The following is a 103,876-nucleotide window of genomic DNA, read 5'->3' on the forward strand; positions in this document are numbered from 1 at the left end:
ACACCTCCATTCCCCTGACCTCAAAGTGGCCTACAGCAGAAACTTGAATTATCCACAGCCATTTCTCCAACTAGTTCTTACCTCTGGCTAGAATACAAGGAGCCTCTTTGTTTTTTCCTCCAGCCTTTAATATAAGAGTCAGTGGCCCCAGCCTCAATACCCTGCATCCCATTCAGGAACCCACAATGTATATGTTAACAGAAATCCTTATAGCGATCCACTCAAAACTGAAATATTAAAAACTCTATATTTACATCCTAACCACACCTCACCACTCCATTTCAAAAAAAGCCATTTTAGAACTTAGTAGAAATGATCTTGAGCACTGGGATGTCCTAAACCATTTAGGATTACTTCAAGGGAGGTTAGTTTTGGTTTTAGAAAGTGTAGCCTGGTAGTTAAATGATAATACCAGATATTTACTGACCACTATATGTCAGGCACTGTGCTAAGTCCGTATTATCTCATTTAATGCTCATAACTATCATTCTTCTGAATAAGAAAACTGATGCACATCCAAGGTCACACAAAAATGTGATGGAGCATGGAGTAGAACTCAGGCCTGTTGAACTCTAAAGCTCATACTCATCCCTATGCTACAAACTGTGTAATCAAGCTCACCTTGATTTTAGAGTTCAGAATCCAAAAAACTTACTAAAATGTCACTTAACTTCTGAGCCTCAGTTTCCTCACCTGTAACATCTATCTCACAGGGCTGGTTATTTTGACTAAATGAGGTCACTTGTTCCTGCTGGCAACCACTACCCTTAATTCTACATATGGTGGGTGCTCCAGTTAGACAAATGTCATCAATTACATTCTTCCCCTGCTCTTCTGCATTCTAGCAAAAATATTTTTACAACCAAACTGCCTACCTTTGTGTTGAATAAATGTCTCCATACTGCCAATCTTTATAAATCTTTCCCTTCAGTTTTTTATTTCCCAAGCAGGCATTCAACGGTGAACACTAAATATTGTATAAATCACCTAAAACAGTGCCCACAAAGTAGCAAGTACTCAGTAAGTGTTGTCCCTATAATGTACTTCTGATGATGACCACCAATATAATTTGTAAGTATGTGCAGGTATCTTGGTAATAAATTCACTGCCCCCTAACCACTGGGCCTCTGAGAAAAGAACACAGCATAAAGATCATTAGTAAGGATTTCTGTCTACTTATCTGCCCTTAAGTCTAACCCTGATGGACTTTCTTGAGAGAAAACACATATTTATGTTAGAAAAACTGGTGCTATTTGCAACGCAACTGCACAAATGTTGTTCAGGTACAGACCAAACACTACATCACATATATCTGAAATCTAAATAAATGTCCCCTTAATCTTCAGGAAAAGGATCAACTTTTTTAGTGGAAACTGTGGGGGTAAATCTAGTAAAAATCTACCAGACAGAGATGGCTGCCTGGATGTGGACCAGCCTGAAAGCTGTAGGAGGCACTGGCATGGTAAGGTCCTTTCCTAAGAGTCTCTTAAGACCTTTAGTAATAAGAAGTCGGACAAAGAAACAATGTAAGTGCAACCAGCACCCTCCCATTACAGTTGCCAGACGTATCAAATAAAAACACACTACAGTTAAATTTGAATTTCAGGTGTTAAAAAATGAATGATTTTTAGTATAAGTCCCATGCAACGTATACTAAAAAATAATCTGTTGCCTACGTGAAATTCAAATCTAACGGGGTGTCCTGTATTTCATCTGGCAACTCTACCCCCTACACCTACCTCAACTTCCACCGAAGATAGCAAAGTGCCTCCCAGTCCTCTCTAACCTCGACTTCTCTGTTAAGAACACAAAGAAAAGCATCAACTTTCGACAATAATTTTTCCAAATGTAAAATACCCAATAGAAAATCCATAACATTCATTTTCATTTTAAAAAGTGATGTCATAGATGGGTCGAGTAGCTAGGCAACAAGACCAAAAAAAAAAAAAAAAAGCCTCCAGGAACCTGCCTAGGAAAGCGGCGAGGTCTGGACTAGCAGATGAACTTCCCAGCTAAGAGTTTCTACAAAAAAACATCGCTGGGAGGGGGGGCGCTTTCTCCTCCGGAATTAATGGCCTCAAGAGGTCGAGAGGAGGAGCACCCGACAAAGCGCCTCCTCCTGCAGCCGCGACTTCAGGGCTCTCGGATAATAGACCCCACACCCTCAGGCCCAGGTCGGCTCAAGGGCCGGGGAACTTACTGACAGGGCTCAGATTCCAAGATGTGTCGCACAAAGAAAAGAGGCGGGAAGGGAAACGGGAACCAGGTTAGAGCCGAAGGCGAGGCGAGGGGAGAGCGATGGGCCTCCGCGGGTGGGCTGAGGAGGCCGTGTGGCGGCGGGGACAAGGCCTTAAGAGGCCTCGGAACGAACGGCCCAACTCCCTCCAAACCCAGCCTCGCTCTCGCCTCTATCTTCACCGACTGTCGCGAAAAATCCTACTCCCCTCTCGAACAAGAACTAAGTCGTCCCCAAACTCACCCTCTACCGACTGTTTTCTCCTCAGAGTAAAGGCGACGCTACACGGCCTCTACCGTCCCGAGAAAAGAGCGCGCGACCGCCGGAAACCAGACGACGGAGCTCTGTGGCTCCCAAGGGCTACAAAGTGGCGTTCTCTATTGGTTTTCTTACCTGCCAATCAACGTTTATCTCCAGAGGCGGAATCGGTTTTCCACGATTTCTTCGATCTTATTGGCTACCGAATGCGAAAGACTTGAGTTCGTGTGAACGACAGTTGGGGACAAAGAGCGAGGCTTTGTACCGAGTGCGCATGCGCAAGTTGCGTCCGCTAGAGGCGGAAAAGGAGGGGGGAGGGGGATAAAGGGTTGGAAGGAGAGACATCAACGGACTGACTGAAAGACCGAAAGACCAAGTGATGGGAGGGGGAAAGGAGAGGGGAAAAAAGGGAGAGAGGAAAGTGGAAAGAGAGTGAAACAGAAGGGGAGAAAATGTGCGCGTAGGCGTGCTCTGAGAATTCCTGCACTGCGCCTGTACAAGAAGCTAGAGTAACAATGTCATTGTATTCAGTGTAGTAGATCTAGACTTTTCCTACTGAAAAAATGCCCCGCCATGTTTCTTTTTTCACACTTCCTCATTAGGGCTTGCACTCTGACACTCCTTACTTAATCTGATTTTCTAGTTGCTTCTCCTGCTGTCAGGTTTACTCCTAAAGCCCAGCAGAAATAGTCATCACTATGGCTATGGTTATAGAAAGGGATGGGGGAGGGGGGGTCGATACTTTAGTCTCTGTGTGATTACAAAGAACTGTAACCAGTACCCTCATTTCCATGGTAACCAGGGAACCCAGCAGTCCAAACATCACTATTCTCATGATTTACAGAGACTCAACAGGTGTCATCATTGCCATGGATACATTGTAGGCCTCCAGATCAGACTGATTCTATATTCCAAAGGATGCCAATTAGGTAATCACCTTCATTTTTCAGTAACGCCTAACTAGCCCTGTGGTTAATCAAGGGCTACAACACTCAAGTGATAGGTGTTTGTAGTTAATTCCCACTAATTAACTAATTCACACTCAAGGTTTCAGGGTGTTCCGACTGGCTCCACCTTATGTGGGGACACAGTGATCTAGAGCCTGTCTAGAACCTTCTGCAATGACAGAAATGTTCTATATCTTCTCTGTTCAATACAGTAGCTACCGGCCATATGTGGCCATTGAGGGCTTGAAATATGATGAGTGCAAGTGAGGAACTGAATTGTTAATTCCATTTCATTTTAATTAGCTAAAATTAAGTAGTCACATATGGCTAGTGGCTACCATATTGGACATATCTAGACCAATGGAATTGTTATTTTTGAGAATAAATAACACCTCTATTATGAAAAAAGAATTCCTCTATTCTGAAAAAGCCATTTTTTGCTTACAGAAAAAAAAAATCAAACAATACCCAAGAGTAAAAAGAGAAAAGTCTCTCCCTCTATTCATCCCAGTGATTACAATTATGACATTATTGCATTTCTATTTTCTATGTACTGTCCTGGTCAAAGGGAAAACTTCATACCTTTTTATACATGTAGGATTAAGCTATACATACTTTTCTGAGCCATGATTTTCTCACTTAAAATACTTTAGCTATCTTTCCATATAAATGCATAAAGATCTATGAGGACTTTTCATATCTAATATTTTAGAGACTCCAGCATGATGGTTTCTAGTATCTGTTAAGTGAAAAAATACATAGTTACAAAAAAGCTACTATGGGACTTCCCTGGTGGCACAGTGGTTAAGAATCTGCCTGCCAATGGAGGGGACACGGGTTTGTGCCCTGGTCCAGGAAGATCCCACATGCCGTGGAGCAACTAAGCCTGTATGCCACAACTACTGAGCCTGCATGCCACAACTACTGAAGCCCACACGCTACAACTACTGAAGCCTGCACGCATAGAGCCCATGCTCAGCAACAAGAGAAGCCACTGCAATGAGAAGCCTGCACACCACAACAAAGAGTAGACGCCGCTCGCCGCAACTAGAGAAAGCCCGCGTGCAGCAACGGAGACACAATGCAGCCATAAATAAATAAATAAATAAATAAAGCTACTATGGATTCAATACCATTTTAATGAACTTATACTTTGTTAATCACGACAGCTGTTTACACCATTGAAAAACTAAAATAACAAATGAAAAGAAAAATTGTTGTACTTTTGTGTAGCTCCTCAAGGCAATCACAACATAAGCAGAGAAATGTTAATGTAAACAAATAACTTCAATACTGTAGGCAAATAAAATAATAGTATCATATTAGAGGTAAAGGTAGCTCTGCTTGAGTGGATCAAGAATGCCTTCACAGAAAAGAGCACCTTTGAATTGGGTCTTAACTAAGAAGTTGAAGTCAGAGAGATCAGTGTGCAAAGGGTCAGAGACAGAATGACCTATGTTTTAGGTAATTTGTCATGGCTGAAGAGAAGTGGGGAGGCTGAGTGACAGGAAATTAGCCTAGAGAGATAGACATAGGCCAAACAATTAAGGGCCTGTGCCATGCTTAGAATTTTTTACTTTAATCTGTAGGTGATGGAGAGATATTGAAGGGTTTTGTAAAAATAATGGGTTTTTTTTCTGATTTTAAAAGTAATATATACTTATTGAAGGAAACATTCAAAAATACACAGAAGTATATTGGGCTTCCCTGGTGGCACAGTGGTTAAGAAAAAGAGAATAACTTCCGGGTTAAATTCCCTGAGAGCCTTGTCAACAAGGTGTTGAATTTTTTTTTAAACTAGTCCCTTATCAGCTCTGTAGATGTGGTCCATGAGTTTTGGTGGACGTGTTTTCATGCCTTCTTTTAAAAGCAAAATAAAGTTAGTCCCTTCTGGCCACTGTTAACTTCCACTGAGAGGCTATAAAAGTGCTAGCAACTACAGATACTTTTTTAATGTGCACTGACTGAAATCCCAAAGAATAGCAAGCCCTTATTTTATGAGGCTTTCACTGATGCTGGGTGTCCCCCCACCAAATGCACACTTTATGTTATGAACAAGATCCTTTGCGTGGTGTGGATTCATTGCTAATCTATGCTAGGAAAAAAAAGATACCACTGGAAAATGCATTGAGGAAGTCAGCTGAGAATAATATACTCATACTTATGGTTTTTCTTTTCATTACTACTCAGTATACTGAAGCATATTGTTCATGTTGAGGACGAGTAGATTGGTAAAGGGAATGAATTAAAAGACATTTATAGGTCTCATATTTTATCACTGGTAAATTACCTCTGTTTAAAATCATATGCTTTGTGGCAACCTTGAGGGGTGGGATAGGGAGGGTAGGAGGGAGACGCAAGAGGGAGGAGATATGGGGATATATGTATATGTATAGCCGATTCACTTTGTTATACAGCAGAAACTAACATACCATTATAAAGCAATTATACTCCAACAGAGATGTTAAAAAAAATCATACGATTTCATGAAACAGATTGCTTTTTTTTTTTTTTTTTTTGGCGGTACGCGGGCCTCTCACTGTTGTGGCCTCTCCTGTTGCGGAGCACAGGCTCTGGACACGCAGGCTCAGCGGCCATGGCTCACGGGCCTAGCCGCTCCGCGGCATGTGGGATCTTCCCGGACCAGGGCACCAATCCGTGTCCCCTGCATCAGCAGGCGGACTCTCAACCACTGTGCCACCAGGGAAGCCCCACAGATTGTTTTTTTTTGTCTCCTTTTTTTAGGTTTTATTTTTTTATTTTTAAAAATAAATTTATTTATTTATTTTTGGGTGCCTTGGGTCTTCGTTGCTGCCTGTCGATTTTCTCTAGTTGTGGCGAGCGGAGGCTACTCTTCGTTGAGGAGCAGGGGCTTCTCATTGCGGTGGCTTCTCTTGTTGTGGAGCACGGGCTCTAGGCGCACAGGCTTCAGTAGTTGTGGCACGTGGGCTCAGTAGTTGTGGCTCGCGGGCTCTAGAGCACAGGCACTGTAGTTGTGGCGCATGGGCTTAGTCGCTCCATGGCATGTGGGATCTTCCCGGACCAGGGATCGAATCCGTGTCCCCTGCATTGGCAGGCAGATTCTTAACCACTGTGCCACCAGGGAAGTCCTGCCTCTCTCTTATAACAACACTTGTCATTATATTTAGGGACCACCTGGAAAATCTCCCCATCTTAAGATCCTTAACCTGGGATTGCCCTGGTGGTCCACCAGTTAAGACTCCATGCTCAGTGCAGGGGACCCGAGTTCGATCCCTGGTCAGGGAAGTAGATCCTGCATGCCACAACTAAAGATCCCGCACGTGGCAATGAAGAGCCCACATGCCACAACTAAGACCCGGTGCGGCCAAAAGATAAATATTAAAATAAAAAGATCCTTAACTTAATCACATCTGCAAAGTCCTACTTTTTTTTGCCATATAAGGTAACATTCACAGGCTCTAGGAATTAGGACATGGATATCTTTTCTTTTTTTGGGGGGGGGCGAGTATTACTCAGCTTACCACAATCACCCTGGCAACAGTATGTAGAAAAGATTGGAGGAGATAAGCTAGAAGATAAGGACACCGGCTAGAATACAATCATAATAATTTCAGGTGAGGGACTTCTCTGGTGGTGCAGTGGTTAAGAATCAGCCTGCCAATGCAGGGGACATGGGTTCGAGCTGTGGTCCGGGAACATCCCACATGCCACAGAGCAACTAAGCCCATGTGCCACAACTACTGAGCCTGTGCTCTAGGGCCTGCGAGCCACAACTACTGAGCCCACGTGCCTAGAGCTCGTGCTCCACAACCAGAGAAGCTACCACATTGAGAAGCCCATGCACCACAACAAAGAGTAGCCCCCACTCGCCACAACTAGAGAAAGCCCGCGCGCAGCAACGAAGGCCCAACGCAACCAAAACTAAATAAATTTATAATAAATAAATAAAATAAAATAAAATAAAAATAATTTCAGGTGAAAGGTGGGGAAGGCCTGAACTAAGACAGTGGTTGTAGGGATAGAGAAGAGGAAACCAAATCTAAATAATTAGAAGGTAGGATCAAGGGGACTTAATCAATTAAACATAGGAGGTAAGGAGTAGAAGACTAGAATGATTTGAAGGTTTCTGGTTTGGGTGCCTGGTTGTCTGGTTATAACCAGGACAGGAAATAGAGGCAGAGGGTAAGTCAATTAGTGCATTTTGGTTTAAGGTGAGAGGAGCCAGCCAAGCAACAGATGAAAAGTGTCAAAGCAAGGCTCTGAGAGGTCAATTTTTTTTCTAATTATCATTATCAATCACATAATACTTATTGAATATTTTTAAGATACTGAACATAATAATGTGGGGTTTTTCAGTACTAAGGATGACTTCTGTCCTCAGTAAATTACCAAGTAACTAGATAAACAGGTAACATCAATCAAAAAAAACAAAAAACAAAAAGGGAATGGCCTAGTGTACAAAAACTATAAGTGGATGCCACCTGTATTCAACATTGTACTAGAGGTTCTAGCCAGTGTAATTGGCAAGAGAAAGCAATAAATGGTATCCAAAATGGAAAGGAAGAAGTAAAACTATCTCTACTTGTAGATGACATGATCTTGTATACAGAAAATCCTAAGAAATCCACTAAAAAAAGATTAGAACTAATAAATGAGTTCAGCAGGGTTGCAGGATACAAGATCAATATACAAATGTCAATTGAATTCCTATTTACTTGCAATGAACAATTTGAAAATGAAATTAAGAAACAATTCTATTTACAATAACATGAAAAAGAATAAAATGCTTAGGGACAAACTTAACAAAAGAATGCAAAAATATACTCTGAAAACTATAAAACATTGTTGGAAGAAATTAAAGAAGAGCTAAATAAATGGGCTTTGATTAATCAAATGAGTGTTAGCAAGGATGTGGAGAAACTGGAACTCTGCTGGTGGGAATATAAAATAGTGCAGCTACTTTGGAAGACAATTTGGCAGTTCCACAAACAATTAAACATAAAGTTACCATTTGATCCAGAAATGCCACTCCCAGTTATCTTTTTTTTTTTTTTTTTTGGCTGCATTGGGTCTTCGTTGCTGCACGCGGGCCTTCTCTAGTTGCGACAAGTGGGGGCTACTCTTCGTTGAGGTGCGTGGGCTTCTCATTGCAGTGGCTTCTCTTGTTGCGGAGCATGGGCTCTAGGTGCGTGGGCTCCGTAGTCGCAGCGCACAGGGCTCTAGGGTGCACGGGCTTAGTTGCACCACGGCACGTAGGATCTTCCCAGACCAGGGCTCGAACCCATGTCCCCTGCATTGGCAGGCGGATTCTTAACCACTGCACCATCAGGGAAGTCCCAACTCCCAGTTACCTACCCAAGAGAACTGAAAACGTGTTCACATAAAAGCTTGTAAAAGTGAATGTTTATAGCAGCGTTATTCATAATAGCCAAAAGGTACATCAACTGATGAATGGTTAAGCAAATACGGTATATCTGTACAATGGGATATTATTCAGTCATAAAAAAGTAATGAATTTCTGATACATGCTACAACATGGATGAACCTTGAAAACATGCTAAGTGGAAAAAGCCAGTCACAAAAGACCACATATTATATGATTCTATTTATATGAAATGTTCAGAATAGGGGAATCTATGGAGAAAAGAAGTAGAACAGTGCTTGCATAAGGTTTTGGGAGATGGAGAGATGGGGGAAGATAGCTAAAGGGTACAAGGTTTCTTTTTAAAATGATGAAAATGTAAAATCGACTGTGGTCATTAATGGTTGCACATATCTGTGAATATACTAAAATCCATTAAGTTGTATACTTTAAATGGGCAAATTGTATAGTATATGAATTCTATCTCAATAAAGCTCTTATTAAAAAAAAGAAAGTATAAGTGGGACCTAAAGAAGTAATAATAACCTAAGTTGATTTCCCAAGGGACAGCACCATAGCAGAAAGTCCTGTAGAGATCCTGGAACCCATATAGACCCTAGGGTGTGTGTCTCATAAAGTCAGTTGACCTCCTGTGGAGTGAATTAGGATATGTTGCCTCCCAAATTGGGAGAGATGTTTGGACAGGAGAGAGTGAATGTTAAAGAGTGGCGTGTAGTCAGAATCACACTAAATCAGACTGCCACCGTTGGACTTGCTGATAAGGAGGAATAGGCGCGCTTTTACTACATTTCACTGATTTTTCTTCATTTTTTTTAAAGTTTCAAATAATACTGTGTTTTAAAACTTTCTTAGCAATACAAAAAGAATTTTGCTCTCAATAGAATATTCGTTTGATAATTTTCACTGAAGCAGTGTTATTCACTCTCTGCTTAATTTTTTATTGAAGTATAGTTGATTTACAATGTTGTGTTGATTTCTGCTGTACAGCAAAGTGATGCAGTTATACATATATACACACTCTTTTTTATATTCTTTTTAAAATTATTTTTATTTATTTTTGGCTGCGTTGGGTCTTTGTTGCTGTGCGCAGGCTTTCTCTAGTTGCGGTGAGCGGGGGCTACTCTTTGTTGCGGTGCACAGGCTTCTCATTGCGGTGGCTTTTCTTGTTGTGGAGCATGGGCTCTAGGCACGCAGGCTTCAGTAATTGCAGCACACGGGCTCAGTAGTTGTGGCACGCAGGCCCTAGAGCACGTGGGTTTCAGTAGTTGTGGCTTGCGGGCTTAGTTGCTCCTAGGCATGGGAGATCTTCCCAGACCAGGGATGGAACCCATGTCCCCAGCATTGGCAGGTGGATTCTTAACCACTGTGCCACCAGAGAAGTCCCTATATTCTTTTCCATCATGGTTTATCACAAGATATTGAATACAATTCCCTGTGCTGTACAGTCAGTAGGGCCTTCTTTTTTATCTATTCTATATATAATAGTTTGCATCCATTGACTCCAAACTCCCACTCCTTCCCTCCCCCAACCCCCTCCCCCTTGGCAACCACAAGTCTGTTCTTTATGTCTGTGAGTCTGTTTCTGTTTCATAGATAGGTTTGTTTGCATCATATTTTAGATTCCACATATAAGTGATATCATGTGGTATTTGTCTTTCTCTTTCTGACTTACTTCACTTAGTATTATCATCTCTAGGTCCACCCATGTTGCTGCAAATGGCATTATTTCATTCTTTTTTATGGCTGAGTAGTATTCTTCTTTTTAAAGATAAAGATGAAGATTCCTTATCTTTGCCTGCCTGCCTTTGCTCCCCTCTTGCTTCACTCTTACCTCTTTCCTTATATCATAGAAATATTACTACAATTTGAGTTCATTGAGGCTTTTTTTCCCCTCTCTCTCCCTTATTCATTCATCCAACAAACATATCAAGGACTATGCTAGATGCTGGAGACAGAGATGAGTAAGAACTGGTCCCTATTGTTGAGGAGCTCACGGTCTAGCAGTTCCCCAAAGTCTCTCTAAATGGATATTTCCTTTTCTTCATTCCATGGTAATTTAGAATGGTATAAGACATTAAATAAGAATCCACATGTTTCCAGAGTCGGTTCTAAAGAGTGAACTTCACTCTAATCAAATGGCTGCCAAATAGAATAGATCCAATTGTTTGATCAAGTTACATGTAGCCTTGCCTGTCATAAAAAAATAATACAAGTTTGACACCCAGCGTAGTTCAGTAAAGCATGGCACATGCAAATGATGGAATAATATACAGCCATTACAATTATGTTGTAGAACATATTGTACAAGATAATTCCAATTTTGTAAAAAAAAAGTATGCAAAAAGAAAACAAAGGACTGGAAGGATATACATCAAAAAGAGTAGTGGTTATCTCCAGGTATGATGGATAGGATAAAAGTGATCATTGCTTTCTTCTTCAGATCTTCTATGCTTTCCAAAACTTTTACAGTGAACATTTATATTTTTGTAATCAGAAAAGTATATATATAATTAAAATGAAAGAACTCTCATGAAGACAGGGACTGGGTTTTTACCTGTCTTATAGTATTACAGAGCTTTAGGAGTGCTTTATAAATGGTGAATAACAAGTAACAGAATTGAGTACTATGCCATAAATGTAACAAGGCTGAAAATGAGAGTGTTGAATTGCAGGCCATACTCTTACTCAACACCTTCCCTGTCATCCCCCATCAGCCCATTTATGTTAGAGCTTTTCATCTGTGGCTGATACATACTCAAACCTATCAACTATGGGCACTCTTGGCTTACTCAAAGAGAAAAAGTAGATATTTATTTTAAGGACATGAAGGTTCCAGGGTGTGAAGTCCCAAACCTTTCATAAGTCAGCTCTATTTCTCTTATAATAGTAACAAGTATCTATTAAACACCTGCTATATGTCAGGCAAGTGCACACCTCAATCTTAGTAGCATTGCTATGCGGTATCATTATCCCCAGTATTTCTTTCCAGTCTTTTTCTAAGTATACATGTATATAGAATTTCTCTACAAAGTTGGTATCATATTTTAACTCCTGTAAAAAATGTAACATTATATCTGGAGCGTTTTCATGTCTCATTTGCTTTTTTAATAGACTTTATTTTTTTTTAAAGAAGATGTTGGGGGTAGGAGTTTATTAATTAATTTATTTATTTTTGCTGTGTTGGGTTTTTGTTTCTGTGCAAGGGCTTTCTCTAGTTGTGGCAAGTGGGGGCCACTCTTCATTGTGGTGTTCCGGCCTCTCACTATCGCGGCCTCTCTTGTTGCAGAGCACAGGCTACAGACGCGCAGGCTCAGTAGTTGTGGCTCACGGGCCTAGTTGCTCCATGGCATGTGGGATCCTCCCAGACCAGGGCTCGAACCCGTGTCCCCTGCATTAGCAGGCAGATTCTCAACCACTGCGCCACCAGGGAAGCCCCTGTAGACTTTAATCTTTTAGAGTAGTTTTATGTTTGCAGCAAAATAGTAATTTGTAGTAACGGTTGTTAATTACTACATCCATTGTATGAATATAACCAAAATTGATTTGACCAATCTTCTATTGTACATTTAGATGGTTTTCTTATCTCTGTTTTTTTTTTGTTTGTTTGTTTTGTTTTTCTTATCTCTGTTTTAAAGATGAGAAAAATAAGACCTGGTGACTTGACAAGAGACAAATCCAAAGTCAACTGGTTAAAAAGCAGGCAGAGTTGAGATTAGAATTCTGGTCTATCTGTCTCCAGAACTCACACACATTGCCTCTGAATACACCATCAGTCCCCTTTAGATTGTCTCCCCTCAGTTTGAAACCAGGCATTCTCCACAACCAGAGCAGTCAAGGATCCAAGCATGTGTTGAGAAGGGCAGGCAATACAAAAGAACGACGTGACCCAACTGAGATGGAACAAATTGAAAATGCAAAAGGAGGTACAGGGACACAGAAATAAGCAGAAGGTGTGAGATGGGTGCACAGTATACTGGTTAAGATAAAGAGAAAGCTGCGTTTGGGAAACCTAAAGGGGAAAACTCTTGCTTTTATCTCTGTATATAGGAGAGAGCAAAGATAACCTCAAGGCCATGGGGGGAGCCAGGAAGGATAAGGTTTCTGAGAAAGTGAATGAGATAAGGGAGGATAAAACTCCGGAGGACTACAAGGCTAGCAGAGGCTTAGTGTGGGAAGGAAGAAAGGCCCAGGTCAAAGAGGCAGGCCAGAGCAGGCACTGGACACCAAACCTAAAAATGTGATGGGACTCCCTTCCAGCCTGAGCCTCTTCTAGTATCTCAGATACTAAATACCCTCCAGCGTTTAGGGGTCGGAGTGGGAAAGTGGAGAGAACGGGGATTGTAAAGTGCTCTAACTCTAATGGGGACTGAGAATGGATCCTGGCACACATTTTTTAAAGCCAGTAGGCCTAATGCTAATGCCTCCTCCCCCTACCCCACTTCCCTAGCTTCAACCCCAGCCACACCCACACGCTAAGGACCATCCAGGAGGGGGAGTGTGTGTGTGCGCACGCGCGTGCGTGCTCGTGCCTAAGAGAGCCTGAGAGACAGAGACGAGACAAAAAGAGACCGGGAGAGAGAGAGTGCGCGCCAGAGTGGGGGGGGGAGAGAGAGAGGGACAAGGACAGAAAGAGGGAGGGAGGGAGACAGAGACAGAGAGACAGAGAAAGGAGGAAGGAGAGCTGTCGGCATCGGTGAGGAAAACTACTGAAGAGATAACGCTGGGGGCTCCTGCGCGAAGACTCAGGGAGAAGATCTCAGAACTTACCCTAAGACCGTGGAAGGAGTGGGGGAATGTCTTTGCAGGACCTGGTTTTGGGGTCATCAGGCAGTAACGGTTACTGCATAGGCGTTGTCACTGAGCCAGAGCCATTTAACTCGCCCTGGGTGGCTGGAGACCAGGCTTAAGACACCCCACAACTCTGAGTCTCAGAATGGTTAGGGGGGCCCGAGGCTGCAGACAAGGGGAGGAGGGGCACGTGAGGGTTGGGTCACTGCCTCCCCCCACCCTTCGCTGTCACTCATTACCCCAACAGTCGCCCAGGGGGCGGGCCCCGGAGAGGTGGGGTTGGGGGGGAGGGTAATCTTGGCAGGCGCCTGCGGCATGGCGTAGGTAGGGACTGTTGAGGGGGGCGGACGCCGGGGGGTTGAACACGAGTGGGAAGCAGAGAGAGACACGGGGAGGGGGAGGGGACCGGGAACCATTTGAATGAGAGGAGGGGATCACGGGTAGAGTGGGCTCCAGGAGGTAGGGCGGGCACGGGTGTTGACGGGGGCCAGACTCTCAAGCCAGGTAAGGGAAGCAGGTGCGTAGATCTGTTTTTTGTGGGTTAGTGTACTCGGCCCTTTGGTGGAGAGGGGGTGCCGCCTTCCCCGGGGGCGGGCTTCCAAGCTCCGGAGGCTAGCTTTTCCTCCTCAACTAACGGGGCCCCGGGCGGGGGCTCAAGCTCCATCTCCAGTGCCGACGTTCCACTCCACAATTTCCAGGCATCCACTGGGCTGGGAGTCTCGCGCCGGGGGCCGGCGCTGTCTCGCGAGCCCCCTCCTCGAGCCAGCCAATGGGGTTGGTTGCTGGCGCCGCCCGCCCGCCTGGTGCAGAGCGCTGGGCGCTGTGAGCGGCGCTGCCATTTAAAGGGGCCGCGACCCCTGTCCCGGCTGCTAGGGAGGGAGGTGGAGAAGGAGCGCGGGGCCGTCGCTGTCTGCAGTTCTAGGCTTGTAGCCTTTACACTAACCCTGCCGCAGGTAGGGGTCGAGCCTGATAAAGCCGAACCGAACCTGCAGGCGGGTTCTCGCAGTAGCCGGGAGGGGGGTCTAAGGAGAGATCGTAGCTCCAAAATGTCTTCCTGTAAATGCCTGAGGTGGGGGGTGGGCAACAGGAGAAGGAGGACTGGGGGAGCAATAGGAAAGGGGGACTGGGCTGAGGAAGTGGGCGACCCTGAAAGGTAACTGGGGGGGGAGGGGTTAGGAAGGGCAGTTTGTGGGGGCGAGGGAAGGGCTGAGGGAGGACCATGCAACGCGGGGGGGGGGGTGGGGCCAGACAGGGTGGGTAAAGACTGGGGAACTGGGGGTCTCTAGGAGAGAGGGGAGGGGATAGAAACTGAGAACGCGGGGGCGGGAAAGGCTCCTGTTGGCAGCGGCCCTGGGAGACTCTAAGGGGGCGTTCAGCCCGCGTTGTGGGGGGGAGTGAAAGGTGAGGGGGGAGGGGAACTGGGAGTTGCAGTGGGGTGGCGGGGGCTAGGCGGGCGGGTGGAACGACGGACTGCCTGGCGAGTGGGGCACAGGGCCAGGGCGGGGAACGCCTCTCCCCACAGGGGGCGCTGTATGTTGGTGGGGGGAGTGGTCATTTGCACTAAAGCCTGTGGAAATGCTTGTCTGTTGTGGTGGGGGCGATTCAAGAGAAATCCAAGTGGATGATGGGGTGTGTCCCAGAGCCTATATAAGAAGGAATTCTGGCGAAGACCACCTCTTCTGTCCTCTTTTCTACCCCTAACCTACAGCCTATATCCAGTCATCCTCATGGACCCCAGTGATTTCCCCAGTCCGTTTGACCCGTTGACCCTGCCAGAGAAGCCCCTGGCTGGAGACCTTCCAGTTGACATGGAATTTGGAGAGGATCTACTGGAATCCCAGACTGCCCCAACTCGAGGATGGGCCCCCCCTGGCCCTTCTCCATCCTCAGGAACCCTGGACCTGCTTGATACCCCTGCTGGCCTGGAAAAAGACCCTGGAGTCCTGGATGGAGCCACTGAGCTGCTGGGGCTGGGAGGGCTGCTCTATAAAGCCCCCTCCCCCCCAGAGGTGGACCATGGTCCTGAGGGGACCCTTGCATGGGATGCAGGAGATCAGACCCTAGAGCCTGGACCAGGGGGCCAGACCCCTGAGGTCGTGCCACCTGACCCAGGGGCTGGGGCAAATCCCTCTTCACCTGAGGGGCTACTAGAGCCTTTGGCTCCAGATTCTCCAATAACCTTGCAGTCCCCACATATTGAAGAGGAGGAGACCACCTCCATAGCTACAGGGCGAAGGGGCTCCCCTGGGCAGGAGGAGGAGCTTCCCCAAGGGCAGCCACAGAGCCCAAATGGCCCCCCCAGCCCTTCAGTGGGAGAGACTCTGGGGGATGGAATCAACAGTTCTCAGACTAAACCTGGGGGCCCTAGCCCCCCTGCACACCCTTCCTTGCCAGGTAGGTTGCCTGATCAGCTGGAAAATCAAGGATGGGGAGAGGGTGGGGGTAAGGAGGGTGGCTGTGTGTTTGGGGAAGAAGTTGTGGGAGGAGGGTGGAGAGATAAGCATAGGGATGTGTATGGAGGAGTTGGGAGTTTGGAAGGAGGAGTGGGGGTGTGGTGAAGAAGGTTAAGGAAAGTAGGGGTAGGGGGAGCTCAGTGGCTGTGGAGGAGAAATAGGAGTGAGTTTTCAGGGGGTGAGTTGAGAAGACTGGGTTCGGTGGCAGAGGTTCCCTTTTTCTTCCCCCAGTGGGCTTTTGGTACCAGGGTCCTCCTTCCTTCGGGATTTGGGGAGGACACCAGGCTTCTTGGTTCTAAGATCTTTCTAGCTGTTTTGTTCTAGATGAGACTGGGGTTTCTGGGTTTGATGAATGATAACTAGGCTCTGGAGCCACCAAGTGCATAGTGATTTCAGAGGAATGGTAGACATGCAGGGCCTAGGATTGTGTCTCTGATAGGGGAGGGCCAGCCTAGACTTGAGAGGCTCTCATTTCTCCCCAATTCTGCCTAGTGTTGTGCCTCTCCCAGGCTGTGACCAGGGTCTTAGGGCTTATATAACCACCTGAGTCCAGGGGAACCTCCCCATACATTAATGCTTCCTTTTTCCCTTGCTACCTTTGGGTGGTTGCATTTGTTTTTGTTGATAAACTATAAATGCTTGATGAAAGGTGTGTTACTTGTATTTCCTTAACTCCCAATGATTGGGACAGAAAGCTGGTGGGAAGGTAGGATTTTTTTCATGGAGAATAGCTGCGCGCCGCCCCCCCTCCTTAGTGCAGAGCTCAAGGTAGCCCTGAGAGGGGCCCCAAGAAGCCACAGGCACTCGAGTTTTCCCTTTCAGTTTTGAGTAAGTTCTTCCCCAGGAATGGAGGTGGGGGTTGGGCCAGGGAGGGGGTGGTGAAGGCAGGCTCAAGATTTAGGTTGCTTTCTGCTTCCTTTGCAGGAGATGGCCTGACTGGGAAGGCAAGTGAGAAGCCGCCTGAGAGGGTGAGGGGGGGAGGGGATTGGAAGGAGTCTGGTTCCCCCTGTAGCTCTGGGAAGGACAGACCCTTCATTTTCCCTCCCAGATGTTGCTCTGTGGAGGGTGTGTGTGAGGAGAGTTAGGAGGAGGGAGGGAGTGCTTGTGTCTATTGCTTCTTAAGGAGAAGGTCCAGCCTCCTTTTCTCCCCTCCTCCTAAGGGCAGGGCCAAGGGTCCCTACTCTCCCTTCCCCCTCCTATTTCTGTACCCCCCCCAAACCCTGTACTAGTGCAGCTGGCCCTTTAGCCTGGCCCTGGTGTCAGCTTTCCTCCCCTCCCCATGTTTCCAAGGTGCAGAAGAGAAGCGAGCGCGTTAGAAGAGTAGAGCCTCCAAAACCTGAGGTTGTGGATTCCACTGAGAGCAGTGAGTAGGCCTTGAGGAAGTGTGACCCAGTGGGATGTGGCGGCCACGGATCTCAGGGCTCCTGTAGTGCCGCACTCTGCAGAGTGCAAAGCGCCTGTCTCTGCTCTGGGTTGGCATGGGAACCAGGGGCAGTGGGGGAAATTGAAAACAAGAGCAGTGAGAATGGAGTTTCCTGTTTCAGCTCTGCCATCCCTGTCCCTGAATCTTCTCACTTGGATCCCTTCCTTCCCCTCCCTGGGAGGTTACAGAGTAACTAAGGGAGAGTGACACCGGGTGGCTTGAGATTCCAATGTAATAGGGGCGGGGTATAAAGCCAAGAACTACAGGGATTGGGGATCCCAGGATCAGCTGAGCTACCTGTTGGTCAGGTGATGGCTGGAGGCCTGGTCCCTCAGCCTTTTCTCCCCGCCCCTCCCCCCTCTTCCTCAGTTCCAGTGTCAGATGAGGATTCTGATGCCATGGTAGATGACCCCAACGATGAGGACTTTGTGCCATTCCGGCCCCGGCGCTCTCCTCGCATGTCCCTACGCTCAAGCGTGGCACAGAGGACTGGGCGCTCAGCGGTAGGCACCAAGATGACTTGTGCCCACTGCCGGACACCACTGCAGAAGGGCCAGACGGCCTACCAGCGCAAGGGGCTGCCACAGCTCTTCTGCTCTTCATCCTGTCTCACCACCTTCTCCAAGAAGCCCTCCGGCAAAAAGACCTGTACCTTCTGCAAGAAGTACGTGAGGGTCCCGGGCTGTGGGGAGGGCAGGGATCGGGCTGGGAGTAAAGGGTGAGACAGAGACTATGTTAGCAAGAACCTAGCAAAGTGGAACTGGGAGAGAGGTGATTTAGGGAGGGGGTCCGAGAGTATTTTGGTTCTGTGGTCATTGATCCCAGAGGAGGGGGGTGGAGGCTGATGAAATGAGAGGGTGGTACTGAGTGAATGTGCAAACCTGTCCCCACCTCCAGGGAGATCTGGAACACCAAGGACTCAGTTGTGGCGCAGACTGGTTCAGGAGGCTCCTTCCATGAGTTCTGCACGTCTGTCTGTCTCTCTCTGTATGAGGCCCAGCAGCAGCGCCCAATCCCCCAGTCTGGGGATCCCGCCGATGCCACTCGCTGCAGTATATGCCAGAAGACTGGAGAGGTGAGGAAGCTCGATGGGGGCTAATTTACAGAGCCTGGCCAGCCCTGAGCTGCCCCTGCAATCCTGGGGCTGCAGGGGCCAGGCCCTGTGGAAGAGGGGAGTGGGGAGGGGTAGCAGCCATCGTGAGGGAGCGTATTCAAGGATAGAGCTTCTCCAGGATGTGTGCAGCTGGCCTTCCTTGCCTCCCAGGACCTCACCATCAAGTCGGCAGCCCGATGTGCAGGTTGGGGGGTCCCTGGGCCCACTGTCTGCTGTGAAGGTCTAGGGTGAGGTGGGGCGGGCCGTCCTTGCACTAGGGTGGGTGGTGGTGGCCAGGCCCTAGCTCAGGGTATGTGTGTGTGTGTATGTGGCAGGTCCTGCACGAGGTCAGCAATGGCAGCGTGGTGCACCGGCTCTGCAGCGACTCTTGCTTCTCCAAATTCCGGGCCAACAAGGGACTGAAAACCAACTGTTGTGACCAGTGTGGGGCTTACATCTACACCAAGACCGGGAGCCCTGGCCCCGAGCTCCTCTTCCACGAGGGCCAACAAAAGCGGTTCTGCAACACAACCTGCTTGGGGGCGTACAAGAAGGTGGGGCCGAGGGAGTAGTGCATTAGAGGGCTGTGGAAGGGGGTGCGGTCCTTGGGTGAGAAATAAAGGTGCCTGATGGGTCGAGGGCTGGGAGAAATAAAACGAATAAAGGGGGTTTCAATTGTATCTGTTATGTTTTATTTTTGAAGCTGGCTGGTGGATACACAGGTCTTTGTTATCTCATCATCTATACTTTTTTTGTATGCCTGAAATATTTCATGTTTTAAAAATTTAAAAAAATAAAAGTGAAGGGACAAATCCAGCCTCAGCCTCTCCTTCCCCATCCTCACAGAAAAACACACGGGTGTACCCATGTGTCTGGTGCAAGACCCTGTGTAAGAACTTTGAGATGCTATCCCATGTGGACCGTAATGGCAAGACCAGCTTGTTCTGTTCCCTGTGCTGTACCACCTCTTACAAAGTGAAGCAGGCAGGGCTCACTGGTAGGTGCAAAGCCCTCTTCTCTGAGACCCCTGCTGGCCTTCCTTCCACCTCCCATACTCCCTTCTTCTAAAGTAACCCCTGCTGCCCGACTTCAGCCCCAACCACATCTTCCCGTGGATTTCCTGTTCCATCTCTGCACTGCCTTACACCTTCTGTGTGCTCTCTCTCTCTTTCTCTCTCTCTCTCTTTCTCTCTCTCTCTTTCTCTCTCTCCTTTTCTCTCTATGCCCCAGGCCCTCCCCGACCCTGCAGCTTCTGCCGCCGCAGCCTCTCTGACCCCTGTTACTACAACAAGGTTGATCGCACAGTCTACCAGTTCTGCAGCCCCAGCTGCTGGACCAAGTTCCAGGTACTCCAAACCCTGGACCAGGGATAAAGGGTGTGGCGACGTAGAGAGGGTATGAGATTTGGGGTAGGTAGGCCTGGGCAGAGCAAAGAACAAGCCTGACTTCCCCTACCCCTACCCGCCCACCACACACATCTTGCCCCTCCCTTACTTGTCTTCCTTCCCTCCAGCGCACAAGCCCCGAGGGGGGCATTCACCTGAGCTGTCACTACTGCCACAGCCTCTTCAGTGGCAAGCCTGAGGTCTTGGACTGGCAGGTAAGATCCCCACCCCCACCCACATCTCGCTACACAGAGACATCTGTCTGAAGGGGTCCTTCCACTTGGCTCTCGCCAGGTCCAGATGTCACAGCCCTGTCCTCCCCGCCCTGTGCCCCTGTCCCAGGACCAGGTGTTCCAGTTCTGTTGCCGTGATTGCTGTGAGGACTTCAAGCGTCTTCGGGGTGTGGTGTCCCAGTGTGAGCACTGCCGGCAGGAGAAACTCCTGCATGAGAAGCTCCGATTCAGTGGGGTGGAGAAGAGCTTCTGCAGCGAAGGTAAGGAGATGGGGAAGGGGCAGAGGGCTCTGTACCTCACAGCTGGGGAGAATGGCAGATTAAGTAAGGAGGGCTTGCAGTGTGGTCTGCGGGGCCAGGGCCTTCTGCTCAGGATGCTCTACCCCGTCTGTCCCCAGGCTTTGGGCACGGGAGGTTGTTAGAGGTTTCAGGTGCACCGCCTTGAAAAGGCTGGGTCTCACGGCCATGGAGATTTCTGCGTCTCTGGACTCTTCCCTCTCGCCCCCTTTCCAGGCTGTGTGCTGCTGTACAAACAGGACTTCACTAAGAAGCTGGGATTGTGTTGTATCACTTGTACTTACTGCTCCCAGACCTGCCAGCGCGGAGTCACCGAGCAACTGGACGGCAGCACCTGGGACTTCTGCAGCGAGGACTGTAAGAGCAAGTACCTGCTGTGGTACTGCAAGGTAAGGGGGGCAGCACGTTACAAAGGAGGGAAAAGGTGGCAGGGAGCATGGGCTCTTGTGCTGCCATCAGGGTGTGGGCTGATCTCCAGGGAGGGGGCTCCGGCTTACCCAGCCTCCAAGGGGAGCAGCACGGCTTATCCCAGGGCAAAGGGCCCAGCACATTTTAGGGAGGCAGGTCTGACCATCCTGTTGACACCCTCAGGCTGCCCGGTGCCATGCCTGTAAGCGCCAGGGGAAGCTGCTGGAGACCATCCACTGGCGTGGGCAGATCCGTCATTTCTGCAACCAACAATGTCTGCTACGTTTCTACAGCCAGCAGAACCAACCCAACCTGGATACCCAGAGTGGGCCCGAGAGCCTCCTGAACAGTGAGTCCTGGGCAGGGGGCACAGTCTGTTAGAACTGGCCTGGACTCTTCTGATCCTGGGCCTGGCCCCTTTCTTCTTCCTCTCCCGCTTTCACCTCATCCCTGGCCAGAGGTCCTGGTACTGCATTCTCTTTCAGCTTCCGGACTGTAGAGGTACTAGAGGAGTCTCGTTTCAAGGTTCTGAGAGTTAGATCCTACTGATTTTCTATAAAGGATTTATTGTAGGGAATGGGTACCTGCCCAGGTAGGGTGGGGCATATGGGGGCTGTGGTTAGTTTTAAGAGAGAAGGAAGTGTTGGCATAAGCTCTGCCTTTAGTGAGAGTGAAGGCTGTTGTTTCTAGAATGTTACCCTGGCCCCTCCGCACTCCAGGGGTACTAAACTCCTGAGGGCCATCTAAATGGAAGGCCTTAAATTATGGGTCATTGGGGGGACACTATTTTTCATCCTTGGCATCCAGGAGCAAAGAATCTTTTTGGCCACTATTGCTGGGACCTAGAGAAGACTAGACCTGGGGGCGGGGGTGGAGGGAAAATTTGAGACTTCCCATTCATATTTGGTGTTCTCTTAATGAAGCTCTCCTGGAGCAGGGGTGAGGAAAATGGAGAGCTAGTGCCTCAGCTGAGAGCTTTCGTTTGCTTTGATCTACAGGTCAGTCTTCTGAGGCGAAGCCCCAGACACCCTCTCAGACCAAAGTGGAGAACAGCAACACTGTAAAGACCTCAGAGGAAAATGGGAATCTGGGCAAGGTCAGGGCAAAAGCCAGGGGGTAGGATGGTCTCAGAGGAGGGTACCGTAGTCAGCAGCACTAAAATTCCTTTGTCTTTGCAGATCCCTGTGAAGATCCGAACAGCCCCCGCTGCTCCCACCCCTCCTCCACCCCCACCGCCCCCAGCAACACCCCGCAAAAACAAAGCTGCCATGTGTAAACCACTGATGCAGAATCGGGGGGTCTCCTGCAAGGTGGAAATGAAGTCCAAAGGGAGTCAGACAGGTGAGTGAGGGTGCCGAGACGCCACAGGCTGTATTCCATGGTCTTGGGCCTCCAGCCCTGTGCCTGGGAGCTGGACAAGGGGGTTTCTTAGGTGGCCGAAGCGTCCTGCATATTGTCGTCCTAGAATCCCAGAGTTGTCTCTCAACATTTGGTTCAAGGGCAGTTTTGTGACACTGAGCACGTGTTAGAGCTTTGCGGGGGTAACAAGCACCAGGTCCTGGGTCAGATGTGACCCATCTGGCAGGCGCTCTGAGAAGACCCCTTTTTTGTCAGCAGAAGAGTGGAAGCCACAGGTGATCGTGCTGCCCATCCCAGTGCCCATCTTTGTGCCAGTGCCTATGCATCTGTACTGCCAGAAAGTCCCGGTGCCTTTCTCAATGCCTATCCCGGTAAGTTTTCCTGCCCTTCCTGGTGGGGGCCTCCTTTACCCTCCCAGGCTTGAGACCCACCCTGCCCCCTCCCTCTCACCAGCCGTTCCTCTCATCTGCTGGTATGGTTCTTGGCGTTTAGTTGGGATTCGTGCCTCCAGGTGCCTGTGCCCATGTTCCTGCCCACTACCTTGGAGAGCACAGACAAGATTGTGGAGACCATCGAGGAGCTGAAGGTGAAGATCCCTTCTAACCCCTTGGAGGCCGACATCCTGGCTATGGCAGAAATGATTGCAGAGGCCGAGGAGTTAGACAAGGCCTCATCTGATCTTTGTGGTATGCCATGGACAGCGGCGGTGAGGGAGACAGGGTGCTGCCAGTCTGTCTCTGCCTAAGGGGGCGGAGAGTGGTGATCTCGGTGCCTGGTGGGATGGGGGAATAGTTGGGATCAGCCCCTGAAAGCCAGTTGAGGGCGCCAAGTAGGAGCTGCAGGGACTAAGCCAACCTCTCTGCCTCCCAGATCTCGTGAGCAACCAGAGTGCAGAGGGACTTCTGGAAGACTGCGACCTGTTTGGGCCAGCTCGGGATGATGTCCTGGCCATGGCCGTCAAGATGGCCAATGTGTTGGATGAGCCTGGGCAAGACTTGGAGGCGGACTTCCCCAAAAGTGAGTAGGATTCAGGGCGTGCCTGCTGTGTACAGTAGCATTTGCGCTATCAGGAAAGGAGTGTTCCTTGTTACCCCGAGCATGACCCTAAACAGAAGACTGTCACAGGGAGTGGTGCCAGAGATACCGGGACAGGCAGACTATTCTATGCTTGAATCTTGTTGTTGTTTTTTTAATTGTGGTAAAACACATAACATAAAATTTACCATCTTAACCATGTTTAAAAGTTTACAGTTCAGCAGTGCTAGGAACGTTCCCATTGTTGTGAGTTTTTGTGTGTATGTGCCTCTGAGCACGTTCTCAGTATATAGCTTTGTCCTGGTGACCACGATGAAGCTGTCTGGGAGGTTCATCTCGAGTCAGGTGAACAAGTAGCAGGGGTGGGGTGGGAGGACTACAGGGTTGAGGTCTTAGAAAATTGATTTCTTCTTCCTTTCCCCTCTAGATCCTTTAGATATTAACCCCAGCGTAGATTTCCTGTTTGATTGTGGCCTGGTAGGGCCTGAGGACGTGTCTACTGAACAAGACCTTCCCCGAACCATGAGGAAGGTGAGGGCTGGGGCTGCTGTATCCACAAAAGAGGGATGGAGGCTCAAAGGGCGGGGTGGGGGGTGGCTTTCGTAGCCAAGTCAGCAGCCTTAGTTTCGCCTTCCCTAGCCTCCTTTCTCCACCACTGTGAGTGCTAAGGTACAGCCAAACTCTGCTCTCTCCCCAGTTCATCAGAGGTTATAAGAGCTGTTCCTGGGGTTCTGCGCTGTGGAAGCTTGCTGTGTTCTTTCATCAGTCCCCACCTCCCCTGGTGGTGAACGCTGTCCTGACTAGCTTCCATGGTGCCCTGGCCTTACCTCCACCACTCCCTCCTTTCTCTTCCCCTCCAGGGTCAAAAGCGGCTGGTGCTTTCAGAGAGCTGTTCCCGGGACTCCATGAGCAGCCAGCCTAGCTGTACTGGACTCAACTATTCATATGGTGTCAATGCTTGGAAGTGCTGGGTGCAGTCGAAATACGCCAATGGAGAAACCAGCAAGGGTGATGAGCTGCGCTTTGGCCGTAAGTACCCAGGCGGGGAGCAGGGGCAGAGCTGTGATTCAGCTGTAGATGTCTACAAGTGATAAGGCTGTGATCACTTAAGGGTATCCTGTGAAGATGGGGAGCAGTTGCAGAATAAGGGGAGATGCCATCTAGGTTTCAAGGCTGAGGGCTCTTTGTGTAATTGGTGGGTTTGTTCTGGAGCTGGACGTGACTAAGGGGTGAAGGGGTTAATGGTGGAGCTAAAGGAAATTCTTAATGTGCAGTTGTCTTAATGCCAGCCACCTCCACTGTGTATCACTGCAGCCAAACCTATGCGTATCAAAGAGGATATTCTGGCCTGCTCAGCTGCTGAGCTCAACTACGGTCTGGCCCAGTTTGTGAGAGAAATCACTCGACCCAACGGTGAACGATATGAACCTGACAGTATCTACTATCTGTGTCTTGGCATCCAACAGGTACCCCTTGTGCCCTGCCTCACTTGCCGTCACTTAACACAGCAGGCAGGGTCCCACCAGAAATGATCCTGTCCCACTCCCTGTTCCTCACCTTGTTTCCTGCCTTGAACAGGCAGCTTGCCTCTCATCTCCTACTCTAGACACGGCAAGAAATGAGAATACTCTTCTAAAATCAAAGCTGTGTTCCAGGACTTTTGACCAAGGAGCAGTCTTCATTGCTCTGCGGGTCCCTTTGTCATCCTGAAACTCACTTTAGGAGGGGAGGGATGGGCAGAGCTGGGTTCCCTGAGTGGTGGGGTAATGTTTGGTTCCCACTGGGAGACGTCAGCCATGCCTCAGCTGACAAGGGGGTCTGGGCTTGTGAAGAAGCGGCTGTGACACATCTCTTCCAGACTTCCTCCTCTTCCAGCAAGGCCTCAGCTCCTCAGAGCTGTAGGTATACCTGGGGAAAACCACTCTGGATCACTAAATCCAGCAACTGTTTCCCATGGGCTCCTAACGGTCAAGGTCGCCATGCGTGGGGCCTTCGGTCTCATCGTCTTTCCTCTAGGGCCTAGAGTCTAGCTCTATGTGTGTCTGTTTTTCTTTTTCCAGTACTTGTTGGAAAATAACCGAATGGTGAACATTTTCACGGACCTTTACTACCTGACTTTTGTTCAAGAACTCAACAAGTCTCTGAGTACCTGGCAGCCCACACTCCTCCCCAACAGTAAGGGACAGGGACTTAGCAACCCCTCCGCCCTTTCCTCCTTTCTTCCAGTGCACCATTCTGAGTCCAGGGCTCTTGGGTCTACCACTCTTCACAGAAGGGTCTGAGCATAGACGTGTGTAGTGGGGTCCCTCAGGGTTAAGAGCTAGAGGAGCCAGAGCCCCTGTCCTTGAACATAAGGAGGGGATCAAGACTTAGTTCTGAAGAGCTATCTCTGGGACCCAAAATGGTGACCAGGGTTTGAGTGGTAAGTGAAGGAAAAAAAGGAAGAAGTTGTGGGGCTCCTCAAGGTTTACGTCGACCTGCCTGTAACCTGAGGATGGTGAGCAAAGCTCTGAATGCAGGTGGAAACTGTTAAAAAATAATATCCCCCCCAAAAACCCCCCACCCAATACCGAACCAAAACAAACCCCAAAATCCAGCCCTCCTGTGCAGTATAGCGAGGCGTCAGGGTTTTACGTGCAATGGTCCCTCACCGAATGAGTCTGGCGTGCCCAGTGCTTGTGAGCCGGACATGTGGGAGCAGAAGTGGTTGGGTTTGTGTAGTCAATCCCTCCTGACCAGCCTCTCCCCCTTGCCCATTGCAGATACGGTGTTCTCCCGAGTGGAGGAAGAGCACCTCTGGGAGTGTAAGCAGCTGGGGGTCTACTCGCCCTTTGTCCTTCTCAACACCCTCATGTTCTTCAACACTAAGTTTTTCGGGCTGCAGACGGCTGAGGAACACATGCAGCTCTCCTTCACCAACGTGGTGCGGCAGTCCCGCAAGTGTACCACCCCTCGGGGCACCACCAAGGTGGTGAGCATCCGCTACTACGCCCCTGTCCGCCAGAGGAAAGGGCGAGGTACGAAGCTGCCCCCTCCTTTGCTTTTCCCCCCTCTCTACTTTCCCCTTCCGTGCCCCACCGTGCCACCAGGTTGGCCCTCTCCATTGCCCCTAGCTTCTCTATCCTTCTGTTCCTGGGTTTGCAGAAAAGATGAAAACAGCCAGTCCTTCAATCCGATGGGCAGTGGCTATTGCATAAATAGGAGGTCACCAAGCTGCCTGTTTCCCACTTTTCCTCATTTCAGGGCAGTTTACTTTTGGGGCTGGGGGGTTGGGTGTTGGACAGGTGGGAAACTGTTAGGTGTGTTTGGCTGAGGGGAAAAGTTGACAAGAGTGAATGACAGCCTTTCCATCGCTCTTTGCTAGTGGGCATAACTGCCACAGCACCTTGGTTTCCATTCTGGCCCTGGAATCAGTTCCCAAGGTCCCTTCTGAACCTGAGCCTCTACCAGGACTAATGTGCCAGGGGCTGGGGCCATCGCTGTTTATCCCAGAAGGCAACCCCAATCTTGCAGTAGGGTCGTTTTGTCAGTTTTTCCGTGTAACTTCTGAGATCACCTCTTCAGGAAATCAACTTGGGGAAGATGATGGAGACTTTAGCAATGAAAACCAGGGTACACTGCAGAGCAACACCCTGCAGAGCATTGGGTTGGTACAGAGAGACTGACAGACTCTTCTTCTGCCTTTATTTCTCCATGAGACTGTTTTGTGTCCTGAGGCCTTCCCCCTGTGCCCTAGACTGTGCTCTTGGAGGTGCCTCGTTGAGACTGCACTTTTAAGGAGTCTGGTTCATTCGTCTCCTTCACAGACACCGGTCCTGGGAAACGGAAGAGAGAAGACGAAGCCCCCATCTTAGAGCAGCGTGAGAACCGCATGAATCCCCTCCGCTGCCCTGTCAAGTTCTATGAATTCTATCTCTCAAAATGGTGAGTTGGCAGGTTCGCAGGAATGGCATTAGCGGGGGCGGGGGGACCCACAGGCTCTACTTCGCCCAGGAACTGATCTCTGTCCTCCCGCCCCACCCCCACCCCCACCATTGCAGTCCCGAAAGCCTCCGGACTCGCAACGATGTGTTCTACCTGCAACCTGAGCGGTCCTGCATCGCCGAGTCACCTCTCTGGTATTCTGTGATCCCCATGGACCGCAGCATGTTGGAGAGCATGCTCAATCGTATTCTGGCTGTGCGTGAGATTTATGAGGAGCTGGGTCGTCCCGGGGAGGAAGACCTGGACTAAGCCCACGTGCTTCCCGGATCCATCTTTCACACCAATGTCTGTCCCGTGGCCACGTCCCACAGGGCGATTGGCCCAGGAACCAATGCTACTCATTCTGAAGGGCCCTGACTGCCCTTTTCTACTCATCCATTCCCTGCCTTCCCTAGGAATCCCTGGCTTTTGTCTTCTCCCAAACCACTTGACAACCGCAGGGCCCCAGTTCTCTGTACTGAGGGACTGGTCTCCCAGTGATGGGCAAAAACCAGCTAGGCCATTTTCTTTATGTTTCAGAGTAAACCCCTTCTCCTGGGGCCAGACTCTGGGTGGAGTGTTAATGGCTCTGGTGATCCTGTTGGCTTTGGGTTTCCTGACCCATCCCACATAGGTAAAGGCCCTTGTTCCTAGGTTTGGCCAAGGGAAGAACCCAGCTGCCTTCTCTGCCCTGTGCCCACTCCCTTCTCTACTCTTCCCCGGTACCAAGCTAAAGGGTCTTGTATGAAAGATACGAGAGAAAGCATGAAAGTAACGAGGGGACCATTTACCTAAAACACAGAGCTTAGGCACTCTTCCCCTCCCATGAGATAACTGGTGGTTGGAACCTCCTCGCCACCTTGTTCCCCCTCTCCACCCCTGCAAGCATCAACCCTTGGTGCTGCGATTAAAAAAAAATCTTCCAAATGCTTTCTTTCCCTCAAAGGCAGAGAATGACTCTTTAAGTATGGGGAGCAGACTCCTGTCCCCTTGGTTTATGTGTTTGTCTCTCTCTGCCATCTTAGGTTGGCATGAGCCATGGTGTCAACATGCTTAGCCCCCTTCTGTAACTGCTTCCCTTTAGTTCAGTGGACAGAGTTCCCAAGGCAAAAACTACCTTGTGACTTGGGTTGGGGCTGGGTTCCCCACTCTTGTTCTTCCCCCATCGTGAGAGCCAGGCCAAGCCTGTGGGGGCCCTGGGTCATGCAGGATGGGATCTGTAGTCAAAGGATAGGTGAGGAGCTGTGGGCGTGGGTCCTGCCCCCACTGCCTCCATCTCCTCTCTTCCCCATCTTGCCTCTGTAGTTCCAGAAAACTCTTAGCACCTGGCAAAGGGGGTACCCAGTTCTTTCCCTGTTGGCTTTGCTGTTCCCCCGCCTCCTTTTTGTGTTTTTATAACTGTCACCAGTTTAGCCACTGTTTAAATTGTATATATTGTTCTGAGGCGCCTGGCCTGTCCCTTCAGTGAGCCATGCCCGCCCTTGTGTTGTAGTGAGAAGCTGTTGTCACGACTAACCTTCTGTCTCTGGAATTGTTTGTTTCAAATAAAGAGTTAAAATTGTCTTTTGCCTTCACTGGGGGAGGGAGAGCAGTGTATGGAGAGGTGAGGGATATAGAGGAGCAATGCTGGACCACTTCAGATCTCTCAAGGTATAAAGAAGTGAGGTATCCCACCACAGGTTGAGAATCATTTTTACCCAGCTCACTGAACGGCCCCACTAGGAGTATGGGCCTTGTTATAACAAATTTCCAAACACTTAAGGGAAAAATTTATTCAGCAGCTGTCTATTAAGGACCTACTATGTTTAAGGACCTAGATTCCATGTTTCAGAGAAGACAGAGATTAACTAGACCGGGATCCTATCCCCAGCAGGCTCCCGGGCTAGAGGGGAGACAGAACGGTGCACGGTTAGTTGCAAGACCGGCAGAATGAAATAAATACCTAGTGCTATGGGAGAGCAGAGGAATAAGGAACTCATTTCAAGTTTACGGGGGGGTTGTGTGCAAGTTCACGAAGGGAGGTGACATTTGACCTGGGCCTCCAAGTGTAGGTAGGAGGGGTTGGGGGACCAGCACAATCAAAGGCTGCGATTTTCTAACCCGGGAGGGACAGGATCAGATCTGTTGCTTTAGGGAGGAGATCCCTAGGACAATATGAAGGATCGGAGGTGGGGCAGATCTGAAAGCCGGGGCAGATCTGAAAGGCAGGACAGCAGTGAAAGGAGTGTGGCTAAGAGATTCTGTAAGCCTCGATGGGGATAGAGAAGCAAAAGAGAGGATGAATTCAAAATGAGTTTCAGACATTGTGAAGGTCGAGTCTGCAGGCTATGGAGGAGTGGGAGGAATCGAGCATGAAACCAAGGTTTCTAGCCTTGATGATTAGGAAAGTTAGATACTTTTTTTTTTAACAAGAAAACAAATCCACACTTTATTTACTTTTCAATAAGTTTAACTCCTCAAAGGGTACGGCGTCACACGGATTCTGTGTCCGATGGCCTTAGCACGAAGGTTCCTTCGGAATTTGGCACGAACCATGCCACTGATTTCATGAGTGCGAGTTACCTTTCCCCAGATTACTCTGGTTTTGTTAGGTTTTCCACCAGGAGTTACTGTGTTGTTCTTTGCTTTGTACACCTAAGCACATCTCTTGCCTAGATAGAATTCAGTTTCATCTCGAGCATAAACACCTTCAATTTTAAGAAGAGCTGTAGGCTCCCTCTGGTTCTGGAGACACCGCTTATAGTCAGCAAAAGTGGCCTTGGGCCACAACCTTCGAGACATATTTGTTGTTTTAGAAGTCCTTTTCCCAGCAGGCCTCCATTAACCGAGTTGGGAAACAGAGGCAGGGTTTTGTTGTTTTGTTTTTTGGGTTTGTTTGTTTTTTCAGGGGAGTAGGGGTAGGAGGAGGTTGGTAACAAGTTGAGGTTTTGATCACGTTGAGTTTGAGACTCCATTGAAACATCCATGTGGTGGGCTGTGCAACATGGCATAACAGAAAGAACACCCAAACTTGAGTTTTTAATCATAGCTCTGCCACTAAAACTTGGGCAAGCCTACCTTTCTGTGTCTCCCCTAAAAAATACATTCATATTCTGCCCTGACTTTCTCACAGAACTGTTGCAAGGGTCAGATGAGAAAATGGATATGAAAGCAATATTGATGCTAGATATTACCATATAAACTAGGCAGTTGGAAATGTGGGTCTGAGGCTTAAAAGAGAGATGAGTTGTCTGTTTTTTTCCAGCTTTATTGAGATGTAATTGGCATATAGCATTGTATAAGTTTGAGGTGTACAGTGTGTTGATTTGATGCACTTATATATTGCAAAATGATTACCACCATAGTGTTAGCCAACACCTCCATCCTGTCATATAATTACTGTTTCTTTTTTGCGATAAGAACTTTTAAGATCTCTCATAGCAACTTTCAAGTATATGATACAGTGTTGTTAACTATAGTCACCATGCTGTACCTTAGATCCCCAGAACTTATTCATATTAGAACTGGAAGTGTATACCCTTTGACCAACATCTCCCCATTTCCCCCACCCCCTGGCCCCTGCAAACCACCATTTTACTCTCTGTTTCTATGAGTTCAGCTTTTTTTGGATTCCACATATAAGTGATATCACACAGTATTTGTCTTCCTCTATCTCGACTTGTTTCGCTCAGCATAATGCATGAGGTGTCAATTTAGAAGTCATCTACAAAGGGCTCCTAGCTGAAGCTCTGGGAGTGGACAGGATCATTCAGAGGAAAATAAGGAGAGAAAAGGACAAAAAAAAATGGTACCTTGGAGAATATCTCCGGTTAACCAGCGAAAGGAACTGAGAGGGAGAGACCAGAGAAGTAGGAAGAGCCGCAGATCTGCCAGGTGCCAAGGGTAAAAGCACCTGATGAAAAGCTATCCTCATACCCCAGGCCAGAATGGAGTCTGTTAATTTGCTTTCACCTTCTTCCATCCTCAGCAGGGCCCAAAGCCATCTGGCTCTCCTACCTCCTTCCCCTACTGGAACGGAGAAGGGTTTGATGTCATTTGTGCAGCTAGATTTCCGCTCTGTGCCCACCCTTGTGCTAATCACTAGGGATACGAAGATGAGTAAGAACTTGGAGTCTGTTCTTGAGGACTCCCCAGTCTGATAGGACCAAGGCTGGGACTAAGGTGAGGCAATTAAGGTACTTAGGGTGCAAAGTTTAAGGAGGCACTCACTGCTGGGGTCAGGCGAGTATAGGGTTGGCATTTGAGCAACCCTGAGAGCGAATGCCTCTTTAGATTTTGCACCCCAGGTGCCTTGATTGCCTCACCCTAGTGTGACCCTGGGGAAGACTCACATGTCAATAAAATGGTCAAGGTAGAAGGTAATTGTTATTCATTCTGTCCCAGGGAATCAAGAAAGACCACAGAGGTGCTGTGGGAGCTGGGTTCTCATGAAGAGTGGATAGTTTATCAGGCAGCATAGAGGTACAGTGTGCACAAAGGCATGGAGATAAAAAAGATCTTGGAGTGTCTTCAGGGAAGGATGGTTGGGCTGCAGAGGACGTGGAGAGGGCACAGTAAAAGGGGTGAGGAATGGTGGGAGCTGTTGCTGGGGAAGAAGAGATCGGGTTGTGAAAGGCATCCAATGCCACGCCCTGCTAGGGTGACCAACCATCTCAGTTTGCCCAGGACCTTCCCAGTTTTAGCCATGAAAGCCCAGCAACCCGGGAACTCCCCCGGTCCTGGCAAACTGAAACAGTCATACCTTATCCTCAGAACAGTGGAAAGCCATTAAAGGATTTTCACAAAGAACTGGCAGGGTAGGCTTCATGTTTTAAGGTAACTCTAGCATGTCTGGGTGGGTGGAGGAGAACTGGGTGCTGAAGAAACCTGGGAGGCCAGTTATAGGGAGCCAGTGGCACAGAAATGGGTACGTGCTTTGCCTATGGCCTCTGGCAGACGTGAGTTCCAGATCCCCGGCTCAGCCCTTTCTTTCCTAGCTGTTTGGTCTGACCAAGTTACTACGTGGCCTGTTTCCTCATCTGTAAATTGGGGCAATAATGGTGCTTACCTCCATGAATAGTGAGGATTAAGGGAGATACGGTTTAGCACAGTGCCCAGCACACAGCAAGCACTTAATAAACATTAGTTTTTTTTAATTAATTAATTTATTGATTGATTGATTTTGGTTGCGTTGGGTCTTCGTTGCTGCCCGCGGGCTTTCTCTAGTTGCGGCGAGCGGGTGCTACTCTTCATTGTGGAGCGTGGGCTTCTCATTGTGGTGGCTTCTCTTGTTGCGGAGCACAGGCTCTAGGCGCATGGGCTTCAGTAGTTGTGGCACACGGGCTCAGTAGTTGTGGCTCATGGGCTGTAGAGCGCAGGCTCAGTAGTTGTGGTGCACGGGCTTAGTTGCTCCGTGGCATGTGGGATCTTCCCGGACCAGGGCTCAAACCCGTGTCCCCTGCATTGGCAGGTGGATTCTTAACCACTGGGCCACTAGGGGAGCCCCCTAAACATTAGTTTTTATTGTCCACATTATCAGTCAGGAGATAATTTCAAGGCCTGAAGGAAGGCAGCAGCACGATGGGACTGCTGAGGAGGAAAGGGACTTGAGAAAGATGTGGGAGGCTGACTTACCAGACTTTCTTCGTTGGTGAATTGATTATATTTTAGCATGAATGATTTTTTGTTGGCATTAATCCCCCAAAGTATCTGCTTTTCAAGACTTTTATCTCTAATTGTGGAATGAAAGTCTTTGTCACCTTGAAGGGAAGGCGGAGGGGAAAGAGAAAGGAGCAAGGGAACTGCTGGAAAACCAAGCATGCGTTTGAGATCCCTAAGGTTAAGGGAAAGAAATAGTGGAATTTTCAAAAGCTTATCTTGATTTAGGGGGTTGAAAGGTAGGGGTTCTGAATAACTCTCTTGCCCCATCTTGCCTGTACTCCCCACATTGCCTTGCTTCCCAGGGATGGACAGTTTCTGCATCCTGCTCCAGGCAGAGATCTCAGAAGACACCCTCTCCCTCCAGACTGCCCTTCCCTGTCTGAGCACAGGACAGCCCCTTCCTCAGCTTTCACCGTTTCTCTCTCTTAACCTTAGGGCCCCCACAAAGCACATCTTGGTTTCCAGCAGTTTAATATTTTCATATCGTACTGAGCTTCCCCCACTTCACCCCTCCATCATGAAACCCTTCCTGAGGCAGCGTAGAGTGGTTACTTTGGTGTAGAGGAGATAGCACAGATTTTGGATTAGAATAGGCCTAAGTGTTCATTCTAGCGCTGCAGTTTTCAGCTGGACATATTACTTAACCTCTCTGACCCTCCATTTCCTCACCTACAAGCATGGGTATAGTAATAGCTATGTTGCCATTACTGAGATGATGTATGTAAGTGCTTAATTTGGCACCAAATCTGGTCCATACTGGGTGCTCCATAAGGAGCCTCCTTTCCTTTCATCCGCCTAAGTTGTTTGTAAGTCTGGGAATAAAGTTTCAGACTTTATTATGATTGAGACACATGCTTTTCATTAAAACTACATTAAGAATTAAGACCGCCACCCCGACAGCCATCCTTCCACTTATATCTGAACGTGGCCATATGTACCACTACGTGTGTGCAAACGTGCTGACTTGCGTACTTCAGCACACACACGGCAATTGACAACTAGACAGTCAAGAAAGCACCGTTAGGTGAGACAAAGAGTTTAGTTCAGTGTTTCAAAGATCTGGTGAATTGTTGGAGGGTGGCAAAGATGGTGAGAGGAAATAGAAATACACACCTGTATAGAGCTTACTATCAACTAGGCACTATTCTAGGTGCTTTTTATGTAATGAATGCATTTGATCCTCACTACAGCCCTGTGACATATGTACTATTATTATCTCTATTTTACAGAAGAGGAAACTAGGCATAGAGTGGCCAAGCGACTTGGTGAAGGTCACTATGCCGTACCAACTTTTCACAGGGGCTTTAGTTGACATGGAAGACATCCGGTCACCGTCCTGAGTAAATTACCCTTTCTCTCTGAAGTCCATTGAAGTCCACTGTCAAATCGCTCTGCCATTTCTTCCACAGTTCACCGTCAACCTTAATACATCGATCTTGGATCTCCTCAAGATCTCCACAGTCTGCCTACCATGATGAGTACAGAATTGCCTACAAGTCTAGTAGGGGCCTAACTTTTAAAAAAAGAAGGGTCCTGCCTGCGACAGCTGAGAGTTCAAATTCCTGTGTAAGTTTCTCCACACAGCTTATGAGACCCTTCATGACCTGGCCCCAACCTACTTTGCCAGTCTCACCTCCTATGATGCCCCCCACTCCCCATCCCCGGCATTCTTTGCTCTAGAACACACTCTACTCCTTCAAGACTCTGAGCCTTTGCACATGCCTCTATCCTCTTCCCTGCTGCCCTTAATTCAACAGGCTAAGCACCTACTGTGTGCTAAGGTTGTGAAAGTAATTACCACACAGCTTGACAAGCACTCTAATCAACGGCACTACTACAACGTCCTGTGGGGATTCAGAATGGGGGGAGGACTCCTTCTCCCTCAGGGACTTGGGGGGAGGGGGCGAGGAGAAGAGAGTTGAGGGCTTCACATAGGAAATGACCTTTGAGCTGAGCCTTGAATGATTAGGAGTCTGCCGGTCAAGGAAGGGGAAGGAAACCGCTAAATTATCTCTGGCTCCTCCATCTCCCCACACTCAGACATCAAGTCCTGGTGTCGATTCTACATCCGAAGTGTCTCTTACGTTGGTCTCCTCTTATTCCTCCTGCCACTGTATGAGTCCCACAGGCCCCACTTGGGCTATTGCCCCAGTTCCATAGCTGGTCATTCTGCCTCTCATTTTTCCAACCCCCAATCCACTGTCTGTAGCTGCCAGAGTGAGCTCCCCAACCGCAAATCTGAAGGTGGCACTCCCCTACTCAAAACACTTAATGGTTTCCACCAGCCATAGGACAGTCTTAACCCCTTATAGTGACGTACAAGACCCATCATACGATGGTCATAGTTTATCTGTCCTACCTCCCCTCTAGCCATTCCCCTCCTCAAATCCCGCGCAGCAGATTATTTGTCTAAGTCTGAAGACAATACCATACACTTTCAGACATCTGTGTGGTTTCTGCCTGCTTTATTCCCCTTCCCTAGAGTGCCCCAATCCTTTCCCCACCTGACAGGTTCAGACTGGCCTAGTCCAGGGATCAAAGAGAGCCCAGCTTGGTGGGCTTTTATAGCACCTTCTCTCCCACAGGTCAGGTCTGGCATTTAAGTACTGTGGAATCAGTAAATGGAGCAAGCAGTCCCTTCTAGCCACCACTGTGTGCACCCAGGCTGTCTGATTGGGCATCTGAATCAGTTCATGGTTGCCATGCCAATTCTCTATGGAGACTGCAGCCTGCTTTGAAATCCCAACTCAGTTGGCTGGGGCCTTGACTACTCTCCTAGTTCGGCCAGTCCCTTCATCCAGGAGCTGACTCTGTTCCTTTGTCCTCAGCTCCTCGTATCTCTGCACACAGATGCCTTTAAAAGACCATAAATGTCCCTAGAAGCACCAGTGCCATGAGAGAGAGTGCAAGAAGCTCCTATTACCAGCCCTCTTCTACCTCCAGATCAGACCCTTTGAATAGTGACCCTTAAATGGATCATGCTCAAGAGAAGTTTGCGACATCTTCTGGACTCTGCTGTTTGGACTGCTGTCCATTCCCTCGGGGAGCCAACCCTACTGTTGCCAAGTTCCTTCCACTATCTCCAGCCTAGCTGAACCGGCCTCACTCCTTTCTGGCTCTTTGTGAGTTCTAGCATGCCCTAAGGCTGTGGCCTCAGTGCTTGTGATACTATCATTCCTTACTTTACAGTGTGTAACCGGCTTTTGAACACATCTTGTTTGATTCTCACAAAAGCTCTGTGAAAGAGGTAGAGAGGTTATCATCAATCCTATATTGCAGATGAGGAAGCTGAGACTCAGAAAGGGTAAGTATGATGTGTCCAAGGGGCTAGAGCGCCAGGTTTCCGAATTGCATCGCCGTCTTCACTACCCTGGTCACTCTTCCAAGTGTCTACTGTGTGGCAAGTACTAAGCCCCGCTTGCCTCCTGTTTCTCCCTTACACGATTGTGACAGAACAAATACAAAAGTCAGTCCTGGGGTTAGCCCGCCACACCCTCCTTGCTATCTTGTGTACACCAGCTCCCCTCAAGCTTCCTTTGGCCTGCTCCCACCTGCTTCACAGCAAACAAGAGTGAGAGTCCTCCTTTTGGCTGGAACACCCAGCCCGGTAGCTTTATTGTTCCACCACTGCCCCCTGGAGAGGAAAGCCTGGATCTGGAGATGGAACCTCTTTCCAAGGGGGATTCGTAGACTCTTCTGAAGAGAAACTAGATGTCTGAGGTGAGGGATTTAACATTTCTCAATGTGAGAAGGGCATGAAGTTCCTTTGTTGAACCAGGATGGATTTTTAAAAAGAAAAGCTTTCTCTCCATGGCCTTTTGGACAGAGAGGAAATGCTGTTGTGTTGTGTTGTGTTGTGTTGTGTTGTGTTGTGGGTGGGTGGATTTCAATAAGAAAAGAAATCTCCCTACCATGAGGGGGTGGGGACCTCTCCTCTGACAGAGTATGCTGTCTGTTTCTAAGGAGGAAGGAAATTTCTTGCAGGAAAGGAATGTCTCTCTTTTATGAGAGGGGGAAGCTCTCTCAGGATTGCTGAGTGTGTGGGAAAGGAATACTTACTCTCCTTTCTTTTCTAAAGGAGAAACCTCCTTGAATGAGGAGCCCTTCCAGGCTTTCTGTCTGAAGGGAAAAGACTGTTTCTGGAGAACAATTCTGATAAGATTATGCCTGATTTTCTCTTCCTTTCTGATATACTTCCCACAGGGAGTCAGCATTCTCTGAGAGGGAGTGTCACATTTTTTCTATTAAGAGGTAGGGAAGCTGAGGGGAGAAACTTACTGTGGGGAAAACTCTTACTCCGAGGGGCCATAGGTGAGGGTAGTGACTCTATGATGGGGAACCCTCATGAAACTGGGGGAGTCCTTTGGGAATCCGAGGAAACCAGAGTGTTAACGGGAGCTTAGAGAGGTGCTAGGGCAGCCCTTGTCTGCTCACAGGGAAGCTGAAGCTTGGGGAAGGGAATGCCTTGCTACTAAGTGACAGAACCAGGAGTTGAACCCAGCTTTATCAAGGGCCAGCCTGGACCTCTTCCTACCACAGCTGACCGAGGGAGAGGGAGCTACCTGCTTCTTGGGCGAGTGATGCTGGCGAGGAAACTGCTGCTGCTGCTGTGAAATCTTTGACCTGTGTTAGAGGCATCTCTGGGGTGGGAGGCATTGACTCCTGAGGGAAGGAAACTGGGGAGGAGGGTAGAATCTGGGGCTATGTCGGAGGAAAGGGGTCAAAGTCACTGTGCAATCCAATGGGTGGCTTGGGGGCATCAGTCAGCAGTGAACGCTGATTTTCGAGGAAGAACAGGGTATATTTCTCCCAGGAGTGCAGGGGACGTGTGGATGGAGCCATGGGGATGCCGGCTACCCTCTCCGACTTGCGAACTTTCTCTATCATTTCCTGTCTCTCCAGGAGGAGTTGTCGTTTTAATCTTTTTAAAATCAGAGGAAGGGGCCCAAGGAAACTTTTTGAGGGAATGTAGATGTTTTATAATAGATCGTGGTCATGTTTATGAAACTGCCCACAATTACCAAAACTCAATAAACTGTATACTTAAAATGGATGAAAAAAAATCACATCAGAGGAAGGGGTAAGTGAATTAAAGCCCAATAAAGCTGTTATTAAAAAATGGGAGGGGGGAACCCCAAACCAAAACAACAAAAAACAGGAGAGAATGGCCCTCGGCCTGGTTTTGCCCGGCCTGGGGGGTGGCGATCCCTCCTTGGCAGTCTCAGCTACTCAAGTCACTAACTCTTTTGCCCATTCCTTTCTTGATCAGCAAAAAGCCAAGGCCAGCTCATCCAGGGGGAGGTCAGAGGTTGCAGGAGAAAGAACTTCACAAACACACAAGCCACCTCTTCGTTTACTGTAAAATCCTGTTTAATGTGTAACATTTCAGGCAGAGAGAGGCCTTAGGGACTAGAGGCAAAGGCAGCCCTGACCAACCCCCACTCCAGCTTATCTGCCTGCTTCTCCCCCCTACCTCCTCCACCCCAGACATGTCCTCCTTTTCCTCGGGCCCGGCAAGCACTCTTCCTCCTTTTCTTGTGTTTGCTACCCTCCCTTCTCCACCCACACGTCCACAGCACCCTCCCTCCACTCCACTTGCCCACATCCCTCCCTACTGATGTGACTCCAGAAATAGGGTATCTGACAGCACGGGGTTAAGATTAGTTTCATAATTGGAGATGTTGTCAGAGCATCCTACCTCTGGTCCCCAGTGGTCCCAGGGAGAGAGAGAGTGAAGTGGAAGGGGTGCGGGCAACGAGCGCGGCCCACACGCCCAGTAGCCTTGAGTGCTGGCGTGGGTGGCCTCCAGCTTCCCACCCCTTCAGCCCCTGAGGCAGAAGGCCCTGGGAGGAAGGGAAGTTGGGAGGGAAGGAAGGTTTTGATGGAGCAATCCCTAGCAGTCCGAGGCCTGTGCACCGGCAGGGGAGAAGGAGGGGCAGGCCGGTGCAGGGTGGGGGACGGGATGGGAGGTTGCCTGGTCTGTGGCATCAGCAGGCTGAGCAGCGGTCGCTCTTCTCGGCCAGCCCGGCCCCGGTGCCGGGGCTGCGGCGCAGTATGTCTTTCAGGGAGCCGTCCTGCTCGCTGAGCAGCTTGTTGATCTCGTTCTGCTTGTACTCAGGTGAGAGGCGGTGGCCGAAGCCCCCGGAGCCCTTGCGGGAGGGCGGATTGGAGCGGCGCTGGGCTCGGCGGGCGCAGGCCCGGAAGATGAGGTACACCACCTCGGCCACGTTGAGGATGATACAGATGCCGGAGGCGGCCAGCATGAAGACGGTGAAGACGGTTTTCTCCGTGGGGCGGGACACGAAGCAGTCCACTGTGTTGGGGCAGGGGTAGGCCTCACATTTGACCAGCCGCACCATGGCATAGCCAGGGTAGAGCAGATAAAAGACGTACATGAAGGCGGCCTCGAACAGCAGCCGGAAGACCACGCTGATGACATAGGTCCACCACAGTGTCCCTGAGATGTGGACCTTGTGCCTCTTCACCTCCTCCAGGTGTAGGGGGTCCCCGTGGCCCTCAAGTCGCAGCATTTTCTTTTCTATGTGCTGCTGGTGAGCCACGTGCATGGCCACGAGGAGAGCTGGGGTGGAAACCAAGATGAGCTGCAGAGACCACAGACGTACATGGGAAATGGGGAAAAAGTGGTCGTAGCAGACGCTGTTGCAGCCAGGCTGGAGGGTGTTACAGATGAAGGAAGACTTCTCGTCACCCCACACGCTCTCGGCAGCCACCACCAGCACCATGATTCTGAAGATAAAGATGACCGAGAGCCACACTCGGCCAATGGCAGTAGAATGCCGGTTCACACCACTGAGCAAGGTGTACAAACCCGTCCAATTCATCCTGCCTCATTCACACCTGCAAAACATGAGCCACAGAGCAAGCTGTCAGGAAGCTGGGGCCGAAAGCCAGGCACCATGACACTGCCTGACACTCCCTTACCCCTTCCAAGAGCCAGTGACAAGAAAGGAAGAAGGAGAGTCATAGCTTTCCTCACCACCCCCTCTCCCGTGCTAGCCTCTCCTTCTCTTTCTCTTCCTCCTCCTTCTCCTCCCTCATTCACTTGATGACTTGACCTCCCTGAGCCCCATCTCCCTTCTTCGCCTTCATCCAACATTCTTTCCTCTCCTGCCCTTTGTTGCCAGGCCCATCTTGTTCTGCTGTCGGCCCATCCTCTTTAGCTCCCCCTCCCCCAGCTCCTTAAGTCTGGACCTGGGGCAAACCCAACAAAGCCTCATTACCTTGGGGAGCGCCTATCCCTGAGGCCACCCAGACAGGTCCCCTATGGTCTCATGTCTGTGCAGGGGGAGTGGTCCCTGGGTCCGCGCCTGCGTCCCAATTCATCGCCGCCCGGTGCTGGGGAGTCATATGCTGCTTTATACCCAGTGTCTGCACAATGGGACCTTTGTGGGGCTCTGAACAACGCCCTTTAGAATTCAGATCAAACGCCCTGACTTCCGCCCACCCTACACACAGAGCACTTGTGTCCCAGCGCCGGACACCCAGCCTGCACCCACCTGTTCTGTGCCCGCCCGGTCCATCGCCGCACCCGCCCCACAGCCCCACCAGAAGAATGGCCACAGCGGGGCGGGCGGGGGGAAGATGGAACAAAGACAGGTGCATGTAAGAGGGGACCCGGGGGGAACCAGGAGGCTCTGGGCTGAGGCCCTCTCCGGTGACTCTACTAGAAACTTAGATTCAGCAGGATTTTTCCTAGGCTTAGATCCTCTCCAGGGAACGGGTGAGCTTGAGCTTAGGAAAGGGAGCTCACATTTATCAAGCCAGGAACTGTGCTAAGCGTTTTCCCATACATTCTTTCTTTTGACCCATTTAGCAAGCGTCTAAGGACTGTTACCCCAGTCTTTCCAGCTGAGGAAGCTGAAGCTCAGATAAGTTAAAACTCACTCAAGATCACACAGCTGAAGTGTTTGAGTAAGATGAAACACAAAGGTATCCGCAGCAGAAGTCTAGGCTCTTTCCACGGTATAATCCTTGTGCTTTTGCTGATGGTGTCCACAAAAGCGAAGCCTAGCCGTTAATGACAACAACAACAGCAGCAGCAGCAACAAAAGCAAAGGCTAATGCTAGCCATAAAAGCACAAGAAACAAGGAAGCTGCTGACCAATGCGTACAGTCCAACTCCAGTGTCATGGAGCAAACCCTGACCATCCCTCCTTGAGCCCATATCGAGGGTGGCCAGGTGAGGACAAGCCAGGAGGAGAAAGCAAACGTTAAGCAAGCAAACAGAAAGTTAGAAGACGGAATAGGTAAGAGTCACCTAGCTTTGGGTGTGAATCCTGGTTCTTCACTGGCTACGACTTTGGGCTGAGTTACCGAACCTCTGAGTCTGCCGTGTTCATCTATAAATGGGGCTAATACCCAGGGTTATGGTGAGGTTCAAAGAAGCAACCTGCAAAAGTTCTTAGCCCAGCTCCAATATCGTAGTTGGTGATCAAGGGAAGTAAAAACCTTATCAGGAAGAGAATACAATGTGGCTTCGGAGGAACTAAGTGATCTGCCAAACCCAATATCCCTCTTTTTTCCTTCCCAATGCTGTTGTTGACCTATAGTGTCTCTCTGAGACAGAACAGACTGTTCCATTGCTGCCCTGCCCCCAAGTCAAGCATACATGGTAACTCCTGGTTTCCTGAGCTTGCCGGTTGCTCTAGGGAAGAAATTGCCCTCTGTCCCTTAGGCAGGCAAAGAAGGCCTCCTTCTACCTCCCACCACTTCTGCCATTAAGTTGCAAGGAGATCATGCTGGAAGCCGGGAACTGGCTGTGAGAACACACAGGCCTGGATGCAGGGGCAGTGGTTGTTGTAGGGGAAAGGGTAGGGTATTAGCAACTGGAAAAGCTGTGGGGAACGGAACGGAATGACAGGAACTAGGGGACGAAGGGACGGCCCATGGGAGATAGATTACGTCCCTGAACAAGGTTCCTTCATTTAGCTTAACAAAAAAACCAGTTTATGCTGTGGGCCTAAACCAGTATGGGAAAAACAGGGACGCAGGTACCCTTTCTCCCAAGCCTGGGATTCTGAAGGCAGAGCTGCTACAGGAGGTACCCCGGGAAGAAACGCTTCATCCAGTGAGACATGTTAGAGTCAAAAACAGGTGGTCGAGGAGCATTATTAAGAATAACCATTTCCTGAGCCCCTGTTATGTGCCAGGCCCTTGCACACACACGATCTCATGTGAATCTCAGAACAACCCCGTGACGGAGGTGTTATTTGTAATCCTCATGTCACAGACGAGGAAACTGAGGCAAAGGAAGGCGAAGGGACTTACCCCAGTGTCACAAGGGTCATGCAGTGAGTACGTGCCAGAGCTGGGATTTGAGCCAGGTCAAGCTGACTCCAGAGCCCATACCCTTTCCCATAAGGTTTTACTGCCTCAGTAAATCATTTTTCTTTCTATGAGTGTGTTTCAGAAACAGAGAGATCGAAGACTGGTCTGGCTTTTATTCTCCTCTAGCCCTTCTCCCCTTTCCTATAACTGACAGCTGTTTTCCTCTCTTCCCTTCCCAGGGCTTTCGGGGGCCTCCTGATTTGTTCTGTTTCCCCTTCCTTACCTTTCTCCAGCTGCTTCCTCAAGCCCCAAAGCAAACTTCATGTGTTCTCTTCTCTCTGTCCCTCAGCGGTGTCCCACAGACAGCCTGGCCACCCCTGAGTTTCTAGGTTCTTGTAGCTCTCCGCCTCCCATCTTCTTGAGCCCTCTGGGACATATCCAGGAGCTCCCTTTGGGGCCCCTAAGGACCCTTGTGCAGGCGCTGGGATCTCAATTTTTGCTCTCCCTTTGGAAGGAGAGCTGATCCCTATGTCAACATCAATACCTCAAGGGTTTCATTTCAAAAACATCCAGGGGACTTACCTGATTTTGAAATCCAAACTGTTTTTGTGACTTTGGGTTAAAGTCCAGGTATTGATATGCTCTGTGTTGCTCCAGGAGTGTTTTGCTCTCATGTTTAATTGGGCAAGACTTCTCTGACCATGTCAGGCTCTGGCCTTGTCCTCATATTCAGGTTTGCCCAAGCACTCGAGCACAGTTCCAAATCAGGAGATCGTCCTTAGTGCCTCCAACTGATATTATACCCACTTCTCAGACAAGGCAGTCGAGGCTCAGGGAGGTTAAATAACTTACCTCAATGACAACTGCACTGCTGCTAAATGGTAGAGTCAAATTTCAAATTTGTTCTCCTCTGACCCTAAAGCCTTTGTACACTGGCAGCCTCTCTTCCTTAAAGGACAATGCATTCTGAGACCAGGCCCATAACTCAAAAACGTATACTCCTTTCCACATGTGCCAGCATGCGTGGGTATGCGTGCACACACGCACACTTTCATCAAGTCTGTCTCTCTCTTTCTGCTCCCACCTCTTCCCTGTACCTCCTTCCAACTCCTTGTGTCTTTCTGGTTTGGGGAAGAGAGGCCCGGCTGGGCTGGCTGAGGTTACACTCAGCTTCAGACTCCACACTCCCTCCCCTGTTTCACAGGCAGCCTCTGGCCAGGAAAGGACAGGGACCTTTCTTTGAGATTTTCTTCTGAATTCTGGGCTGCCTTCATCAGTTTGGCGTGGCTAAGACCAAACTCCTCCAGCCCTCTGCCTCTTCACCTGCTTCTCTTCCCTGCCTACCCCCTGTGGTTCCACAGCACCTCAGTCGCTGCACTGTTCCCTCTACGCTGCCATACGTATTCTGTGGCCGGGCTTGGGTCAGGGCCAATCTAGCTCATTCCAGTTTTCTTCTTCTCTCACTCTGCCATGGTCTTTCCACAGAACTCCTGCTAATATCAGCTCCCTTCGTCACTGTTTGGACTATGCCCTCTTATGGCTCAATCAGACTATGCCCTCTTACGGCTCCATCAGCTATCTGACTTCCTGTTGCTCTCTACTTGGGCTTATTATAGCAGCCACCATTTATGAAATACCTACTGTGTGCTAGAAGTGGTCTGTTCCTTAACTCTTATCCTCACTACAACCCTGTGAGCTGTGGGTTATTGTCTGCAATTCACAGAGGAGGAGATGGAGGCTCAAAGAAGCTGAGTAACTTATCACACAGCTGGTAAGCCAGTCCTGGAGCTCAGATTAGGATTCATGTTGGCCCCTCACCAAAGCCTGGGTCCCTTCCCCATTGCTCTGCTGCATCCTCATATATACTTCTCTCCATTCAAACCCCTCTTGTCTCTATTCTCCTCTCCCCATCTCATTTTCTAAAAGTCCATGCATTCTGAAGTACTATTCCCAACAGCTGGAACAACTTTTAAACAGCTGGGGGGGGGGGAGCCACCCGTCTTTTAGATCTCCCAGTCATCAGTTACTCCAAGCTCAGCTTGAGTCTTCCTGTCTCCCTCAAGAAGATGGAAACACATGCTCCCAAATCTTGGCCCCGTTGGCTGGTCCTCTGGGCCTGCTGAGTGCACCGTATTCATCCGCTGACAGCCCCCATGTTGGTTGCATGCCTGGTTTACCTTCTAATCAGGGAAGGAAGACAGCACCTGGCAGTGCCCAGAGGCCCCACCGAACCCTAACCCTGTGTGGCAGGAAATGTCTTAAAGAGATAAACTTGGCCACCCTGAGCTTGGTGGGGGCCCCTCAAGTCTTTCTGGGGATTTGACCCTGTGGAGATGAGGGGGATTCTTGTCTGGGAAAAAAAGAGTGAGAGCAGAAGCAACACGGAGCCTGGAAAGAGGATGAGTTGGGGGTTACAGAGAGAAACTAAGCAAGCCTGGCGGGAGGGGCCTCAGCCCAGCTCAGAGGGAAGCAGAGGAGGGATCTAAGTGGCTGAATGCTGAGCCCAAGAGAAGGCAAAACCCGGGCCTCTCCCCAGCCCCCGCTTCTGCCCTCCTGGGCCACACCAGCCCCCGGGGCCCACCTCCCTCAGCCCCCAGCTTCCTCACCTGGCTGCTGCTGCCCTTTCCCAGGGAATGTCTGCAGGCGTGTCTGCACTATGTCACTAGGTACTGTCAGCCCAGTCCAGGGGAGGGACAAAGAGTCCAGGGCTGGAGCCAGATATGGCCCACAGCCCAAGAGGAACCAGACAAACATTAACCAGCCCTACTTCCTCCCACACACAATCATTAAATAAGATTGATCCCCTGAGCTCCCAGTGGCTTTGGAGACACAAATCACGTAGCCTGAAGTTACTGCCCCGTCCCAGAGGAAGAGAGGCATCATCGTCGCCCATGTATGCATATTTAGCCCAGTCTGGGGGGCTGAACTGGATCTGGGCTCATTAACAGCCCTCAGCCTTCCCCCACCCCTGGCCATAGGTAGATCCAATGTGTGCCATCCCTTCCATCCCTTCCAGCTCCCAGTCTTTAAAATGATATGACTATGGGGAGGAAAAAAAAAAGCCATGGGCAATGCTTACTGGCCCCTTGAGGCTGAGGTGAGAGACAGCAGTGCTTCCCCCACATGGCAGTACCAGGGTGCTCTGTGGCCCTCTGTTTATTGCCCATGCCCTGAGTGGCTAGGGATGGACCAAAGTATTTCCAATCCCATCCCAGAACCCCAAAACCTCTTCAGAATTGCCTTCTACCCTCGGGGCCAAGGCAGTTGAACCACAAAATGTATCGTGTGCAGCAACAGATCTTGGCAATCATTAAGGTAAACAGAGAATGTCAACCATTAACTGAGGGATCAGTCCAGTTTGAAGGAAGGTTTACCTGAAGATCCTGCTAATTCTGTGACCTGAGGGGCAGTGAAGAAATAAGTGAAGTCAGCAGAAACTGGTCACCTGCCTTCTCTTCACCCCAGCCCAAGCTCACTGCCAGAAAGAGAGCCAGAGCTCTGGCTTCCCTTGGCCATACCCGGGCATATGGGTACATCAATTGGTAAGTCTTCACTGGACACCTGTTGGGTACCCAGTACTGGTTACATGCCAGGGGCAGATGGCAGGGGAGGGGAAAACATCCTAACTGTTCTTAAGGAATTTATCAACTTCCGGAGGAGACAAGACCAAGACTCAAAAGTTGCCATGAGGGATTTCCCTGGTGGCGCAGTGGTTGGGAATCTGCCTGCCAATGAAGGGGACATGGGTTCGAACCCTGGTCCGGAAAGATCCCACATGCCGCAGAGCAACTAAACCCGTGTGCCACAACTACTGAGCCTACGTGCCACAACTACTGAAGCCCACGTGCCTAGAGCCTGTGCTCTGCAACAAGAGAAGCCACCGCAATGAGAAGCCCTCGCACCCCAACGAAGAGTAGCCCCCACTCGCCGCAACTAAAGAAAGCCCATGGGCAGCAACAAAGACCCAAAGCAGCCAAAAATAAATAAATAAATAAATTGTGTGTGTGTGTGTGTGTGTGTGTGTGTGTATACATACATAATAAGAGTAAAGTATGGGTGGGAGTTGGAAAGGTAAAGGGTAGGGTTAGCATTCCGGGGAGGAAGAACACTGTGAGTAAAGGCACAAAGGTAGGAATGAGTGGGGCATGTCTGGGAGACAGAAAGGAGACAAGACTGTGTTGGGTGGCTGTGGACAATACCATCAGTCAGCTAAGGGGCTCAGAGCAGGAAGGATATTTAAAGTCAGGTAGGGAATTCCTTCAGTGAGTGTCTGGTAAACTTGGTATAAGGCAAAACTGAACTAGACACCATGGGGGACAGGCTGAATGCCATTCTTTGGCGCTTGGCAGTTCCTGCTGAGAGTACAGGTTGGGGTAGATAAAGAGGACTAGCTTTTCTTGAGTACTTAATGGGTGAAAGGCAACGTTCAAAGTGCTTTGCAAGTATCACTTTGATTCTCAAAATAGCCCTCTGTGGACTTCCCTGGTGGCGCAGTGGTTAAGAATCCGCCTGCCAATGCAGGAGACACGGGTCCAAGCCCTGGTCTGGGAAGATCCCACATGCCGCGGAGCAACTAAGCCCGTGTGCCACAACTACTGAAGCACGCGGGCCTAGAGCCCGTGCTCCGCATCAAGAGAAGCCACTACAATGAGAAGCCCGCGGACCGCAACGAAGAGCACCCCCTTGCTGCAACTAGAGAAAGCCCGCGCACAGTAGCAAAGACCCAACGCAGCTGAAAGTAAATAAAATAAAAAATAAATTTATTAAAAAAATAGCTCTCTGCGGTATATGTTATTAATATTCCCATGTTACAGGGGAATTAAGGCACACAGAGGATAAGTGACATAACTGAGGTCACCCAGCTAGCAAGTGACAAAGCAAGATTTGAACCCAGGGAGTCTGGCACCAGAGCTTGTTAGTTTAACCATGACATCACAGCTGATGAGCTCTATAGGTCCCATGGAGTATCTGAGTGAGAACTGGTCCTTGACTCTAGAAGGGTCTAAGCTAGCAGGAGAGATGAGAGGTATACCCGAGTACCTACAACAAGGGAGTATGTCCTAAATGACATACATAGATATGAGGGGCCAGAAGGCATTCAGATATAGGAGTATTAAGGTAGGTTTTATTGGAAGAGGCAGAGTGGGACATGGGTCATAAAAGAGATAGAGACGCCAGGCATTCCAGGTGACAGGAAGCTGTGAGATGTTTAGGGAATGGTGGGCAGACCTGTTTGACCAGAAGAGAAAGCTCCTATAACAGAGCTCCTAGGAAGGGAAAATACAGGTCAACATCAGTGTGTACTCATTGTTTCTTAGAGTTCGGACATGGTTTCTCTAGGGTGCTTGCAGTTCTAGGCTACAGGAAGTCTTTTAGAGTAGTTTGTAGCTGTATAAAAAATACTATTGTTAGAAGCCACTTATCCTCTGCCTGTTTATTGCTGCTTGAATACATCTTCTGGATGGGGTGCTGCTGCAAGAGAGAGGAAAGGCGAGGGGAGAGAAGGGAGAGCAAGGGAGAGGGAAAGAGGGGAGGAAAACGGAGAGGAGAGGAGGAAAACTGTACTGCAGGGAGCAGCGCAAATCCATTTGCTTCTGGTAAGCAGCTAAAATCAGCGTCTGCCTTGAATCCTAAGTAGACCTTCTTCTTGCAGTGGACGTTTTGGGGGAATATTAAAATTTTTTTTACATCAGACTGCTTATTTCCTCAGATTCACTCAGGGAGATCTTCATTAGATCTGGAAACATACAAGATAAGAGGCCCTAAACATAAGCCTGCTGTCTCCGGCGTGGCTCAGACATTAGCCCAAACAAGGGCTTTCCCCATTCTGTTCCACCCAGGACCAGGACAGTTGCTGGAAAAAACTGATCACTTTAGTTCAGAGCACATTTCACCAGCAACATGGTCATAGTTCAGAGGTTCTGAACTCATCAACAGAATCAGCAGGCCGGTGGGAGCTCTGCTCATCACACCCCAGAGCAGTGCCGGCTGCCTCAGCACAGCGATCTTGAGGCTTCCCGGGATGGCCTGCAGCAGTACTGAATTGCATGTGGAGTCCATCATCCAGTCCGTCCCTGGGCCTCATTACTGAACAAAATGTGGCATTTTGTATGGCTTTGATCAATGAGACAGCATTGCTGTATGGCTCAGCAATCAAAGGGGACAGCTTCCCATATAAATGTTGCTTAAGACACACAGGCCAAAAAGATCTTCCCAAATGGGTCCATAAGATTAAGGAAATGGCTAACCCTGAAAATCTGCAGAACATTTCAAAAGTCCCCACCCCAGCTCAGGCTGTGGAAGGTTATGCAAACTGTTTCCATAAGGGCTGCTAGGGAAAAATGGAAGTTTTCCTGTATTCATAATTGGTTTTCGTTGTCACAAATCCTTTTTAAAGGACACATATTATATGAATGAGTTTGTGTCTCAGGAATTCATATTCTTAGAAGAGGTCAAGAAGGGGGAGTTATTGGGCTTCCCTGGTGGCGCAGTGGTTAGAGTCCGCCTGCTGATGCAGGGGACACGGGTTCGTGCCCCGGTCTGGGAAGATCCCACATGCCGCAGAGCGGCTGGGCCCGTGAGCCATGGCCGCTGAGCCTGCGCGTCCGGAGCCTGTGCTCCGCAACGGGAGAGGCCACAACAGTGAGAGGCCCGCGTACCGAAAAAAAAAAAAAAAGGGAGGAGTTATCAATATTTTTTCAAGAGAGTTTCTGAACAACTGGACACAGTGTACCAATTCACTTGACATTAAGCATATACCTTTTGCTCTCAGGACAGTTTGGAGCAGGGAACAAAGCAAAGTTGCTTCAGCCATCCCCTCAAAAAACCTAAGAGTGTAAAATATCCTGAAACCAGCCCCACATGGTCAGGATAGTGCACTCATTCTACCAACAGTAAAGCTTATTGATTTCTTGGGAGTAAGAGCATTAAGCAGCACCATATCCGCTCCCTGCAGTTTGAAATTCACTTTGCCTCCATTTTTGTATTTTATCAAGACCCGAATTCCTGGGGTTTGAGGAATGGTACTGTATTTCACTGGCGTCTGATCACTGCACCAAAAGAGGGTACGCTTGCAAAAGATTCCAGAAAATTCCACATCATTTCAGGTAGCCAAGTGAAACAAGGGTAATGGGAAATTGGAACTTTTGGGCTCCCATCTTAATGCTACAGCTTGATGTCCATTTCCTGATCTTTCTGCTTTGGGGTACAGTGTGCTGTAGGACCCAGGGAGCGGTGCAGGGGAAGAAAATTCCTAGGTTGCATCCAATCCCAAGGGGTCTAGACGTAGCATGATAGCAGTGAGGAATCAGAGAGGAGTCCAGGTTATAGCCAGAAAAATGGGGCCAAGAGTCAAGTTTGAAGGGTGAAGCAAAAAGGACACAGAAGAATTTAGCTTGTTCTGCTAATTGTCCAAGTTTGCTAATTGTCCAACCTGATGAGCTGACTCCCTGCCCATTAAGCTGCTAATAGTTTAGTACTTTCTTTCCAGTTTCCTTTCTTTTTCTTTTCTTTTTCTTTTTTTTTTTTTTGGTCGCGCCCCACAGCTTGTGGGATCCTAGTTCCCCGACCAGGGATCGAACTCGGGCTCTCAGCAGTGAAAACTGCAGAGTCCTAAGCACTGGACCACCAGGGAATTCCCACCAGTTTCCTTTCTTTACATGTACACTGATCACTGAAATCATACTGTATATAAAGGGGATTTCTTTTTCATAGGATCCTTTTCCAGGACTTCCAAGTAGAAATGTATTGGTTCATCACCCACCCCCTCAAACTGATAATCCAATAAAACATGTAAATCAGGCCCTAAATAGAAGTCCCGAGGCTCATCATTTCTGTCTAATCTTTGGACTTCTCTGCTCTTCCCTCTGTCACCCAAGTTTGTCAACAATAACACCATGAATGCCTCATCCAGAATCCCTCTGCCTCAGCAATCAGAGCCACTGCCCCTCTTATTTCTCTGAACCACCCAGTGCTCTTATGTCAATACCTAAGGGAGTGCCAGGCTGCTGATGACACCCTGAAGGCCAAGGCTTTTGTTGACAAGCATTGCTCATAGGAGGGATGGTAGGCTGCCTAGGTAGGAAACCCAGGCACTTTTCCCCCAATTCCACCTGCCCCAGTCAACTCTGCTGCCAATTAAAGGACTGATTCCTAGGCCCATTCAGATCCCTGAAATCATGAACCCCATTGCCTTCTGCCTAAAGCTGCCCCTGTTCCTGTTCACGTACATCCATCCACCCTACCAGGGATAGGGAGTCAGCAAGTGTGTTACAGGGATTCCTGGATAGCCTCACCAACCTGGATTCCAGGGAGAGAACTGTGGGTCAGAGGGGTACCCCTAAGAGCTTGAGTCCAACCTTAACTCTCATCCATAATGCTTTGAGCCAACTCACCTCCAGCCCCAGCCAATACAGTGGTGTGTGTGTGTGTGTGTGTGCGCGTGCGTGTGTCACAAGGAGAAAATAGGATCTACTCCTATATATCTTCTTTAAACTGCCAAATCAGTCCCTGCAACAGGCTCTGAGCACTGTATAAAAGAGGGAGCTCTCATACCTCTTCATCCTTTACAGCCTTCATTCTAACTTGCCTACTTTGCTTAATTTGTTCCTTGCACCTGAATAGGACAATCCTGCTCCCAAGCCTCTCAGACAAAGATTTTGTCTCCCTTCTGTTTCCATCCTCATCTTGCCTTTTGTTTAAAGATTATGGTTCTCCTCTATGGCTTTGCTGCTCTGGGCCTCCACATGTGAAAACCTCTTCTATTTGGATGCCCCTAGGATCTTTCTCCCTCTGCTCGCCCCAGAAGCAGACACATCCTGAATCAGGATTCCATAATCTATGGGACCTCTGCCTCAGATAAAAAAATAAGAGCTTCAGATTCTCTGAAGAGGCCTCCATTTTGGTTGATTTTTCCTCCTACAAAAGACAAGGGTGATTGAGCTACTTCATTGTCTCCTAGGCAATGGGTGTTCAGTGGCATTGGATTTGCCAGCATGAGGGCGCTTTTCAGAATGTCAAGTGGTTATTGATTGCTGAATCTGTGTTGGTGCTTTAATAAACATAAACTGCTCTTTCTCACTGTTGACATTTCACTTCACAGTGTTGGGGATGGGTTGAGCTGTAGCATGCACTGAGGTTTGGCATTACTCCTAGAGAACAACATTGTCTACAAAACTGAGTTACACACCTTGATAAAGAAGCCCTGACTGTTATCACATGAGTCACAAGAACTTCCACAATGATTTCATACTTATCACAAGATTTTGGGGAGGGCTCTTTCCCAAGTATTAACCCACACTTTAAACTAGGTAGCCACATACGTAGCATTGGAGTGTTTCACTCAGTTCTAATGATCGTAAGTTTGTCTCTGAGCCCGGAAGAGCAATTTCTGACGTTGATTCCTAGAGCTGGCTGTTGCTTCCAATTCCACACTATGCTGTACCCCTTACACTGAAAATTTGAGTGTCAGAAGACCTTCATAACCTACCCCTCTTCAGGGTGCTTAAAGCCACCACACATAGTGTGGGAGTCTTAAACTGGATGATATCTGAAAGTGGGCTTCTGCTCTATGTCTTTTCCTTCTTAACCACCTTTTTAAAAATTAATTTATTAATTTATTTTTATTTTTGGCTGTGTTGGGTCTTCTTTGCTGCACACAGGCTTTCTCTCGTTGCGGCGAGCGGGGGCTACTCTTTGTTGCGGTGCCGCAGGCTTCTCACTGCGGTGACTTCTCTTGTTGCAGAGCACAGGCTCTAGGCACGCAGGCTTCAGTAGTTGTAGCACATGGGCACAGTAGTAGCGGCTCACAGGCTCTAAAGCGCAGGCTCAGTTTTTGTGGTGCACAAGCTTAGTTGCTCCGTGGCATGTGGGATCTTCCCAGACCAGGGCTCGAACCCATGTCTCCTGCATTGGCAGACAGATTCTTAACCACTGTGCCACCAGGGAAGCGCTTAACCACAGTTTTTGAATGACATGTCTATACTTGCCGTCTACACTTCTTCATCTCCCGTTCACTCTTCCATTCCTCTCCAGTCTGACTTCTGCCCCTGCTCCCTACTCCATTGAAATAGTTTTCACCAGGGTCACTTTGTTGCTAAATCCAATGGACATCCCTCAGAACTAGTCTTACTGACTCTGAGGTGTTGGATTCAGCTGACCACTCCCACCTTCTCTAAAGTTCCTTCTTTGATTTTTTCCCTTTTATATTAATTTTTTTTTTTTTTTTTTTTTTTGCGGTACACAGGCCTCTCACTGTTGTGGCCTCTCCCGTTGTGGAGCACAGGCTCCGGAGGTGCAGGCTCAGTGGCCATGGCTCACGGGCCTAGCCACTCCGTGGCATGTGGGATCTTCCCGGACCGGGCCACGAACCCGCGTCCCCTGCATCGGCAGGCGGACTCTCAACCACTGCGCCACCAGGGAAGCCCTATATTAATTTTTTTATGTTTGCTGTTACACAAGTAATGCACGTTCCTTATGGAAAACTGGAAAATACCAAAACAAATCATAAAAATAGTCTGCAACAGGAGCCTGCGAGCCACAAATACTGAGCCCACGTGCTGCAACTACTGAAGCCCACGCACCTAGAGCCCATGCTCCACAACAAGAGAAGCCACCGCAATGAGAAGCCCGTGCACCACAACAAAGAGTAGCCCCCGCTCACCGCAACTAGGGAGAAGCCCGCGCGCAGTAACGAAGACCCAACGCATCCAAAAATAAATAAATAAAATAAATAAATTTATATTTTAAAAAAGTGTTATTCTAGGGACTTCCCTGGTGGCACAGTGGTTAAGAATCTGCCTGCCAATGCAGGGGACATGGATTCGAGCCCTGGTCCGGGAAGATCCCACGTGCCACGGAACAACTAAGCCCGTGCGCCACAGCTACTGAACCCACGTCCCTAGAGCCCATGCTCTGCATCAAGAGAAGCCACTGCAATGAGAAGCCCGTGCACCGCAATGAAGAGTAGCCCCTGTTCGCCACAACTAGAGAAAGCCCGCATGCAGCAATGAAGACCCAACGCTACCAATAAATAAATAAAAAAGAAAAAAAAATAGTCTGTAACATCACCACCCATAGATAACCATTACTGCAAGGTGTGAAACCTTAGTCATTTTTCAATGAAAATATATACATATACTTTTAAAATAAAATTGTCATTATAGAATGCATATTATTTTTATGAGGTATAATTGACATGTAACATTATATTAATTTTAGGTGTACAACATAATGAGTCAATATTTGTATGCACTGTGAAATGATCACCACAGTAACTCTAGTTACCACACATAGGTACAGAATTTTTTGTGTGTGATGAGAACTTTTAACATCTACTCTCTTAACAACTTTCAAATATGCAATACAGTATTATTTACTACAGTTACCATGCTGTTCATTACATCCCCATGACTTATTTTGTAAGTGCAAGTGTGTACCTTTTGACTCCCTTCATGCTTTTGCCCACCTTCCACCCCCCACCTCTGGCAATCACCAATCTGTTCTCTGCAATATGTATTATTTTATATCCTCTTTCACTTGCCATTATATCATGACCATTTAAAAAATGTCATTAAATATTTTTCTAAAACATATTTTTTAACAGCCTCTTCCAATCCATTCTCCAAACTTTATTCAGAGTGATCTTTCTAAAATATATATCTGATCATATCCTTCCCCTGCTTCAAATGCCCCATTGGCTCCTCACTGCCTTTAGGATAAAATCTGCCTATAACACCTCTTCCCCATTTCTTTGCCAACTCTTCATTCTTTGAAACTCAGCTCAGATAGTCTGCCCTTCACATACAAAGGTTGAGGAGAGGTGAGAGGTAGCCAGTAGCCATTTATGCTAAATTCAGGAGTTTAGGTTTGGTTCCGTCCCCTTTCTCTATCCCTCATTTCCTCCTCTGTGCTGTATATCGTAGTCCACCATATTGTCTGTTTACTTGTGTGTCTCCTCTATTAGAATAATACTTTTCTTTTAATTAATTAATTAATTTTATTATTTATTTTTGGCTGCGTTGGGTCTTTGATGCTGCACGTGGGCTTTCTCTAGTTGTGGCAAGCAGGGGCTACTCTCCGTTGCGGTGTGTGGGCTTCTCATTGCAGTGGCTTCTCTTGTTGCGGAGCACGGGCTCTAGGGACGCGGGTTCAGTAGCTGTGGCGCACGGGCTTTGTTGCTCCGTGGCACGTGGGATCTTCCCGGACCAGGGCTTGAACCCGTGTCCCCTGTATTGGCAGGCAGATTCGTAACCACTGTGCCACCAGGGAAGTCCCTAGAATAACACTTTTTTATATATAAATTTATTTATTTTATTTATTTATTTTTGGATGCGTTGGGTCTTCGTTGCTGCGTGCGGGCTTCTCCCTAGTTGCGGTGAGAGGGGGCTACTCTTTGTTGTGGTGCACGGGCTTCTCATTGCGGTGGCTTCTCTTGTTGCAGAGCATGGGCTCTAGGTGCGTGGGCTTCAGTAGTTGCAGCACGTGGGCTCAGTAGTTGTGGCTCGCAGGCTCTAGAGCACAGGCTCAGTAGTTGTGGCACACCGGTTTAGCTGCTCCATGGCATGTGGGATCCTCCCGGACCAGAGCTCGAACCCGTGTCCCCTGCATTGGCAGGCGGATTCTTAACCACTGCGCCACCAGGGAAGCCCCTAAAATAATACTTTTAAAGAAAAATTTAATTAATTAATTAATTTATTTTTGGCTGCGTGGGGTCTTTGTTGCTGTGTGTGGGTTTTTCTCTAGTTGCAGCGAATGGGGGCCACCCTCCATTATAGTGCATGTGCCCCACATTGCAGTGGTTCTCTTGCTGTAGAGCACAGGCTCCAGGAGCGCGGGCTCAGTAGTTGTGGTGCACGGGCTTCGTTGCTCCGTGGCATGTGGGATCTCCCCAGACCAGGGCTCGAACCCATGTCCCCTGCATTGGCAGGCAGACTCTCAACCACTGCACTACCAGGGAAGTCCCTAGAATAATACTTTTTAAAGGCAGAGACCATTCATCTCTGTATCAGTACTAGGTACCTGGCACGTAGTAGGTGTTTAGAAAAATTTTAATGAACGACAATTGAATTAATGAAGGATGTGGCCAACAAAGAAATGAAATTGAGGTTTTCAACCTGTCATTAAACTGTCAACATGAGAATGCAGGGAATTCCCTGGCAGTTCAGTTGTTAGGACTCTGCTCTCTCACTGCCTAGGGCCCGGGTTCAGTCCCTGGTCTGGGAACTAAGATCCCACAAGCCGCGTGGTGCGGCCAAAAACATGAGAATGCAAATCGTCTTTTATCTAGGCATTACTCCAGGCATCACTTCCAGAATTGGGATGATCTGCAGAGTGGCCTTAGCTAAAAGCTCCATCCAGTATGTCCTGGAACAGATCCTGCTACTGAGAGACCATAAAGGAGTGTCACACATGCCAACCTACTCGGCCTGCATCACCCATCACAGTTACCCACTCTTCCAAGGGAAGTGATCCAGGGAGCTCAGTCAAGAATCCTTTTCCATACTACACAGCCATAAAAAAGTACAAAATAATGCCATTTGCAGCAACAAGCTGCAAGTAGAGATTATCATACTAAGTGAAGTTAGTCAGAAACAGAAAGATAAATACCATATGATATTACTTATATGTGGAATCTAAAATATGACACAAATGAACCTATCTATGAAACAGAAACAGAATCACGGACGTAGAGAACAGACTGATAGTTGCCAAGGGGGTGGAGGTTAGGGGAGGCATGGAGTGGGAGGCTGGGGTTAGCAGATGTGAGCTTTTATATTTAGAATGGATACACAACAAGGTCCTACTGTATGGCACAGGGAACTATATTCAATACCTATGATAAACCATAATGGAAAAGAATATAAAAAAAGAAAATGTATATATATACATATATATATAAGTATGTATAACAGAATCACTTTGCTGTATGGCAGTAATTAACACAACACTGTAAATCAACTACACTTCAATTAAAAAAAAAAAGAATCCTTTTCAGGGAAAGATTAATTTCTGGATCATGATAGCCTCTCTTTGCTAAAGGCTCCAAAGAGGTTCTGCTTCCACCTCCTCCCCTCTTCAGCACCAGTCTCTGCTCTCTCCAGCTATTTGTAAACCCGCTGGCCGGGGACAATGGACCTGCATTGACCTCAGCTTATTTTAAATAAGGTGTGGATAAGAACTTTATCTGAGTTGTGTCACGTCTCCTACCTTATCACCCTCAAGCAAACTGTCAGGTTGAACCAAGGCTTCTCCGAAGCACACTGTTGAAGATTTTCCAATGAGGTTTCCCAGATTTTTCTTCTCTCAACATGTCACTCCATGTTCAGCAGCAGGAGTTGGCCTTGCTGAATTACTAATGAGGTGATGTCTCAAGACTTGGCTCCAAAGTTTTCCTCTCCTTTTCATTCCTTTCAATAAATATTCGTTAAGTACCTATTGTATGCCAGGAACTCTGTTAGGGGCCGTAGGGGATGCAAAGATGAATAAGACAAGTCTCATTAGTTGTTTAAATAACCAGTGTGAGGCTTCCCTGGTGGCGCAGTGGTTGAGAGTCTGCCTGCCGATGCAGGGGACACAGGTTCGTGCCCCAGTCCGGGAAGATCCCACATGCCGCGGAGCGGCTGGGCCCATGAGCCATGGCCACTGAGCCTGCGCATCCGAGCCTGTGCTCCCCAACAGGAGAGGCCACAACAGTGAGAGGTCCGCGTACCGCAAAAAAATAAATAAATAAATAAAAAATAACCAGTGTGAATAAGTGAAAAGTGTTAAACAGAAGTATAAGCAATATGTTGTGGGAACACAGGTGAAAAAAAGGGGGACAGGAACTCTCTAAACACTTATCTATGTTGTCAACTACCATCACATATGTTATCATAGAGATTAATTCTGACTGGGGAAATCTGAAAAGTATTCATGCACTAGGACATTTAGTTGGGCCTTGAAAAATGAATAAGAATTTGACAAGAGGAAATCAAAGTAAGACACTCAAAGTTGAAAGAACATTATGTAAAAAGGCAACAGGGCATGAAAGTGCATGAGCTGTTCAAAGAACACAGAGTTTTGGGCATGGCTGGGTCATGAAGTATAAAAGGGTAGTGTGGGTAATGAAGCATGGAAAGGTGGGCTGGCAGCAGACTTTGGAGGAGTTTTGATGCCTAGCTTGGCCATTTGAATTTTACTTAGGAGGCAATGAGGAACCACTAAAAGCTTTTCGATGAGGGGAATGACAAGATGGAAATGAAGCTTTAGGGAGATTAATGTGGCAGAATGAAATGGGGATGGGTAAAAAAGAAGTTGCAAGAGTAGGTAGAAGGTTGTGTCAATAATCCAGGCACAAAGTTACAAATATTCAGTCTTGGGAGGTGGCAGTGGTGACAGAACCAATAAGATTGCGAGAGGCAATATGGCGCAGGACAAAGCCCATGAACTGGGGACTCCAATAGCCCTGGGTTCCAGTTCTGACTCCTATTTACAGTCAATGGGGATTTACCTTTCACAGATTCAGGTTTCTTTTCTGGAAAAGATGAAGCTTAGAGAAATAATTATCTTCAAGTTCTCTTCCAGCTCTAATGGCCTGTGGTTCAGACTAAGTCACTTGTCCAATAACACAGAGCCAGGATTTGCTCCCAGGCAGTCTTGTGTCTAGGGGCAGCGTGCTTAACTCCTATACGACTAATTGACCAGATTTGGTAAGGGATTAGCTGTCTCGGAGAATGAAGGTGCCATTGATATGACGATGGAGTCAAAGAAGGAAGCTAGCCTTGTGGGGAAAGATGATGTTTCAGGCATGCTGAGTATGAGGTGTTGGTGGAACATCTGACTAACTGTTGAAAGGGTGGGAGAGCAGCTCTGGAGAGAGGCAAGGGTGGGAGATTTCAAGTTGGTGATCAAAAAACCTAAAGGCAATCCTAGAAGCTGTGCAAACCAATGAGTTTATAGAAAGAGGAAGTGAGCATAGGAGAGCAAAGAGCAAAGAACTATGGGAAGTGAGAAAAGGGGAAAAAAAGGCAAGGAAGGAACAACTGACTGTGAACCTTGAACCAGCTACTTCCATTTTCTGGCTCTTCTGTCTCCTCATTTGTAAAATGAGGGGGTTGGCACAAGTAAGCGATAAGACTGAGACATCCTATGCATAATCAGAGAAGATAGAAGAGAAGAGAATGCCATGGAAACTGAAGAAGAGAGTTTCTAAAAGAAGGTTTGAAGAGGTCACTTGCATCCAGTGGTGCAGAGGTGTCAGGAATTGACGACTTAGATGAAGGCACTGCGTTTAGCAGTTTAAGGAGATCCTCTCCATGGACTTCCCTGGCGGTCCAGTGGTTAAGACTCCATGCTCCTAACACAGGGGGTGCAGGTTCGATCCCTGGTTGGGGAACTAAGATCCCACATGCCACACGGTGTGGCCAAAAGGTTTAAAAATAAATAAATAAATAAAAAGATCCTCTCCAAGGTAAGGACTTCTCCCTCTCTCTCACACCACTAATTTTGTGTACAATATTCTGCAAAATTCCATTCTCTGCTCTTCACAGTGGCTCAGCCAGTCTCCGAGATTATAAGGTGACTCAAAAATCTCTGGTGTGTGGGACTTCCCTGGTGGTCCAGTGGTTAAGAGTCCGCCTTCCAATGCAGGGGATGCTGGTTCGATTGCTGATCGGGGAACTAAGATCCCACATGCCACAACTACAGAGCCCACGCTCTCTGGAGTCCACGTGCCACAACTAGAGAGAAGCCCCCGCACGACGCAACGAAGAGCCCATGCACCACAAAGAAAAATCCCACATGCCGGAACTAAGACCCAACATGGCCAAAAATAAATACATAAATTTAAAAAAAATCTCTGGTGTGAATCAAAAATCTTTGGTCCAGGGACTTCCCTGGTGGTGCAGTGGTTAAGAATTCTCCTGCCAATGCAGGGGACGCGGTTTGAGTCCTGGTCCGGGAAGATCCCACATGCCGCGGAGCAAATAAGCCTGTGCGCCACAACTACTGAGCCTGTGCTCTAGAGCCCGCAAACCACAACTACTGAGCCCATGTGCCGCAACTACTGAAGCCTGCGTGCCTAGAGTCCGTGTTCCACAACAAGGGAAGCCACCACAATGAGAAGCCCGCGCACTGCAATGAAGAGCAGCCCCCACTCGCCGCAACTAGAGAAAGCCCGTGCGCAGCAACAAAGACCCAACACAGCCAAAATTAAATACATAAATAAATTTATTTTAAAAAAATCTCTGGGGCTTCCCTGGTGGCGCAGTGGTTGAGAGTCCGCTTGCCGATGCAGGGGACACGGGCTCGTGCCCCGGTCTGGGAAGATCCCACATGCCGCGGAGTGGCTGGGCCCGTGAGCCATGGCCGTTGAGCCTGCGCGTCCAGAGCCTGTGCTCCGCAACGGGAGAGGCCACAACAGTGAGAGGCCCGCGTACCACACACACAAAAAAATCTCTGGTCCATACCTTCCTTTTGCACTTCAGTTCACATTTCTAACTGCCTATTAGGCATTTCCATCAGTCACTGAAATTTAGCTGGCAGTAAAAATAATAATATTAAACATAATAGCTAACATTTATTGAGTACTTACTCTATTTTGTCCCATATGGTAGGCATTTTATTATCCCCACTATGCAATGAGGAAACAGACTCAGAGATGTTAAATAACGTGTCTAAGATCACACAAATGGAATGTTGCAGAACCAGGATTCTTCCTGATTCCAGAGCTCGAGAGCTTAATAATTCACTATGATCAATCAATCACAAAGTCATAATCTTTATTTTCTAAATCAGTTCAACTGCGTTACTTTGCTATTTGTTTCATTCTCCTTCAACATCTTGCCACTCTCTTAGAACAGGTTATCAGCCCCTCGTGATCAGACAGTTATGAAAGTCTCTCAAGTCCACTTGCAGTTTGACCCTTCCAATTCTGGACATGTGACTAATCTAGCTTTAAAAAACTCTGGAAGCTTCCCATTACCTCCATTAAAGTCCAAACTCACTAACATGCCCTTTATCTGTACTGAGCCGCTAGTCATCCCCAAACATAGCAGAGACATTGCTGTCTATAAGCCTTTGCCTATGTGTCCCTCTACCTAGAATACCCTCCCTACCCGTCACCAGAACTTCCACTCATCTTTCAAATCCCAGCTCTAATGTCATTTCCTCCGTCAAGACTTCTCAGATTCCCAACCCCTTCTTCCAACAGAAATTATATTCCCTCCTCTGTGCTCCCAGACCTCTATGTCTGTCTTCTACTACACTATGAGCACCTTGGGGACAGTGACCTCACCTTGATCTTCTTCATATCCCTAATGACCAAGGAAGGCACCCAATAAATGTCTGCTGGAGTTGAAAGGAATTGTAATACTCACCTTCTGTATATTTGTTATTTAACATATGGTAACTGGTATTGCTACTGCGAAAAGAAATGCCCAGATTCCAGTTTTCAGGAAAAATAGTTCACACTCACTATCTTCACTTCCATACTTCCCACCATAATTCAATCCCTGCATTCTGGTCTCTGCCCCAACCATCAGCTTTCATTATGCTCGTAAGTGGCTTCCATATTGGAAAAGCCACAGACATACTTCAGAGGGAACTTCTCAGTAGTATTTGATACTAAGAACAAATCTCGCTTCTAGAAAGTTACTCCTCCTTTGACTTCCGTAATATCATGCTCATGATTTTACTCTTCATTTTCCTCCTCTGGCTTCTCCGTCTCTGTAGATGTTGCCCAGAATTCTAGCCTCAGTGTCTTCTTACTCCAAGACTCTTGCTGAGTGATTTACTTGACTCTCTTGCTTTCAAGTACCATCTGTTTGTTGATGACTCCTAGAGCTCTATTTCAGGTTTTGATGGTTCCTTTCCACCTCCACCCCTCCAGCTCATTCCAGCTATTCCCAGTGTGAACATCCATTTCTCTGCAAACTCGCATACTCCTCTTCTGGAATCTATGCAAGGTCAATAGATGAATATATCTTCATATATAGTCTTCACCTCACATCTGGGAAGGTTTTTTTTTTCCTTTCTTTCTTTTGGCTAAGCTGGGTCTTTCTTGCTGCACAGGGGCTTTCTCTAGTTGCGGAGAGCGGGGGCTACTCTTTGTTGCGGTGTGCGGGCTTCTCACTGTAGTGGCTTCTCTTGTTGCGGAGCATGGGATCCAGGCGAGTGGGCTTCAGCAGTTGTGGCACGTGGGCTCAGTAGTTGTGGCTCGCGGGCTAAGTTGCTCAGCGGCATGTGGGATCTTCCCGGACCAGGGATTGAACCTGTGTCCCCTGCATTGGCAGGTGGATTCTTAACCACTGTGCCACCAGGGAAGTCCCTGGGAAGGTTTTTAATCCATTTATATGCTATGGTGAAGGGCAAAGTTGCTGGGCACTCCTGTGAGTGTATCAGACAGTGATTATTTGTGGATATAGTGGTGTCCATCATAAGCACATTAAACTGAAATGAATGAATTCACCTAACGATTTAGAGAGAGAGAGAAAAATATTTAAATAGTCCAGATCCCACCTTTGCCACCCCCCCGCCACTATTCCAAATCAACCCTGTAGTGAGGTACTATAGGAAATGTGGATCTAACGTTTTCTCCAAATTGCTCTCCAGCCCCATAGGAATTTCATGACACCAAGTGGGGCTTGAATTTACAGATTTCCCAGCAACATGGTTCCTAACTGCATGTGTACAACTTCATCAATGGCTCAGCTCAAGAAACAGCAATCTGTCGCAAGCTCTGTTGAATTTCTTGAGATAAAGTATGTTGGTCTCCAGCGTGATATCTTCCTCATGGGTTTTTAAAGGGTGGGTTTAACTACTGTTGCTTGGGAAGAAGAAAAAGGGAGGAGGAGTTGATATAAAGGCAACTGAAAGAAACATGTTAAGTAAATAATAGTACAAGTGGTCACATGGATCTGTCAAAAATTGTGAAGGTTAGGCTTCCCTGGTGGCGCAGTGGTTGAGAGTCTGCCTGCCGATGTAGGGGACGTGGGTTCTTGCCCCGGTACGGGAGAATCCCACATGCCGCGGAGCGGCTGGGCCCGTGAGCCATGGCCGCTGGGCCTGCACATCCGGAGCCTGTGCTCTGCAACAGGAGAGGCCACAGCAGTGAGAGGCCCACGTACCGAAAAAAAAAAAATTGTGAAGGTTATTCTTGAATGACTAAAGCTTGGGAAATATTGCCAGGGTACTCAGGTGAGAACTGGGCTAAACTGTCCTGGGGGAGTCTTGCAAGACACTCCTGCATTGAGTTGCAAAAAAGATTAAATTACAATCCAAAGGGTTTGTGGAGGACGGATTCCTGATCCTGACTTGCTGGTATCTAGGAGAGGGCTAAGGGAGGCTATGCAAGAATGCAAGTGTATGGGCAGGCCCTTCAGGAAGAGCTGGGCCAGGGCAAGGACCGAGGCAAGGGTAGAGAAGCCCTGACCTTCCTAGCTCTAGACCTGTGTTTCCAACGGCCTTCTAAATATCTCCTAGATGTTCCTCAGGCATCTCTATTGGTATGCTGGAGTCAGCCTGTACTGGCAGTCAGTTGTTAATTTTTTAAAAAGACAATTTTTTTTAGAGCAGTTTTAGTTTCATAGCAAAACTGAGAAGAAGGTACAGCGATTTCCCATATACTCCCTGCCCTGACACATGATAGCCTACTTCACTATCAACATCTCTCACTAGAGTGGTACGTTCAAAGTCCATAGTTTACCTTAGGATTCACTCTTGTTGTTGTACATTGTATGCATTTGGGCAAATGCATAATGACATATATCCACCATTATAGTATCATACAGAGTAGTTTCACTGCTGTAAAAATCCTCTGTGCTCTGCCTATTCATTCCTCTCCCAACTCCAGCCCCTGGCAAGCACTAATTTTTTCACTGTCTCCAAAGTTTTGTCTTTCCCAGGATGTTATATATTGAAATCATAGTTATGTAGCCCTTTCCAATTGGCTTCTTTCACTTAGTAAGGTGCATTTGAGGTTCTTCCTTGTCTTTTTATGGCTTGATCACTCATCCCTTTTTATGAAAAATACTCCATTGTTTGGGTGTACCACATTTTATTTATCCATTCACCTAATGAAGGACATCTTGGTTGCTTCCAAGTTGTGGCAATTATGAATAAAGCTGTAATAAACATCTCAGTGCAGGTTTTTGAGTGGACATAACTTTTCAACTCCTTTGGGTAAATACCAAGGAGTGTGATTGCTGGGTTGTATGGTAAGAGTATGTTTAGTTTTTTAAGAAACCACCAAACTGTCTTCCATTTTGCACACCCACCAGCAATGAATGAGAGTTCCTGCTGCTCCATATCCTCACCAGCATTTGGTATTGTCAGTGTTCTGGATTTGGAGGATTCTAATAAGTGTGTAGTGGTATCTCACTGTTGTTTTAATTTGCATTTCCCTGATGGCATACAATGTAGAGAATATTTTTGTATGCTTATTTGCCAGTTGGTTATCTTCTTTGATGAGGTGTCTGTTAAGGTCTTTGGCCCATTTTTAAATTGGGTTGTTTTCTCATCATGGAGTTTTAAGAGTTCTTTGTATATTTTGAATAACAGTCTTTTATCAGATGTGTCATTGTCAAATATTTTCTCTTAGTCTGTAGCTTGTATTCTCATTCTCTTGACATTCTTCACAGAGCAGAAGTTTTTCATTTTAATTTTAAGCTTATTAATTCTTTCTTTCATGTGCCTTTGGTGTTGTATCTAAAAAGTCATTGCCATACCCAAAGTCATCTAGGATTTTGCCTATGCTATCTCCTAGGAGTTTTATTTTTATTTACTTTTATTTTTTTATTTTTTGGCCACACCACGTGGCATGCGGGATCTTAGTTCTCTGGCCAGGGATCAAACCTGTGCCCTCTGCAATGGAAGTGTGGAGTCTTAACCACTGGACCACGAGGAAAGTCCCTAGATCCATTTTTTGGATGTAGATGTCCCGTTGTTCCAGCCCTTGTTGAAAAGGCTGTCTTTGCTCCATTGTATTGCCTTTGCTCCTTTGTCAAAGATCAGTTGGCTATATTTATGTGGATCTATTTCTGGGTTTGTATCCTTTTCCGTTGATCTTTTTATCTATTCTTGCACCAATACCACAATGTCTTGATTACTGTAGCTTTATAGTAAGTCTTGACGTTGGGTAGTGTCAGTCCTCCAATTTTGTTCTTCTCCTTCAGTATTGTGTTGGCTATTCTGGGTCTATTGCCCAGAATAAATTTGCTGATATCCACAAAATAACTTGCTGGGATTTTGATTGTGGTTTCTTTGAATATATATATCAAGTTGGGAAGAACTGGGAAGACATCTTGACATTATTGAGTCTTCCGGTCCATGAACATGGAGGATCTCTCCATTTATATAGTTCTTTTTCACTTTTGTTCATAAGAGTTTTGTAGTTTTCCTCATATATTGTATGTACATATTTTGTTAGATTTATATCTAAGTATTTGATTTTGGAGGGTGCTAATGTAAATGGTATTGTGTCTTCAGTTTCAAATTTCACATGTTCATTACTGGTATTTAGGAAAGTGACTGACTTTTGTATATTAACCTTGCTATAATTGCTTATTAGTTCCAGGAGTTTTTTGTCATTGTTGATTCTTTTGTATTTTCTACATATCATGCCATTTGCAGACAAAGATATTTTATTTCTTTCTTCCCAATCTGTATAAATTTTCTTCTCTTTTCCTGTCTTATTGCATTAGCTAGAACTGCCAGTACAGTGTTGAAAAGGAGTGGTGAGAGGGGACATCCTTGCCTTGTTCCTAATCTTGGTGGGAAACTTCAAGTTTCTTACCATTAAGTATGATGTTAGCTGTAGGGTTTTTGGTAGATATTATTTATCAAGTGGAGAAAGTTTGCCTCTATTCCTAGTTTACTGAGATTTTTTTTTTATCATGAATCAGTGTTGGATTTTATCAAATGCTTTTTCTGCATCTACTGATATGGTCATGTGATTTTTCTTCTTTAACTTATTCATGTGATAGACTACCTTAATTGATTTTAGAATGTTGTACCAGTCTTGCATACCTGGGATAAATCCTAATTGATCATGGTGTATAATTCTTTTAATACATTGTTGAAGTTGGTTTGCTAATATTTCATTGAGGATTTTTGCATCTGTGTTCATGAGAGCTATTTGTCTGTAGTTTTCTTTTCTTGTAATATCTTTTTCTGGTTTTAATGTTAGGGTAATGCTGGCTTCATAGAATGAGTTAGGAAGTGTTCCTTTTCATTCTATCCTCTAAAAGAGATTGTAAAGAATTGGTATAATTTCTTCCTTAAATGTTTGGGTGAATTCACCAGTGAACTCATCTGGATCTGGTGTTTTCTGTTTTTGGAGGGTTATTGATTCAATTTCATTAATAATTAGGCCTATTCGGATTGTCTATTTCTCCTTGTGTGAGTTTTGGCTGCTCGTGTCTTTCAAGGAATTGGTCCATTTCATCCAGGTAGCCAAATTTGTGGGCATAGAGTTGTTTGTGGTATTCCTTTATTATCCTTTTACTGTTCATGGATCTGTAATAATGACCCCTCTTTCATTTCTGATGTTAGTAATTTGTGTTCTCCCTCTTTTTTCTTAGTTAGCCTGGCCAGAGGCTTATCAATTTTTTTTTGAGGCTTATCAATTTTATTGATTTTTTTCAAAGACTCAGCTTGTTTTTGTTGATTTTTCTCTATTGATTTCCTGTTTTCAATTTCACTGATTTCTGCTCTACTTCTTCTTTTTTTCTTCTTCTGCTTATTTTACATTTAATTTGCTCTTTTCTTTTTTCCTGTTTCTTATGGTGGCAACTTAGATGATTGATTTTAGATGTTTATTCTTTTTTTTTTCTTTATTCTTTTTGAATACAAGGATTCAATGCTATAAATTTCCCTCTAAGCACTGCTTTTGCTGCATTCCACACAGTTTTGATAAGTTGTGTATTCATTTTCGTTTAGTTCCAAATATTTTAAAATTTGTCTTGAGATTTCTTCTTTGACTTTTGTGTTATTTAGAAGTGTGTTGTTTAATCTCCACATATTTTGGGATTTTTCCAGTTAACTTTCTATTATTGATTTCTATTTTAATTCCACTGTGGCCTGAGAACAGACATTTCTCTCTACAGCCACCCCACCTTTTTGATTCTTGTTTACAAAATACATCTCATCTCATTAGATTTGGCCTGATTATTTACCTAAATGCAGCAAAAAAATGGTAATTGACCACATAGGCCTTTTAAAGTTTGCTTTGCTGGAACTGTTCATGAAGAGTCTCATGTTAGACTTTCAAAAGCCTTCTGGAAGCCAAGCTGAGAACTTGCCATCAGATTTCACTTGCAGTACCTATAGATGTGGGTGAATTCCTCTTTTCTTGAGGTCTCCAAAATATCTCAAGATTCCTGGGCCTTCCTTGCAAGAAGTGACCTTCTTTACTCACCTGTAAGTCTGGGAACCCTGTAAGCCAGGTACCAGGCCAGTTTTCTCAAGAGGACTTTGTAAGTATTGGCTCCATAAAGTCAACCTTAGTTCCTTAAAGCTGTCTGGTCATATCTGATTCTGTGCATATCATTTTCAAATATGACATTCCAATCAACGTCTTGGTTATATATGCAATGTTTCTAATTATGTCCTGTTACAAGGAGGACAGATCCCTACTGAACTTATGCAAATAATTATATTGCCATGGAAATAAGAATACTCAATAAGAGTTTTCAAATTCTGGAGAGAGGACTTCCCTGATGGCAGAGTGGTTAAGAATCTGCCCGCCAATGCAGAGGACAGGGTTCGAGCCCTGGTCTGGGAAGATCCCACATGCCATGGAGCAACCAAGCCCATGCACCACAACTACTGAGCCTGTGCTTTAGAGCCTGCAAGCCTCAACTACTGAAGCCCATGCACCTAGAGCCCATGCTCCGCAACAAGAGAAGCCACCGCAATGAGAAGCCCATGCACCACAATGAAGAGTAGCCCCTGCTTGCCGCAACCAGAGAAAGCCCACACACAGCAACGAAGACCCAATGCAGCAAAAAATAAATAATATAAATTTTAAAAAATTCTGGAGAGATCAGTTAGGGAGAAAATATAAAAGTTTCATTTCTGTTTACAAAAGTACAATATACTAGTTGTCATGAGTATAGTTAACTAAAGAGAAAAGAGAAAGGGGTTCCTTGAACCCAGCAGCGATATTCCAAACAAAAGCTATAATCATCCTTCATCAGTTCATTCAGTGCCATATAATTCATTCTTGTTCTTCTTGATCTTGGGTTAGCAGCTTAATGAACCCATTAGTTCTCCGCTGGAGTTCTGAAAATCCTAAGTCCACTGGTATGGTCTCAAAATTATTTCAGTAATGCCATCAGAAGCCTGTGCCCCAGATTACCTGGCACAGTCCTTTCTGGGGCTCTGAGACTGATTATTAAATTTTCAGGAATTTTGTGAGTGGGTTGACATCACATTGGTAGCTTGAAATTGGCTACGGTGGGTGTATTTACATCACAGAAATCAGTAAGTTAAGGATCCCCCCCCAACCGCCACTCCAGAGCTGGTAGTTAAGCATTTACCAGCACAATACCAGGCACCTCCAACTCAGCATATCCCAAACTGAACTCCTTATCTCCTCCCATAAAACCCACTCCTCACCCTATATTCCCAAACTTTATGTGAATGATGTCACCACAGATCCAGTTGTCAAGCAAGAAAACTTTGGCACTGTCCATGACTCCTTTTTCCCCATCACTCACCACATTAGTCACTGAGACTTGTCAGCTCTCCCTCAGAAATATTTTCCTGAACTAATCTTCTCTGTCACTATTTTAATTCAAGCTCCTATCATTTTTTACCTGCACAATTGCAATAACCTCCTGAGTGATCTGCCTGCCTGCAGTACATCTGGGCACTATTTCCCATGCAGTCTTCCCGAAATACCTCAGTGCAATCCCATCACTTGTCAACATAAAGACCGCAGCTGGGTCTCCTTTACCTGTGGGAGAATGTCCAAGATTGTCAGCAGCACCCACAAAAGCCTTCATAATCTCGCCTCAGGTCTTATTCAGCTTCATATTCCCCACCCCTCCCTACTGTATACCCCATGATCTGGTATGAATTGCTTATTGTTCCCCAAATGTGGCCTATTCTCTCAAAACTTTAAGCCTTGGCCCATGGTATTCCCTCTGCCTGAAATCCTCTCTACCACTCAGAGCCTGGGAAATTTCCCCTCTTCTTTGAAGACCTAGCTCAGAGTTAATATTCTCTGTGAACTCCCCAAGGAAAGTTAGTCTCCTCCCTCCTCCACACACAGAGTCTGTTTGTTCCTCTAATATAGAACTAATCACCGTTTTGTAGCTATCCGTTTTATAAGTCTGTCTCCCCCAACTAGACTGTGTCTTACCCCAGAGCCTAGCACAGCGCTTACAACCTAGTGAGAGCTCAAAAAATGTTGTTGAAAGAAGAGATGGGAGGATGAATGAATGGAGTTGATTCCTAGCTCTAATAACTGGGCTGTTTCCTCGTTTGTTGTATAGAAGCCCATACTTTAAGCCCCATTCAGGTGCTCCCAGCTCCTTAGTCCTACCTTGGTGCCCTGTCTGGCACCTTAGTCTTTGCTAGAATAGTGCTTCATCTGGCTCTTGCCAGACCTTTTGACATCTGGCATCCTGCTCTGGAAGCCCAGGCCCCATGGCAGAGCCTCTGTCACTGGCTGCCAGAAACTCTGGCTGCCAACCACCTGCCTATCTGGGCTTCCTCCTAGTGTCTGCTGTATCCTGGTTACCCTGATGCTTGCTCTACCTGCCTGTCTAAATAGCTGACTGGGGACTCTGCTGCTGCTTCTGGGATCTTCTGCTTTACCTGGTCTACTTTCAGAGTCCTGGCCCTCCTGTTTTGCTTCCCCTGCCATCAAAGGAGTTCCATTTCTATCATTGTCCAACTAGAAGATTAGGTAAAGCATACTGATTAAATTCATGGGCTCTAGACTCTAACTGCCTAGATTCAAATCTCACCTCTTCCACTTACAGCCAGCTGTGTGATCTTGGGGCAAGTCACTTCACCTCTTTGAACCACAGTTTTCTCATCTACAACATGGACATAATAATGATACCTACATCATAAGGCCAATGTGAGATGTAAATAAGATAATGTACTTAACACAGTACCTGGCACATAGTACGTACTCAATAACTATTTGCTATTATTTTTATGTTCCCATTATCTAAGACAGAGTTGGCATTCAACAAGTGTGTGTTGAGAAGGGAGGAGGGAAAGGAATAACAATCAGTGGTTATTAAAGCTTTCCTGATCAAAGTCTACTCCATCTGCAAATTCCACTCCCACCTCAGGATGTAAATCCCTTGTGGCCATTTGGTTCTGTCACTCAGCTATTTCTGAAATCGCAACTCCTCTAGGAATCCCTTACAATTAAGAGCCAATAGCTTTGCTTGTCCCAATCTACCTAGATCTAAAACTCTCACAACTGCCCACCCCCACTTTCATCACCATTACATGCATTTATCCTGATTCCTTAGCCACAAACGGCATTGATCCCCAGATGTGTCACTGGCATGAACATCTCTGGAATCCACATTTTACCACATTAGCCCACTTCTCCCCTCCCATCTCCATGTGTTAGTGTTTTATGCATTTTCCGTGTCATTCACTCCTTGTTGCCTTCGATGGTCAGGGCAAGGACTGTGTGCAAACTAATGAGGATAGACAGAGCTTTGGACAGAGGAACACTTCCGAATTGTTTTTTGATGAAGATGAAGGAGAGAAGGTGCATGCAGAAGCTGAGAAAGGGACAGGATTTGTGTCCCCACTTACTCTTCACCCCAGCAGGGGCAGAAAGCATGCTGCCTCTTTCTTGTTCATTGGCTACATTCCTCTCAGAGGCCAGAGGGGCAAGCCTGGACAATGCAAATGAGCTGTGTGGATGGGACTTAGCCAAGGGGCCTCCAAAGGGAGAGCAGCGGGGCTGCCGAGGAGGGAACAGAAAAGGAAGGTGCCTTACATATTTCTCAGCACCTTCTTTTCCCCAAGCAACAAACTACTCTCTTCTCCCAGAGACACAATACCAAAGTGCATAAGCTCCCCCTGAATAGATGCCCGAGCCTGAGAGCACTTCGCAAACTGGGTGGTCCCTGAGTCTCTAGGCGTTGGTATGATACTCAGACTCCAGGGAATTTGTTGTGCACCCACTCTGCACAAAGCCCTATACAGGCAGTGTTAAACCTAGGCAAACTGAAGCTTTCAATAACAGGCTTTAGCTGTGGCATAAGAGACACAGAGAAGTGGTGATGAGCATGTGAGCATGAAAGAGCAACTGAGCCTACAAGTGCCCAAAGGGGACAAATTCAGCCAGTTCCTTGCCAATTTCCTACTATCGATTTTCTGCTGGCGTCACTTCACCCTATCCGGGGAAAGCATGCTGTGAGGACACTTGCCCAGGTGAAACTCCATTCATTCACTTATTTAAATGGACGGGGTCAAGGACAGCTTCTAAGTTCAGTCCCAGCCCCCTACTTGTTTTGCTCACCGCCCCCCACCCCCAACCGCCCACTTCCCTCTCCACACCATTAACGACTCCAAGTCTGTTTCCCCTTTAGGGCCGTAGTCCCCAGCACAGCTGTCGTATGTGCCTGATGCAGATGCCCAAGAGACCCACAGAAATGTTTGAAAACTTCCAACCCTAATCGCGCCTCCCCTTGAGTCCTCCCTCTGCGAGGCCAGCCGCTGAAGCAGGACTACTTGACCTTTGCTAGGAACTCAGAGCTGCCTGGGGTTTGGAATTGAACTGGAAACAGAGGCAGAAGGCAGCCCCCATCACCCCATCATCATTTCTCACGAGAAAGAGAAAGCTCAAAGAACAGTGACGGGTTAAGCTCCTTATAAGGAAACGAACCTTCCCGTTCCTGCGCGGAAATTGTTTTCTGCTTCTGTATCTTTCGAATACACTGTAAAAACTACACTTGATAGGATTCACAAAAACCATTCCCCCAAGGGTGGGGGACAGCTTGGAGCCAAGAGAGATAGGACGGGCGGGGCGGGTATAAGTAAGGAGCGTCAGCGAAGAATTTAAGGGATGAGTCATCAAAAAGAAGCTGGGAAAGAGAGCGGAACAAGTAATCTGAGCTGGGAAGGAGGCGAGCATTCATTAGGCACAGACCGTGTCAATCACGTCTGCTCCACAAATGACCTGAGAGCCTCCCAGGCTTCTCAGACCGGAAAGAGGGTCTCAGTGGGCGGTCGTAAGGCTTTGAAATCGGAAAAGACAGAGCGCGAGCAGTAGTCGGAGGAGTCTGATGCAGCGCCGGTAGGCTGGTTGGAAAGATGGCGTTTGCCATCAAGGTCGCATGGCTACTTTAGGGGACTAAGAGAAATACTAGTGAGAATGATAGGAACAGCCAACTAAGGATTCAGATTTTCAGAAGCAGTCTCGAATCCAAATATTTTTTTGCCAGTTAAACTCATAAGCACACTTAGGTTTGTCAGAACGTAGGTCCTAAAAAACATAAAAACGATATGGGAAGGGGTGGAGTTTCACCGGGGCTCTTCTCTCAGGGAGCAGGAAAGTGTGGGAGATCCCAGGGCTCAGGGTGACTGCACAACCAGAAGGCAGCTGGGTGCCTGCCAGGAGGCAAGGTGGGAGGCCGATTCTGCCTGGGACTGCTAATCTCACCAGATCTATGTCAGGCTAAAGTCTAGGCAGCTTGGTCTAACTTCTGGCCTCTCACCTGTTTTGCAAGGTTGCCCTGACACAAAAGGACTTGGTTGGGTTCCCTGTACATTGCACCAGGTAAGTTCACCTACAGTTAGACTTCAGCTGATCCAGGATAGGATAAGGATTGTTAGTTAACCCCTAAACCCATTTGTTTGTATGTTCTTTTGTTAGTCTTCTTATCTGTTTCCTAGCAGATGTTACTTTAAAAAAATTGGCAACCCAGTTGTAGCTAAACTACAGGATAAAAAGGGATTTGTTAACTTCTTGGCCAGTCCCGTTTGGGGGCCTCCACTCATGCCACCCTGTATTGTAGGGACCAGGGAAGAGCTGGGACATGTAAAAGTAGTGATCTGAGAATGAAAGCATTCTAATCTAGCTGATTCCTTCCATTTGCACTTCAGCCATTTTCAGTCTCCCACCCACAATCCATAATCCAAACAGAGCTACCCAGGATTCCCAGCACTCAGAGGAGCCTGCAAAAGCTGTGCCTGAGAAGATGGGGGCACAACAGAAAAGCAGACTTCAAGGGTACCTGAGAATGCAGGCAGTGGCAGAGGGATTCACCTCTTCACTAGCTCAGTCTTGTCCTTACTCAGCTCCGGCCATCCCAATTCAAGCGACCCCCTCAATCTACCCTCTACGATTACCCCATTGTGAGGCATCATCAGACCAATTCGGTTTTAGTTTTATCGATCGTTTTGAATCTATTCAGGAATGGGGTTTGAGGGCAAAAGGGGCTACCGTCTGTTCTACTCTCTGAGGCCCCCCCATTCTCCCTCCCCTAACCTTTTAGAAGGGCTGTAGGAAGCCTAAGTATAGCCTCCGGGAACAGATTTCTCTTGGAAGAGTTTGGGCTCAGTCCTTCTAGAACAGTATAACTCAAACGGGAGGAAACAGAGGTGAGCTCATGGGGGAACCAGACCTTTTTACTGTTCCTCCCTTGGCCACCCTAGAGGCTGACAACAATGTCTCTTGGTCAGATCTGAAAGAGAGATCTTGTAGCATCTGTTACGGATATTCAAGCCATCGTAAGAAAGTGTGTGTGAGTGGGGTTGGGTGGAGGAAGGGGGACACAGCAAACATAATCCTGTAGTACTTGGGTAAGCACACATCTCCAGGGGTACTCTGGGGGAAACTGGAGCTTTAATGACAGAGGAAAGGATGGCCATGAGGCCTGCCTGGAGCAGCATTTTCCCTTTCTCCCTCTTCTTTTCTGTTACCCAGACCCCAGAGTGACTCTACCCTACTGGAAGGAAGCTTGCCTCATCCTAGATGCTGGGCGGCGGTCCAGTGCTCTCAACTTAGGAAGGAGGCGGCTATATTCCATCTCGGACACCAGGTGGCACCAAAGTATAACCATAACTCCAAAGAAACCGGCAGGAAATGGACCTTGAGAGAGTCCTTGAACTATTTTCCTCTCCCTCCCCACTCCCCACGTGGAATTGAAAAATAAGAAGCCTTTCAGATATGGTGGATAACTCTCATTCAATAAAAACGCTTGAATCTTTAATCTTCCAGCTGAAGATTCCAAGGATTTAAATGCAGCCTCAGTCCTCACCCTTCTCGGAGACCTATTTCTCAGCGGCAGATAAGGAAAATGGGACTTTCCTGGAATCATTTCAGATGCCTCCACCCTCCAGAAGAGTTGTTTTTCTTCAAGGTGGTCAGCTGAGGAGTAGCAGACATCAAACCTCGGCGGCTCTGCTCAAATCCTGGGCCCCCTTCTGAAGGGCTGAGTGCTCTGTCATGGGCATGCTAGGAATGACCATGTCTAAACAAGTTGTGATGTGGCCAGCCAGCCTCATGGCCTCTTACAGTCAAACAGGACTGCTTCCAGCCCCTCAGACACGCTCCATAAATCCCCATTCCCAGGCTCCTCCACCTGGAATTCTGTCCACTCTCAGCTGTTTTTATCTGTCAGATCCAAGGCACTTGTTGAGGTGCAGATAGAGCTCCATGAAGCCTTCCTTCACTTCCCCCAGTCTGAAGGGACCTCCACTTTTCTAAATTACCATAACAACTTGTGCCATTTGCCCTATTCTTCTACTTTATGTTATAGTTGTTTTTGAACATGTCTCCCCTACAAAATTATGAGCTCCCCAAGGGCAAGGACCATATTTTATGTATCTTTTTTATACCCTGTATTGATGAACACAGTAGGCACTCAATAAATAATGATAATAATATCTTACATTTGTATGGTGCTTACAGTTTACAAAGCACATTCACATCCATTTTCCCATTTAATCCTCACAACAACCCTGTGAGGTAGGTGTTATCATCCCTGTTTTACAGATGAGCAAACAGACTCAGAGAAGTTAAAGAACTTGCCCATGGTCATACAGCTGGGAAGAGGCAGAGATGGGTCTGAATGCAGTTTTTCTGACCCTAAATTCAGTTCTTTCAACTTTCTCTACCTGAGCTGGTGGCTGGAAATTCCTTCCTGGAGACTGAGGTCATGGAACTCATCATGGGACTGGGGAAAAGGGAGGGGAAGATCTAAAGGTCAAACTCCTTTCATCTCTGCTCCATTCGCTTCTCCCTCCCTTGTTTCCAAAGAGGATTTCAGAATGCAATCTCACTTTGTTTAAGAATGTCCTGGTGTGAGATGTCCTTGTGGATAAGAAGAAAAAATGTGGGGTGAAGATAGGACAGTAAAGGTGTATTCACAGCCGGTGACTAGTGGATCTTTGGAGGCCTGAAGGGAGGTCCCTGGCCTGTCCAATAATTTAATTAACAACTTGGATCAGGACATTGATGGCATGCTGGTCAAATTTGTAAATGATGCTGGTTTCAGGAAGATCCCAAGAGGCCATAATGAACCAGGAAAATGAAATGTGAAGTTTCATAATCTAGTTCATCAAAACCAAATGCTTCAGTGCAAGGGAGGAGAGACGTGACTCTGTGTGAAAGGGTTTCAGGTGTTTGAGGTGCCTGTAGGCTCATTATTTTTGACATTAGCTGCCTGCAATGCTAATGAATTCAGGGCTAGGATGTGGGAGATTACAGTTGTGCTTTCTTCTCTGCTCACTAGACCACAGTGGAGGACTGTCTTTAGCCTTGGACACCACACAAGAACAGGGGCATTAGCAACCTGGAGCATGCACAAACGACGGAGACCAGGAGTGTGAGGGGATTTTAGAATCATCGTCTGTGAACCTGGAGAAGGGATCAAAAAGGGGATGGTGGTGGATCCAGATCAAGTTTTCAAATATTGGAAGCTTCATCATATAGAAGAAGGAGTCATCTTGTTTTGCTCGATAAGAGGGACAAAGGGCATGTGCTCTGGGAAAACATATTTTGACTCAACCTAAGGAAGAACTTTATGATGGTTCAAGATGACCAAATATTATGCAATGGTCGGCTTTGAAAGGACAAGATATTCCCATCACTGGAGGTATTTAAACAGAGAGAGGCAAGATAACTATTGGCAAAGAGGTTGCAGAGGGGATCAAGCATCAGATCATAAGGGTGAGGAATTAGGCAACCATTAAGTCAGCTTCTGACACTGTAATTTGGGGATTCAAGTCAGGGGTAGGGGTGGGGGCCAGAGGTGAAAATCGTTGTGGCCCTCAAAGTAGGTACCTCCCAACCAGTTAGTATCTCTGCTTCCAGCCTGCCCTGCACAGAGACTCCAGTAATATTTTTCTGAATACTTTATCATGAGACTTTCCAGCTCACGTATCATAGAATCCCAGTAACTCTAGAGGTCATCCGGCACAGTCCTTTATCAGATGCTTTCTTTGCCTTTGAATCACCCACATGAAGTGATTGTCCAGTCACTGTTTGAATATCTCAGGTGATGGTGAGCTGCCTACCGTTTGGGGTAGTCTATTTCTAATTTCAGAGACTATTACTAATCATTAGAAAGTTCTTCCTAAACACAGCGAAATGCTTATATCAGGCTGTTGAGATTAGGAAATTTTTTCTTCTCTGTTTTTGAAACTGTCGGTAGTAAATTTTAAAAGGACTTCAAGAGGCTGGAATCATGAGCCAAAATTTTTATTATCATTTTTTTCATTATAAAAAAGAAAGAAAAAAAGCCTCTTCCTCTGTTGAACCAAAATCTGCTTTCCTGTAACTTCCACCCATTAGATCTCAGAGCCCTTGGAGTCATACACAGAATAAATCTACAGCTTCCTCTTCACCATGAGCCCAGTAATGATTTGCTGACAGTAGACAAATTTCTCTGGGGATTTGCTAGTCCCCTCACTATTCTCACCACTCTTTCTCTGGCTGTACTTTTGTTGACATGTCCTTTGAAGTGTGATGCCTCCATTGAACGGAGGACCTCAGGTGTGGTCTGACCAGTGCAGAGTAGCACAAGATGATCACCTCCTTTATTCTGGACGTTATACTCTTATTAATACAGCCCAAGGTCACAATACTTTTTTTTTTTTAAAGATTTGTTTTTTTGATGTGAACCATTTTTTTTAAAGTCTTTATTGAATTTGTTACAATATTGCTTCTGTTTTTTGGTTTTTTGGCCGCGAGGCATGTGGGATCTTAGCTTCCCGACCAGGGATCGAACCTGCACTCCCTGTATTGGAAGGCGAAGTCTTAACCGCTGGACCACCAGGGAAGTCCCCACAATAGTTTTTGTAACAACCAAACCGTGCTTTTGACTCATGGATCATGAAGAGTTTTCATTTATTCTAAAACCCTCTAAGCAACGTCTCTCACTTCCTACGGTTGTACTGTTACATTTTGGAATTCAAATAGGTGACTTCATATTTGTCCCTGTAAACTTTGATTTTGCTATAGTGAGTCCAGCCTCATGACTGGTATATATCATACCAGCCTCTTGACAGCTCTACGAATTCTTTTTCTGTCATCTCACATTTTGGCTCTCTCTCCCAGCTATGCGTAATTTTCAAATTTGATCTAGTGACATTAAAACAGAAAGAACCCTTTTGTGTGTGGTCGTTCAACTGCTTAAGAATCGCTTAGAATCCCTACATTTCTTTATATTGTCCCAAGAGTATGGTGAGAGAACGTTTTATTGAACTCCAAATACATTGTAGGGGTAGCATTCTCCTCATCTGCCCATCGAGTCACCCTATCAAAGGAAATGAGCTTGAGTGGGGAATGACTTGTTTTTCCTGAATCCATGCAGAGGCTGAGTGATCTTCTCTTCCTTTTGTAAGTGCTCACCAATCCTCCTTTTAATCATTTGTTCTCGAATCTTGCCTTCAATCAATATTTAACTCGTTGATCTCAGTGACACCACAGCAGTGTGCATCCCTTTCACCCTCCATGGGGTTTTCAAAGACATCACCAGTTGTCCTGCAACTTGAGCTGCAGGTCATCATAATGCCCTGGGCTGTTATTGACCTAAACTATGAGATGGAGTTGCTCAGAGCAGCTAAAGGCTCTCTGGGACTAGACTGCCTTGAGGAGCCTCTCTCTGGGGCTCACTTTGTCCCTTTGACTCTGAAAATCCTTCTCTTTGCAGAAGAGAAGGAACACAAAGGTTGCCTAGGAGGTTTTGATTCCTCTCTGTAAAACCATTAGCAAATGAAAAAGGGCGCCCCATCACTCATCTGGTAACACCCAAACTCCTCAGCTGTTATGAAGGCCTCCACAACCTACCTTTCCAATCTGATTTCCCACCGTTTAACTTGAACCCTCTACTTCGGTCAAGTCAGTTCCCTCACTGCTCCTCAAGCACATCTAGACCTTATCTCCATGCTCTGGCTGAGGACTTTCTCCCAATTTGGAATGCCCACTATTCCACCCATCTACCCAGATCTCATCATAGCCTTTCTTGCAATTTCTGTAACTCCTTTAACGTTTAGCATACAATTGAAGTCACAGAGATTATGCATGTCACTCATTTGATCATAGTTCAGTTTTGTCTTCCTGACAGTATGCACACCAAAAGGGGTATGTTTTATCCCTCATGGTATATAAACCAGCACAGGGCCTGGCCTACAGTCCTGATAACCATCTTCACTTCCTACAGAGATTTTCCACAGTGACCAACCTCTGGCCCTTCACACATACCACAAGTTCAGATCCCAAGATAGCTGTGTCCAGCTCCTCAAAGGACTAATATAGAAACTAGATAAATCTAGGGATGCAGGCTGGACCTGGTCTAGGCACTAATGATTTTTGCAGTGTGAAATCAAATCTAACTATACCCTCAGCCCTTTAAACAAGAACCTGGGCTTTCTTAGCTGGGCTCAGGGCTGGCGGTCAACAAGGGGGCCAAGAACACTCAAGGCACCCCGGGACAGCACTGACTGTCAATTAGACTGAAACCCTGCCTGCCTTGGAGGTCACTCAGACCTTCTGAAGGTGTGAAGACCAACTGTAATCTCTCACTGATGGGTCCCAAATAGGATTGGAGCTGGGTTTGCTATGGCACCTTGAGTTCTTAGAGGAGAAGCAATGTCTAAATCTTCCCAACTAGAAAGCCTCCTAATTTGGGGGTACACACACACACCCCATAAGAGGAGGCCCAATTTGGTAATATCTGACATGGAGCAATGAAAGGATCATGACAACAAAGACTCTGAATTGATCTAAAATGGTCACGTAACCCAGCCCTCTCCGCCTTCAGGAAGGTGAGCACCATGGTTTCCCTTAGTCATTCACTCAATTTGGCAATTATTATTGAGGACTTACTACGTGCCATGATCAGCTCCTATCTACAGCAAAGTTTTGCCGTGTGTTTAACAATCTTTTCCCCTCTATCTGTCTCAGAAGAAATGGAGAACAGATCACCAGCTCTGTCCTTATTTAAGAGTTACATTTTTGAAGATGGTATATAGCACACTTGTCATATAGTAGGTGCTCTACAATTATTGAATGTTACTTCATCAGCTTCTTCCTTTCTAAATTTAAAAAAAAAAAAAACCCTAGTCCTTTGGCACATTGTTTTTGCTCTTCTCCAGACCCTCTGCAGCTTTTCTACATATGCTGAAAATGTGTTGACCAAGGGCAGACCCACGACTGTTTTCAAAGGCCTAACCAATACTAGGTAGAGTGGAGAAAGTTGAGGAGCATGAGAAAGGTCATATGTTACTGGACTGCATTCTAGATCTGTTTCTAACACTGTGACATTGTGCTTTTCTGAGCCCATTTACCCAATTATAAAATAAGTGGGTTGGACTACATGACTCTGAGGTTACTTCTAATTCTAAAAATTCGGATTCTGATTACTTCCCAGGGATTCCATCCTAAATTTTTGTTATGATATGCTAGTATTTATTTATTTATTTATTTATTTTGCAGTACGCGGGCCTCTCACTGTTGTGGCCTCTCCCGTTGCAGAGCACAGGCTCCGGACGTGCAGGCTCAGCGGCCATGGCTCACAGGCCCAGCCGCTCCGCAGCATGTGGGATCTTCCCGGACCGGGGCACGAACCCGTGTCCCCTGCATGAGCAGGTGGACTCTCAACCACTGCGCCACCAGGGAAGCCCCAATGATATGCTATATTTGAGTTAGTTTTGGAAAGAAGGAAGGAAGGGAGGGAGGGAGGGAGGAAGAGAAAGAAGAGGGTGGGAGGGAGCAGGGAGGGAAGAGAAAACCAGTTCTACACTACGGACTCAGACTCATTCAACTCGTGACCCACCCTGCCAGCCTCCCCCCAGTTCTTTTTTTCTTTTTTAACTAACCTGGGTCAAGTCAATCATTGCCCATCTCTCTTGTCCCCACGTACCATATTAGTATACTAGTCCTCGATTTTGGTCTTTGTACTGCCTTGTGTTTGTCCCCTCTGAACATCATCCTGTTGTGTTGGTTCATCTCCCTCATTTTGTCAGGGTCACTTTGAAGAATTCTATTCCTGGTTTCTGAGGTGTCAGCAACCCCACCCAACTGTCACACTTGATGAGCAGACTCCTGGTTCAGTCCTTCAAGTCACTGAGAATAATACGATACCATAATGCTAACTCTGTGGAGCCCATTGAATCTGTCCCCCAGGGTTGACAGGGAGCCACTGATCACCATCCTGGAGAGGAATGCTCCAAGAGCCCCAGTGACCTCTCCAATTTTAATTCATAGACCAGGAAACCAGTATCTCTGGGGAGGAGAGGGCCCCTGCTCTGTCAGTCACCCAAGGCCAGGGAGTCCACATATCTGATGCTGCACTGGATTCAGACACGAAAAAGAATTTCAGCACGTTAGAGGGCAGACCTCCTCCCAGCCCCCAGTCCAGGACGAGGGCAGGGTGGTGGCAATGGTGGCAGTGGCAGAGGCAGCGGCGGGTGGTGGCGGCGGCAGCAGAGTGGTGCAGTGAAGAAGGAAGTGTTTTTTTTTGATGTTTCATTAGGAGGCCCGAGGTGCTGAGAGAAGGCTTCAGCTGCAGGAACCCAGAGCGTGGGGGGGGTAGGGGGGTGGGGACTGCAACCTGATTAAGATTGGAGAGGCCTTCGTGAAGGGGGCCGGTAGTGTGCTGCCCAGACTTGTATCAGCTTAAAGGCACAGGATGCAGAGGGAGGCGCCCTGCCAGGAGGTCTGTTGGGCAAGGCCTGTGCAAGGGAGGCAGGTTGGGAGTGCTAACTGGATTTTTTATTTTTATATCAAGACACTGTGTTTAAAATTTTTACAAAGGACAAACTCCGTGGGTTTCCGTTAGTGTTTTAAGAACTTTTCTTTAAAAAAAAAAAAAGCCAACAACAACAAAAAACACCACCTTTTTGAAAGAGAAATGACAGACACAAAAGAGACTCTGTAAAGAAAATGGGGCGAACTTCTGATAGCATTACCCCAAGGGCAGAGGCAGAACCCAGATTGTACCCAGGGCACCGATAATCACATGGCCTCCACAAAACCTCCTTCACCAAATTTGCAGTCCCCTGCCTGGTCTAGCTAGGCTGATGCTCCTGGCCTCTGGGGGACGCAGGTCACCCTGTGGTCTCTGCAGCCCTCCGCAGAGATACAGAGGTGGCTGGCAAGTTGCCCCCTAAGGCCCTCCAACCCCATCCAGTGAGAGCCCCTTCCTCCTTCTCCCCATGGTTTTGCTGGAACCTGTTTCTTGGGGGCCATGTTCCTTGGTCGGATTGTGTGAGCACTGGGAGTTCCAGAGCCAGAGAGACCTGGGCCTGGAGCCCTCCCTTCCGGAGCTTCTTTGCACCCATCGGTTGGAGAAGCATTTGTTCCAAAATTTTTTTAAAAAATCAATAAAAACAAGACCCAGAAAAAAGACCAAGTCTGGGGGAGAAAGAGCTACTCTGCTCTTTAAAGCTCCCAAGTCTGGAGTTGGTCGGTGGTGCAGTTCCAAGAGAGGTGGAAGGCGAGCACCAAGGGGGTGTCCAGCTGGTGCTTCAGGCTCCCCAGTAGTGTCTGTGGTCAGGCTCGGGGAGCCGGCTTCAGCTGCTGTTCCACGGGTCCTCAGTTCCCCAAGGACTTGTTTGCGTCCCCACTTGAAGGGTTTGTTCAGGTTTACTTCCTTATTTGTGTTGTTGCACATGCGGGTGCATGCCCACATCTGTCTATGTTTGTGCAGGTGGGTCTGCTGTCGGGTGTGGGTGCGTGCGTATACATATATGTCTGTGTGTGTGTGTGTGTGTGTGTGTGTGTGTGTGTGTGTGTTCGTGGATCCGGGAGGGACAGAGCCGGGATATATGCTGTGCTCTGGGCTGCAGCTATACCCGGGTGGTGGAGTGTGAGTGGGGCAGCCCGGTACTGTTGAACCCTGCGGCAAAGGTGTTATAGGGGTGCAATGTCTGCAGCCCCACCAGGGAGTTGGGGATCATAGTGATAGTGTTGGGGGTCATGAGTGGGATGTCATCAGGGGAGCGCCGCAGGGTCAGCGTGTAGTCGGGCAGTGCAGTGAGGCGCAGGGTGTCATGGGGGGGACCCGCCTCACACTCGTGGTGGGTGGGGCCCAGCTGCAGTGCTGCCAGCTCCTCCTCGGGAGCAGCTCCCAATTCAGGAGCCCCGGCTCCCCTCTGAGGGCTGGGCTGCCGCAGGGGCTCCTGACGCCGCTTGTCCTTCCGATAGTAGAGGGCAGCGAAGGCCAGGACATTAAGGAAGAGGAGGGAGGCCCCCACGGCGATGGTGACGCTTAATTCAGTGGAGTAGTCACGAGGGTTCTCCACCAGGAGCGGCCCTGCATCCTGGTCCCCGTTCCAGGACCCTTGGGCATTCTCATTGCTGTAGGCAGGTGAGATGGCTGGTCGTTTGGTGCTCCAGGTCTTGCCATTGGGCCTGCGGGTGATGTGGGAGCTGTGGGTGGTATCCGGGGGTGGCACTTTGGTGGTTGTGGACGTGTAGTGGAACATGTCATGCAGGTTGTATAGGTGGGGCACCAGGTGTTTCCAAAAGGCCACCTTAGTGGCACGGTAATGATCGCGGACCCTTGGCTTCAGGCCGATGTGAAGGTAGAGCTGGTCTCGGGGATTGTATTTGGACCAGGCCACTTCCTCAAAGCGGTTGGCCTTGGTGTGAATGAACTTGGTGTCCTGGGGGACCGGCTTGTTGGGATCCCTGAAATACCACATGGAAATCTGGGGTCACCACTCTACCTAGACAAGGAAAGGGTCCAGGATTCTTCCTCTCACACCCAGCCCTAAACCCCTTTCCCAGTCCAAAATGTCCCACCGTTTCCATCTTTTTCAGGGTCCTTCCCTCTGTCCATACCCCTGTTTGTCCCCAGGCCTTGAACTCCTATTGCCCGTGACATCATGGAAACCATTTCATCCTTCCCTACGCCCATCCTGTGAGATCAACCTATAGGACGCTGCTTCTTCTTCTCACAAGCTACAGAGCACCCATCAATCTTTTCAGCTGCCCAATTTTTCTGAGTGCCCTTTAAAAGTTCTTTCTGAATGTACTTTATTCCCACTTCACATGGCCTCCGACCATCTAACCTTGAATCCCATAGTTCTGCCAGTAACTCTCACTCCTGCTCAATCCTAATGCTGAGTTCTGAGCCTCAACAAAATTTTTTTACTTTTTTTTTTTTTTTTTTTGCAGTATGTGGGCCTCTCATTGTTGTGGCCTCTCCCGTTGCGGAGCACAGGCTCCGGACGCGCAGGCTCAGCGGCCATGGCTCACGGGCCCAGCCGCTCCACAGCATGTGGGATCTTCCCGGACCGGGGCACGAACCCGCGTCCCCTGCATCGGCAGGCGGACTCTCAACCACTGCGCCACCAGGGAAGCCCAGCAAAATTTTTAAGGGAAGGAAATGGCATGAAAGACTAGAAAGGGGGACGTAGGAAGAGGGATGAAGGGGTTACAAATCAAGATTTGGGGACTGTCTTAGGAAGGGAGATGATGGAAGAGGTTTGGATAGAGGAGCAGAGGGGAGGGCATGCTGGGGTCCCAAAGAAGAACCCCCAGTTTCTCCTTACCCGGTCTTGGCAAAGTTGGTCCAGTAGGTCATGACGACAGCACTGAGCATAACGTCATTCTTGGAGAAGTTGCAGGGGAAAAGGTCAGTGGGGCCTACCATAGGGACACCGAAAACGTAGGGTACTTCATCCCCATGAGCTGCGTCTGACCAAGCAGGCTTCATGAGGCTCTGGCAGTGATGGTAGAAGGCGTAGAAGTAGGTAGGCGAGCCATAGCGGGCGTGCAGATCAGCTGTCACCACTGAGGGCTCCACCCACTGGTGGTCAGTGAAGAGTGCCACCAGTGTTTTACGGCGGGTCTCAGGATTGTCACGGTCTGCCCAGTCTGTGTACATGAACTTGATGGTCTCCCGCAGGGTGTCCTTACCCTCAGGATAGCCATACAGATTGTCCACAAAGTTGGAGACTGAGTAATCAAAGTCAGTGCCAGAGACACCATCTTCAGGGTCCACCACCCCTTCCACAAACTTGAGCCCCTCACCCTGGTTGACGCCTAGCATGATGTCATAGTTGAGGAACTCGCCCTGTTCCATGAGAATCTCCGGGTCATCAGGAATGACATCACCGTCAATCACGGGGCCAAAGGCCACATGGTAGCGGGCAGGCTGGATGTCCTGCTCTACCAGCTCCTTGGCACTCTTTTGCCGAAGACAGTCCACCATGTCGACGGTGTCTAGCACGTTACAGCCTACCTTGTCTGCCAGCAGGCTGGTGTACTTCACTGGTTGGTAGTTCACAGCCCAGCTGGACAGAGCAGAACCACTTTGGATGATGGCCCTCTGGAAAAGCCCTATAGAAAATAAGCAGCACCAGGTCAGATCTGTCGTGTCTCTCACAGCCTAAGCCTCCCTTGCTTGTCCCTGAGGGACAGATCGAACACCTCCTCATTCCTTTGTTACTGAGGCTGCCCTCTGGGTTGAATGGACTGCAAAGGACAAGTAACCCTTTCGGCTGGAATGATGGGTTAGGACCAGAGGATGGGTTGTTGGGCTCCTTTCCTGACTGATCCCCTGCCTGCTTCTTGCTTCCTTGTTCTGGGTGATGGTTGGTAACTTGGGGGTTAAGGAAACACCAGGAAGAATTAACCCCTTGGGTCCCAGACATCAGCTTCCTTATGCTCCCTCTCTTTATCTCTCCTTGTCTTCCCCTCTTGCTTCCTGCCCAGCTGGGCCCAGCTCTGTGCCAGCACACCACCAGGGAGCTGGCGCTTCCACCACAAAGGGGTCTTTTTCATGAGAGATGAGAAATGCAGACAGGAGAGAGCCTCACATTCTGGGAGTTTAGGGAAAGATTCCCAAGGGCAAAGGCCCTATGGTCTGAAAGTCTCCAGGGAACGTGCCCTCCCAGGCTGTAACCTCCACAGACACTTTCCTTTTCCCGAAGCTACTGATGCCTCAGATCCAAATTTCCCCCTAGGTGAGAGGGAACCAGTCCCCCAAACTCAAAAAGTAGATGATTCTTCCCCCCTAGGGGAAAAAGGTATCATTCTCTCTCTGGCCCCAACATTCCCAAGTAAGGGAGAACCTGGCCCTCAGGTGCACAGTTCTGTTCCTCTAAGAGAAAGGGAGTTTACGGGACTTCCCTGGTGGTCCAGTGGTTAAGACTCCATGCTCCCAATGCAGGGGCCACGGGTTCGATCCCTGGTCAGGGAACTAAGATCCTGCATGCCGCATGGTGCGGCCAAAAAAAAAAAAAAGAGAGAGAGAGAGAGAGAAAGGGAGTTTGCATGGGTGAAAAAGAGAGGGAGAGAAATATAGATGAGTACTTAAGTGAGCCTCACTTTTTGAAAGATTATTCTCCATTAATCAGTTACAGAAAAACAGAGAGAATAAATCTTTTTTTTAGATTTTTTTTTAAAAAGTCTTTATTGAATTTGTTACAATATTGCTTCTGTTTTCTGTTTTGGTTTTTTGGCCAGGAGGCATGTGGGATCTTAGCTCCTGGACCAGGGATCGAACCTGCACCCCATACACTGGACGGCAAAGTCTTAACCTCTGGATCACCGGGGAAGTCCCAAGAGAATAAATCTTAAAAGCAGCCAGGTCTCCAGGGACACAGGCCCCCTATGAGACAGAGAATAGCAGCACACCAGGAAAGGCCTTCTCCTCCCAGGGAAATAGTCCCTAATCAGAGGAGGCACCGTTCCTCTTTCCAAACAGAGGCACCCTCACAACTAGTCACTTCACCCTCCTTGGTGGAAAAAAGGAATTCCCGTTCCTGTACTGTCACCTAGAAACATATTCTAAAGGAGGGATGTACATCCAACATTCCCTACATCCCACCTTAGTCTCCCCTCATGGAGTCCCTGGAGGGATAGAGACAGAATTTCTAGGTCAGAGAAGGTGATTTTTCTTCTTCAGAAAGACAGGCCTTCTTCAAAGAGAGACTGCAAGTCTTTCTGTTAGAATATCACTAACTCATAAGGTTGATTTCAGTAATAAACCCTGTCCTCTCTTACGGCCTTCCTTATCTTGGAGAAGGACACTTATTTTGGGAAGATCTCTTTGTGAGAAGCTCATCTTTGCCTCTCAGAGGTAGAAAGGGCTCTTATAGTCCAGAGGTGAAGAGAATGAAGAGAACACTTCCTGCTGAGCAAAAAAAAGGCCCTATTTGGCCCCCTTGGAAGGGTCACTGGCAGGGGGACCCACAGCAAGGAGAGAGGTTTCCCTTCGGGCTAAAAATGAAAGTCTCCCTTAGAGGGGGCTGTACAGCCCGGGGGCGGGAGAGGTCTGGTCTGGAGTCTGATAAGAGCTCGACATCCCTCAGGCAAAGCCCACCCGCAGGTTTGTAATCCTCACTTCGGTCCCATCTCTGCCCCCCCATCCCCACCCCCACTCCCATCAAGGGCAGTTCCCGTCTTGCACAGACTTGTTCTTCAGCGAGAAAGGCAGAGAATGTCTCTTACACCTAAAAACTAATTTCCACTCTAGAGCTCTACCCGAAGTCATGTGTCCTTCCCACACGGAAAGATTTCCCCCCCGCCCCCGCCCAAAAAGAGCCGTTGTCCTTCAGAGAGAGACATTCTACTCCCACGCTCCTCAATAAGACTCCCACATCAGGAGAACATTCCTTTCTCAAGATGTAAATGGGATTCTCTCCTTCCCTCTCTCACAGTGGGAGAATTACATCTTCCCCTCGAGAAACATTTCCCTTCCACTTCTCCCCAAAGGGACACCGAGCTGGCAGGTGAGGGCTGCTGACTCCCCTGGATGCTCCTGGGACATGGAATTGGGTACCCTGGAGCCTGGAGGGACTGGGGCTCAGGGTCGGCGGCCAGCACTTGTCTAGTTCCTGTTTCGTTCCAAGAGCTACTCACCCTCAGAGTGATGCGACAGCGTGAGGAGGCTGACACAGGACGCGCCAATGCCCGAGCCAAAGACGGTGATACGGCGGGGATCACCACCGAAGAAGGCAATATTCTCGCTCACCCAGCGGAGGGCCTGGATTTGGTCAAGGAGCCCATAGTTGCCCTTGGCAGCCTGATCGCCAGTGCTCAGGAAACCTGGATTCAACAAAGGGCACGAGGACAGTGAAGGTGGAGGGATGGAGGATTTGGATGACGGTGACAGTTGGGGGCATGAGGATGGAGGATGAGCATGCAGTGCAGCTCTTTCCACCCAGCTAGCATTAACCATTGCTCCTTTCTGCAAGGACCAGCGCCATCACTATAGGAAGGATTGGCTTCCTACCTCCCACCCATTCTCCAGTTTGGAAGGTGAGGTCTCCAAACCGTTCAAAAGGGATGCCTCCAGCTGGGAGACTTAAACTGCAGGAACTGCAAATGACCAGGACCCAGCATCCTCTGCCCTGATGTACCAGCCGGGACTTTACCCTAGCACCTGGCAAGATAGAGTGGAAAGAGCAGGGACCCTGGAGTCAGTTTGGTTTGAGTCCTGGCTCTACCACTTACTGGCCATGTAGCTTTAGGCAAGTTATTGAGAATCTCTGGGCTCTAGTTTCCTCTTCTGTAAAATGGGGATAAAATACCTCAAAGGGTTGTAACAAGGATAAAATGAACATAAGCGTCTCGAATATGCTCAGCACATTACACATCTATAGTTACTTCTCGTTCCCCATCCTTCTCTCTCTGGAGGAAGTGAAGATCCCAAGAGGCTACAATTCCTAAGCCTTCCTTGCCCCTCCTGTCCAAGTTCATCCATTTCCACTTCCTTCCAGGGTCTCGGATGCCCCCTTCTCTTCATTCTCACGGCAGGTCCTCACTTCCCCCTCCTCCAAGACCTAATGAATCGGAAACTCTGGGGATGGGGCCCAGCAATCCGTGTGTTTAACAAGCTCTCCAGGTAATTCTGATGCCTGCTAAAGTTGGAAAACCACTGGGTTAGACCATCTTTTTCCTCTAGTGGAGAAATGGGGAAGTCAGTGCAGTGCGGTTACCACAGAAACAGGTCTTCCTGCCCACCCACTGGGATTTGCTGCTGAGGAGACATGTCACCATGGAGACTACCTTCCCACCCACCTGCTGGGATTTGCTGCTGTGGAGACTTGTTGCCATGGCAACTACCTTCCCGCCCACCTGCTGGCTATCCCACAGAGATGTCCTATATTCCCCCCACCCTGCTTCCATTTTAGTCTGATCTTGCTGCTTCATTTTTTCTCTCTTCCCTGATCCTTAGTCTACTTGGAAGGCTCTATCTTCTCCTGCCCTAGGCTTTTAGAAAGGTTCTTTCCAAGTGGGTAGCTGTGGTGCTCCTACACATTGGAAACCTATACCTGGGTGAGTATTTTTTGACCCCACAGTTAAAAGCTCATTTGTAGCCCCTGGGATCAACTTTGTGGGAGGCCATGTTTGAGGAGGCTCCCTCAGCTCACAGAGAGTTCTCTGACGGTCCTGGTAGTCCACGGGCAGAAGCTGACCTTAAACAGACTCAGGCAGGCACAAGACCCCATCACTGTCTTTCTTGAGTCCTTTTGTTTCTAGTTTCTGTAAAAGAGCTCATTTCACCCTCTTCAAGTGTGTTATTAATTTACCTTTGGTGCAATTAAGTATGTAAAGTACTTAGTTATTCCTCCCAGGACCTAGTCACAAGCCCTCTTTAGCCCCAGGTTCCCGATGAGGAAATGAGAAGGAATCAGAGAAAGCCTGAATGAGGATGAACGGAGGAGCTCTTGTTCCTCTAGACAAGAGAACCAGCTTCTCCTTTGCCTGGCTCGTTCACAAGCTGAAGTTGCTCCTGCAAGTCTTAAAGTATGCTGACCAAGATCCATCCCGGCTGTCCAAGCCTTGCGACCCTCCAGCAAAAATCACTATGTGTTTCTCTTAGCCTGCCTGTCCTCTCTCCCTCCTCTCTCCTTCCCCCGTTTTCTCTCTCCCTTTTCTCTTATTTTCGCAATAGCAGACTTGGCTTCGGTCTTTGCCAAGGTATCGTTCAGTGAAATGTGTCAAATACGTCTGTCCTAACCAGCATGAAGAGCCTGCATTTGGGTGCAGTAGATTTCTCCAACATGTACCAATTCCCTGGGTTAGAAACAAAGGTCTGAAAGGGCTGGGTGGAGGATTTGACCATCACTCTCTGCTCCCTCAGATCCCACAAACCTCAGGATAAGAGGCACTGAAGCCTGTGGATGACGTCATGCCAACCATCCTACTACAAGCGTCCTGCTTGAAGTGCTCTATCCAACAGGCTCAGGCGGATGATACAGAAAACGTCGCCGACCACAAGCACACAAAAACCTGTCAGTCTGGGAGAGCGATCACTCGCTACTAGCTCCCCAGTAACTCAGTCACCCACAGAAACCATGTGAGAATGAGGGCTGAAACACCAAACTCCATAAACTGTTAGAGCAAATCTGAGCCAGTCTCCCTGGGCCCAAGTTTATACTGCAGTGCATGGTAAGCTGCTTGTCAACAGAAGACAGGGGAATCTGGCACATTGTATCAAAACCAGGTATCTGTGTCACCCAAGGCTTGACATTTATCAGGTTTTCAGTTTGCCTGAAGGGTACCTGAGCAAGAATGTAGGATTAAATTCTGAAACCCAGAATAAAACTCGGCAAGCCCCTACTTCCTCAGCCCCAGGGATATCCACGTCCTGTATCCTGCTGGGGTCCCTTTCTTTTGTTGGTCTCAAGCCCAGTGGGGGCTTCTCCGATTATAGCTACCCCTCTGCCTTGGATGGGATCCATGGAATAGCCTGTGACATTCTCCAAATACATGAATCACCAAGATGTCTAAAGAAGCACCTTGGAGGAAACCGTCTGCTTGGGCTCAGGGCTCAGAGAAGCTGATGGGAGGGAGGGTGAATGAATGCATATAATTGAGGTCCAAAACTGGCCACCTGTTCTGGGATGTTTTGGGAAACAAAACAACAGAGCCTCAGCTCTACAGCAAAATCCCCAAGATTCAGAGACAGACCCGTGTTCTAAATCTGGCGCCAAGAGACAAAAACATCTTGAATGTACCCAGAATCCAATCAGCGGCTTATTGATTACATTTGTGTTCCAGAGCAGGCACTAAAGGGTACACAGGAAGTGGTGGGGAACTTCTGGCCAAATCTCAGTTTATGGCTCCTTCTGAGGTTTGGGTAATATTAGTTTGATCATTAACTATTTAAGCTCAAAGAATAAAAATCCTACCCCGAGATGTGCTGTTCTGGTTATCCAAACGAGAGGAGGTTATAAGGTGGTGGTGGTGGGGTCTTTTAACCTGAATTTCGTGGATGAGTTTCAGCGGGATCCATGAAATAACTTCTGTGTGTGTGTGTGTGCACACACATGCATTTTTGGGGGAAGAGTCCATAGATTTCATCAGAATTTCAAAGGGGTCCAAGACTCCCCAAAAGGTTAAGAACTTCTGATATACAAGCTTAAAGATTAGAGCAATTGAAGGGTTGTGAAGTAATCAGCAAATCAGGATATCATAGGGAGCGCTCGCCAGCAATAATAGCCTTCCGTGAAGCCCACAGCTCCCAACTGACACTTCAAATCTTGAGTCTCTCCTCTGTCTCCTTTCCGCCTCCTTTCTGTGTGTCACTCGTATCCTCTTTTCTCTTTCCCGTCCTTTCCTTCTCTTCCTTATTTTCTCCTCTCTTCTCCCCCGATGCTCCACTCTCTCTTTTCTTTCATTCCTACCTGGTCCGATCATTTGGAACTGAAGCATATTCTTAGTATTCTCCGTGCTTTCCATTGATCCTTAGAGACTGGAGCTTTGTGTTGATAATTTTTAAAAGCAACCGAGTTGAGTATTTCCTGTCACCCTCATTTAGAAAATAAAGTAACACAGTTACTTCTGGCCTTCAACAACCATGCACTTGTGCCTGTGTATCTGTGTGTGATTACGTTTGTATACGCATTACTCTTCAGGAACTATGCAGCCCAAGCGTGTGGGTTTGCAGCCACCTTCATGGTACCATTTTTACTATCAGAGACTCAGATCCCCTTTCTCAACAGGACAGAACAGCTTACAGAACAGAGCCTTGCCATGATGTCTGTGGCAACTCAGAGAGACAGAGGAGCAGTGGCAGAACCATGAAACCCAAAGCCCACTAGACTGTGGAGAGGCCAGGGAGATGCCCTGCATATGTCACACCCAGCATCCAGATGCCGCTGAAGGGAACGCAGGCTCCACTTTTTTCTGGGAATATCATTTCTCTCATCTGAACCCCCAGAAGGTGTCTTGCTATCCCACATAGTATTAAGGGGAAGTCAAGAGAAGATTGCCTTTCCGTGTACGTGGATGCACCCAGAAGTGAAACGCAGCTCTGGGGCCTCTGGGATGCCAACTGCCAAAGCCACAACATACTCAAAAGCAAATTAAAATAGGGTCCTGTCAGCCGACAAGCCCTGGAGTAAGCCGTGCCTAATTGCTCGTTCAGCACCCAGGCCTGCAGACCTGAGAAACAGCCCAGACACCCACTGGGACTCAGGACCCCAGCCTTCCGGGCAGGAAGTTGGCTTCTTTGTGCCACTCCAGGGCTATGGGGCCGCGTGTGCCCTCAGAGGCCTGGGTGAGCATCCGAAAGGGAGCAAGGCCGTGTGTGCTTGGTCGCCCTCTCTGAGGCACTTGTTTACCTCAAGACCTTGGCCAGTTAGGCATTAACAGTTACCAAGGAAGGCACAGGGTAGAGGGGCAGCGTAAATCACCAAAATAAGCATGTGGGTGACAGAGTATGTGTGGGGAAGGGGATATGGGTGTGTATCAGGAGGTATTTGGGAAGTAAGTGTGTGTGTGTGGGAGGAAGATGGTGTAATGGGTGGGAGTGTATGGGGATGTATGTGTGGAGAGAGTAGAATAAATGTGCAATGTGTGTATGTGGGATATGTAAGTGTGGGGTGTGCATGAGTGTGTATACGTGTATGGATATGGAAGACCAGGTGTGGGGATATGGATGCGTGTATATTCGTGGGGTAGGAATATGTAATATGTATGTATTGGACATATATATGCCAGATGTGTATAGGAAGAGTGTGTGTGTGTATGTGATACGGGTACGTGTATCGGGGCCTGTGGGTGTGTGTTTAAGGGGGGATGTGTAAGCGTAGTGCATGGGATGTGTACGTAGATGTGGAAGCAGGGATATGAGGGGTCCGTGCGTAGTATCTGTGTACTATGGGCTGGGGAGGTGTGGACGTGCAGGTATGGCTCCCACATGTGTAGGGAGGGGAACGCTGGTTCGTGTTTGTGTAGGGAAGGTGAGGGACATACGTGTGTGTGTGGCTGTTGGAGGAGAGGTGGAAGTGGGGTGTGTAGGGGGACGTGGATCTGCCCGTGTATGTGTGAAAGGAACATTTGTGTACATTTAAGGTGTATATATGTGGGGCTTGTGCGCGGATGTGGACGTGCAGGGTGTGGGTCTTTGTGTAGAGTGTATTATGGGGGTAGAGGAAAGCGTGAGCGTGGGGGCACTTGTGGTGTATGTGGGCACAGATGTGGATACAGAGATGTGGAGGGAGAGATACATGGGAACGTGTGTGTGTGTATGCGTCCATGGAAGGTGAGAGAAATCTGTGTAGATGTGCGGTGTGGATGTGGAGTGTAGAGAGGCATCTGGGTATGTGGATATGTGCATCAGGGAGACTATATGTGTGCAGTGTGTATGGAGTGGTGGGGGAATGTGCATATATGTGAGGGGGTCTGTAGATGTAGATGTCGGGGTCTGTATGTGTATGGGTATGTATGTTTGGGGGGGTGAGCGAGAAATAGATGCATGCTGGTGGATGTGGGCAGGGTGGACGGTGGACATGTGAGGGTACGTGGGTGTGTGGATATGTGATTGGCTAGAAGGAGTATCTGTGCATGTGTGGGGTGATTAGGGATGTGGGGTGGGTGGGTCGGGATGAGGCTAGGATACCAGAAAATGAATCGACTCTACAAAACTCAGCCAGGCAAAAGTCTGGAACCAGAGACCTGGCTGGAGACCTAAGAGAAGGTGTGAAGTTTGAATTGAGTTTCCAGTGGCATCTCAACATTCCAGGAACGGGCCTAGGGACACTGTGGGGAAGCCCCGGGCAGTTGGGTAGGGGCTATGGGATAACAACATTGTGGCCATGGTCATTAGCACCAGCTAGAGAACCAAGGCGGCCTGTTCTCAGCTCCTCAGCTTTCTTTCCTCCCTCCTTGAGAACCCAGGCTTCCTTCTAGGCACCCAGCAGGGAACCATACCTAGCACTCCAACCCGATAGTTGAGGGTGATGACGATGACGTTGCCATAACTGGCCAGGACGCTGCCGTCAATCATGTTGCCTGTCCCTTCCATGTAAGAGCCTCCATGGATGTAGACCATGACAGGCTTAGCGCCACTGTCCCGGATGTCTGCAAGGAGAAGGGGTGAGACACAGGCTGGGTAGGCTGCCCTTCCTCCCCCACCCCCGCCAGCCCTGGGTGGGGGGGTGTGGGCAGCAAAGCTATCCCAGGTGCCAGGACACCACCGCCATCTCTGAGGGCAGGACTCATGGGGCTGTTCAGCCCGGAGCTTGAGCATCAGCCAGAGAAAGTTGGACGTCGGTGATGCTTTTAAAGACTCTGGTTTCAAGTGCCTCCCAGTAGAAGGCAGCCAGGCGTTCCTGATACAGCTAGGTCTACAGAGGCCGTGGCTGGGCCCTGGGGGACAGGGGGAGGGAGGAAGAGAAAGGGCAGGTCCCTTAGCTGGATCAGTGAGTCCCTGCCCCGGGCACCCAGGAGTCCTGGGACCTGACATGGCTTTAGAGAGCAGGGGCTGGGGAGCCCTGAAACCCCCAGGACTAGACCAGTTACATGGAAATACGGCCATTGGCAGCAGCTGGCCCCCCAGTGCAGACAGAGACAAGAGGGGCGGGAATAGGGGGTGGCACAGGAAGAGAACAAGGGAGAATGTGGGGACAGGGGAGTGAATGGCAGAGATGGGGTGTGTGTGTTGTGGCGGGGAGAACCTCACTGACATGGTTTCTCAGCCACGTGCTCGTTTACCCCATTCTCCCCGGGCATCAGGCAGACTTAACTGGAAACACTGGGGATGGGGAAGAGGTGGGGGCAGAACTAAGGATGAGAGAGCCTGCCCCCAGGCAGCTTTAAGATGAAGATGGAGCCTCCGCAGAGGCCACTCAACGAGAGACCTTTAAGCGGCTGCTCCCAAGACCCGAGCAGTGCGGCGACTGGGCTGGGCGGCCACGAGAAGGCTCCCAGCCTGATCACCTCGACCTGAAGCCTCTCGGCCTGTGAGCTGGACCACACTCTGCCGCACCGGCACAGCCCTACCAGCCACCAGTGGGCCCCCCTGAGCTGTGTGGCCCCCAGGCCAGGTCTGGGGCGTGGAGGTAGAAGAGAATGCTCTCTGCTGCCGAGCAAACACAACCTGTTTTCCTGAGGAGGAAGGAAGACTGGTTCAACCGTCACCCAAGGATCTTATGCCATCCACTGACCGGGCTGTGGCGTCCTGGCCTCAGCCCGGTGCTTTGGCCCAGTCCTTGTGGCCCTGTCCTGAACCTAATGCAGCCCCTGGCCCTGAGGCCATCTCTCTCTTTCTGAGTGAAGGCCAAGGAGGTTCTAGGTGGCGCTGTTCCCCAGGCCCTGTGGTTGTCACTGCCTCACTCCTCAGTTCAGCATCCTGCTGGGCCCCTCTTCCAGGAGCCAGCCTCCCCGCAGAAACACAGGGGTTCCTCGCCATTCCGTTTCCTCTGTGCCTCTCCTCGCCCCCGCCCCCCTCAGTCCTGCTTTCTCTCCACTCTCGTTGCTGCTCAGTAGGGGCAGGTGCCCGTGAACCACAGAAGATGGGGGAGGAAGCTGTCTCTGGGCAGTGGGGACCGGGGCGAGGAGGATGCCCTCCCCATGGCTCTGCTCGTGGTGCCCTGTTCCCGCCAGCCGTGTCCATCACCCTGGAACTCCCAGTGGCCGACCAGGCCAAAGATGGATGAACAGCCCAACGGCCTCATACAGGAACAGAAACACACCAACGGACGGACAGACAGACAGACGGGGCTTCTCCCCATCGAGAGGGGGAGGGGCTCTGTGCCATGCACCAGCCGCCACGCCCTGCAGCCCCCAAATACCTTCATCTTCATCCCCGTCATTATCCGCTAAGTCCTCGCCCTGTTTCTTAGCGCCGGATCCTGGGGACCAGACACGGGGAGACACAACAGCACAGAACAGAGAACAAAACAGAGAGAGAATTCAAAAACAGCATGACTGCAGTGTGGCCCAGCAAGCCAGCTCTGGGCCTGGGCCCAGGACAGGCAGGAGGGATGGCAAGAACTGAGGGAATGGGTGGGCTGAGGCCCAGACCTTCATCAGGATGACAGTGTTGCAAGGCCCCTGCTGTGCTGGCCTCCCTGCACCTCTCTGTCCCCAACAGCCTGTCTCAACCAACCACCTTCCCAGTTAGGAAGGAGGTAGCAGCAGGTGGGCCAGGGCACAGAGCCAGAGGCCCACTCAGGGAAAGGACTTCTCCTGGGTGGAAGGGGCTGCACGTGTGTACACAGGCAGGCTGAGCTGGAGAGCAGAGGCAGGCACCAAAGGTGAGAGGCGGCATCGCCAGCACGTGTAGATACGGATATGAGCTGTTAAGGCAGAGCCAGGGACCCCAGCCCTGAGCTATTCGGGCCCAGTGGGCAGGCTCCAGCTGGGCCTCAGCTGACCCTGATTCCCACAGGAGAAAATGGGAGATGAAGCTTTCCCTCCGGTCTTCCTCACTGGGGCCTGCTCTGGGTAATGGCAAATGGGGTTCCTGCCCACAGGAACCAGGCCTGAGAGCAGCAAGCATTGCTCTGAGATCGAAAGAGAGCCAGAGAGGGAGGGAGGGAGAGAAGGAAGGGGAAAAGGAGAAAAGGGACATGAGAGAGAGAGAAAGAGAGAGAGGGGGAGAGAGAGAGAAAAAAACAGAGATAGGAATAATGGTAGCAGCTCCTACCATGTACCGAATGGTTACCATGTGCCAGACACTCTACTTCTGCCTTACTGTCTGATCCTTACACCCCACTGAGGGAGGGACTATCTTTATTCCTGTTTCACTGATGGGGAAACTGAGGTTCAGAGAGGCAAAGTGACTTGCTTAAGATTACACAGCTAGGAAGTGCTAGAGGTGAGATCCAAACCCAGGTCTGCTTGATTCCAAAGCCCATGGTCTTTCCACTGCACCATGCCACCTTTCTGGGACGGGGGGAAAGGGAAGGGAAAAAATAAGTCAGGAAAGAGGTGGAGCATGGGGTGGGGTGGAGGGGAGGGGAGGGAAGGAGAGAAAAGAAGAGACCCGAGGAGAGAAGAGAGACGTTTAGGGCCTGGGTGAGCTATCCCCAATTCTCCTTCTCATTCTAAGGAGGTGAGAAGTTCATCATGAGAACGGCTTTGAGAAAGAGGACCCACCGCCTGGGTGCTTGTCAGTGTGTAGAAACGGAGGTCATTCTGTTGGCACCCCAGGGCTTATCCTCTTGTCTAAGACGTCAGATACTCTCGGCCTGGAGGCAGCAAATAGCCCTCTTTCTCAGCTGGTCTGGGTTCCCTTACAGCTATTAATCACAACAGGAGCCGCCCTCCAATTACAAAATGGCTTTTCAACCAGGGCAAGAGCCCAGCCTGAGGGGCAGAAACTGCCTCCGGCTTCCCGAACCTCCCGTGGCGCCTACCCTCTTAACACCTGACAACGACGGTGCTGCCCTCAGAAACCCTGTGGGACATGGGGCATCATCACCCACACAGCAGACAGCCCCCCGAACGGCAAGGAATCACCCATCCCTAAACATGAATTCCCTCCAACTTGATGGGGGTGGAGGTTGGGGGACAGGGCTTATCTTCCCCAAGAAATCCTTCGCTTCCCCTGGACCCCGACTTAGAAGATGCATCCCGTTTGCCCCCCTCTGGGAATGTCCCTGGGTTGCTGCCTTGTCCCAGCTTCCTCCTTACAGATGCCTTTGCTCCCTCAGCTTAGCACTTGCTGAGCAACTCCTTGCTGCCACGCCTGTCCCCCACCCCCGGGCCAGCTCGACCACCGTCCCCCAGCCCAACAACTGTGCTGCGGCAGGAGCCCAGCCAGGCCAGCCCTGCCTGCCCTGCACACATCACAACCCTAACCACCTCTGGGGACGGGTCCCCCGAGAGGCAGACTTTTTAAGTCTGTTCCAAATGGCCAACAGGCCCTGGATAGGGAACTCATTTGAGCAGCTAAATGACCAGATGCCCTCTCCCACGCTGTCTGGAACCCACTTCCCAGCTCGGCCTGTGGGGCTTAGCTAAACCAGCTGAGTTTCAATGCTAGGCTAGGAGTTTCCTCAGAGTAGCGATCAGGTCTTCAGTTATTTCTAAATCTTTCCTCCACCTCGTATCCCTCCACATCCCAACAGCACCTAGCACGTGACCTTGCCCATAGTCAACAATCACGATTGGTAAGTGTTTGAACTTGACTGGAGCGTCCAGTTGGCTCTCTAGCCAAACTCTCAGGACTGGACTGGACTGGACTGCCCTAGGCTCTTACTGGTGCCCTGGAGGATCATTGCTCCTAGGAAATGGTTAATGTCATCGCCTCCCCCTCTGCCACCCTGCACCCAAGTAAGCAAGTAACTAGTAGCAGTAGGTTTAAGAGACCCTCTTCCTGAAATCTTTTATACGTTAATGGAATGTTAAGACCAGAATAGTCCCCTACCACCTTCAGATGCAGAAACAGAGGTTCTCAAAGGAAAAGACTTGTCTAAGGTTTCACTGTGAGTGAGCAGCAGAGCTGGGACTCGGTCAGGCTTGTGGCTCCCAGACCCATACTCTTTCTGCGGCACCGCAATGCGTCTTCATTCGTGCAAAAACATGTTTACTGATTGCCTTCTGAGTGTGAGGTCCTGGGCTGGGTGTGGGGAGGTGGTGTAACGCTTATCCCCAGGGCAGCAGACCTCACTCAAAGCTTCAGTGAGCATCAAAAGTGCAACAGGCAGATCGCCGGGCTCTGCCCGCAGAGATTCTTACTTAGTAGGGGGCGCTCAGTCCCAGGAATCCTGACAACCCCACTTGGGGGAACCCCGCCCTATGATTTCAAAGGAAAACAAACTCCAAGCTTGCCAAAGGGTTGTAGGGACTAGGCTGTGCTTTTCCACTTGTTCCTTAGTCTTACTGTTTCCAATTCGGTTCAACCCATCCACATTTCACCATTTGTTTCAGAGTAGGGGAGGTGGGAAGGACCAGATGGGAGTTGCCTCGCATGCTACAGTGGAAAGAACACGGCCCTGAGGGTCAAGAGACCCAGGTTATGGTCCAGGCCCTGCCACAGACCAGCGACGGGGCCCTGAGCAGCAGCAAGTCACTCCCCTGGGCCTGTTTCCTCATCTGTAAAATTGGGATACCAATTCCTGCCTCATAAGCTTCCACAGAAGTGGGAGGGGGGATTTTCTGAGGTAAGTATGCAAGCGCTTTGCAGAAAACAAAGTGGTATTTGAACAGGAAGAATTATTACACGGGTGGAGGGTGACAGATTCCTCCCGGAAAGAGGGTCAGTTTGCAATTCGGGATCCCGTGCCTCCTTCAGAGTGCACAGTTCCTGGAGACCCCCAAGGTCTGCCACCAGGCTAGCCCGGGTCACTCAGCTAGGCCCTGGCCAGAGGTGGTGGGCGGGGGTGGGGTGGGTGGGCAGGGTTGCTACACTTGGCTACAGTTTGGTCTAAGCTCCACGGCTGGAGAGTTGACTCTCGACTTTCAATCCGGGAAAGAGCACGGAAGGATGAGCTGGTGGCTCCCTCACCAGGCAAAGGTCAGAGCCTCTGGCTCCATCTTGGCGGCTTAGAGTTTCTCCTGAGGTGTCCCAGAGGGAACCACTGGCTCTGTCTTTGGCACACACTTTAGGGTGGACTTTGGGGCTGGGAAGGTTGGAAGAAATGGGGTTGCTGCTTCTGCTCTGGACCTGCCTTAGGCCACCAGAGCCTCCCTGAAGAGCAGCCGGGGCCCTCGGATGAGATGGAGCTTATGCTTGCTCACCGACCGCCCCCTGAGCCTGGGCTACTTGAAGGAAGGCTGGGTCCTCGGGGGCAAGGGCAGGTGGGCAGGCAGCCCTCCCTCTCTCTCTCTCTCCCTCCCCGCCGGCTCGCTACCTACCTCCTTTCCTACAAATTTTCTTGTTGGGCTTTCGGGCGCATTCCTTGGAAATCCGCTTTACTGTAAAATGAATAAAAAACTAAAAAATAACAGGAGGCCTCTGCCCAGGGGCATGCACCCGCACCCCCCCAGGCCCCAAGAGCTGCTCTGCAGGCGGCACGTGGCAGAGAGCCTGTCCCACCATCTCCTTGCTTCTGTCACTTACCTTAGTGTGACCCCCGCGGGAGGAGGTATCAGCTAGTGAAAGAGGAGGCACCTGAGCACTGCCCACCAGGCTTGCCCCCTGCCCCCCTCACACACCCAGCTCCCTTGGCCACACACACCTACCACCTCTCCGAGCAGGTGGAATGGCAACAGGGGGGCCTGGTGGCGCCAGCATCCTCCCGCGGGCAGCTGCCAGCAGTGACCCATACTCCCCCAGGGAACCCCCATCCAGCACCTGGCCCTAGACCTGTCAAAGCTCTCAGGCCTGGCCAGGCCCCTCTTGGTAACAGTGTCACTCACACATGGGAGCTCAGACAATGCTGGGAGAGGAAAGAACAGGGAGGAGGAAGGGGGAGGCCAAGCAGAGTGATGGTTAGAAGCATTTTCACAGACAGACAGATGCATGCAGCAGGGCACACCACCACATGCCAGCCACAAACACAGCGGGGCGGGTGGGAGGCAAGGAGGGCACAGTGCCTGGCCGCACTCACCATCCTCCGTGGGCACATAGACGTTCAGGTAGAGGCAGTCTTCGTTGGGCTCCTGAATGTAAGTAGCGACGATATCCAAGTTGGCCGTGAACCAGACAGGGAGCATGACTTCGGGCACAGCTGTGTGGATGTTCTGGGGGCACACTGGGGGAAAGTGTGTGGCGTTCCGGATGCCCGACCAGGATGGGGGTGGTTCAGGGGGCAGGAAACGTTTTTCGCCGATGGGGGGGGCTGCGTAGGGCACCCCAAGGTATTGGTCCACAGGCCCCAGGATCTCACTGGGCAATGGTACCCGGGCACCCCTTAGCTTCCCAAAGTGAGTATTGACTGTGGGTGCTGGGGCCTGGGTACTGGCCCTCAGCACCAAGCTCAGGAACCACAGGGTGAGGCACAGGCTCCGGCCAACTGTGGGCTTGGGGCTCAGGGACAGCGAGGGCAGGCCAAGCTGCAGCCACATGTTCCGGGCCGGGGGACTGGCAGGAAAGGCAGACTCCGGGGTCACAGCATCAGCCCTATAGGCAGCCCCTTCATGGCCACACTGACTTGAACCTCAAAACTGAGCTCTCGAGGGACACCTACAGGTGCCCGGCAACGTAGAGAGCAGGTCTTCCGAGCACCACAGCTTCAGAAAGGGGACTCCCTCAGGGCCAGACAGGCCTGTGGAAAGAGGGAAGTATGCGTCATCCAAGATGGTCGCGGAGGGCTATGGAGTGGGTCTTTGGGGCCCTGCTGCTCTTGGGCTACTCTCCTACAGTTAGGAGAGGTTTCCCATGCCCGGGGTTCCAGGGACCCTCAGACGATCTCCACTGCCAGTCAGAGCCACTTGCTGTGTCCGGGCCATGGTTGGAAAAGCCAAGGGGGTCGACAGATTGACAATTGTTGCCACTGCAAGTTGCCAGTCCCCGACTTCAACTCCTCAGCCAATGGAGCTCATCGGGGTCAGCTGGAACCAGAGTAGCATATGGTAGCAGGCGATGGGAGAACAGGAAATGGAGCTGGGCACGCTGCGTGGACACTGAGCTCCTAGCCCCCCAAGACCCATGACCCCACACAGGGACCTCAACCTCAGGAGACGGTAGGATTGTGAACCTCACTCCGGGACTAAGGCAGAAGAAGGGAACACAGCAGATAGGCAAAGGGGCCCCCAGAGAGACCCCGTCTCCCTCTGGCAGGGCAGGGGGCAGGACAGCCATTCACCAGAGTCCCCAGACCCTCCTGTACATTTCTCAAAGCCCTCACTGCTCCCACATCCTTAAGCCTTGGTCCTTTCTGTCAGCTATCTCTAATTCACGTGGGGTGCCAGAGACTGAGGCAGAAAGCGTTCTGCCTAGCACCCTAGGCATTGTTGATGCTCAGCCAGTGTAAAATAAACAGCAGAGTGCGGGGGACACACACTCAGAGACTCATAGAAATAAACTCACAAACACTCAAAGAGGGAGTGAGAGAGCAAGCCGGGACCACAGACACCATGATGTTCACTCACAGAGACATACAATCCAAACCCACAGAGATCGCCTCATATAGTCTCACATTCTGAGACAGAGAGCTTCACAGAGCCAGAGACTCACAGAGAGATACATTCAGAGACACACGCAGAGACTTACTGAAACATAATCACACACACATCGCATAGGTAAATATCCAGAGACACATGCAGCATAATGGTGACACATAGGTGGAGACAGGAACAGAAACAGCAACACACTCGAGGCACACAGGCCTTCTGACAAAACAGTTGTACAGTCAACATATATACACAGGCACACACAGACACTTCCGCATGGACACACACACACACACACACAATTTAGCTTCCCCCTATTTCTCCCGCCTTCCAAGATTGTGGGCCTGCTCCTTTAAGAACTGGCTGAAGGGGTGGGGGGAGGGAGATTGGGAACGCCCGGCAATCGGCCACCGAGAGAGGGGAATGAGAATGTGTGTGTGTGTGTGTGTGTGTGTGTGTGTCTCTCGTGTGTGTGTGTGTGTGTGTGTGTGTGTGTGTGTGAGAGAGAGAGAGAGAGAGAGAAAGAGAAAAAGAAGGAGGAGGAGGAGGGAGGGCGGGCAAAGCGACTAAAGGGGTGGGGGCTCGGAGGAAAAGGGGAGCAAAGTATGGGTGGTTAGATCCCAGACGCTGCCCAGAATGCACCCGGGTGGAGGGGAGGAGGGGACGGGGAAGGAAGGGGTAAGGGTAGGGAGGTGGGGCAGGAGGGAGTGTGTGTGTGTGTGTGTGTGTGTGTGTGTGTGTGTGTGTGTGTGTGTGTGTGTATGGGGGGGGGAATAGTCCGCAGCTGAGTTCACACAATCCCCCCATTCACTGTCTCCATGGCAACTCCGGGGCACAGACCGCTCATTCACACGGCTTCCCCGCCAGCAACCCCCCCCACACACACATCATTAACCCCCTCGGTGCCGCCCCTCCCCGCAAATTCCATTAACCCTTTCGGGATGCCTCCCACTCCAGTAACCCTTCCGCACCAAATGCCATTCTCCTTTGAGTCAATTTCCTGCAGCCCCTCCCCCCGTGAACACCTAGACAAATCGACCGACCCCCAAACGCCCTTTGTACCCTAGGACCCACTGTGAGTCTTCAAGGCCAAGATCTCCATCCTGGTCCAACTTGCAATTTGGGAGAAGACAAGGGGAGGCGGCAATGCCGGGGATTAGAATGGCATCTGGGGGTACTTTCTGGGCTGGAGCAGTATTGGGCTAGGGGCATTGTGCAGGAATGGACTGGTGTCAAGAACTGCAGTATTGGGGGCTATGCGGGTTCGGAATGGTATTGGGGGACGGAGCTGCATTGGAATGGGGGAGGATAGGATAAAGGCCTCCATGGGGGGGGCTGCAGAGAGTGGGGGAGGGAGCCTGGCTGTGAGATGCTATGATGGAAGAGAGATGGGGCTGCACTGCGGGGGAGGGGGGACTGGCAATGTACTATACAGGAATGGGGCTGGGGACCTTCAGGAGGGATATTTTGATGAGCATGCGGGCCGGGCTGTGGAAATAGAGGGACCATGGGCGGGAGGATGATAAGGGTGCGGGATTCAGGGAGGAGGTGGAGGAGAAAAGCAGGGGAGGATTGGGGGGTCAGGGGTGCTGATGGAGAACGTGGGGTTGAGATGGATGGGGAGCACTGGCTGGGAAGTGGAGCACCCCAGGATTGGGGGGGGGATAGGATCAGGGCAAGGTATGGGCAGCTAGAGGATGAGAGACCGGGGCAGGCGGCCTCACCTGTTCCCCGGGCTGTTGCGAGCGACTGAACCGGGCCACGGACCACCCATATCGCCTCCAGGCCAAGGGCTCCGCACCCGAATCCCCGAGATCTGCTCTCCGGCAGCCTGGCTGCTGTGCCCGCGCACCGAGGGGGCGCGCTGCGCGTGCCCGGACACGGGGGGGCGCGGTCCCTGCCATTAACTCCTTTTGTGCCAGAGATGGCTCAAGTCCTGGGGCATGGCCCAATTCCTCCCAGGCTCAAGCACGCTCTCCTCAAGCTCTCTCCCCACCCTCTCTCTCTCACACCCCTCAAGTCACAGTCAGGTGATCTTCCGGGGCAGCTAGTCCAAACTTTACCTGCAAAGCTTGAGACCTTGAAACAAAGGGAGAAACTGAGGCACTGCCTGCAGGAGTCCCCAGTCACACTCCACGAAGACCCACCTCCACCTCACTTGGCATCCCTCACCTCTCCTCAGCACCAGCACCACTCAAGCAGCAACCAGGAGGTGTGCGTGTGGGAGGGGCACTTTGCCCTCATCCTGTCACTTTCCCAAAGGTCAATGCTGTTCCTTTCTGCTGGGGCATGTCACACTCCGGCTGTCAGCGTGCCAGTTGTCGGACCACTTCAGTCTCTCTCCTCCAGATCTGGCTGTCTTTGTGTCTTGTGTTTCTGTGTGTAGTGCACCTGTCCAGTTTCAGTAGCCCCCCACCCCAAGCCCCTCTGAGTGTCCCTTATCCCAGCAAAGCCTCTACCCCTATAGCTCCTCAGAACGTTTCTGTCAGGATAGGACAGGGCAGAAGAAAGCTTTAATCATGTTCAACTTTACCCTGTCGGGGAGTTCCACTCCTTGTGTACGCAACTCTTAAACTTGTTAAGTCCCATCTGAGCAAGGGCTTCATGGACCTCAAAGAGGGAATTTTTTGTAACTTGGGTATTGACTGGTGCTCCTGGTTTTACCAGCACACTTGACACTTCCCAGTAATAGAGTGCAACTACGACCTGGACGGTATCCTGAAGTTGTCAGATCATCTGGTACCACCCACCCATGAGGCTGGGGCTAGCCCTCTTCCAGCTCCAGCCTGGGCATACCAGAGGACTCCATGGTAGTAAACCAGTTGGCTCTACTGGATAGCCTTAGATCTAGGGCCCCAAACCTGAAGGCAAGGGGGCTGAGAATGGCCCCGCTGCAGTTCCAAACGTGACCCCGGAGCAACAGTTTTGAGTTTTCTCTACTGTAAAATGGGAGTGAGCAGGTCACACTGGGTAACTGCCAAGGTGGGTCGTGTGAAAACAAGCAGTTCCGGCAACAGAGCAGAGAGAGAAAAGGGTGCTTCCTTTT

The 103,876-nt window shown here is 48.8% G+C and overlaps 4 protein-coding genes, 1 long non-coding RNA gene and 1 pseudogene across 18 annotated transcripts in view; 2 read left to right on the plus strand and 4 right to left on the minus strand.

Annotated features, from left to right (window-relative positions):
* NONO (non-POU domain containing octamer binding) overlaps nucleotides 1-2,753 on the minus strand; it is a 13,793-nt gene extending 11,040 nt beyond the window's left edge. The window contains exons 1-2 of one of the 3 annotated variants that reach the window (XM_067723346.1): nucleotides 2,480-2,621; nucleotides 1,740-1,796 (exon numbers count right to left, since the gene is read on the minus strand). The gene's annotated coding sequence lies outside the window, so the exon portion shown is untranslated. The other 2 variants (XM_067723348.1, XM_067723347.1) reach the window with 2 other exon arrangements.
* A 10,608-nt stretch (nucleotides 2,754-13,361) lies between these two features.
* ZMYM3 (zinc finger MYM-type containing 3) lies at nucleotides 13,362-28,803 on the plus strand. Of its 9 annotated transcripts, none has more exons than XM_067723338.1 (25): nucleotides 13,362-13,499; nucleotides 15,303-15,988; nucleotides 16,972-17,015; nucleotides 17,338-17,410; nucleotides 17,840-18,134; nucleotides 18,368-18,545; nucleotides 18,899-19,117; nucleotides 19,410-19,560; nucleotides 19,794-19,909; nucleotides 20,077-20,163; nucleotides 20,291-20,441; nucleotides 20,694-20,866; nucleotides 21,069-21,234; nucleotides 21,884-21,981; nucleotides 22,064-22,226; nucleotides 22,500-22,615; nucleotides 22,756-22,930; nucleotides 23,115-23,261; nucleotides 23,707-23,810; nucleotides 24,140-24,308; nucleotides 24,594-24,745; nucleotides 25,340-25,454; nucleotides 26,042-26,296; nucleotides 27,086-27,203; nucleotides 27,320-28,803. In XM_067723338.1, the coding sequence occupies exons 2-25, from the start codon at nucleotides 15,322-15,324 to the stop codon at nucleotides 27,510-27,512; spliced, it is 4,125 nt and encodes a 1,374-aa protein (XP_067579439.1). In that variant the 5' UTR covers nucleotides 13,362-13,499; nucleotides 15,303-15,321; the 3' UTR covers nucleotides 27,513-28,803. The 9 variants fall into 9 exon arrangements, with proteins under 9 accessions (XP_067579439.1, XP_067579440.1, XP_067579441.1 ...); XM_067723339.1 differs by lacking the exon at nucleotides 13,362-13,499 and adding an exon at nucleotides 13,878-13,918; XM_067723340.1 differs by lacking the exon at nucleotides 13,362-13,499 and adding an exon at nucleotides 13,953-14,098.
* An 887-nt stretch (nucleotides 28,804-29,690) lies between these two features.
* LOC137216656 (large ribosomal subunit protein eL33 pseudogene) lies at nucleotides 29,691-30,038 on the minus strand (annotated as a pseudogene).
* An 8,181-nt stretch (nucleotides 30,039-38,219) lies between these two features.
* Nucleotides 38,220-44,873, minus strand: GJB1 (gap junction protein beta 1). Of its 2 annotated transcripts, none has more exons than XM_067724302.1 (2): nucleotides 44,777-44,873; nucleotides 38,220-39,740 (listed from the first exon to the last, which is right to left on the minus strand). In XM_067724302.1, the coding sequence occupies exon 2, from the start codon at nucleotides 39,722-39,724 to the stop codon at nucleotides 38,870-38,872; it is 855 nt and encodes a 284-aa protein (XP_067580403.1). In that variant the 5' UTR covers nucleotides 39,725-39,740; nucleotides 44,777-44,873; the 3' UTR covers nucleotides 38,220-38,869. The 2 variants fall into 2 exon arrangements, with proteins under 2 accessions (XP_067580403.1, XP_067580402.1); XM_067724301.1 differs by lacking the exon at nucleotides 44,777-44,873 and adding an exon at nucleotides 40,124-40,263.
* Nucleotides 44,874-71,309: 26,436 nt separating this feature from the next.
* LOC137217123 (uncharacterized) lies at nucleotides 71,310-75,982 on the plus strand. The gene is made up of 3 exons (XR_010940010.1): nucleotides 71,310-71,427; nucleotides 71,861-71,910; nucleotides 73,060-75,982. It is a non-coding gene; the product is annotated as an uncharacterized lncRNA (long non-coding RNA).
* A 225-nt stretch (nucleotides 75,983-76,207) lies between these two features.
* On the minus strand, nucleotides 76,208-102,707 carry NLGN3 (neuroligin 3). 3 transcript variants are annotated; one of them, XM_067723546.1, is made up of 8 exons: nucleotides 102,555-102,707; nucleotides 99,327-99,983; nucleotides 98,632-98,691; nucleotides 94,620-94,679; nucleotides 92,758-92,907; nucleotides 86,455-86,640; nucleotides 83,139-83,928; nucleotides 76,208-82,272 (listed from the first exon to the last, which is right to left on the minus strand). In XM_067723546.1, exons 2-8 carry the CDS (start codon nucleotides 99,781-99,783, stop codon nucleotides 81,429-81,431), a joined length of 2,547 nt encoding a protein of 848 aa, XP_067579647.1. In that variant the 5' UTR covers nucleotides 99,784-99,983; nucleotides 102,555-102,707; the 3' UTR covers nucleotides 76,208-81,428. The 3 variants fall into 3 exon arrangements, with proteins under 3 accessions (XP_067579647.1, XP_067579648.1, XP_067579649.1); XM_067723547.1 differs by lacking the exon at nucleotides 98,632-98,691; XM_067723548.1 differs by lacking the exons at nucleotides 94,620-94,679; nucleotides 98,632-98,691.
* Between the last annotated feature and the right edge of the window lie 1,169 nt (nucleotides 102,708-103,876).

Source organism: Pseudorca crassidens, chromosome X (genome assembly GCF_039906515.1).
Source record: "Pseudorca crassidens isolate mPseCra1 chromosome X, mPseCra1.hap1, whole genome shotgun sequence".
Taxonomy (NCBI): domain Eukaryota; kingdom Metazoa; phylum Chordata; class Mammalia; order Artiodactyla; family Delphinidae; genus Pseudorca; species Pseudorca crassidens.

Coding starts and splice junctions, on each gene's coding strand:
- GJB1 (XM_067724302.1), bottom strand. CDS start 39,724: ATGAATTGGACGGGTTTGTACACCTTGCTCAGTGGTGTGAACCGGCAT.
- ZMYM3 (XM_067723338.1), top strand. CDS start 15,322: ATGGACCCCAGTGATTTCCCCAGTCCGTTTGACCCGTTGACCCTGCCA. Junction 20,442..20,693: donor GAAGAGCTTCTGCAGCGAAG/GTAAGGAGATGG, acceptor CCCCCTTTCCAG/GCTGTGTGCTGCTGTACAAA. Junction 22,931..23,114: donor GGCCTCATCTGATCTTTGTG/GTATGCCATGGA, acceptor TCTGCCTCCCAG/ATCTCGTGAGCAACCAGAGT.
- NLGN3 (XM_067723546.1), bottom strand. CDS start 99,783: ATGTGGCTGCAGCTTGGCCTGCCCTCGCTGTCCCTGAGCCCCAAGCCC. Junction 92,908..94,619: donor TGACGGGGATGAAGATGAAG/GTATTTGGGGGC, acceptor TTCTCCTTGCAG/ACATCCGGGACAGTGGCGCT. Junction 86,641..92,757: donor CTATCGGGTTGGAGTGCTAG/GTATGGTTCCCT, acceptor TGTTGAATCCAG/GTTTCCTGAGCACTGGCGAT.